This window comes from Coenobita brevimanus, chromosome 75 (assembly GCF_032717465.1).
Source record: "Coenobita brevimanus isolate Jiangsu-jjx chromosome 75, ASM3271746v2, whole genome shotgun sequence".
NCBI classification, from domain to species: Eukaryota; Metazoa; Arthropoda; class Malacostraca; order Decapoda; family Coenobitidae; genus Coenobita; species Coenobita brevimanus.
Genome location: NC_137028.1, coordinates 2,687,320 through 2,812,500, shown reverse-complemented (window position 1 = coordinate 2,812,500; position 125,181 = coordinate 2,687,320). Strand labels below are relative to the sequence as shown.

The window sequence follows — 125,181 nt, the reverse complement described above, 5'->3', positions numbered from 1 at the left end:
TCTTTACGTCTTTGAGGGAGACAGGTAACTGGGAAAGGCTATACAGAATTAATTGTTTGTTGTCATTACCGTATTAGTTATCAATGTATTATTATTATTATTATTATTATTATTATTATTATTATTATTACATTCAGGGCCCTATAATGAAACCAGGCCCTAATAAACATCAGTGGGTATTCATATATATAGTTTTCTTTCACAAGGGCATCTCAAGGTCAACAGAATCGGGAAAAGGTCACACGTCAGGTATTTCAAGGTAGGTTTAGTATCGGGAAAGGTCTGGTATTTCGAAGTTACCTTTATACCGGAAGTTACATTTCAAGGTTAATTATATATCAGCACAGGTAAGACATTTCAGGGTTAATAATATCGGCACAGGTATGGTATTTCAAGGTTACCTTTATATCGCATGAGGTCGGGTATTCCAAGGCAAGTTAGATACTGGGAATAGGTCTGGTATTTCAAAGTTTTATATCGGAACAGATCACACTTCAAGGTCAATCAACCCTATCGGGGGAAATCACACGTCTCACGGTTAGGTGGTTATATAGCAAGTGGTCAGACGTCTTTAGGTTAATCACATATACTGTATCGGGAAAAGCTTGAGATATTTGAAGGTCAGTTATTTATATCGGGTAAGGTCAGGTATTTCAAGGTTGAGAGAGAGAGAGAGAGAGAGAGAGAGAGAGAGAGAGAGAGAGAGAGAGAGAGGGGCCATATATTTCAGGGGTAAATTTATATCTAAAGAGGTCAGACATTTCAGTGAGTCAGTCGCCAGTTTTTGTGGCCAAAGAACATGCCTGGCCTCTCTGTATCGCTGCTATCTGCACTCTGCGTTGTGGGATGCAGGCTGACCATCTAATATCCACACGCACTTATCCGTTCTTCATAAATGAGAGGGCGTTATTCAAATGTATAAAAAAAATTAATACATGTTCTTTCATTCGTTATCCAGATCCCCTTCCCCTCCCAAGAATAAAAATAAATACGGCTAAAAACGTGGAGAAGTTTAGTTATCTATATCGTGAAGAGGACGATGGGGAAACAAAGACTGGAACAGAAAGGGAGTAAATCAATCTCGCTTCCCTGCCCTTTCGTTATTTAAGCTTCAAGTTACGCATAAAGAGGGTCAGACGCCACGCTGATCGTTGCACCACCACGCCACTAGACTCCCTGCCAAACACTGGTGTGGTGTGGTGTGGTGTGGCAGGTGGTGGTGGTGAGGCCGTGTGACAGCCGGCCTTTAAAGCCACTTGTGCTTAATGGCATGGCGACAGTGAAGGCAGAGGGGCTGAGTAGAGGGAGGAATAGACAGTAAAAGTATACACGAGGAGGAGATAAACGCTGGTCAAACGGAGGAACAGGAGGGAGGGAAGGATGGGGGGAAACAGGCTTGGGTGTGGGGTAGGTGGGGAGTAGGGGAAAAGGGGGAGGGGCAGGAAAGGGAGGGGAGAGGAGGTAGGGGAGAAAGAGGGCTTGGAGACAGTAAAAGTAAACACGGGGAAATAATCGCTGGTCACAAGGACAAACAGAGGAAGGGAAGAGAGAATATCAAAGTTTTCTACTTATTTTTGTGAATAATAATTTTTCCTTCCAATCGGCTGTATACACAGAATATCCATACTGTATATTTGTGTCTCTGTATTTGCTGATATGAGTAAATAAACGTACATAAACTGCAAACAATCAAACAAACAAATAAATAAATAAATAAACACATAGACAGACAGGTAGACAGATAGATACAGACAGACAGATACAGGTAAAAAATAAATATACATATTGTTTGTGTATAGCGATATGTACTGTTCGTACCTCTTCAAGAAAAAAGGCAAGTAAATTGGTTTAAGTGAAAAAACTGAAAAATACAACACAAATACTGACTCTGTAATATCCCATGGCCGAAAGAAATTCCATATCAAACATAAAATAGGAAAGAAGCGAATCAGAGGAAAGGAACTGAAAAGAGGTAAAGGTGGGAGAGTCTGGGAGCGCCAATAAAAAGAAAGAAAGAAAAAATATATTTATGATGAGGGTGTCAGAGGTGCAGAGACAGTTACGAGGATTACGAGGAAAAAGTGGGCCGGAAAGATATTATGTAAAGAGAGGAGGAGGAGGAGGAATAAAGAGGAGGAGGAGGAGGAGGAGGAGGAGGAGGAGGAAGATGTGGGGGAGGAGGAGGAGGAATAAAGAGGAGGAGGAGGAGGAAGAAGATGTGGAGGAGGAGGAGGAGTGACAGAAAAAGCAGAAAATGAAAAAGAAAGGGAAAAGCGAAGAAATATTCTGGGAAAAGACCTCAGGCGCGAGGGAAAGTGATAACAGGAGCCCGAACGAAAAGCAAAGAAATTGAATATTGAGAGGGTGAGGAAAAAAGAAGGAAGAATTTATGGAGAGAGGCGAAAGAAAGGGATACGTGGGAAAGAGTGGGTTAATATCAGGGGAATGGAGACAAATGCTTGATGACGAGAGAGAGAGAGAGAGAGAGAGAGAGAGAGAGAGAGAGAGAGAGAGAGAGAGAGAGAGAGAGGCACCACGCAAACACACAATTAATGCCAGTGAGAGCACACCTGCTCCTGACAACACTGATTACCTTCATACACACCTGACCCCCACCCTTGCCCCCCTCCTCGCGCCATCGCCACTCACCCCCTCCCCTTCTTCACCCCCACACACCTTCCACCGCCTTCTTTAACCCTCCACACTCACCTGTCCCTCTCCCTACCCTTCCCCGACAAACCCCTCTTCATTCTCCACCTAACTTCACACACACCTGCCAACCCCTTTCCACACCCTCTTTGAACCTCCACCTACCTCCAAACTAACCTGCTCATCCTTCCCTATTCATTCTTTCTCCACACACACACACACACACACACACCTGATCCCCCTCTCCACCTCAGACACACACATCTCCCCTCCCCCCACGCTCACGCCACCTTCCACTAACACCTCTCCTCCCTTCCACCCCCGCCTACCTGCCAACACACCTGCACCTTCCACGCCAAGAACCAATTACCCCTTCCCACCCTAAAGAAACCAACCTTCTCACAAGACTGACGACGGAATAAGCGGTGAGACCTTTGGAAATATTTATAGAGCATGTACAGATAATGCACACTATGTGAAGATTATGTAAAAAGTGCTCAGAGTACGTACGTAGAAAGTATATGTAGGGTATGTAGGAGCGTGTACTGAACATCTACAGAGAATGTACTGAATATAAAGAACGGATGTAAGTATGTTATGAGCTTATATATGAAAGAGTACGTATACAGTATGTAAAGAGTGTACAAAGTATGCAGTTTGTATGTATGAACTATGTGTAGAGAAGAGTGTGTGTGTGGAGTGTGTACAGAGTACGAAAAGTGTACATGAAGTATGTGCTAAGTTGGTGAGAATATAAGGTTAAGAGGGAGAGAGGTTGCACTGAATCCAGGTGACGTCCTTTTCTAGCTTATCACTGTTGTTGGCAGGCGTTTTCATACGGCTTAGGAGAGACCTATCGCACTGATGGTCTTTCAAGGCTGTATCTAACTCCTAAGCTCAATGCTTGTTACAGCTCACCGATCAGAATGAAGTGATAGCAATTTTTGGTAAAGTTAAAGCGGACAGTGTAAAGGACATCAGCGTCCATCACTATATTGTTAATATAAACAGAGAAGCCAGAAGTGAAAAAAAAAAAGAATTTTCTAAACTGAGTCCATTTCTGCTGCTAAATTACTCTGACGTTTAGTGATATTTTTATTGCTTATATTGTATAATTTTCTGTCTTATACATAAGTCTACGTAATATTATTATACAATAATACTTCCTTAGTTCAGATATGTTTAGACACATGTCTTTTCTCCTCGCAGTTATGTGTTGCGTCCCAATACAACTGAAGTAATTAATCATTTAGAAGCTGTCTGGGTTAACTTACAAACAGCTATGTAAAGTTTGATGCTTCCTGATACCTTCGAGCCCTGGTTTCTCCTTACAATAACTACCCAGGAATAATCTCTGTGCCTGCCACATGCCATCATACCAGCGTGGAAAAGATCAAGTGCACATCGCATTGCCCGCCATAAAGCATCTTTACCGCCTTATATACTGAGCCCATATCCAGTTCTCCCCATCTCGTCATAGTTATCGATGCTAAGATACTGTAATGCTGATCCTTTAGGGGTAGATGACCAGATTAACACCTTTGGTATCATTACAGGAAAAAAAAAAAAGCGCAGCCGCCTGAAAAGTTTGAAACCCACACGGACATGACGTGGTTGTTACTGAAACTGGGGTAATTAACACCTAGACTTTCCAGTGATTTATACCACAATCTCTTCCATCGCTCAGTCCTTTATTGGCCCCGTCGGGAGCGTAAGGGCCGGGGACGAGGTTGCTTAGTTCGGTCATTAAGGGCGAGTGACCAGTCGCCTGCTGCTGGGTGGCAATATGTGAGCAACTCCAAACATATCTTGGTTGCTGGAGCTCCTTAACCCACGAGACCACATGCGAGAAAAATCTCATAAACTTACGCACTGGAGCATCAACAGTTTGGCACTAGTGATATGTCTGTTGGGTATTAAAGGAGGTCTGAGTGTGAAGGGTGGGTGAGAAGGGCACGTCTAAGGGCGGCTTCCGTACTGGAGGTTCGCCCCCACAGGAGCCACGCCACACCCGCAGCCGCCCATACCCCGCAGGCGAACACAAGTGCGGTCTGCGGCAAGTGTATGAGTAACAGCAAATTACATAGAAGCGCGAGAAGAGGCAGGACAGGAGCGGGGTCATGTTTGGTGTTGTGTGGATGTGGGTGGTGTGGTTGCAGCAAGAGACCCACCCCACACACCAAACACCCACTCACACACAGCGCCACGCCCGCCCACGCCAGCATACCGATGTGCAGCTGCCTCGCGCCCCGCACCATGGCCGACCCTGCCACGCAATTTATCACGAAAGTCATCATCAAGAATCGAGAAGTCCTCCATGTCGACCATGTAGGGGGTATGGGTGGTTCGACAAGGCTGGACGTGCACGAGCTTCCAGTCCAGTGCACGGCCACCCTGCACGGCTCGTCCTCGTCTAAGCAAGGCGGGGGCATGGCATCGATGTGGCCACTACAGGAGGGAGCGGGCGGCCCCCAACACCCTGGTTCTGGTGGTCTTCGGATGGTAATCTTTGGCTGGTATCTGTAGGCTAGAACCGCAGCCGCCCCTGCCGCACCACAGCTGAGCCCACCCGCACCCACTGCCCGCAGCAGCACCCACGATGGACAGAGAGAGGCGGCCAGGGCTGCGGCGGTTCCACAAAGGAGAGTGGCCAGCCAGGGTGTGGCGGTGAGGCGAGACACACGGCCTAATCCTCTGGGAGCCAATCCATCCCGCCCCAGACGATGCATCAGGCGTGATCCCCCCAGCAGGGCACCCACCGCCCCCGCCCACAGTCCAGCCACGCCACCCACACTCACTAGCGCCCGCATCCCACCCATGGACTCCTGAGGGAAAAGATGGACTACAGGAGCCGGGAGGGCTGGGTCAATCAGGGTGGAGGCGAGGGCTACAGGCATCAACAGGATCAGTGCCGCCACGCCCACGCCCACACCCAGGCGGACGGCCATGGTGCGTTGGCGGCAGCATTCCCCGCCCATCAGCCCCGCGTGCTGAGCCCCACACACGCCTATGCTGACCACTGCTGCGCCGCTCACCACCTGCCAAGTATACACAAATCAGCAACAAATGTGATGGTAAGACAACAGACGCAAGAAACAAAGCAGAGACAGAATCTTAGGCAATATCGGCAATGAAGTTTCCAGTGCCCATATCAATGACAAATTTCAAACAAGTCCTCCTCCTCCTCATCTTCATTATTATCATTATCGCCATGCTCATTATCATCATCATCAACCTAACCCTATTTCTCAGTGATTAATGGGGTGGGTATGATCCAGAAATACGAATAGGGAAGCAGCAAAGTACGAGAACTACCAACCAATAAATACTGAAAATGATAAGGCGAAAATAACTCTGAAGGAGAGTGCAGGTCAGCCTAATGAAAGTTCGGAAGACAGTTAAGGTTAAGGTGAAACATACGTGTTATGCCTGGAAAGGAAGAAAGTGCGAGAAATGTACGCTATAATATTTAACACTGGCAATCTTTCCTTGGATATATGACCTGTATCGAAAATCAAGGTGGGAAGGAAACGTAGACACTGATGACGAGGGCGGCAATGATGGTGGTGGAAGAAAGAAAAAGTAGTGAAGAATAAGAACATGTAAACCCCACCAGACAAGCCTACCAGCTATATATTATGTGCCGTCACCTAATCCAGGCTCTCATCCCACTTCCTCACCAACTAATGCCTAAAACTGTCTATAATCTCAGTTGTGCCACATAGTTTCACCACAATGCCTCACCTCTTACGCAACACCGCCTCCAAATACTCAACTAGCCACAATCGTACTAAGCTACTTAATGCTACTTACAACTGTGGTACTGCCTCCTAAAACCGGTCTTCATCGTAGTAGTGCCATTCAAGAAGCTTTCAAGTCAATACTTCACCTGCTGCATATCATGTGACACCATCTCCTGAAGTCCCTCGCCCCACTCCTTCAGGTCAGCACTAAGACAGGCGGTGCAGGAAGCCGCCGTCAGCACCACCACGCCCACACACAGTCCCAAGCCCAGGCCCCCACGACACGCAAGCTGGTGGGCGGCAGAAACATGGGCGAGGAGATAGGGGTTGGGTGGGTGGATCGAGAGTGTGTTAAAGGCGTTTCTGATATTATTCCTACAGGTCATTATCATCGTCATCATCGTCACCGTCGCTATCGTCATTAACAATAACATCGATGTAATGACCATAATCGTCATTATCATCATCGTTGTCATCACCAGTGTCATTGTTATCATCACTGTCATCAACGTCATCATCACTGCTATTACCAGCATCGTAGTCGTCAGCGTAATCATGGTCATAATCACCATTACTGTCAGCAGCAGCAGCCCAGTCAGTATAACCATCACAATCATCGTCGTCGTCGTCACTGTAATCATCATCATCATCATCACCAGCCAAACTCAATTTCCCACTATTTCAAAGGGAAGGGGAAGATTCAGAAAATGGAAAACGAACTGAAAATACATGAACAGGAGATGAGGCAAATGAAAAGGAAATGAGAGAGGAAGCAGAGAGGGTGCATTTAGAATAAGTAAAAATGAAGTGGAAAAAGGGAGGGGAGGCATACCGGAAATATACCAAGCTTATTGTGGCACAAGAGAAGCACGTCAAAAACCATACCACATTACACTCCACAATACCACACCACATTACACCATACCACATCACACCTCACCGCGCCTCGCTTCACCATATCACACCACGTCATGCCTTGCCACACTTCACCATACTATAATTACACCATGTAACTCCATACACATCACACCACACAACAACACTCCACCCCTCACATCACCCCACCCCCCCACAGCACAGCACACCACACCACACTATTATGATGCTTCCACTGAACCACACTCATGGACACCGCTGGCATTGTTCACCTCCACCCATGCATGCACTAAGGCGCTTAATATACACTCAGCGCTCAGCACCACACTTTTGTTGTTGGAAGGAATTTGCATACCAGACCCAGCTATTTCCAGGGTCTACATTGCTCAGATGGACGATGAATTCTGGGCATGGAGCGACTATTAATCCGTACAAGTAAATATGATAATTCCTTTGCTAGCGGACGCTCCACCCTTGCACTCCTGCTAATACCATCGCACAAGTTCTGAATGGGACAGCCCGAGCGTGTATACCGTGAGGACGGTGGGCATCAGTGTCTTAGCAACGACATGTAAAGGTGTGCGTACTGTCTGCTGCGCGTAAGGGGACTGCTGGATCTCAGGGAAAGGGTCTGTCTAGTCTATATCGAGTCAGTAACATTGAGAATTTTTTAAAAATCCACTGCGTCACAGAAGGCTACTAAAGGTGTGCGAAGAACGTTCGAAAATGTAATGGCCAAATACTGACGCTATCCCACCAGGGCAAGTACAGCAACTGTGCAACGTATGTATAGCCTATACTTAAAAACTTTTCCATTAAATGGTCTCCCTAGAAATATGTCTAAAGTTCTTATGTAGCTGTTTATAAAATTTTCACATTAAATACCTTAGCGGGTTAGTGAAAATGTCCGAATCCACAAAGCATAATAACTAATACTTTCATCTAACACCTCATAAGCATTATCTTGGTCTGGATGATATTTCACTGCAACATCTCCACGCTGATCATCCTTCAGAAACTTTCCCCTTCACTCATTCCCCCTACGCCTGCTCAAAATATGCTCCAGGCATGAACTTGAAAACAGCAAAACGAAGGTGAAATGAGATTCGTAAACTCGCCCAGCAAAACTACAGACTAATATGAGAGCCGTATAATGCAGTGGAGTAAGTACACCTAAGGGCTGTGATCAAAATAATAACCTTGTATGAATGAGTACTGTGCGATTGCTACTTAATCTGCCTGTGTTTAGTGCATGCTGTGCGACTGATAATGTAGGAATACTATACAGAATGAGACTGCAAAGAGTTCTCTGCTATCGTCTCTCTCTCTCTCTCTCTCTCTCTCTCTCTGTCTGTCTGTCTCTCTCTCTCTCTCTCTCTCTCTCTCTCTCTCACCCTGGTCCCCGCCACCACCAGCAGCGTAGCGAGGACCACCAGCGCCCCGGCGAGGAGGTCAGGGCGGGGCAGGAGGTATGGGTAGCCCTGAAGGCGGGGCGGCAGGGGAGGCCCGCTGAGGGTGAAGTTGGTTGCCTGGACCACGTACTCACTCCCACCCCGGGCACCTGGTGGGGATGACTGATTAACGGGAAGCTGATGCAAAGGATGACTGGTTGCCTGACTGAGGAACTAACTGGTCAACTGTGGAACAGATCTGGAGGATTGGTTAAGAGGCTGACTGGCTAACTGAATAAGGGATTGGCTGATTGAGTGATAAACTGACTGACTTATGGATGGATGGACAGAGTATTTAATAAAGTTGACTAACTGATTTATCGATCGACTAACTAACTAACTCACTGCTTGACTGGTTGACTGAAGGGTTCATCGGTAAATGATTTAGTGTCTGATGGAGTGCCCAACGGACTGGTGTCACAGTTAAAAGTCTGATGGGCAAACTGAATGAGTGATTCGTTGACTGGCTGAATGACAGACTGGCCGACTTACTGAGTAGCTCATGGATTGACGGAAGGATTAATAAACAAATTTATGTGGAAGATTACTGGACAGCAACTGACTGATTGATAGCTCGATCGACTGACTGATTAGCTGACTGACAAAGGGGTTGATTGCCATTATCAGACTGAGTGACTAGCATATACAGTATACAGATCAAATGACTGGCTGAAATACTGAAATACTGTCTGATCAACTGAACGACTGAATGACTGACTATTAAACTGACTGACACTTGGCTGACCGACTGACTTGATATATTTCCTGAACAGCTGACAGAGCGCTTTGCTGAATATCTGACTACCTTATTTTATCATGCCTTAAAAACAATGAATTTACACCTATACATCGAACATGATATAAAAATGTCTTGGCCCTCTGGGAGTCAAATCTCTTATAAGAAGGTCCCCTGCTATACATAAAAAATACTGTGCTGTATATTATTGCAAAACTTGTGTTGCGCACAGTATTTCCTTTGATATCTCTCTTGAAAAAAATAAATAAAAAAAAAATCTTTTATCAACCATGCTCATTTTCCTTTTTTTTCTGTCGATTTACATCCGGAAGTGAATCATTTTCTCACACACGTTAATTAGAGTTTTTGTCCAATTGATTGTTTCCCTAACAGATAGCCTCGTTAAGGGCCAACGGGCCTCCTGTTATCCTTACATGCCTGTCCTTCGTACTAACGTGGCCTAATGTCACGGGCGGTTCATACTCCAACTTTTACCCCGACCAACACGATCGAACAATTTTCGTGAGAATATGTCCGCTTCCAGGCATGGTGTGACGCGGCCCTTAGGGGAAGCCAGCGCCGTAAGCCTGAGAGCAGCCACACAAGTAGGCATTAAAGAGGCCAGTGAACGCCGCCACAAAGTCGTTTCCAAGAACTCCCCCCAACTATTGTGCTTCAAGAGTCCAAAGTTTGTGTGATAATATATGTGCTATGTCCATAACACAGTGTATGTATGAAGCGGTCTGCATGTGGGGGCCAAAGTTTGTCAGAGTTCAAGTGTGAATAAATATGAGACTGCCTGTATGTATGGGGCAACATACTTAGAACCTCTTCACCACGAGGGGTTACTATGCTCAACTCCATAGTTAGTCTGAAATTATGTTTTGTTCGGATGGGAATTTCTGTACAAAGGATTCAGTACATTTTGAACTCCCTCACTACGGACGTAAATAAACACGCTATGCTGGAGTCCATATATCTTTAAACGCCTTCACTACCGGGTCTCATGAAGGTGGACGAAGCATACCAATGGCCGGGATGAGGATGAGGTCGAGGAGGAGCGTGGCTGCGACGAGGGAGGCTGGCAGTTCCCCCAGGGTGGAGTATACCTGGGTCACCACGCCGCTCTCTGACACGCACTCGTACAGCTCCCCACACGCACCTCCTGTTGGAAGATATAGGGGGAGACAAAGGATGCTCTCTCTCTCTCTCTCTCACACACACACACACACACACACACACACACACACACACACACACTAGCTCCCACACGCACCTCCTGTAGATAAATGGGGTATAGCAACCTGATTACTCGCACATGTATTCTCCCCCCCGTTCTCTCTCTCTCTCTCTCTCTCTCTGACACACACACACACACACACACACACACACACACACACACACACACAAGCCCCTGCCAGTGCCCAGAGTGACGGAAGACTCGTCCTTCACTCAAAACTCTGGTGCCAGAATGGAAAAAATAAGAGTGAAAGTTTGATGTAAGTTGCAAGAGGAGATTTTCCAGCTCAATAGACATCATTTGACATCTTTTATCGCGGAAGGAGAGGGCAGGGGAGAGAGGGAAAGGGAGAGGAAGGAGGGAGAGAGGGAAGAAGGAGGGAGGGAGGAGAGAGGGTGAATGGAGAGAGGGGAGAGGGAGAATGGACGGAAGGGAGAGGGAGAAAAGAGAGGAGGCAGAGAAGAGAGGAATGCAAGAGAAGCGAACACGAGGAGAGCAAGATGGGGGAGGGAAGGAAGAGCAGAGTACAAGGGGGAAGAGAGAGGAGAGAGAGAGGGAGAGAACGAAAGAGGAGGGAGGGGAAGAGAGAGGAGAGATGGGGATGAAAAGTAGAGAAGAGAAGAGAAGGGAGGGAGACAAGGGGAGAAGGGGAGAAAGGAAGGGGGAGGAAAAGTTACCTAGAGTTACACTGATTCTAAAACCACACAGACCTTTTGATCACAAATTTCTGGACTTAAACGATAGTCTTCTTTTACTGGCAGAAGAATTAGAAATGGACTGCACGGCTCTCCAGACCGTGTGGAAATTAGCAGAGCAGGAGATAGATGAGATAGGAGAACGGAGGGAGGAGAGAGAGGAGGGAGAGGAGAGAAGGCGAAGAAGAGGTAAAAGAGGGAGAGAGGAGGATCGGGAGGAAGTGGTGAGAAGGGTGGCAAGGAGAGAGAGAGAGAGAGAGAGAGAGAGAGAGAGAGAGAGAGAGAGAGAGAGAGAGAGAGGGGGGGTAATGGAGTAAAGACAAAAGGGGAGGAAAGGAAGACGAGAGAACTGAAGGATGAAAGAGAAGAAAAGGAGACAGCGGAAAAGAATACAAGAGGTAGAAAAATGGAAGATGGGAGAGGAATGATAAAACAGAGGGAGGAAAAGAGGAGAAAGATAGGAAAAGGAGAGGGAGGGGGGAGGAAGGTGGGGAGGGGGGAGGAAGGTGGGGAGGGGGGAGGAAGGTGGGGAGGTGGACCTAGGTAGAAATATAGTTTAATTTTCATAACTGGCCATAAACACCACAAAACACAAATTAAATATATACATTACCGTCACAGTAACTCTGCTATCTAATCACACGCTCCGTGGTTAGAATTGCTCTGGCTATCCCCCTTCTTTCCCCCTCGCCCTGGTCTTTTCCCTTCCCTCCCCCCTTCCCTTCACCTTCGTGTCCACCCCCTCCCCCTGGTCCTTCTCCCATTCCCCACTTTCTTGTCCGCCCTTCCCTGGCTTCCTTTGCTTTCCTCCCCACTTCGCTCCCCGTCCCTGTCCTATTTCCCTTCCCTTTTTCACCCCACCAGCCTTTCCCATCCCTCGCCCTCCCCCTTGACTTTCCCCCCCCTCCCTCGCTTTCCCCCTCCCCTGCTTCATCCCTCCCCTTGGTCCCTCCCTTCCCTCACCACTCCCTGTCCCATCCCCTCTCGCTGCTCCCTTGTCTAACACCCGTTCCCCTCCCCCTCCCCCGCCTTTTCCTTCTCTCCTCTGGCTCCTTCCCCCTCCCATGTCTCCCCTCCTCTCCCGGAACTATCTTCCCCTGCTGACCGTTTCCCTGCTACACATTACATTTCTCAACTCTAGCCAATCATACACATTTCTTTCGTCTCCTCCCTCCTTCTCCATCCTCTTCCCCCCCCCTCTTCTTCGTACCCCTCCTCCATCCCTTCCTTCCTCCCTCCTTCCTTTCGCTCCCATCCACCCTCCATCCATCCCTCCATTTACAGTCTCCGCCCTTCTTATCAAGCCTTCCTCTTCCCCTTCCTTCCTTCTTCATCCATACCCCCTCCACTATCACTCCATCTTCCCTACCCTCCCTCTTCTGTTCCTCCCTGCTACCCTTCTATGATCCTCCCCCTATTCCTATCCCCCTCCTTCGTACCCTCTTTTCTCTCCCCTCCTTCCCTACCTTCCTTCCTCTGTACCTCCCTCCACCTCCTGCATCCTTCCCTCCACTCTCCCCCCGCCTCCCCACGGTAACATAGGAGACGCCCACTGCTATAATGCTGGTTGCAGATGTTTATGGTATGTTCCGTTCACCAACACGGCTCGTTGCACCCGGCCCACCAACACCAACACCACTATAATTACACAGCAGAGGAGAGTGCCAACAGTATAAGAGAGGGTAGTGACATCAACAGAATTAACAGCAGACGGAGGTGCCAACAGTATTCGAGGTGGTGGCAACTGGAGGATTAAACAGTACAAGGGGTGAAAATAGTAGAATAAAAAAAAAAATGAGGATCGTGACAACAGTACAAACAAACAGTAGATGATGGTGACAACAGTGAAGTCAAACGGAAGAGGGCGGTGCCAACAGTGTAGTTAAACAGCAGAGGGTGGTGCCAACAGTGTAGTTAAACAGCAGAGGGTGGTGCCAACAGTGTAAGAGATGATGGTGCAAACAGTATAACGAAACAGCAAAGGGTGGTGGCAACAGCAGACCTAAACAGGAGACGGTGGTGCCAACAGTATAATTAAACAGCAGAGGGCGAGGGAAACAGTATAGCAAACAGCAAAGGGTGGTGCCAACAGTAAAATTGTAGAGCAGAAGCTGGTGCCAACGTATGCAATTAAACAGCAAAGGATAATGCCAATAACACAGCCAAACAGTAAGAGCGGGTGGTGCTGGATGTAATAGGGTCCTGTATGTCTGCCGTTATGGGGGAGTTTAGACGGGGCTGGTGACGTCCCCGAGTTGATAGTTAATATGGGTGAGAGCTGGGGGGGGGGGAGGGTTGTTATTGTCCCCCCTCACACTCAATGGTCCAGGGTCGACGCACCTGAGGCCACCTAACACATGCCGCATCCAAGTGAAAACTAATACATGAAAAATTATGCTTGATCATTTATTCATACTGTATCGAAGCCTAAATTAATATATACAAAAAACACATCAAATTTATTCGTTATCAATACGTACTAAAAACAAGCTTAAAATCTGTTCATACTGTATCGTAACTAAAATATAAATAAATGTTCATTCTTTATTCATAATGTACCGATGGAAAAATTAATACCTCCCAAAATGCTTAATGTTTGTTCCTATTATTTCAAAGCCAGTATTAGTATCTACAGAATAAAGGTTAAATTTTTGTTCACATTTTATCAAAGCGAAAAGTATTATCTAAAAACATGCCTAATATTTATCTACATATCCATTAACTCCTTCAATCCGGTGACGCATTTTGTATTTTTATTCTCTTTGTTACCAGACGAGTTTACACAATGGAGCCCTCGTAGTGAAGGGGTATATGAAGGATATATTTAGCCTCCCGTAAGCGAAAAATCTCTACTGAACTGAAAGAAATATCTGAAAATACCAAAAAAAAAAAAAAATACAGGCAGGTTACGTAATGGGATTGAAGAGGTTAAGGATTAAGTAAAATACAGATAACATCAATCAACAGGTATGCACAAAGAAATGGCACTGTGTAACGGGATGCGGCGCCTCCAATGCAGTTGCAACCTTGGCGTGTATCTCAAGAGCTAAGTCCTCTTGTATAGAAAGTCTCCTCTGAGCCAAGTAAAAATTTGTCTCGAGAGTGCAAGATAAACCGATTTATCACTGCCAGGAGTTTGTCTCACATATTTGCTTTAATCTTGCTCTCCCCAGACGATTTTATTCAGCTTTGGGGAGACCTTTCGAGATGAAGGGATAAGATACAGCTTTCACCAACTTCTTCAAAACGAGATCTTCTTAATGAAATCCCCTGGAGGTAGCAAGAACATATGACAAAAATACGCCATCGACTTGGGTTAATTCAACTTACGGAAGTGCAAGAGACATAAGATCACGCCTTGGAAACTAGGAAGCGAAGGTACAGTAAGTGGCTGAGGCTAACTATCCCAGATGAATTATTACAGCTGCATAAATCCTTGGTAAACAGGGGACAGCTGGGGAGGGGAGGGAGAGGTGGGGAGTGGCGTTGGTGGGTGAGGGAAGAAGTCTGGGAAGGGAAGGATAGCGTGTGAGGAATGAGAAAAAGGGACATGAGGGATAGGGGGAAGAACGCTGGGGAGGTGGAAGGAAGGGGAGACTGCGGACTGACGTGGAACAGAATTAGAATGATCCTAGAAAAATTATCTATTCTCACTGAAGCCCAGATCTTACTCTGAATTTTTAGCTTATTCTAAACTTTATGAACTTAACTACACCCCATCCTTAAGTAGAAAACAGAGGCCAAGACGACGAAGACGACGATGGTGATAAACTTTCCATTCCCCTAAGCAATGAGACTCGTGATCTACAGAGGCTGACTAAGGTGAAGCGGAAGTATATTGATATCCGGTTCCCTGTAAGGCTCGGACATTACCCTAATATTTTTACTTTATATTTTTAACTTAAACTCAGTCTTAGAGTTACACAACAAAGTAAGACTACTAATTAATCTCACTCGCTCAAGAACTCAAGACACACTCAATATATACTCACTACACACCGACTTACTCAATACACACTACAGGATATACACTCACTCAGTCAGGCAAACACATGACAGCTGGGGTGGGGAGAGGAAGGAGTCGGGGAGGAGGAGGAAAGGGAGATTAATGGAAATGCTGGAGGCGTTGTGGAGTGAGGTGAGGGAAGGATAGGGAGAGAAAACAGAAGCCAGTGGAAATGCTGGAGGGATTGTGGAGTGGGGTGAAGGAAGGAGGGGGGAAAAAAGAGGGGAGAGGGGTTCGTGGAAATGCTGTGAAGGAAGGAGGGGAAGGAGGATGAAAGAGGGGTTGATGGCAATGCTGGAGGGATTGTGGAGTGAGGTGAAGGAAGGAGGGGGGATGGGAGGAAGGAGGGGTTCGAGTTCGTGGAAATGCTGGAGGCGTTATGGAGTGACGTGAAATTGAAATATAATTATCTCCTGCATCACTGTCACTGATGCTGACCTTTACATTCACACACACACACACACACACACACACACACACACACACACACACACACACACACACACACACACACACACGCCTCTTTCCTGGACGAACTCACTCACTACTCACTCTTCAGCTTCCTCGCACACTATAACAATCTTCCTCATCCTTGCACCCTTTCACACACTAACATACTCACTCCACATTTGCACTCATTCACACACACACACTTCATTCCCGTACATATTTACTTACATTCTCTCTGTCCTTGCACCTCTTCCTACACACTCATCCACTTCAGCCCTTCACTTGCTATTCCATTCACTTCAACCTTTTCATGTTCTCACTTACTCACTTCAGCCTTGCACATACTCACTCCCTCACACACTCAAGTAGGTCAACACGGTACAAACAGGTCAAGAGAAGCTGCAGGGATTATGGACTAAGTGGTTATGTAATTATCTAATATTACTGATGGAGTCCTTTACACAAACACTTTCAGGTGCAGAAGATCACTTCACTCACTCACACACACACACACACACACACACACACACACACACACACACACACACACACACACAAAACGCTTTCGTCAACTTACACATCCCTACACCCTCTTAATCTTGCGACTTCATATGTACTCAAACACACACCCTAATCACTCAAGCACTTACACAGACACACTGATTCCTGCAGCCTTAATCACCTCATTACACCTCAACATTTAAGTTGGAGAGATGAAGGCAAGAATATCATATGATGTCCTGGGGTAGAAAGATTGTTTTTCCCTACTACATACGAATTTAGTTTAGTTAAGCTAAAGACAATTTTATTCAGCTGAACAACCCCACCTTAGCATCAAAACTCCCCCTCCCCCCAACTCCAAACTAATAACCAGTTAACGATGCTCATTTATCTATTTAAGGTCACTGAGGGAGAAAGGTCGCCAGGAATTCAAAGCTAACATGGCAGAGGTAAAGCGAACGACATTAATGAAAGCTGCTGAGTGAAAAAGGGAGGATACGAGCTGCCTTGTGGACCACTGATGGTTGGGTGAACTGCCCGGGTCGCTGAGGGAAACACGTGGATAACTGAAGAGGTTGGACTGGGTTACGTTAGGTTGGATTGCATTAGGTTTGGTTTGGTTTGGATTAGTGGGTTGGTTTTGTTTGGGTAGGGTTGAGCTGGGTTAGGTAAGGCTAGGTTAGATGAGGTTAGGTTAGGCTGGGTTAAGATAGGTTCGTTTAGGTTTAGTTAGGTTAGGTTAGGCTGAGTCGGAGTTAGGCTAGGTTGGTATGCTGGACTTGGTTAAACCATGTTAGATAAGATTAAGTGAACAGCGCAGGTGACTGGAAGGAGCACCGAGATCACTGGCAACAGAATCTAAACTAGTGAACATAGCGCTGGTATCAGAGGATGAAAAATCGAAGGGAGCAGTTAATCTGACTGAGCTACAAGCATCAAACGACTCTCAAATACAACTGTCATTTTTATGCACTCGACTTTGGACACAGGGAGCCCGTTCCTGACGTCTACTACTTAAATAGTGGAGAGCACAGAGAGCACACAGTCACCCTATAACTTCTGATCTTCCTGCAAAACAAAAAATCTTAGTGATGAAAGGAAACAGTCGAAAGATATTTTAAGAAAATCAGCTTAGGATGATCAAAAAGCAAAGAGGTGGCAGTTTTAGGTTAGGTTAAAGTCATGAGGGCAAGTATGTGGTCAGAGTGGTAGCAGTAAAGTAGCAGTTGCAAACCCAGGCTCATCTGATACGTGAACCCAGTGGACTGCAGGCTGAAGTTACCCTTGTCCTGCAGTCCACCATCTTCCTCTTGGGGGCAGGGAGAAAGCTGAGGGACTTCTGTATAACAACGCAGTATCGGTGCCACCACACGTAGGCGTCCCTCTCTAGTAACGGTATGATGTCTGGAATTGGATGGATAATTGGATGGTTAATTGGACGTGCAATGAGCATGATTGGCTGGATCGCTTCTGACATCACGCCCAGATGAGAGGATGAAGGACGCGTCTTATGAATTAACCTGAACATGTGGATGATGGGACGAAAGTGTTGCCGGCTCTCTCTCTCTCTCTCTCTCTCTCTCTCTCTCTCTCTCTCTCCTCACCCCTCCTGCCTTGCTCGATATTCCCGGCTTTCCCAATATATTGCCCCCATGTTGAAAATCTTCCCCTCCGGGAGTATTATTGAGTCTACCCTTCAATATGAGAGAGAGAGAGAGAGAGAGAGAGAGAGAGGGAGGGAGGGAAAGAGAGAGAGAGAGAGAGAATAAGGGGAAGTTTGGCCTGCAAGAAATAGGCAAAGTTTCACTCTCTCACTCTCTCTCTCTCTCTCTCCACTTGTCTCGTCCCCCTCCTTTTATTTTCTTATTTAATTTTTCACCATTTTCTTTCCCATCATTTGCTCACAGTATTCTTTCCTTCGTTTTTCACTCTTTTCTACAGACACCATTCTCTCACTCTTTCATTTCTTTCACTCTCTCTCTCTTTTAATAGTTTCTCTACGAGCCCCCTTCCATCTAATATTTTTCTGTTAGCATTTTCTCCTGTGCCCCCAGCCCTCTCTCTCTCTCTCTCTCTCTCTCTCTCTCTCTCTCTCTCTCTGACCTTTACTTTACACCTTCTTCTTTAATTCTTCCTCCTATTTCCTTCCGCAACTTTCTTTTACGCTTTCCATAATTGTCTTTTTTTATTCCTGTTCTCTTTTATCCTATTTCCTCCTTCGCTTCATGCAATTCCATCTCAGTATCTTTTTATTAACTTCACTTCCTATCCTTCCTTCCTTTCTTTCATTTCTCCTTCCATCTTCTTTCCGTCTTGTCTCTAATCTGTTTTATTTATATTTCCTCCTCTCTTCCTCCCTCCTCACCTTCATCTCTCCTCCTCTCACTCCCTCCCTTTCCTCCGTCTCATTATCTCCACTACTCCTTCTTTCTCCCTCCTCCCTTTTCATCATTCCAAATCTCTTCTCAACTCCTTCCCTCCATCTCATCACCTCCACCCCCCTTCTCTTTCTGCTCTCATTTCCTTTCCTCCTTCCTTCCCACCTTTCTCAGTCTTTTCTCTCTCTCCTCCCCTCCCCTTCCACTACCTCTCCTCATTTCTCCCTCCTCCCCTCTCCATTTCATCGCCTCCCCTTCATCTGCGTCTCCCCTCAAAAAAAGTCACTGGAATGTCGGTGGCCTGAGTACGAGCGACAACACGACCCTCCAGGATATTGCACTCCCCACTCCCCTCCACCAACCCCCCTCTCCACCCCTGCCCCCCTCCTTACTCCCATACCACCTCCCTGACCCTCTTCCTTCTGCCCCATTCCCTCCATCTCCATCCCCCTTATCTCCCTGTCCCTCACTCCCAACCTCTTCCATGTTCAGTCTTCCTCATCCCCTACCATATCCACCCCCCTTATCACCCCCCCCCCTCTCTCTCGCCCATTAATATCTCCATGCCCTTCCTCACCCCCTTTCCATCATCATGTCCCCTCCTCACCCCCCTCCACTACCACCACATCCCTCCACACCTCATCTCCCCTCCACCACATCCTTTTTCCTCCTCATCCTCCCACGTGAGGCCTGGAAACATCCTTATATCCTTCCACACATAACCACTCCACTGTAACCATATCAATCAACACCTCATTACCCTTTCGTCGTATGCCGTTCCTCCTCAACTTCCTCCACGAAACCACATCATTACAAGTTTCATCTTCCCTCCACCATATCCTTTTCCTCCTCATCTCCGCTCCATCCCATCCCTCTACACTACTCCCTCCCTCCACCACACCCTCCCACACCTCCACTATACCTTACCCATACTTCATCTTCCCTGAACCACCTACTCACTCTTCTCATTCTCCCCTCTCCTGCCTCATTTCTCATTCTCCTCTCCCTGTTTCATTCCTCTAGCTCATTTTTCCTCCCACCACTACCCTGCTCCCCCCTCACCTTCTCCACCCCAGTGCCATCACATCTTTCCACACCTCATTTTTCCACTTTTTTCCACAGTTCTCTTTCTTTTCTTTGACTCTCTCTCTCTCTCTCTCTCTCTCTCTCTCTCTCTCTCTCTCTCTCTCTCTCTCTCTCTCTCAGGCAATGACTTATCTATACAACTCCAATTTAAACTTTTCACACTAGTACCGCGTCCCTAATATTTTGTACAGAAAGCAATTACACTTTCACACTGTCACTAGAAAGATTGGAGAAGAGCAGCAACAACAACAACAACAACAAACAAAACAACAAACAATAACAACAACACAAGCAACTAACCAGCGTGACCCTAATGCTTGGAATTTAGCTAGAACAGCGTAATACCAGCTGCACAGAATTCCACCAGCTGCACAGAATTCCACTAGCTGCACAGAATTCCACCAGCTGCACAAAATTCTACCAGCTGCATAGAATTCCACCAGCTGCACAGAATTCTACTCCTCTCTCACCCTGGCCTCCTTTTGACTCCTCTCTTCCTTTCATCCACTTGGACCATCATCAATTCTCTCGGAAAATTCAACTTATATATCGTGGGAAATTTTTAACCCTCTCACTGTCGGAAGAACTCTTTTGGTCTCTTCTGGTTAACGGTGGAAAATTATGTTCGGATGAGTGGTTGTACTGGAGTCAGAAAGTGTTAATGCTGAAGCCACTACCCCTCTCAAGGTAGGGACAACTTCCATCCTCAACATCATCATCATCATCATCATCATCATCATCTTCCTCCTCCTCCTCCTCCTCCTCATCATCATCATCATCATTTTCAACATCATCATCAACATCATCTTCATTATCAATATCATCATCATCCATCATCATCATCATCATCTTCCTCCTCCTTCTCACCATCATCATTATCAACATCATCATCATCATCCATCATCATCACGGCATTTATCCTTCTCTTCCTCCTCCTCATCTTCATCATTATTATCATCATCACCGACATCCTCCTCCTCCTCCTCCTCATCATCATCATCACCATCACCACCACCACTATCCGGAAAGGCGAACAAAAACCCGCAAAACCGAAGGGAGCGACTAATACTGAAAATGGCCATATATTCAAGCCATCCCCAAATGAGGCCCGGCCAATTACTCGCTTTCCCTGTTTCCCCGGTAATAAATACAGCACTTACACACACACACACACACACACACACACACACACACACACACACACACACACACACACACACACACACACAAATGAGATTGCCCATGTTTTTCCTGTTCAAATTAATATTGTGGATTCCAGTCAATTACTCATATGTGCATTAATTTGGAATATTGCTCTTTCTCTCCCTGTTTCCCTTCCTCTTTCCTACGTACAGTTTAAGTCAGCATCTTGTATTCGCCTAACACTAAGGGCGTTAATGAAGGCTCTATGTAATCCCTTCAACTCTATCCTGTGTTGAATAAAATCGTCAGGACAGCAAGAATAAACGATATAAATCCTGTACGTCGCCAGATTGAAGGGATTAAAGTGTATAAATAAATAAGTACACAAATAAAAGGAAGATATCGAAGTCAACGAGAATGGGTGCCAGTGGTTGCCTCGCCCTTACAATTCAGGGGACGGAGAGGCGCCGGGCGGTTATTAGAACGCAGCCCTCTTTCACCCTCGCCTCTCTCTCTCTCTCTCTCTCTCTCTCAACATAAAGCCAGGGCGATCTTCCTTCATTTGCACTAGCTTATTAACTCATTTATAAGGAAGAGGAAAATAAAAGAAGTCATGATATTAAACAGACCATTAGAGATTGTTTCTAGTCACTGAATAAATAAATATCTCACCTAATGTTTAATAAAACTGTTTATGGAAAGCAGGAAAACAAAAATAAAATCACCATACTGTTTAAGTTGTGGTATCAAGCTAAACACGATGTAAACCCCGTGGACTGCAGACTGAAGTTAACCTCCTGCAGTCCACGATCCTACTTTCGGAAGATAGGGAATGATATGGGAGATTTTCGTATAGCCAGGCAGTGGAGCCACCTGGTAATATCGGTGCCACCACATGAAGGCGTCCCTCTCCACCACCGTGATCGTACTAAGCGTGTACAAAAATTTATGGTGCGTTTTTCTTACGTTAATTTTATCGTTAAAGAAACTGAGAAATCCTAATGGCTTTATTATTGCTATTCAGGTCAAGGTGTAACTCATGTGTGTGTGTGTGTGTGTGTGTGTGTGTGTGTGTGTGTGTGTGTGTGTGTGTGTGTGTGTGTGTGTGTGTGTGTGTGTGTGTGTGTGTGTGTGTGTGTGTGTGTCTGTGTGTGTGTGTGTGTGAGAGAGAGAGAGAGAGAGAGAGAGAGAGAGAGAGAGAGAGAGAGAGAGAGAGAGAGAGAGTGATGACAACGACACCTGGTGAAGGAGGGACATTTACCACAGCAGCAGGAGCCAGGAAATATGGTGACGAACAGCATCTCTCCGACGAACCCAAGTTTTTCGATAATCCCGGTTGAAAATTATATCTATTATCTTATCACACACACACACACACACACACACACACACACACACACACACACACACTCACACACACACACACAATCTACCTCGAACGTAACAGCAAAAATAATACAACAGAGGAAGTAAAAAATAATAAGCCTAAGGTCATCACAAGATATCTCGACAGAATCCACACAACAGCCTACCCAGAACAAGAGAAAGAGGAGTGAAGACAGAACGAGAGGAAGAGGGAAGAAGCTGGATGTCAAAAGAATGAAACTTAAATAACATTAAAAACAAAAAACAGGATACACCAAATGTCACATATGCTGAACTCAGAAATCACACACACTCACACACACACACACACACACACAAACACATTATCCCGAAAACATTAAAAGAAAAACAATGTGAACAACAAAACAAACGAGCTGAAACAAAACATACGAAAAATACAAGATGAAAACTTCAAAGGGAATTAACTCAAAAATAACACACACACACACACACACACACACACACACACACACACACACACACACTCACATACACACACACACACACACACACACACACACAACCCACCCCACACACACAACTTCCTTCCCTCACACAATCTATCCCGAACGTGAGAAATAAAAAAAAAATAAAAAAAAAAGGACTATTGAGCGTCACCCCCTGAAAGCAATAACCCAAGTGGAATTGAACAGTGTAAGTGAACAGTGTACTAGAGGTGAACAAAAATGGAGGCTCGTGAACAGGGGTAGAACATAAAAATGGAAGGTGGAGGGGAGTGACTGGGAGAACATTTGAACAGGCGGTCAGCACAAGTTTTTTCACACACACACACACACACACACACACACACACACACACACACACACACACACACACACTAAATAAAACTGTCTGGAAACATCAAGGACAAACTGGCAGCTGAAGGTGTGATTGGGAAAGCATACGAACAGGGGTGTCTTTTTTGGAGGGGGGGGGTCATGGAAAAAAAAAAAAAAAAAGAGGACATAATCAAGTGGGAGGAAGAACAGGAATGAGAGCCAGGGGAGTGATTGGGAAAGCATGTGAACAGCCGGTCAGCACGATTCTCTGTCTGTCTGTTTGTCTGTCTGTCTGTCTGTCTGTCTGTCCCTCTCTCTCTCTCTCTCTCTCTCTCTCTCTCTCTCTCTCTCTCGAATATTAAGGACGCAAACATTTTTCTATTCTACGACACAGGTGCTGAAAAGTGACACCTTCATGTGATGGCACCAATATGGCCAGGCGGTTGAGATGACTGGTTATAAACAGACCCTATCCCCTGAAAGGACGATGGTGGGTGGTAGAAGGACAATTCCGGCCATTAGTCCACTGGGTTCACGTTCATATAAGCTTGATATTGCAACTACTACTACTACTACTACTACTAAAACAACAATAACGACAACAACTACTACTATTACTACTACCACTACTGCTACAGCTACTTGCTCTACACTCCACCGTTGAATTTACAAGCCAGGTAACTACATCATATTATTTAGGAGTGAACAGGCTGAGGTTTAAAGACCCTACCCAACTAGAACCCACGCTTCCCCACATCAACGGTAACAGGGAAGGCGCCGTTAGTGAAGAATGGGCTTAATAACGCATCCAGGCAGCAGGAATGACCCATGAAACTAACGACACAAGCCATTCACCAAGCACAACGAGGGTGACACATTAGCCTTTAGCCCTGACTACGCCTATGTTGGTTAATTCTCGCTACCTCCTCACGAAATTGCGCAGGTTAAGAGTTTTTTTAATATGAGGAAGCAGGTTTATAAGGAAGTGGGGGCGTGTTGGTTGGAGTGCAGCCTAACAACAGGGGAGAGAAGGATATGGATGTGATTCGTCTATGGTCCCCCTTCCGAGATTACAAAACGACAGACAGATACGCGTAGATACAGACAGACAGACAGACAAGACAAACAAACATACAGACAGATACAGACAGACAGAGAAGACGGACAGAGACAGCCTTCACTAATCCCTTCCATGCAAGACGTCTCCCTCTCGTGAATAAGATGGTTTAAAGGTAGCAAAGAATTATCCAAGAAAGTTCGTCACCGGTTTGAAGGGGTTAAGCACTTCAACCCGAGTATGTCATTTATTTTATTCCTACTGCCTCCTGATGATTTTATTCGGCTTGAAAAGAACGATGTTGATGAAGGCGATATGCAACCCCATCAAACAAGAAAAATAAGATGCGCAGAACGTCATATTCATCGTATTTTAAGGAATATGGCATTAAGAGGGACAAGTAGCAAAAAGGAGCATAAGTAACATGAAGGAGCAATGTTAAGAGGCATAAGTAACATTAAGGAGCCATTGCCGACTTTCCCGGGGAGAGTTATGGCCAGTCTCCCCTTCATCTGGACACGACCCAAAGTCATGTCTAACGTCTAGTGTCGTTGTCGTGAAGTTTGTGTGAATGTGCGAGTTGATGATCGTGGTGCATTAATAACGTTTTCTCTCTCTCTCTCTCTCTCTCTCTCTCTCTCTCTCTCTCTCTCTCTCTCTCTCTCTCTCAGCAAGGCGAAGTGCTACAGCTATCTATCCGGGTGCAGTCATTTGTCCTTTCACGTGTTCCTCAGACGTCAGCACCCCGTCGATGTTCTTTTGACGATATATACAGACTCTACTCACAAACACAGTCTCTCCAACACCAGTGTCCATTTGTCACTTCTCAATCTACACTCCAAAAGCCTTCACCACGGAGCACTGTATGTCGGGGGGGGTCAACTCTCCAGTGTCAGAAAGTGCTTTTACTCGGCCCTACGGATCAGCTACCCTTAAAGATAAGTGAAATACTGCTTGAAATTGTATGACAAATCCCACTTTGGCGCGTAAAAGCAGCTTCGCATTACATATATCACAGTAAATTCTTATTTGGATGATAATGGTAACACTTCATATCACATACATCACTGTACATAATGCCTACTTCATTTGTGTGTGCAAAAGAGGCATAAGATGAATTACGAATTATTTTTTGTGCATAACTACAGGAGTGTATTATCTCTCAGAGGAAGAGAAGTACTCGTAAACTAAGTAAAATCGCCTTGAGGTAGCTAAAATAAAACAAGTAATAATCCTCACGACTTGAAAGGCTTCGTGGAGACAAGTTTCATCCTTCAGGAGAGAAGCCACTCCCAAGATAAATGAAATGCCTGGAGGTAAGAAGAATAATATAACATTTTTCAGGTCCTAGGAGGGATATGAATTATCATTTTACTCATACTCTTAACCCCGTCCCTAAAAATATCCTGCCTATTATATACATACGTGCTGCATATACGTGTAGTCTTCTGAATGTGTTTTGTTTCATATGCGTATTGTCTGTTGTGCAAATACGTATTGTCTACTGCATATACATGTCTGTTGAATATAAGTACTGCATATACTTAAGTGCTGTCCGTGTTTTATATACGTGTTGTATATGTGTCATCTGCTGCATGTTCGTCTTGCATATACGTGTTGCATATACAGTTAATGTCGCCTGTCGCATATGTGTCGCCTGTTGCATATCCGTGTGCCCCGTCGGCGAATCAGGCAAGTGGGAGGAATGTCAAGGTAAGTCTGAGGTGAAGTGCCTGGAGATTTCTTGGGTGTCATTGGGGAGAGACCAGGCCTGAAAGGTGGGGGGCCCTGGAGACTGCCCGGAATATCAGACGGACGCCCTTCCCACCCACGACACCAGGTCAGTAGGTAGGTCAAATTGAGGTTAAGTAGGTAAAGTGACTGGCAGGTCAGACTGTCGGTAAGTAGGCAAGCAGGTAAAGTGGTTGGTAAGTAGGTATGTAGGTAGGGTGGTTACGTAAGTTAGTCAAATTGTTAGCAAGTGGGTAAAGTGGTCAGTAGGTTGGTCAAATTATTTTTCAGTAAGTAAAGTGGTCAGTAAGTAGGTCAGAATATGAAGTAGGTACGTACAAGGGGTTAGTAAGTAGGTCGGACTGTTGGTTAGTAAGTAATGGTGGTGGTCGGCAGGCATATCAAATCATAGGTGGGTCAACTGTTCGGCAAGTCACCTAGTCAGCAGGAAGTCTAATTCGATGATAAGTAGGAACGTAGAAGTAATCAGTACGTCGAATTATTGTTAAGCGGTGATCCGGTAAGTTAGATTGATGGAAAGTTAAATAATAGGTAAGTAGGCAGGTACGCAGGTAGAGTTCTTCCATCTAGACACACTGCACACTGAATCCAATATAGTTAGCAGGTAGGTCACATTAAAATTAAGTCAAATGGTCGGTCAAGCATACTCAAGCTGAATCGTAGCTGTCAGACTGGTTACTCAAATCATATGTAAATCAAACACCCTAATATACATCTCCCTCTCTATTTCTCTGTTTTCTGTCCGAATCTTTGCTTCTCTTTGTCTGTCGCTGTCTCTCTCACCCACACCCACACAGTCCTTTCCCCTCCTCCTCTCACATACACACACACACACACAGCCCCTCCCCCTCCTTCTCCCATACCTCCTCCCCCTCTCTCCTACACACCTACACAGCCCTTCTCCCCTCCCCCACACCCTCTACCATTCTCTCTTACATATACCCACACACACTCCTCCCTCTCCCGCACACATCCACACAGCCCCCCCTCTCCTTCCCCTACACCCTGTCCCCCCTCCCCCCCTCACACCCTGTCCCCACTTTCGGTAAAACCATTGGAAACTGGCTTCAATATGCGACTACAACATGCGGTTTGCGTTATGGGCGTGGGATACATTGCGGATACGTGCCTGTGCGGTAAAGCGACCCAATATTGGTCCTGTCCGTAACCGTGTGTCCGCCCTAAACACGATTTTTGCACAACAGGAAATTTTTGGACACAGGTTTTGTGCCCTCTTCCACCACTCATGGGTTCACAGCTTTTATTTTTTCATTTACTTTATACGTGATATTAGACTGAACCCTTTTAAATGGTCATAGGGTTACGATGATGATGTCAACACTTCTGATTCTCTTCCTAACGATGGTCCATAGCTGAACGCGTGCATACAAAGATCAAAGGTCACTAGAGAGACAGACAGATGGATGGACATAGAGATAAAAGTATAACTAATATAAACGGACAATGCTAAGTAGATCTATAACCATTTCCTTTACTCATACTTTTCTGCCCTGACGGATAAATTCATCGACCATGTTTTCACTCTTTAATAATTCATTCTCTCCATCCTGGCAACAGCATTTTTACTCAGCACTTCAACAAGTAAGCCGTTCCCCTTCCGTCCCCCACCCCCACCACACACACACACACACACACACACACACACACACACACACACACACACACACACACACACAAAACCATCTTCCACCCCTCTCAATCCCTCTGAAGTCTGCCTGCTCTTCACACGACTCTCACTCCCCTCTTTCCTCATCCTTCACGCCCCTCAGGTACAGCAACGCCTTTTCTTATTTTATTCTCTTTTTCTCCAGACATTTTTATTTTCTTTAGGATAAACTTTTCGATCAGAAGAGTTATTCATTTTTTTTTTAAGAGACAATGAATGGAGGAGGGAAAAACAAGGGAAATAAAAAAAAAAAAAAGCTTCAAAATCCCCTTCAGTATCAGAGGCCTTTCCAAAACTAATCAAAATCGTCTGGAGGTAGAGACAACAAATTAATCGCTGTTATCTCATTTAAAACTGATGGCCGCTCCAAACTGAATATAATCGTCTAAGGGAAAAAGATAATCCAGTTTTGATTACTCTCATCTTGAAAGACTACTAAAAAGTTTACCTTCGGAAAACAGAACACATGGTTAAATAAAATCGTCTGTAGGTACCAATTTTATTTTTTCACAAGGATGTCTTCTTCATCTTATTCTTTCTACTTTCACGCAATTTATTTCTGCTCAGGAGAGACTTTCCCACCTGCAGGGGGAAAAATACAGTCATCATTAACCCCTTCTCTACTAGTACGTTTTCGCTAGGTGGATAAAACAGTTTGACAAAGCAAGAATTAAAAAAGTCATAGTGAGGAAGCGAAAAAAAAAAAAAAAAATCCGGTTATCTGAGTTTGGATAAAAGAAAAAAATTGGAGAGTTGAAGAATTAAAAATCGTATAAGTACAAAGTTTGGCGTGAATGAAAGATAAAGACAAAAGCCCCGAAAAGCCTTGAAATATAGTAAAGTATTCGTCGCCATTATGCCCAAGGAACAATAGTGTCCTTCCCCCAGCGCAGAGACACATTATTCTCTCTCTCTCTCAGCCATTCATGCACCTCCTCCCTCCTCCTCGCTTGCCCATTATTCTTTTCTTCACTCTCGTCCTTCCCCAAACTCTGTCTAGCATTAATATTTTGTTTTTACTTTTTTTTTTTACTCCTCCAAGCATTGTTTTTTCTCCCGTCAGATAATACTCCAATATACTTTTTTTTTCCCCGCCACTCTTCCAAATATCGTTCTCTTTCCAATTATTATACTCAAAGCTGCTCTCCATTATTTTTTATTTCCCTGTTTATTATGTTTTTCTTCTGCATCCTTCCGTCCAAATCCATTCTAGCGTTAATATTTGTCAGTTTCTCTTCCCTCCAAAATTCGCTCACTTTCACACCTTTTTCCTCACTGACTACAATTCACTGTCTTTCTTTTCATTTTTCTCTCCGCTCTTGATGTGTCTATTAATCATTCTATTCTTCCTCTTTAAAATCTTCACCCATCTATCTTCTTTTTTTTTTTCGTCTGTCCTCTAAATATCGACCACTTTCACGTCTCAGATTCCTCTCCATTTTATTCTTCGTTTTCTCATTTTTGGTTTGCCTCCATTTTTCTCTCACGTCCTGCTTTGGTATTTTTTTTTTCTCTATATTCAATCGTCACTCCAAATTTTGACCACCCACACCTATCGTCATATTATAATCCATTCTTTGGTTTCCCTCTCATCTTTTCTCTGACAAAATAATTCTTCTACCTATTTCTTGTTCTCTTTTATTCCTCGCCCTCTTCCCAGTTCAATCCATAATTTTTCTCCTACTTTTTTCTTCTTCAAATGTGGGACACTCTCAAAGCTCTCCAGTCAGTCACAACTTCCACATTTTAGGTTTTGCTTCCATCTTGCCTCCGAGTCCCAGCTCTCTCTCTCTCTCTCTCCTCTTTTCCCCATTACGTTCTCTATTTTCCCAATTTTGCCCAATACCTCATCCTCTGCCGTTTTTGTTTTCCTTTCTTTTTCTTTTTTTTCACGTAAGCTCCAACACTCAGCTCCCATGTATCTCTAAATCTAATTTTCGTTTTCCTCCTCGTCCACCTCCTCCCAACTCAATCCTGCATTAGGGTTTTTCGCCTCTTCTCAAAACGCCAACCACTTTCCAACCTCCTTCCGTATCTCCCACTCCTTTGGCTTCCTCCCCACCTTTTGTCTTTTACCAATTTTTTTTAGTATTTCTTTCAGTCTCCTCGTCCTTTTGCGAGCTCATTCGTGCGTTTTTTTCCCCCTTCGACTATCTCCTACTCTCACATCTCTTAAAAAACTCCTAATCCCTCAAATTTCCCCACTTTATCTCTCAGACCTGGTTCTCCTCTCTTTCTTTTTCCTCCTCGATCTCTTGCAAGACATTATTTATTTCGTTTTTTTCCTCCTCGGCCTCCTGCTAGAGTGTGTGTGTGTGTGTGTGTGTTTTTTTTTTCGCCTTATTTTCAGTCGTCGACCCATCTCCCTCCCGCTGCTAAATCCCCCACATTTCTAATCGTCTTTCCACCTGTCCTGCAACACTCCATTCTCTTTATCCTTTCAATTAATAACCTTTTCTCTTGCCTATGCTTTCTTGACACTATTGCGCTCTCTCTCTCTCTCTCTCTCTCTCTCTCTCTCTCTCTCTCTCAATTTCCCTCCATCCCCTCCACCACCTCACCCTCTCTCACCAGGCTACAAAGACGACACCGGAGGACACACGAAGGCAATTAAGAAAGAGTAATTGGCCTTAGCGAGCAGGAGACGCCCTCAGCATTCATCAAGGCCTTAATAACCTACAATCTGGACGCTCATGAGACGTGATCCCACCCCTCGTGATTAAGCAGGGACGCCACGGGGAGAAGGCGGCGTGATTGCATCTTGTACGACTTGGGGTTGGGGCCGCCACGGATGATGATGAGGGAGGAGGAGGAGGAGGAGGAGGAGGAGGAGGAGGATGTGATGGGGCGAACAGAAAGGCGGTGTGGGTGAGGGGGGGAGATGAGGCAAAGAAAAGTGGGTGAAGAAGGAGAGGAACAGCGTTGATGATGATGATGATGACGTGAGAAGGAAGAAGAGCTGAGTAGGAGAGAATCATTGGCGTATCCCCTGAGAGAAGAGAGGGGAAGGAGAGAGGAATGAAGAGAAGAGAGGGGAAGGAGTAAGGAAAGAAGAGAAGAAGTGAGAGTAAGAGCAAGTTAGTTTTTGGAGGAGAGAAAACCAATGATGTGGGGGTTGTGAAGGGAGGTGAGAGAGAGACATACGAACACACCAAATAGCATACAAACATAGAAAGAAAAAGAGAATAAACAGAGGAAAGAAAGAGCACCACAGAAGCCAAAATAAAAAGAGAAAGAAAACGGGAGGACAGGAGATGAAAACTGAAGGGTAAACTAAAAGTATAAATGAAAAATCGAGGGAGGGGAAAGAGAATGCGGGAGAAAATTAATGAGGATGGTTAAGAACGTTAGGGAAGCCAGAGAAGAGAAGGAGGAAATGAGAGAGAGAGAGAGAGAGAGAGAGAGAGAGAGAGAGTAGTAAAACATCTTAAGCGAAGGCAGTAAGGAGGGATAATAGGACGAGGAGGGAGGGGAGTGGGGAGGAGGTGAGAGATAAAGGAGAGATTAGGAGGTGGAGAGGAGGATGAAAGGAGTCTGAAGAGGAGGAGGAGGAGGAAATGGGAAGAAGGAGAGAAGTAAGGAGGAGGTAAGATATGAGGGAAAGATTTTGTGGGCAAGAGAGAAAGATGAAAGCTGTTTGAGGCGTAGGAGCAAAAAGATGATGAGATGGAGGACGACTATTGAATGAAAGAGAGGGAGGGAGAGTGGAGAGGAGGTGGGGAAATAGAGACGGACTGAAGGAAAAGGGGGGGAGGAGTATAAGAGGAGGCAGGAGGAAGAGATGAAGACATGAGAGGGAATGAGGAAGAGGGAATGCAAAGGGGAGAAATTAAGGGGAAGAAAAGAGGAAAATGGAAGAGGTGAGGGGATACGATGACGGTAGACTTAGTAGGGAATGAAGAGGAGGAGGAGGAGGAGGACGTGTAGAAGTAAAAGATGAAGGGAGGGGGGAGGAAAGAGGAAGAAGAAAGGAGGTAGAGCGAAGAGATAGGTGCAAAAATTTGAATGAAGTGAGAGCGGTGGTCGGCTCCCTTCTTCACGCCCTTGTAACCTTCAGAAAGTTCAGAGCACAGAAAGTCACACCAAAATAGCATAGAATCATCTTGTCGGTACATTAAATACAATAGTTAAAAAGTCTAACATCCTGAAAACTTATGTACATGTAGTTTGTTACCTGTGAGTGATTATTAATGTTTCCTTGCCTGTAAAGTTTAATATTGTTACCTGTGAGTATTTGTTAGTGTTATCTAGGAGAAGTTTCTTACCAATATTTTGTTACCTGCGAGTAGTTATTAATACATTGTTACATGTGAATATTTTTTTACTAACATTTTATGCATCTAAGTAATGTGTTATTAATCCTTTGTCACCTGTGAGTAGCTCATTACTAACAATTTATTACCTGTGAGCAGTTTATATTATTTTACCTGCAAGTATTCTGTTGGACATTAAAAAACAAAAACTTAGTAGACTCTTACCTATACTGTTACCTGTACGTTGTTTGTTACCTGTACGTAGTTTGTTACCTGAGTATTTCGTTACCTGTGAGTAGTGCAGTGATGGCAGCCAGTAGCACAGACAACACCACGCCCCCTCCCGCCCAGTCCATAGCCGCCACGCCCACACACATGTACCCGCCCACGCCCGTCACACCGCCCACACCTGCACCAGAGAGGAAGGTAAAAAGGTAATTCCCAATCCCATATTACCTTTTTTGATGAGTAGGGGCCCGGGGTTAGATTCAGGAGTCCAGTATATTAAAGGGTAGATAACGACCCTGACATGAAGGGGTAGATAACGACCCTGCCATTAAGGGGTAGATAACGACCCTGACATTAAGGGGTAGATAACGACCCTGCCATTAAGGGGTAGATAACGACCCTGACATTAAGGGGTAGATAACGACCCTGCCATTAAGGGGTAGATAACGACCCTGACATTAAGGGGTAGATAACGACCCTGACATTAAGGGGTAGATAACGACCCTGACATTAAGGGGTAGATAACGACCCTGACATTAAGGGGTAGATAACGACCCTGAAATTAAGGGGTAGATAACGACCCTGACATTAAGGGGTAGATAACGACCCTGACAGTAAGGGGTAGATAACGACCCTGACAGTAAGGGGTAGATAACGACCCGGACATTAAGGGGTAGACAACGAACGACCTGCTTCCCTGGGTGACATAAATGGGATGGCAAAAAAAAACAAAAAAATCTCCATATCACCTCGTCCGCCGTCAGGGTCTCCTCTCTTCACCTCACACTCCCGTCTCTCACACACGTCCCCACCCCATCTAGAGAAACAGCAGAACATTAAAACACAAACGTGATTCCGAAGTGTTATGGCCTGGGGTGAACAATGTTATCATGAAAGCTTACTCTGCTGTTCTAGTTACTTAACCTCGAGCATTACCTTCTACAATTTATCCTGGAAGTTAAATGATGAATGAACAACTAAGGGACTACCAGGCTTCTACTCTTGATATTGTGTTGTTACTGAATGTAATTTCTCCAGACGTAATTCTCTCTCTCTGTCTCTCTCTCTCTCTCTCTCTCTCTCTCTCTCTCTCTCTCATACAGAAAGCCAGTGATAGATTTCTGCCTAGCGATGTAAACTGTATACCTCCACACATATCATTCAATCTAACATCCATCCATCCACCAATCATTTAAAAAACAATCCATTTCTATTATTCATCTAGCTAAGCCTGAAATCGCATCCTATAAGTGTGGCCCCGACAAAGCCCCTGCAGGAATATCCGTGTAAACAATGCTAATTCCATTCCTGCCTCTTTATATTTAAAACACTGGCTATCCAATTTTGCTGCCTACGTTTGTATTCAATTTAACTCGCCTAACTATCCATGCCAGTGCTAGTTTTCCTAAACATTTGTTTCGTTCCCGTACATACATTTTGTGTGTGTGTGTGTGTGTGTGTGTGTGTGTTTGTATTTACGCCACAGTCTGGTCACACTTGCTTCATGTTTTTCATCCATTTTTTTTCTTTTTTCTCCTTTAAGGAAAGTGCGACTATCGGCTCTTGCAGAGCTCTGAGCAATTTTCGAATGAAATACTAAGCTGCTCAGCTTGAAATTTTGAGCTGATTTAACATGTCTGGTGCTGCGACAAAAGACGCATCAGCTGACTATTTGGCGATTCTTAATTTCAGCCATAGGGAGGTATTTTAGCGACTTTTGTGAAATACAACGTTCCTCAGCATGAAATTTTTAGCTGATATATAATTTCAGTTGTTGCATCAGTTGATGCTTAGTTTCGCCGCAGGTCTATGAAGATAGTCTCTTCTTGTTGCCTGCATGTCTGTATTAATCTACAAATATTTGTTCCTGCTCACTTTTTCTACACACTGGTAATATACAAGGTGTCTTTCGAAATATGTTGGAAACATCAGAAGGACTACTACTACTACTATTACTACTACTACTACTACCACCACCACCACCACCACCACAACAACGATCAGTCTATCTATTTATCTACCTATCTACTCGTCTATGCAATTCCGTACCTTGTCTTTTTTTTTTTTCGGTGCATTTCATTTTTCATTTCATTCAAGCTTGTTGGTGTACTCTCTTTATTCGCACCGACATCTGTTCCCGGTAATTCCCACTTCTGATGCATAAGTTCTCAGCTAATCTATTCGTACCTCTTCAAGTCAATTCCACATCTTGAGCCACTCTTCTGTGTACTCAATTTATCATCCTCGCAAAACTTTAAATGGAAAGGAAAGGAAGTCGTAGTGGGGCGGAGGCAGAGGGCGCCGCGGGTTACGCCCCCCTGCCGGCCAAAATAATCAAGGGTCTTCATTTCGAGTCCCAGGCAAAAGTCCGGGCAAGTCAGATGAACTCCCGCCGGACTGCAGGAGACTTTATCAGGCGGAGGAGGAGGAGGAAGATTTTGAGGCGCTTGCTAGATGACTTGAGAGAGTTGGGAGCATCCGTTCTCAGTGAATTATTTTACATTTTTCAACATTATATATCGCACTGTAGTTAGATTTGATAGACTTAGAGATAGATAGATACAGATAGATATAAACAGATAGATAGGCAGCATGCAAAAGAATGTTAAGGCCCGTTGAGAAAAATGATGTGAAAAAATTGTCAGTGAGAGAGAGAGAGAGAGAGAGAGAGAGAGAGAGAGAGAGAGACAGAGAGAGAGAGAGAGAGAGAGACAGAGAGAGAGAGAGAGAGAGAGACAGAGAGAGAGAGAGAGAGAGAGACAGAGAGAGAGAGAGAGAGAGACAGAGAGAGAGAGAATAAAGTTAGCCTGGGTGTTGCTCGAGGGTAGGCGAGAGCGAGAGGCTGAAAGACTAAAGAGAAAAAGAGAGTGAGTGATGTGTGAGCGAGAGCAATTAAAAAAAGGCCAGGGTGAGAGACGCGAGAGAGAAAAAAAAAGCAAGTGGTATGTGAGAGAATCAGGAAAAAGAGAGAGAGAGAAAAAAAATATATATATATATAGGCTTGAATAGAATGGCGGGAAGTGAGCCAGGCTGACTGAATGACATGGATAGGTGATGAGAGAGAGAGAGAGAGAGAGAGAGAGAGAGAGAGAGAGAGAGAGGGGGAGAGTTACATTGCTCAGTTCCTCCCAACAGGCTTAACATTCCACAGAGAAATGCTCTTCACAAAGTATATGAGACAGATACCTTTCCTTAAACTCCTAAATTAATCTCATCAAAATTACATATAACCTTCATAAACCCCTTCAAGACAAGAGATCTGCCTTAAGATGGATATAATCATTTTCAGTTCATTCACTTCAACTAGGAGGAGATGTTCGTCCTTCCGTAGCTCATTTCACGCAGCTCAGTGGCAGACTAAGAAATGCTACGGCTCAACATCCTTTCCATGGCACTTCTTCGCGATCAGCATTATAATTTAGCGTTAATATATGGCTACAGTTACACAATGAGTAGAGAAAGATGGAAATTTTACGTCAATATACAGCTAACTGACAATAACAGCAAATACTAAAAGCTTACACGTCAGCTTACAGAAGAGGGTAAGGAATTTCGCCTCCTTCCCCTCTCCTTGGTTTGCATATCTGGACGACCCATATACCAGGATTATAATGCAGACAGCCATCACGCCCACACGTCTGAGAGTAAACACAGTAGGGACGATGACTTGCCGTTAGCAGTGTGTGTGTGAGAAGAGGAGCGAGGGGAAGGAGCGAGGAAAGGAGAGAAGAGGAGAGGGGAAGAGGCGAGGAAAGGAGGGGAGGATCAGAATCGTACGCCGGGATATATCAAATAAACATACATCCCTGTCACACCACAAATTACTACACCTGAAGCTCACCACACAGTCATTCCACACACTACTAAATCACGCTGCCACACCACACACTGGCACATTTCATACTGGCATACTTCACACTTCACACTGCCACAAATGAAATCCACTTTGCCGTCACACCGCACTCAATACAAACACTTCACACTGCCGCACCACACCACACCATCACAAGTCACAGCGCACACACACACACACACACACACACACACACACACACACACACACACCACACCTATTCTCTGGTGAACAAAAACTTTACAACCACCCTGTACACCTGAAACAGAGGATGCAGTGAAGTGTGAGAGACAGATTTATTGTACATACCACGCGGGGTCAGTGAGATGGGGTGGCGAAAAAAAAATGTGTGTGTGTGTGTGTGTGTGTGTGTGTGTGTGTGTGTGTGTGTGTGTGTGTGTGTGTGTGTGTGTGTGTGTGTGTGTGTGTGTGTGTGTGTGTGTGTGTGTGTGTGTGTGTGTGTGTGTGTGTGTGTGTGTGTGTGTGTGGTCATCCTCCTTTACAACACGAGCCGGAACTAGCCATAACCATACCATAAGCCGAACAAAGCCTAGTAAACTATCTGGAGAGAGAGAGAGAGAGAGAGAGAGAGAGAGACAGACAGAGAGACAGACAGACAGACAGAGAAGAGACTGCCTTTGAGTAAGTGGAATATACAGTGATTATTAATATCAAACGAAAGAAAACTGATGAATTATTATAAACACCTGACGTGGAAGGGATACCTAGGCAACAGTGAAAGGATGTGTCTCAGTAAGTGTAAGTGAACGTGAATAACAGTGAAACGGTGAAGGTGAATATACATAATGGTGTAACTGGGTGAATGTGCAGTGAAAGTGAATGTACACAGCAGTTTAAATGAATGTGACCAAGTATATAAGTGAGAATGAATGACCAGGAGTGTAGGAACAAGAGTGCATAAAGGTGAGACAGTGAGGGTGAATGTGATTAACGATGCTAGTGAATGTGAATGTGAATGAAAGTGTAAAAGAGGAAAATGGGAACACCTAAGCAACAAATGGATGGAATTAACAATATAAGTGAAAGTGAATGTGAATAACAGTGCAAGAGTGAAAGTGAAGGATATGTAAACGCATCAGTGAATGACAATAACAGGGTAGCATGAATAAATGTGAAGAAGTGCGTGGAGCTAATGTGAGTAGGACATAACAAAGCGTGCGTGGGTGAAAGTGAACGTGAATAACAATGTGGCAGTAAACGCGAATGAAGGTGAATGTGAATAAAAGTGAAAAAATGAGTGAATGTGAATAAGTGAACTAGAATAGGAATGAAGGTGTTTGAGAATAAGGGCGAAAGTGAACGCAAATGCATGGGAAAACGAATAATTGTGAAACAGAATGAGAATGAGTGAAAGTGAGGAAGGTGTAACAGTGAATGTGAATGTGAATGAATGAACGTGAAAAAGAATGAACAAGCAACGGTTTAAGAGTGAAGATGAAGGTGAATGAGAGCAAAAGTGAGTGTGAATAAGGGTGTGTAAGCGTGAATAAGTGTGTAAGCGTGAATAAGAGTGAATGTGAATAGGGGTGTGAGTGAATGTGTAGGTGCAAAGGCCATTAATTCTTCCCGGGATAGCATTAATGTCAGGGGGAACGGGCTCACTTCTCAACACACCTGCGAACGCATCCCTCACTCTCACCCCCCCCCTCTCTCTCTCTCTCACACACACACACACACACACACACACGCGCGCGCGCTTCATTTTCAGACACTCCTTCTCTCAATGACACTTTTCCCTCACTCTAACCCTTTCTATTGACACTCTCATCACCTCATTCTTAAAAGCTCTCACTCTCACCGTCACTTACACAATTAATTCTCTCTCTCTCTCTCTCGTAATTATTGTCTAGCTTTTTAACTTTCCTTACTTCATAACAACAACACTCCACCTCTCTGTATACATACGGAGAGAGAGAGAGAGAGAGAGAGAGAGAGAGAGAGAGAGAGAGAGAGAGAGAGAGAGAGAGAGAGAGGTCAATTACTACAGACATAACTACCTACTGAAATAGCTTCCAGTAAAACACGAGGCGGAGAAAATTAAACCCACACACACAGGCCACTAGTATAGCTGGGAATTCTTTTAGCAGGTGTGTGTGTGTGTGTGTGTGTGTGTGTGTGTGTGTGTGTGTGTGTGTGTGTGTGTGTGTGTGTGTTACTACTACTACTGTTTACGGGAGCGCCAGTTTAATGAGCGTGTTAATGCCCTTCCAGCATAGACCATCAATCCTGTCCTGAGTAAAATGGCCAAAAGACAGCGAAAATTAAACTGAACACACCATCGGACAGAAAGGGTTATATTTTGCAACTGGTGGGGTTAGAGTGACTGAATGAAACCCCAGTGCTAGATGGCAAAGATCATGGCAATATGTCACGATTTGAAGGTACAATAAGGAGTAGGGAGGGCACGGCAGAGACTAATCAGAAACAAAGGTGGGGATATTAAATTAGGTGAAGGAAGGACATGGATGGAAGGAATAATGAAGAACTAGCAATGAACTACAATATGGCCATATGGCACTAAGGTTGGAGCTGATGTGGTCTTGGTGTGAAAGTGTTTTAGAAAATGTAAACGTCAACTGGAAGTCCCAAAGCTATTCATGTCGTGAAACCAAATGTCTAACCTGATGGGAGTAGGGGGAAAATATGGAACGAAATAATCACGGAAATATCAAGAAGAGAGGTGGGACTGAAAAGAGGACAATTAAGCACAGGAAGATGGGAGACAAAATGGCCCCCTATGGTTGCCTCTTACGACAAGCAGGGATACTGGGGAAGAATTCTTTGTCCCACTTCCCAGGGGGTGATCACGCTGAATAAAATTGTGTAATGTTAAGAATTAAAAAATGGGCGTCGTGGTATTGGTTAGGGCTGACTCGTATAATTTATCAGAGCCATAATTTCGCCTTCCCTCGTGCAGGATCGGTAATTAAACTTGTAGCCTCCATAAAGTCTATTCGCCCCAGCAATATCTTCTTTGCTTTTATGTTCCCCTTTCCTCAGCACATTATCATCGTCTTTATGTGTACCCCTTTCCTTCCTATTCTCTGACCTATCTTCCCATATTCTCTCTCTCTCTCTCTCTCTCTCTCTCTCTCTCTCACACACACACACACACACACACACACACACATTTCGTATGGCACCCCACCCTCAATATGCATACCACCTTTAACGTTATTTAAACAGAAGCAAAATTACAAGTAAACTATTTCTCATGTTAATTATTCTCTTGCATGTGTTTAATCTAATATCAGGTAACACAAGGAGTTTATTCAATACCTTTAATCATTTCACCATAGCCGTACCATTGGGGACCTGGATGTAAGTGAGATGGTTGTTTCTTATGCTAGGCGAAGGTTTGTGCCTTAGAAAAAACTGTCCTAATGAACCTCGTTGTGTCGAAAAGTATTATTTCTTAAGGTTACCTCGTTTCACAGATTAAAATTAGTGATGATATTAACCTCTTTAATACGAGAATGCACTTTGCCTCTTCCAATTTCCAAGTTATTTTATTTGGCATGGAAGAGTATGTAGTAGTAGTAGACGTTACAACCCCTTGCTCATTTGAACGTGAACCCGGTGGACCGAAGGCTGAAGATGCCATCCTCCAGCAGTCCACCATCCTCCTCTCGGGGAATAGTGAGGAAGTTCCGAGATTTATGGATAACACGGCAGCCAAACAGCTCGGTAATATTGGTGCCACCACATGAAGGCGTCCCGCTCCAGCACTGACAGAGACCGCAATATCACTTACTTATTTGGGCAAGTATCTTCTTATCAAATTTTGTTTTCTAAGTTTTATAATGCAATTCTTCTTTCTCATCAACATCTCACTCATTTTGATGCATTCTCTCTCTCTCTCTCTCTCTCTCTCTCTCTCATACATTTTTCACCCCTTCGAAGTTTTTCATTCAACTGTTCTCCTTATCTCTCCCTTCCAATTATATTCTCATTTATTAGTCTTGCCCTCATTTGCATCTCTCTCTCTCTCTCTCTCTCTCTCTCTCTCTCTCTCTCTCTCTCTCTCTTATCTCCTTTTTTTTTTAATTTCTCTCACTTCCCTCCTCTCATCCATCATCCTCCCCCTATATCTTTCTCGCTCTCTCATATTTTCCTCTGTATCCCCCTTCTCTTCACAGTAAATCCTTTGGCCTTTCCTTACCTCCATATTTCTCTTCTCCTCCTCTTCTTTCCTTCTTTTCTCTGTTTCTTATTCATTCCTCAGATTATTTAATTTTTGACAATTCTTCCGTTCTATTTTCCAGTTATAATAAATCAATCTTTTTCGTCATTAATTCTCTCTCTCTCTCTCTCTCCCTTTTGCATATCTCCCTAAATCCTCTTTTCCTCTCCATCTTCATTTATTTTACCTCCTCCTCTCCATCCCTCTTCCAACTTTCCTCCCCTTATCTCTTGCATCTTCGCTTCTATTCTTCTTCCTCCTTTCAATATTTTCTTCCAGTATCTTCCTTTCCCTTCCTTATTTCTTATTCTTATCCCTAAATTTCGCTCTTAATTTTTTCCATTAATAAAAAATCTTTCATTACTGTCCACATCTCCTTATGAACTATATATTTATCTATCTATCTATCTCTATCTCTCTACCTATCTATCTACCTACATGAACCAAAATAGGGAGGTTTCTTATTCAACTACCATCCATAATTCATCACCTTTCCCTGCTCTACCTCATCACCACTCTCCTCACTTCTCTAAATACAACATATGCCGTATAAACAAATAAGTAAAATATGCATAAACATACCCAATACAATACTTCCCCTTTGACATGCACAACTCCTCCTACACACAGTCGTATCTTCATTCTATACTCATTCTCTCCACATTCTATACTCATTCTATCCTCATTCTATCCACATTCTATCCTCATTCTATCCACATTCTATCCTCATTCTATCCTCATTCTCTCCACATTCTACACTCATTCTATACTCATGCTATCCTCATTCTATCCACATTCTATACTCGTCAGCGCTGTGGAGCCCTGCACTGGACCTAACATTAACTGATACACACGGATTTCTACCCGTCTGTCTATCTATTTACATATTTGTCCATTTATCTATCTACATGGCTAGCTACTGTATACTCATTTTAAACAACAGTCCATCTCTCTCTCTCTCTCTCTCTCTCTCTCTCTCTTTCTCTCTGGTTGTCCCTCCACTTCTCCTCCTCCGTACTCCATCACAGAGACAATTCCTCCTCCATTATCACCTCTCTTTTTCCATCTTCTCCCTCGCACTCCCTCTTGCATACCTGAAGTTTTCTTCCTCCCTCATTTCTTCCGCATACTGTCACTCTCTCTCTCTCTCTCTCTCTCTCTCTCTCCTTTTTTCGTCTTATCAACTCTTCTATCACCCCTTCTTCCTCCTCCTCCTCCTCCTCCTCGTCCATCACTCAGGGACAATTCTTCCTCCTCCTAATTTTACATCTAAATCGTCCAGTCCCGGCTCTTTCGCCAGGCGCAGGTCGGGTGATTCTCTCTCTCTCTCTCTCTCTCTCTCTCTCTCTCTCTCTCTTTCATATTGTCAACACTTTTCCCGCAAATTCTTATTTCCGCAACAATTTTGTGTTCAGCTCGCGTCCTCTACCATTTTCCTTTTTAAGTCGACTGCCTGCGTTCTCTCTTCTCTCTCTCTCTCTCTCTCTCTCACTCACTCACTCACTCACTCACTCACTCTCTCTCTCACTCTCACTCTCTCTCTCACTCACTCACTCACTCACTCACTCACTCACTCACTCACTCTCTCTCTCTCGGGAATTAAATGTCCCCCCACCGTCACTCTTCCCGGCTAATAATTTGTCCGCTCCCGGTCTGCATTTTTACTCTCTCTCTCTCTCTCTCTCTCTCCCTCTCATACAAAAGACGTCACAGTAATGAAGTGGTTAAGGAAAGACTTAAGAGTTTTTCTATTTTCTTTTCAGTGTTTCCTTTTTCTTCTTCTAATCATATTATTATTATTATTACTATTATTATTATTATTATTATTAACTTGCTACAATTATTTTTTATCCCCCTCCTCTTCCCCTTCCTCTTTCCCATTTTCTTTTTCATTATTTTCTTTCACTCAATATTCCTTATCTTAATTCTCTCTCATTCTCCTTTAAGGCCGTCATTTCCCTTCTCTTTTAACTTCAATATCCTCTCTCTCTCTCTCTCTCTCTCTCTCTCTCTCTCTCTCTCAGCAATCTGTCTCCTCCAAATTTAGATTCCAGTCCCTAGCTTCAATTGTCCCCATTCCCCCATCTCTCTCCCTCTCTCTCTCTCTCTCTGGTAAACCATGCAGCCCCATAATGTTATTCCGTAATTACTTTTTTGCTTTTCTCCTTCCTCATCATCACTCTCCCCAGTGATCATCTCTCTCTCTCTCTCTCTCTCTCACACACACACACACACACACACACACACACACACACACACGTTCATCTGTATTCATCTCCTTAACGTCCATCCCTTTTCATGTCTTACGTCTCTCTCTCTCTCTCTCTCTCTCTCTCTCTCTCTCTCTCAGGTCCCTCTCAACCCTTCCTCCACTCCCATGATCCTATTCAGCCGTTAACTCTCTCCCTCAGTCTCCTTCCTTCCTCTATTTCCTCTTCCCTCCCTCTTATCTCCTCTATTCTTCCTCCTTGCTTTTATCATTTTTCCTTCCGCCCTCCAGCCGTATTATTCCGTCATGTTTGCTTTCTCATATCCGCTCACTTCACTTATGCTTCTGTTTCGTAGGGTGTTCCTCATTTTCCTTATTTCCCTTCGCAATATTCCGCAGTGCCCTTGTTCTCATATCCGTTCATTTTACCTAAGTATCTGGTTCTTCTTGTGTCTCATTTCCCTTCCTGGTTTCTTCCTTTCGTACAGTCGCAAAAAATAATAGCATTCGACCTTTATGCTGAAGAATTATGGGACCCTTACTAAATATTCTGAAAAGTCTGTGAAGCTCCGAAGACGACATCACTAGGTTTCGTATGTCACTGCTCACTGTCCTCTTGTTTATCGTTCGGGTGGATCGATATTTATGCCCACAGCTGTACATTATATATATACATTTTTCAGCCATTCTTCCACATCATGTCACTTTGGTATGAAGAGAGAACCTGTATTTTTTTCACAGGAAAAATCATCAGAGAAATTACCAATATGCCGGGAATCGAACCCGGGACTCTCAGGTGAGAGCCAGGCAGCATACCACTACACCACGACCAGGTAAAAGTTAACTCACGTTGTCACAATCTTGTAACCAACGTCCCTCCGCCCCCACTGTGGTATGCTGCCTGGCTCTCACCTGAGAGTCCCGGGTTCGATTCCCGGCATATTGGTAATTTCTCTGATGATTTTTCCTGTGAAAAAAATACAGGTTCTCTCTTCATTCTGACTTGCCGTAAGTGTTTGGGATAGATTAAAAGCATCTACTTGCCCGAGTGCCAGGGGGTTAACTCATCCTCATGATGCCCACAGTGGGGGCGGAGGGACGTTGGTTACAAGATTGTGACAACGTGAGTTAACTTTTACCTGGTCGTGGTGTAGTGGTATGCTGCCTGGCTCTCACCTGAGAGTCCCGGGTTCGATTCCCGGCATATTGGTAATTTCTCTGATCACTTTGGTATTTTCCCTATTCACAAGCAATTCTCAGCTTCCTTTACTCTGTCTCTCTCTCTCCCTCCCTGTCCCTCTCCCTCTCTCTCTCTCATGCTACCTTCCTTCATTATCGTAATTAGGGGTCTTTGGTGTCGGCTCCGCTTTGTTCGCGTTTTGTTATTGTTACCAGTCTCTCCCCCTCTCATCGTTACTCCCTGCGTCTTCCACCGATTGATTATCCTTTCTCGGCCCTTCTCTCCCCCTTCTCTCTCTCTCTCTCTCTCTCTCTCTCTCTCTAATTTACCCATCATTCTTCAACACACTCCATCTCCAAGGTTTTGCCATTGTCCCTGCTTTACACCGGATGAGAGAAAGGCAGAAGTTAAATGGATGGAAATTATCTCAAGCCAGACGATTTTCTTCAGCTGAAGTAAAGCCCAGTAATTAACGGGCTGGACGCTACCTCAAGTAATCCTTCCGCTGTCTTGGGTGTATTTGTGTCAGGATCCCCCTAGACGATTTTCTTCATCTGAGAAAAATCCTAGCAATCAAACAAGCTAAGGGCGAAGGGGTAAGTTTTAGATACCGTTCAGCTAAGAGAAATCATAACCTTTTCACGACCACGACCCATTAAAAAAATATATCTGTTTTATCCCTAGACTGCTGTATGCAGCTTAGAGATTTTTCGAAGTGGGTAGGTTAGATAAAAGCTTCATTAACAACTTCATCACTAAAAAATCCTCTGAAGATGAATAAAAAAAAACCGTCTGGTGGTGCCTTCAAATATAAATGAAAAAGATGAAAAGGCTAATAGAAAGGGTAACAGTCTATGGATTTAGCCTCCCCTCCATCTGTCAAACCATAAGTAGCCATTCTTTCTCTTGCTTAAGCCTTCATTCTCCTTCCCCTTCCTCCTCCCACACACTCGACTCATTAATCATCTCCGCTAGACTGGCAGACGCGAAGTGGTGACGGTGAGGGATGGGTCTGTCAGTGGGATGCCGCTGGGAGATAATACCTAACTCTAGGGGGTGATTATCGGCCTTAGAGGGGAATTAAGTAAGGGGGAGGAGGTGGGGCTGAAGAGGGAGGGAGTTTATGGGTATTAGATGACGATGAAGTTTGTATAAAGTGCCACATTATCAAGGAAGGTAGGAGGGAAGGGAAGCTTATACAGGAGGATGACTGAAAAAGGAAAGAAGAAAGGAAAGACGGAAGGAAGGACGGGAATCGAGGAAGAGGATGTGGCGTTGAAACGGGAGTTAATTTAATGGTACTGGGGGAGAGGATGGTGTTTGTATAAGAAGGGCAAGGAGAGAAAGAGAGAGAGAGAGAGAGAGAGAGAGAGAGAGAGGAGACAGATTTACAGAATGAAGAATGAATGAACAAAGGAAGGAAGGAAGGAAGGAAGGAAGGAAGGATTGAGTTTAAGGAAGTGAATGTGGTACTGAAGAGGGTGTGAATCTTGAGGCAGCAGAAGAAAGGATGGAGTATTAATTATTTCGTAAAGGACCATATGACTCAAGGAGAGATTCAGAAATGAGTAAGAAAGATGAAGGAGCATGAGAAGACAAGATACGCAGAATGAAGGGGAAATGGGGTCAAAGCTGGAGTGAATATATTGGTATCAGAGAAATGGAAGGACCAGAATCGCAAGAGGGGTTAGGATTCAAGGAGAGGTTTATACCGAAGGGAGGAAGACAATGGGTGCGTTAAGGAAGGAAGATAATGAGTGAGATAAGGAAGGAAGGAAGGAAGGAAGGAGGGTAAATGTTGAGGGAGTAAATGTGGACAGAATGAATTTATTGGTATTAAAAAGAGGAAGAAGCCTCGTCGCCAAGGACGGAAGGAAGGCAGGAAGGAAGGAAAGAAGGATGGGAGGGAGGGACGAAGGGAGGATACAAGAGAGGCTGGGAGGATGGAAGAAAGGATATTAATTAGAAAGAGGATGATACGAAGTTAAAGCTGAGGTATGAGTGGATTAGCATTAGAAGATGATGGATTGAGTACAGAGTCAGTTCGTCAGGGAGGCTTGAATTGAATGAGGAAAATAAAGGAATGCAGGAATGAATGAAGGACGGAAGGAAAAATTAATGTCAATAAAGGAAGGCAGGAAGGAAGGACGAGAGGTGATGGAAAATGACAAGCGGATCTTAGCTTAAACAAACATGGATTATAAGTGCGGTGCAAGAGGAAGGGATGGAAAGGCGAACCATAAGGCGATTACTGAGAGATGAGCTAATGCGGGGAGGTGAGTCGCTGGGCGGGTTGTGGAAGGATGTGTTAGGCAGGAAAAGGCCAAGAAATAGTGAAGCGAAAAGAGGGACGCCTTAGAGAGAGAGGGTGTTGTTTGCCCATGCTCATTTGGACTTAAACCCTGTGAGCTGTAGGGTGATATTGCTTATTTTAGTGTCCACCATCCTCCTTTTGGGGGGATAGGAAGTTAAGGGACATTTATATAACTAGGCAACTCCGTCTTCTAGCAATATCGGTGCTACCATGCAAAGGCGTCTGAGGAGAAGGGTTCCAAGTCAATATAAGCCGCCGTGGTTTACTGGGTGTGAGTGTATGCTATCGACTGCGAGGTAGAACATTCTATTTCATCCAAGAGACACTGGCTGACGTCAGATTGGGCATTCGGTCGCAAAGTCAACACACCCCAAGTAAAGTCTTCACCTATCATCATCATCATCATCATCATCATCATCATTATGTATGTTCAACAATTATTATGACACGTGAGGAAAATCTGTGCAACCGCGAGAAGAATATTCCGCATTACATAGAAATATAATTCAGGGACTAGTATCCAAACAGCAGTCAGTAACATTCACCGGTTCCCATTCTGTTCCTGTTATTATGGTGAACACAGCTAGGCTCAGGAATCAATAGGTGTAAACGAGCGTGAGTTAGAATGGCCTTGGGCATGTTATCAGATCTCCAGGTAACAGATCTCCACCCATTTACACCTGAATAATCTGGGAGGGAACTGACAACCCATTTAACCACTTCACTCCGGTACTGAAGGTGGAGGGAAGTACTATCTTATCTCTATCCCTACTCAGTAAAGATCATTCCTATCAACACACCGTCTCTCCTAATAACTCCACGAAGGGCAGGAGAATAGGCAAGGAATATGGATAATGGAAAACTACCCTATTTCTCCAAACTGTTGTCCCTACTCAGTAACGACACCTCCGCCTAAGACACCATTCTCCTGCACGAGTAAACAACCGGATGTTTTGTGTTGAAGCATCTGTGGTCTTTTGAGTCAGGCCGAGACCAGCAGACCTCTTACAAATTTTGGTGGAGGGACAGTTCTACCTGCAGACAGTGTAGGCGTGACACTGGACAACACCAAAAAAGGAAACTCAATACCTGTGCACCGAAAGACTGTATGTGAGTTAGAAATCAACTATACCCCGTGGGTGTAACATTTAAGCTTTCAATAACGCATCCAGTAACAATACGGAGTCTTTAACATCAACCTGAAATCCTGAGGTATATCATAAGGCTCACATCTCACGCTCCCTTATCATCTTGGGAGAAAGAATGACATTAGAACAACCAAGGAAGATGGATGGACGAAAGAGGAGGACGAAGAGGGAGAGGAAATGGTGCAGAGGGAGCAAGGAAGAAAAACTGGAGGAGGAGGAGCAGGGAGAAAAACTGGAGAGAAAGATATAGATGATGAAGAAAAAGGAACAAGGATGAGAGAGAGCAACAGGAGAAGGAATAAGAGCAAGGAGAAAAAAATACAGGAGGAGGAGGAGAAGGAACAGGAGGAGCAGGAGGAGGAGCAGGAGGAGGAGCAGGAGGAGAAGGAGGAGCAGGAGAAGGAGGAGGAGGAGGAGGAGGAGGAGGAGAGAGAAATTGGAGAGAGAGTGGGTCAGTGATTGTGGAAGTGAATTAGCGAGGATAAATTGCATAACAGGCGGGACTCAAAGGCAGTGGGATAGATTCAATCTGTGCTTAGCAAGGGAACACACGCCGTCCCACAATGGAGCCTCGGGGGGGGAGAGAGAGAGAGAGAGAGAGAGAGAGAGAGAGAGAGAGAAGGGGGGGAATATAGGTAGGTCTACAGCCGCCAAAGAAAATGGACATACGAAGGAAGACCAAAGGAAGAAGGCAATGGAGGAGTGTACGTATCATCATCATCATCATCATCATCATCATCATCATCATCACTAGAAGAGGGAGTGGATGTGACGAAGGGTGTCTTGTGGGAATGAGGACGAAAAAACAGCTTTAGGATGAAGAGGGGCCTGGAGTAAGAAAGGAATTGGAGTGGTGATGATAGAGAGATCTGGATGGAGTGGGCTTTGAGGGTAGGTTTATGAGAGAGAGAGAGAGAGAGAGAGAATCACGGTTACACAAACTATACACACCTTACGGTCCTTATGACGTTACATGACAAACACAGTAAACTCACAAGGGATAAATACTAGACGAAGGAGCATTAGATGTACCGCTGTTTGTTCTCCTTCCCCAAACCCTACAGAACCTACAGACCGCACAACGTCAAGACACCTTTGCAACAACCTCAGTGGCAGTTGCTAGTTCCTCGTCCACCCCACTCCCGTCCCGCCTTACATCACATAAACATCATTTTTAGCCCTTCACTACGACGGCGTTCTCTAATTAGCAAAATAGAGAATAGTTTATCGGCTGTCAGAATTTAAAAAAATAAATGATCTCTTAGGACTGAATGGTTAAATCTGAAACTGTTCCATAGCGGAGGCAGGTCTGACGCAGAAGCTAAAAAAAAATAAATAAAAAATGGCAAAAACTACATTATTAAAAAAAACATGAGGATTTTACAGCACTGAATCAACTGACCTCTTACGTGAAGCTTTGTCCCCCCCCCTCAAAAAAAAAAAAAAAAAGTAGAGTGTTTCGTTTTTCATCGCATGGTATATTGCAGAGGAAAGGTATTAGCAACGTTACTCAGCACTGCAATACTACAATATAACTTTGCCTACGTCCTTGCGAATGACAGGAAACCAAAACAGCACTGCACACCTCAAATGCGGTCTGACAAGTTTTTCACGTTTCGAGCCAATGTTTATATATTTAAAGGTGGACTCTGTATTGAGAGAGAGAGAGAGAGAGAGAGAGAGAGAGAGAGCACGACAGACTGCAAGAGGAGGGCGCCCGAGAGACCAGCGAAAAAGGAATGCATATCAGAAAGAAAGCAGAAGTCCCGTAAAGGCACTGAGAGCGGAATAAAATATAACGAAGCTCTCCCACAAAAGGAAAAAAAAAAAACTGGAAAAACTTGAGGGCTGACGAGAGAGGAGATGAAAGAGAAGGCTGTGAATGAGAGAGAGAGAGAGAGAGAGAGAGAGAGAGAGAGAGAGAGAGTATGACGAAATTTCCCTCGCAGATCTATAATGAGAGAGATTTTCTGTTCTCAACCTTCTGCTTTCAAGAATAAACCGGATTTCCCTTTGATGTGAGGAGTTTGGGGATGCTGCGTGGGTGAAGGTGGGGCTGTGGGAGAGTAAGGGTAGGGGTGTGAGTGTGGGAGTTGGGGGTGAGAGGAGGGGGTGAGGGTGGGAATATGGGTGGGTTGGTTAGGGGTGTGAAGAAGGGGGTGTAGGTGGGAATGAGGGTGAGTTGGGTGGGGCTAGGGGATGAGAATAAGAGTGGGTATAAGAATTGGGGTGGGTTGGGGTAAGGGTGGGGGCAAGAGTAGCGTGGGAATAAGAGTGTGGTAGTGGGGATGTGGGTGGGAAGGACCGGCTATGTAAAAATTATTGAGATGAAAGGAGAGAGAGAGAGAGAGAGAGAGAGAGAATATGTGTGTGTGTGTGTGTGTGTGTGTGTGTGTGTGTGTGTGTGTGTGTGTGTGTGTGTGTGTGTGTGTGTGTGTGTGTGTGTGTGTGTGTGTGTGTGTGTGTGTGTGTGTGTGTGTGTGTGCGCGCACTTAAAGATGCTGGAGGAGCCTCGTCATTTCTCATGTTGATGGGATATAAAATTTAATTACTTTATATTATACCTGGAAAACTTGACAGCTTCGCCAGACGTGCTCTTAATTTTGACACTCTTACTAACATAAATCTGAAACTAGAGAGCCTCGTGAAACGTTCTCTCTTAATTCTGAAACTCTTACCATTTTATCTCAGAAACTTTAAAGCTTCTTGAAACGCGCTCTCAATTTTGAAACTTATCATAGTTGGCTTAGTTTCTCTAGGCAGAATTATGTGTCCCTTTGCTGTTTATTTCCCGACGATTAGTCGCAGAATAAGACAATACAGTGGATCTACTCTTCATCTTTTCATAGCACTTCTTCGTGTCTAGCACCATATTCTAGTATCACTCTCTTGTTACACCTGACAATTATGATGGGGAGATGGCAATTTTACGCCTAGTTAAGTTAATTCTAGAGTTATCAGAGACGCAACAGAGACAATCTTTATCCCTTTGACAGCCACGATTTTCTCAGCTGAACAAACTAACGTAAATGAGGTCAATGAGAAGGTACAAGGCTGATGATATGGTACGAGAGTGAGTGAGTGAGTGAGTGGGAAGGTGAGTAGGTAGGTCAATGGAAGAATCAGACAATACTACGGCCCTGTATCCTTTCCGTAGCACTTTTTCGTGACTAGCATCATATTTGAGCGTTAATCTCTTGTTACATCTCATCATTCAAGATCTAGAGATGGCAATTTTACGCCCATTAAAAGTGAACAGAGTATAAAGTCAAATGAAAACAGGTGCACCTATGGCGGAAAAAAATTTGACGGCTCTTGTGGAAGCGACGAAAGATGATGCAGGGAGAGGAGGAGGAGAAGAATGAATGAATGTGAGTGTGGTTTCTTCGTTAATGGCAAGTGAATGTGTGACTGAGTGAGAGTGAAAACAGCGAGTGCGTGACAGTGAGTTGTAATTAACATGGGTAAAAATAAACGATTAAGTCGGTGAGTGAGTGACAATGAGTAAGAAAGTGAGCGACGTAAGAGAATAAAAATACACAAATGGTTTACATTGCTAGGAAGAGTGAGTGAGTGAGAGAGGGTGCTGGGTCAGGGATAATAAGTGAGTGGGGAAAGAGGACGAAAATACGAGTGAATGTGTGAGCAAGAAAGTGAATGAGTCTGTGAGTAGATGAGTAAGTGAATGAGCATGCATGTGAGCGAGTGAAAGAGTATGTATGTAAGTGTTGCTTGTGCGAATAAGCAAGCAAGCAAGCAAGCGAGTAAGCAAGTAAGTGGCACCTCCGCTAATGACACCAGAAAAAAATTTATCTCCCCTTCCGAATGATAAAATATGCCGGGCTGATAAGAACGAACGAGGACATTGATAAGCACACACATCACGCACGCAAAATATGATACCACGTGAGGGGGATGCGTGTGTGTGTGTGTGTGTGTGTGTGTGTGTGTGTGTGTGTGTGTGTGTGTGTGTGTGTGTGTGTGTGTGTGTGTGTGTGTGTGTGTGTGTGTGTGTGTGTGTGTGTGTGTGTGTGTGTGTGTGTCTCTCTCTCTCTCAACAATAACAACGCTACCCCGTATTGTTTTTTTCTTGCTTGTCAATCTCCTTAACTTCGTCCCCAAATGTAATTTCCTTACTTTTTCCTTCGCCTTTCCAGTCTATTCTCTTCCCACACACCCCATTTCTTCAGTAACTCTTTTTATTCATTTGTTTTCCTGCTTTTTCCTGCCAGTCTGTGTCTATCTCTCTCACCCATTCTCTCAACATTGTTTGCTTTCTTTTTTCTTATTTTTTCCTGCCGGCGTGTCCCCCCTGTCTATTTCTCCCTTTGTTCTCTCTCTCCCTTGCTGACTTTGTGCATCCTTTCATCTGCCCTACTTCTGTTTTAGTTTTAGTCTGTTCTTTTTTACTTCCGTCTCTCCTCTTTTCTCTTACCACATCCTCTCTCTCTCTCTCGTCCCCTATTCACGTCTCTCCTTCCCTTCCTCTCGCCTAGTTTCTCCTCTTCTTTCTTCCTCTCCTTCTCCTTCCCTTCCTCTTTCCCATTATTCCCTTCTTCGCTCCCTCCCTCTTCCCCCTTCTCTCCCACGCCCAAACTTCCAACAAAGTTCATACTGACACCTATTTCTCCATCTGGGGCCTAAGCCATTGCGGAATTGTTTAGGCTGTCTTTCCTTGTTCTTTATTATTTAGTCTCCTGTTTTCTCTTCCTCATTCTTTTTCCTATTTGCCTTCTTTCCCCTCTTTTCCCCTCCCTTCCTGCTTGAACCCCTCTTCCCTGCCTCCCCCCCTCTTCTTCCCCTTTTCCCCTCTCTCTTTCATTACCCAAACTTGTAGCCTAAAGTTCGTGCCTACTCTCTACCTTCCTTTTATCCCCTATTTTCTCCCCTCTTTCTTCCCCCTCCCCCCTCTCCTGTTTTACCTACTTTCCTCACATCTCCCTTTCCTCCCCCTCCCTTTCCTATCTTTCCTTCCTCCCTTTTTTTCATTTACCCAAACTTCTCACCTACTCTTTGTGCCCGTTTCTCCGCCTCCTTCTCTCTATCCCTCTCTCTTTCGCCTTCTCCTCTCCTGTATACCTCTCATGTCTCCCTCTTCTCCCTCCTCTCTCCCAAAATCCCTCTCTTCTTACTGACTCCTCTCTTCCCTCTCTCCCCGCTCCAGTTCTCCTCCCTCCCTCCTCATCTCCCCTCTTCCCTGCCCTCCCCTCCCTGCCTTTCATGAGCTAACTTGCCCCCAATACTCTGTTCCCGAGTCTCCATCTCCAGGCCAAGGCAGGTATCACAGTTCCTCCAACAATACTATGTTCTCCCCTCAAACTTCCTGCACACCCCTGACCTCACTCTACATACATACATATATACATACATACATACATCATACCGCACACCCCTCCCTCATTACACACACACACACACACACACACACACACACACACACACACACACACACACACACACACTCCCCCTCTGACATAGGAGAAGCCCCAGGAGAAGTAAGTTGATCTGATGGGGTCAACATGGCAATAATAGTCTGTAATACTGTGCGCCGATTAAAGAATGACAGTAATAGTAATAAAGATAACTACTACTGCTGCTGCTGCTGCTACTACTACTACTACTACTACTACTACTAATAATAATAATAATAATTATAATAATAATACCATTAATAATAATAATAATAATAATACCAATAATAATAATAATAATAATAATAATAATAATAATAATAATAATAATTATAATAATAATAATAATAATAATAATAATAAAAATAATAATAAAAATAATAAATAATAATAATAATAATAATAATATTAATAATAATAATAATTGGCCCCTCTAGCACTATTACTATTTTTCCCTACTTCTTTCTGGCAACCACAATGATACAAAAAATCATCCCCGTTTACATAAAAAATATATATATATATATATATATATACAGATGGTTTGGCCTCTCGGGCGGAGCCAGGATTCTGAGGGCTGGAATGATGTGTCAATGAGTATCTGGCCCATTTAATCGAGAATGCTGTTGATCGTCCTCACCTGGCAGTATCTTATGTGCTGCGGGGACGGCTCAATCTGCTGGTGTGGGCTTGACTGTGGCTCTGGGAGTAGAAAATGAATTAAATGATGCAAGGCAGACATACTAAGACGCTGACTGATCCGTCCCCACGATACGAGAAATTGCCCAGTGGAATGAATGAGAAGCGCTATGTATGAACCACCCTGTAAAAGGATAGAGAAGTAGGACAGACGACGGGCCTACAGTTGTCGATAATAAAATTCGAACAGGTAACTTTACTAGACTATAGATTAGCAATATCGGATTTATTTGCTTTGAATTTCAGACCCTAGCATCGAATTTACGAGACCAGTATTGCATTTAAGAGACTAGCATCGGATATAGGAGACTAGCATCGGATTTACGAGATCAGCATCGAATTTAGGAGACTAGCATCAGATTTACGAGACCAGAAACGGATTCAAGACTCTAGCATCTGATTTAAAACACTAGAATCGGATTGACGAGAGGAGCACCGGATTTACGAGACTAATTTTCAAAGTTCATGAGAGAGAATTAGTATAAGCGACACAGGACTCTGGCTGGCGATTGTAGCCTACTTCCCGCTTCGCCGACCGGGGATGATCCAGCGAACGGAAAGCGTATTCATGGAGTGGATGCCCTGTGAAACGGAACGGACTGGGCGGATTGGACAAAGTTTCTCCTATGTTTTTGTAATGAAGGAAGATGGAGAGAGAGGGAAAAATGCGAGAGTCCACCAAAAGACAAAAGGAAAATGATGAGAATTACTGAAGTTTTGGACACGTGCAAAACGGTCCCTCTTGAAGAACTAAGAAGAAGAAGAAGAAAAAGATGATGATGATGATGATGATGATGATGAGGAAGAAGAAGAAGAAGAAGAAGAAGAAGAAGAAGAAGAAGGAGGAGGAAGAGGAGGAGGAGGAGGGAGGAATGCAATGTTCAATCAGTTCGAGACACACAGGAAACCATGCAAATAACTGACGTTGGACGAAGGAACACAAGATACATTGCAACACGGCAGAAAATGCTCTAGTGTTGATTAAGAGACAGGTAGTACACACACACACACACACACACACACACACACACACACACAATTATATACGAATCAGGGACAGTGTGTACAGGGAGGGGAAGAGGGGGAAGGAGAGTCAGCAAAAAATAGTTTCCGAAGAGCTGGGTCCGATGGGTCTCAGAATAATCACTGTGGCTTCTGTCCTCTTGGAATGATTGGTGTGGTGAGCTGTGGTGGGCTTCTCTATACACCCACCACCATCAACTCCTTTCTTTCTTTTTTATTTTCTTTCTTTTTTCTTTTTTACAACCAACAGACCGTTTGTTCAGCTTTAGAGGTACCTTTCTTGCTGCGAAAAGTTAATGTCCTCCCTCTCTCTCTCTCTCTCTCTCTCTCTCAGTCTTTCGGAGATGCAGAAGTGGTCTTGGTGTTGGAGTCGTCTTAGTGTGGAAGCAGTCTTTGCGTCGAGGTGGTTTTGTCATGGAAGTGGTCCTGATGTTGAAGTGGTCTTGGCGTAAAAGTGGTCTTGGCATTGAAGTGGTCTTGGCGTAAAAGTGGTCTTCGCACTGAAGTGGTCTTGGCACGATACGGTCTTGGCGTAAAAGTGGTCTTGACGTAAAAGTGGTCTCTGACGTAAAAGTGGTCTCTGACGTAAAAGTGGTCTCTGACGTAGAAGAGGTCTCGACGTAGAAGTGGTCTTGGTGTCGAAGTGGTCTTGGCACAGAAGTGATCTTGGCACAGAAGTGGTCTTGACGTTGAAGTGGCTTGGCGATGTTAGTGGCTTGGCGGTGAAGTGGCCTCATTGGTCAGCTGGTCGAAAGGCTTGTCCCAGGAAGGGTGGAGGAGTTGACGTCAATGGGAGGTCTTTCTATTAATGCCATGAAACTAAATGTCTATCCTGACAGGGCTAGAGGGAAAATAAAGGCCGGAAGAAACGTAAAAATAACAAGATGAGAGGTGGGACAGAAGAGAAGGAGACAGTAAGGTGAAAAATGACGAGACAAAAAGGCCCCTTTTAGTCGCCTTTTACGACAAGCAGGGATACTGGGGAAGTATTCTTTCCCCCCCTCCCCAGGGGAAAGTATTTACAGCTAGCTAAATATAATTTATACTCTCATAATCGTAATAAATCATATTTTTGTTTCATTACTTAATGTTATAATCGCTTCGAGTATGCTTACAGTGTGTATATCTATTTAGTAGACGAGGAGAGAGAGAGAGAGAGAGAGAGAGAGAGAGAGAGAGAGAGAGAGAGAGAGAGAGAGAGTGTGTGTGTGTGTGTGTGTGTGTGTGTGTGTGTGTGTGTGTGTGTGTGTGTGTGTGTGTGTGTGTGTGTGTGTGTGTGTGTGTGTGTTCTGCAATAAAATGTCCCTGTGAGTGATTCATGGTGACAAGTGGGTCATATGGGTACAATGTGTCTCCCTCCCATCCATATTTATCACCCCAGCACCCACGCTCACCTGAATAAAAATCTCCCACCATTGCCTGAAATAAAACACTAGAGTTATCCCCACCATGAGAGGGATAATGGTGGAAATATTACAGCTTTTCAGGCTCCTGTGACTCAAATCAGCTGAATAAAATCGTCTGCCGTTAGCTGGAATGAAATGTCAGTGATGAGCAGCAATGAAAGAGGTACTATCAGGGTGCGTCCTCTTCCCTACCAGCTTATGTATCTAGTATTTCAGTTCGACAGAGTTTTTCCAGCAAATGTCGTCTCACTTCAGTCAAACACTCTAATCTAAATGAGTTTGCTTGCTTCTGCCGCTTAATATTCCTAAGAAGATACAGTTTCCCCCATGTTTCACTTCCACAGATGGTTGTCCCTGATATCATGCTTCAGGGAGGAATGTGACACGCAGGCCAGGTGTGTGAAGTATGCACAATGGAAATAGTAAGCCGAATTTTTTTCCTTGACTGCATTTACCAACTACTACTACTACTACTGTTACTACTACTACCACCACCCAAATCTCACAGAACGCCGATTGCTTTATGATGGAAAGCGTGTGGTCTGCTGGATTTTACGTCTGCGTTTGTTCACGTAAATGTATGAAAACGTACGAAAAAAAAATAATAGAGAAAATGTGGAACTTGGACGGTAAGCGAATGCAAATTTTGCTGGAAAATGTAAAGCTGCTTTGGAAAGAGGTGCGAAAATGTGGGAACGAAACTGGTAAAACATTTGAGATTTTTAAAAACAATGGTGGAGAATGTGTGCAAATGACACAGGAAAGAGAATAGTCAAGTTCATCAGCAGTAGTGGGGGGAAAAAAAAGGAAGAATGACTGTAACCACTGTCTAATGAAATGACTGTAGGTTATAAACGCATGTATAAATCTATGTATGTATGTATGTATGTATGTAAGGTCGATCAATAAATATCGCACAGGAGGGGTCCTACATTATCAAAATCATTAATATAGTTTTAAAAGACCTGAGAATATATGTTATGATTACGTATACAATAACAGTATCGATCAGGAACTGTAAAAGGAAGAGAGAACGGGAGAAGAAGACAATTTTTCCGACGTGGGGTAAAATGATCGAGGATTTTTCAATAGACATCGTTCGTGGTGTCAGTGTTTCGAGCAGTGAGTACCTGTCCCTTTTTTTAATGATCGAATGTACGTAGCTATCTAAATGCTGTTTTATTTCTACCTAGCCATTATTTACTAACCTGTTTAAAGCATACCCACAGTAGGAATCTATCTGTCTGTCCATCTATCTACATCTTTACCTATCTATCCATCAACATATACAGGTACATCTAAGTATCTGTACCTATGGATCCATCTGTGTCTGTCTGTGTCTACTTATTTACTTCTCTATTAATCTGTCTATTAACCCGTCTCTCAATCAATCTAATCTGGATCTATCTATCTATCAATCTGTTTCTGTCTGTCGCTACCTTCCACAATTCTCTCAATCCATCTATTAGTCTACGCATCAACCGCTCAACTCCCAATCCAAGAATAATTCATCCAGACGATTTTATCCAGCGAAGAGAACCCCCCCCCCCACCGTAAGAGTTAGACACGGGCTTCGTTAACCTCCTCCCCCTTACCCAGAAAACGGAAGAAAATAAATTACGAGTGAAGAGTCGGGAAGCTGTAATGGCTGAGACAACGATTCATTACAAGTGAGGATGGTCGCCCTTCCCTCCTTTAGGTTCCTTGAAGTCACCGAACTGAATCCCGTTGACGAAAGCCGGGGAGATCTGAGAGCTGGGGGGTTTGGGGAGGGGAAAGACAGGATGAAAAGAGGGTGAGGAAGGGGAAGGGTGGGACACGAGGGGGAAAAAATGCGGAAGAAGGAGAGGAAGAGGAGCAAAAGTTGAAAAGTGAGAGAGAGAGAGAGAGAGAGTGGGGGGTGGGGCAGGGGAATGGTTAAGAACGAAAATGGGGAGAAGAGAGAGCTCAGGAACAGGGAGGAGGAGAGGGATGGGGAGGTGGGGGGAAGAGGGAAAGAGAGTAATAAATGGGGAGAGGAATAGGAGGGGAGGACAGAAATTACGTCAAGGGAGGGTAGGGGATGGGTAGGAGGATGGAGGGGGATTGGGGGAAGGAGGAGAGACGGGGAGGAAAAATGTGGAATGGGGAGAGGAAGGAGAGGAAAGAGTGGATTCGGCGTGGAGGAGGGAACAGAGGGGAGAGGGAGGACAGTGACGGGGAGACGGGAGGGGAGAGAGAACAGAGGGAGAAGGCGAGGGAAGGAGGGGGGAGAGGAGAGGGGAGAGGAGCCTTTTGGAGATCACAAGTTCCAAGGAATCACGGGATGAGGGTGAGGGTGGGGGATCGGTAGGGGGTTGGGGTGAGGAGTTGGGATGAAGGGTGAGGGTGAGGGCGAGGGGGGCCGGGGAGAGGCCTGAGGGCAAAAGGACGCTGAAGAGGAGATCAAATTTGCTATAGTGAGGGATTAGGGATGGAGTGTTTGGGAGGGGCGGTGGAGAGGGGGGATTGGGGGTAAGGGAGGAAGTGGAAGGGTGGGAAAAGAAGGAATCGGAAGGAATGGGCGGGAGAGGGAAGTGAAGGTGAGGTAATAAAGAGGTTGTGGATGGGGGAGGCTGGGAAGATGGAAGGGAGAGGAAGAGGCGGGGGAGGAGTGGATTGTGGGAGAGAGAGAGGACTGTGAGCAGGGGAAGGAGAGGGGGTAAGGAGAGGGAGGAGAGGATTGTAAGCGAAGGAGAAGGATGGGGGTAAACGCAGTGAGTAAAGAAGATGCGAGTGTATGAAGGAAAGAGGAAGTCGGTGAAAAGAAATGGAAAAGTCAAGCCTATCGAGGGAAGGGACTGAGTTTAATACTGTACATGAACGAAAACAGGTAAAGTCTGCTATTTACTTAACTGCTCTACGTGAATAATACTGTCGCCAGATTTCCAGTGAATGAATCCTTTATGTGTAGAATTAGCTGACTGTTGGTGTGTCTGAATAATGTTGTTCTGATGTTTCCACTGAACAGACCTGAAATGATTTTACTTTTTCAGTTTGCTTCTGTGTGTGAATGTTCTGGCTGACACGAATTTATCTTTTTCCAGTTCGCTTCTATATGTGAATGTTTTTGCTATCATGCCTGCACCGAATAAACTTGATATGAATACGTTTGCTGAGGTTGGTGCGTATGTGAACGATACTACTGTGATGTTTCCAGCGAACGACTGAATCAGGTATATATAAACTGGCTGAGTATTTGTTGGTGCTTCTGAGGGGCAATACCTGAAAAATTTAAAAGGCTCAGAGTCAGGGAATATACTGTTTAGAGAGCAAACACAAACAGGGACGAACCAGCGGATCAAGAAATCGTCCTCTTGGCTTCCCTGCCGCACTGCAACTTAACCACTTCAATCCGGGGACATATTTTTGCAGCTTATTCCCGCTATTTTCACGCGATTTTAGTCAGCCAGGGTTAATCGTGATGAGGGGTTTAACGAAGGCTAGATTTAACCCCTACTATTTGAAAAGTCTATCTGTATTAGAAACAAAAATCGCGGCAGGGGAAGCAAGAATAACATGAAAAGGAAGTTGTCGTACTTGTTGCAGTTGCAGTAGCTGAAATCCAAGGCTCACCCACATGTGAACCCGGTGGACTGCAGGCTAAAGCTATCCTTCTTTCGTAGTTCCACCATCCTTCTTTCCAGGGATAGGTAAGGGATAAAGGAACGTTTATATACCCGGACAGTTCCAAGCCTTATCATCCCGGTGCCACCACACCAAGGCGTCCCTCTCCACCACACATTTTCTTAGTGATGGGATTCAAACCAGTGAAAAAGAAAATAATATAACTAAACATGATAATAATGATAAGCTTCCTTTCTTCCCCGCCTCCAATATATACAACATTTTTATCCTAACTATAACAGGTCTTACAGCACCACCATAATCTACCATACTACCATCAAGCCTCCTACCATATTACCATCACGCCTACTCTCACAATAAAGCTTCTTCACCCACCTAGAGCATATATTATCATTTTTTTTCCTCGCTGGCAAGGGTTATATATCATCTTTCTCTTCTACCACAGCCACATCTACTGAAATACTGTACTACCACCACATTACGTCTACTGTAACATTACCATCAAATCTACTCCCATATAAATCTTAGAAACCTTATCCTCACAGTTCCATTACAGGTCTAGAATCTGAAAAAATCTAGCCTACTTTTCTCCTTCAACATCACCATCCAGACATCTTATCCCACCTACCGCTATATTACCGTACCATCACGCCTACTCCTGCATTACCGTCCATCTGTGTGTGTGTGTGTGTGTGTGTGTGTGTGTGTGTGTGTGTGTGATATCCTTACTAAGTGCCAAACGATTTCTTTCAGCATTGGAGGCTTCGAACAGAACAGATAAACCCTTCATTAACCCCTTCACTACGAGGTCTCCCAAAAGCTGAATAAAATCGTCCGAAGGCAGCAAGAATTTAATGGGAAAAATGCATCTTCGTTCTGAAAGGGTTAAATTGAACAGAGAGACATTTGCTTTACAGATGCTACGCATCAGATGAACTCTTTGTAGGGATAATGGGCGAGGAAGTGTGTGTGTGTGTGTGTGTGTGTGTGTGTGTGTGTGTGTGTGTGTCTCTCTCTCTCTCTCTCTCTCTCTCTCTCTCTCTCTCTCTCTCTCACTCTCTCTCTCATGCTACTGATGCAAACCATGTCAATAATAAAGTATAAACACACAAAGGAGAATAACATGTATACACTAAAAAAATTAAGTCCAAAGAAGTGCTACAAGTGAGAGAGATAGAGAGAGAGAGAGAGAGAGAGAGAGAGAGAGAGAGAGAGAGAGAGAGAGAGAGAGAGAGAGAGAGAGAGAGAGAATCACCGGGGTGGCGATGAATCTGGAATGTGATTTGGTGAAATGGTGAGGATGGTGACTGCTTAGGAATGTGACTGATGAGGAATGAGTGGTGATAATGTGAGTGATGAGGGATGAGGGATGATGAATGAATGATGAGGAAGGAGGGATGAATGTGAGTGGCAAGAATTGTGAGCGATAAGGAATGTGACGGTAAGGAATGTCAGTGTATGTGGTAGTGAGGGGTGTGTGGTGATGAAGGGTGTGTAGTAAGTGATGAGTGCTGAGAGTGAGGTGTGTGTGTGTGTGTGTGTGTGTGTGTGTGTGTGTGTGTGTGTGTGTGTGTGTGTGTGTGTGTGTGTGTGTGTGTGTGTGTGTGTGTGTGTGTGTGTGTGTGTGTGGTGAAGGGTGAGGGTGGTGATGATGATGGATGGTGATGAACGACTGTGGACTCTTTGTGTGATGGACGGTAGGAGCGACGTGGGAGGGAATTGCCACAGAATGGAATGGAGATGAGGGAACGTGCCGTGGTTAGTGGTGAGGAGGAGGAGGGGGGGGGAGTGAGTGATGAAAAGTGAGTGGTGAGTGTGAGTAGTATGAGCAGTGAAGTGGTGAATGAAAGGTAAGGAAGGTCACTGCTGACTGGAAGTGGTGAGTTGAGTGGTGGCTAGTGAGAGTGGTGAATGTGAGTGGTGAGAAGAGTGGAGTGAGTGGTGATAGTAGCGTGAAGTGAGAGTGGTGAGAAGTGTGAGTGATGACAGAGTGGTGAGAAGTGAGTGGTGACAAATGGGTGTGGAGTACGAGTATGAATGGTGACAATGTGGTGTGGAATGTGACTGGTAAGAAAAACAGATGGCCAATGACAGTGGTGAGAATATACAAACGACCCTCATTTCCCTCCCTGTCCTCCAGAAGAAAGATGCCGGACTCCAAGAGGGTAACTTCAACTGCAGTCCACCAAATTCACGTTCAAATCATCCTGGTACCGCAACTACTAATACGTCAACACTACACCACTGAGAGGGCTGTGTCCCCTAAAGCGCCCCCCACCTACCACAGTATAAAATGCGTTCTCACTGTCACGTCCGCATTCCAGCCCACACTGCCACCGCAAAAATAGCCGTGGTTAGCCGATACGTTCTTGTCAACGAGGAATTCCCACTGTTTGGAGCCGCCCGGATGTTTGTCTGAACTACGAAAGCCAGTTTATTTTTACCTCCATCAGCAAAGTTGGAAGGGGTTATGTATTCACCTGTGTCTGTCTCTGTCTGACTGTCCGTCTGTGTGTGTGTACAAGATCTCAAAAAGCTGTAATCAGATTTCGATGAAATCTGGTGGATTGGTTGGCAGTGAGTCAAGGAATAGTTGGTTAAATTTTGAGGTGTATTCGGATTCGGATGCAGGCATAAGTTATAAATTTCATTGGCGTCGGCGGAGGTATGCAATCCCTAAGCTTCAGTAACAGGGCAGATTAAGTCCGTAGAATAAATTAAGTATGTGAGATTGACCAATATTTGTTGGACAGGAAAGAAGAACTGCAGGAGTAAATCTTAAATTATAGAGGCATTGGTGGTCCTGTTGTCGAGGTGTGTGTGTGTGTGTGTGTGTGTGTGTGTGTGTGTGTGTGTGTGTGTGGAGGAGAGTATGGTGGGGGAGAAGGTAAGGAGATTAATTTTTCCCCTAAAGTTGTGGCACGCTTGAGTCCAATAATGAAGGTTGTCCCCAGATTTCCGCAAAACCTGTTCACCAGTTCGGATCGCTAGACAAATGAACAAACTGGCCAACAGAAAGCACACACACACACACACACACACACACACACACACACACACACACACACACACACACACACACACACTGGTTCTCTGTAATGTGTACTGAGAGAAACAAACTGCATAATTCAACTGCTAATGGTAGGCTTTAATGGATAATGACGTTTTACATTTTATCATGCTGCGACCAAACGATTTCATTCTAGTAATAAAGTGCTTCGAAATATCCATCCATCAACTGATCCTGTACACTCCCTATCACTATCGTAGGGGTCCGGGGCTAGGCTGTAATGTCAAGACGATCAAAGAACTTGGTAACCACACGCTCCCAAGATGCATTCTGTGAGTATCTTTTACCGGCCACATCCAGCTGGGGCGCCTTAACACACTAGACAACAAAGCGTCCTTTTGTTTGTTACATGGTTACCACACAGCGTACTGTGTAGTGTCCTAAAGTTAACCATCTGGCGTCTCACTCAAAGTGGTGACCTGGAGGTAGTACTACATCGACTAAGTGGATGGTGAACGTCTCCATTTACCACTAAGAGAGAGAACACCCAAGACAATTCTAAATCACTATGTGTTTATGGTCTGATGCCCTGCGTGACTGAGGATGACGCAGTGTAAGTCTAAGAAAGAAAAAAAACAACAACAGAGAAGCAACATCTTTACTATTACACCTGCCAGACTCCTAACACTGGCTCAGCTGGGAAAAAAAAAAAAAATCGCCCATCTCTGGCAGGAACACTATAACATTATGTCCCCACCACGTGAGGGTTAATGGTACCAGGCCACTGCACTCACTACCAGCAGAATAAAATCGTCCGGCGAACTATAAGAGAAGGCTAGAGTTATCTCGACCATGAAAGGGTTAGAGAATAACCGGAGAAGACGTATCCACTTGCGAGCATAATAAAGTCCAGTAATTATGGAGTGTGTTGAAACTCTGACACAGCAAGACGTCCTTAACTTCTTGGCATTTCTTTTCCCTCGGTAACTTTCTCACAAGACGACATGAATTCGCTCGCTAAGCAAACTTACACACAGTTTCGTGTGCACTGCTGCCCTCTGCTTCAAGTTTCACCTCAACTCTCACTTTTTTCAGAATACGGCTCAAACTTGATGTGTATGGAATCTGTGTATTATTTTCACGAAGGATCTCTGTCTGTGATGGCTTAATGATGGTTATATCTAATCCCTCCAGGTCGAAAAGTCTTTCCTTTGCTAAAATAAAGTCGCTCATTTCTCCCTCCTTTTCCTTCAACTATCCTTCCTTCCTTCCATCATTAGTTAATTCATCCCAACTTTCCTCCTTCCCTCCCCACCTTTTCCTCTCCTAAGGTTGCATGAATAAAAGTAGTGTCATCGGACTGAATGAATGACAGCGACGTGAGATAAAGTTCGGTACTGCACACTAACTCAAAACTGAATTAGTACAAGGAGAGACAGATGAAGCAAAAGATGAAGACTTTACATACAGACTAACGAAGGGGAATTTAGTGAGAGGAAAATATGTGTGCTGCAAAATTCTACGATGCAATTTGCTGATTGAGTTAAGTCCCACAGCGAAAAATATATACTGAAACGTTCATTCTTAATCACTCAAATTGGAGCTCCATAAACGTGCCGCATACATTGTTACTGGTACACCATTAATTTCAATATATATTTTATTTTGCTCCCTCGCCAAACAAAGATATCTCTCTAATTTTGTTTCTGATAATGCCAGGTGGATTCATCTCGAGGTACTTTTAGAACTGACGGAATAAAGTACAGCCTTCCTTATTTCTTCCATTCAATCAATCCGGTGATTATTTTAAAAATGTATTCTTCCTACCTCCACACAATCTGATTCACCTTACGGAGATACCACTGAGTGAGTAAGTTCATGAAGGTTATAAATATCCCTTCAATTTCGCAAAGTTTTTATTAAACTCAAGAAAATGTTTGAAGATGGTAAGAGTGATATGAAAAAGTGCAAAGTGATAGTGAGATGCAGGAACTTCGAAGCTCTAATATGAGGCTTGGCTAAACTCCTCGGACACATCCAGTTGGGATTTCTCAGTCCACTAAACCACCACCTGTCTGTCTGGTTATACGGTTACCACCCAACGTAGTATATGGTTTCCTGACATGCAAGAAACCATTTGGCTTGTCACTCATTGCAGAGTCACCTAAAAATTGTACTATATCAAGTGAGTGGATGGTAGGCGCCCCTACCAACCACGGTGTCTCTTTCAGACCTTACTTAATACTACAATACCTGGACCTACTTAAGAACCCCATACCGAAGGGCGTATGATGTGTGTGAAGGCCAGGTGAGAGCAGCTAAGGTGAGCACACAACTAGGAAAATAATACAAAATACGTCCTAAGGTAAAAAGGTTAAATACCTGGTAATGAGACCCACCTATGAAAGCGATACTGACGGCTTGAGGTGTATAGACCAGGTGAGGGAGTGTGAAGGGAACAGAATCAAACGGTAATGATAAATATAATAAGTCATAAAACTGAAGGAGTAAATTTATCGCAATGTAACCTACCTATGAACGCGATGTCGACGGGCGTGAGGTGTGTCTGGAGGCCAGGTGAGGGCAGGTGAAAGGTCTTCTTCCTGGTGACGGCTGCCCAGAGTCGGCCCAGTGTGGTGCTCATCCTGACTCACCTCGGAGGTCACGGGTTGGAGTCACTCGGGTATCAAATGAGTCACTCGGGGTTACAATGAGTCACTCCGGATTATATTTAGTCACTTCGGGTTATATTTAGTCACTCGAGGTTACAGTAAGTCACTCGGGTTATATCTTGTTACTTGGAGTTATATTCAGTCACTCGGAGTTATAGTTTGTCACTCGGGGTTATTGGTCACTTGGGATTGCAATTAGTCACTCAAGATCACGGTTAGTTTCTCGGTGTATCTCGGGGTGAAATTCTGTCATTCACTCACTTCCAGCCCAAATTACCAGGAAGTTATCCGACAGTTACTTTGCACAATAAATGAAGTACTACCTGTGAGGGAGGGGGGGGGGAGGAATCCAAATAAAATGATAACTTCAGAATTAACCCTCTGACTACAAAGATTTTTCTCAGCTGAATGAAATAATTAAGAATAAATATTTAAGAGTAAACAGCGAATCTGCTATTCAATAGGAGGGGGTGCCTCCAATGCAGCTGCATCCTAAAACTGTGTCTAATGAGTATTGGAGGGCGAATCTTATTGTACAGCCCGGATCCGCACCAACTCATAAATACACAGGCGAGAAACGTATGGCGTCTACATTTCCTAATATTACAGCCAAACTAACGTGTAACTGATAAAATCATGTTAGTGAGGTCAAGGAGAGGGGTAGTGTCCTCCGAAGGAACACTACAGGTTGCATCACAAGCACACTGTTATGGACATATCATTAGGTATGCTGTATATTGTTCTTCTATCTTGCTTTCTCTTTCGCTGCTCTCAGGACCCGACCCCACCCCATCCTCAGGTGGGAAAGAGAAGTCAGGATGATGCAATTCATAGTGTACGAGTACAGTATACTACGGGAATAGTATGAACACAGTCATACCTTCAATAAAAGTGGCGATTATGTTAAAAATCTTACTGCCTACAAACAGTCTGAAGAGAACGCGTCATTGCGTTTCCAATGCACGTCGCAGCATCATGTATAAATAACAGATTAAGTCAGTGTCCATGGCAACGAAAGAGATTATCTGGATCATACTTATCTCCTTCTCACAGCCAGAATTTCAATCAGCTGAGCAAAATCGTCTGATATTAGTCTGAACATAACTCCTACGTGCGATCATGGCTGAGAAAGGGTCACGTGAGAGGTGCTAACATTTCGACCGTAAGGATTTCTCAAACCTGAAGAAAATCGTCTGAAAATAAATCCTAATTGCGTCCGGGGCAACGAGAGGGTTAACGTGGAAGGAAAATCGTGAATAGAGCATTTTAGCAAGGAACTATGCAAAAAAAAAAAAAAGGCTGGGTGTGGGGTCTTAAGGGGAGACTATAAGAAAAACCAAGTGTGGGTTGGATATGGAGGAGGTGTGTGTGAGGACGCATAAAATGGCAATGGGTCCGCCAAACACGCACACATGGAGGAGGAGGAGGAGGAGGAAGAGGAGGAGGAGGAGGAGGAATGGGGAAGACACGGAGAAAGGAATAGTGGGAGAGTGGAAGAGGGGGAAGGAGGAAGAGGGGAAGAGGGAGAGGGAAGGAGGGAGAGAGGAAGAGGGAAAGGGGAGGAGGAAGAGAGGAGGAGGGGGTAGAGAGAGGGAGGGGGTATAGAAGAAGAGGGGGTATAAAGGGGGAGGGGGTAGAGGGGAGGAAGGAGTAGAGAGGAAGGGGGGGCAGAGAAGAGAAGGGGACAGAGAGAGGCGGGGCAAACAGGAGGAGACAGAAAGGAGGAGGGAGGCAAAAGGAGAAGGGGGTGGGAAGAGGAGGGAAGGAAAGGAGAAGGATGCGACGAAAGACAGAAGAGAGAAAGAAAGGAAGAGGAGGGGAGACGGCAAGAGGGGACAGAGAAAATGAGAGAAACGAACGAACAAGAGGAGGAGGAGGAGGAAGGGGTGGAGAAGGGGGAGAGAGAGAGAGGAGTATGGGGAGAGCAGGAGGTGGCACAGGGAGGGAGGGGGAGAAAATGGAGAAACCTGTTACCTGTACCATTAAAGGGTAGGAAAAAATACAGACGATGTTACACCTTGACTTAAAAAAAAAAAAAAAAAAAAAAAGAAAGTGTAAAAGGAAAAACTGAACGTAATTTCAGTTACGTGGAATATAATAATAGTTACGTGGAATGTATTAAAAGCTACGTGGAATATATAGGGGTAAGTTACAATTTAAACTGCTATGGTAGTGTTACGTGAAAAAATAGAAACTTAAAGACAAAATAATGAGGAAAATAAACGTGTAAGAACTTTCAGAGACAAACGTGGTAGTGTTACGTGGAAACTTGAAACTTAGGTAGTACACAGAGACGCAGATTAACCCCTTCAATCCGATGACGTATTTAGCTTTCTACCTCCAGACGATTTGACTCAGCTTAAGATTATTTTTTTGAGCTGGAGGGGTTAGGTACAGCCTTCATTAACCCCTCCAATACAAGAAAAGATTGATTTTTTTTTTTAGGGGGGGAATGGAGGGGTTAAACACAGCCTTCATTAACTCCTTTTATGAGCTTAATAAAAATCACGTGAAATTGACATGAGTATACTGAAAAAAAAAAAAATACGGGACATTCTAAAAAATAAATAAATAAATAAATAATAACGTAATTTAGCGCTCATGACTGGAATGTCACTCAACCATATTGCAGAACTTCTGCCTATCAGAATTCTTTCATTCCCCGAACTGCATCTCTCTGGAACTCGCTTCCCCAGAGTTGTTTTCCTCCAAATTTCAACCTACAACTCTTCAAGTCTAACTGTTACAGATATTTTATGAACAGAGGACACCAGTAATCTGGTGTATGGATTATTTTTTTTTCTCCATTTGTTTTTCCTTCCTCCGTTCTGTTATTTAAAAAAAAAAAAAAAAAAATAAATAAATAAATAAATCGCGGAATTTAAGATGTTAAGGTGTTACGTACTGGGGAGATGGAAGGTGGGAAGTGCACGTGAGGTGAAGTAGTGCGTAAGAAGTGCCACGTGCCGAGGCAGAGATTGCACGTAAGGGAAGTGGAAGAATGACAAATTGCACGCGTATAGATAGGTAAATATAGAGACAGATAGACAGACAGACAGACAGACAGAGACAGACAGACAGAGACAGAGGACTTTTTTTTACGACGCCGAGATCTCCACGACCGCAAAATATTAGTTTAAAAATCTTACGTTATTGCATTTTTAACGTTATTATTAATTCTGATTTGGCTGTGGTGTCTGGTGGTTGCTGGAGCGAAAACAGAACTACAGACCAACCATCTAATGTACTGTTTAGGTCCCTTAATCCGTATTTCTTATTTCCTTCTTCCCATTTACAAGTGACCAACCATCTTATGCACTACTTAGGTCCCTAAACTCGTATTCCTTATTTCATTCATCAACAAACGATTATATTCAACACTGGAAAGATGTGCAGTAGTAAAGGAAATAATGAAGGCTATATCTCACCCCTCTATTCCGAAATAAAACCTACCTTGAGTCTAACAAAATCGCTTATTGCTGGCTGGAATAAAGACCAAAATACGTCCTGGGAGTGAAGGGGTACGGCTCAGTAGTCAATAAATACGGATCCTGATTTATCCTCCTTAAACCACTTCACTCTAATGACGTATTTATTTATGCATTTAACTTACTTATTTTCCGTATTTTTTTATCAGTATTTTATTTACTTACTTCCTTTATTTGTATTTAATTTATCTATCTGACAGAGAGAGAGAGAGAGAGAGAGAGAGAGAGAGAGAGAGAGAGAGAGAGAGAGAGAGAGAGAGAGGTGTTAACTACTTCAATGACGTATTTTCTTTACTACCTTCAGACGATTTTACTTAGGGGAGACTTTTCCAACTGGAGGGGTTGGACAGAGCCTTCATTAATTACTACAGTACAACACACCTTTCCTAAAGCTGAATAAAATCGTCTGGATGGAGAAAGATGATTTAAAACACCCCATCAAACTGATAAGGTTAAGCTGAAGAATATCGTCTGACGGTACCTAGCATACAGAAACAATTAACCTCTTCAATCCCATGATATTTTCTTTTATCCTTGCGATCTCCAGACGATTTTACCCAACTGATGAGAGACTTTTCGGACCTGGGAGTTAAAGACAAAAGATTTCACTCATCTCCTTCATTAGGAAAGGTCTCCCTTAACATGAAAACCATCTGGAGGTAGAATACACCAACAAACCGTCTGGAGGAGGCAAGAATACACCAACAAAATTTTACGTGACCTGGTTCCAGAATTTTAAAAACAGAGGAGGTTCGTGCGAGGGGAAAGGTACGGAATTTAGGAGGGCCAGGAAAATGTACGTGTGTGGGGAAAAGCAAGGACATTACAAAAATCAAGAAAGCGTTTGTGGAAGAGGAAATGCACGTTTGAGAAAGGCACAGAAGACTCAGGAAAAGGCACGTGAGGGGAAATGGACGTGCGGGGGCAGGTAAAGATGCTAGAAGACTTACGATAAGACACGAGAGAGAAGATATGTACGTGCGAGGGGAAAGGTACGGACATTGGAGTACCAAGAAAATGCTCGTGTGTAGGGGCAGGTACAAGACGAAAAACTACATGTGGGGAAAGGAAAAAATATTAAGGCCCGTCTGTACGATCTATGGATAACTGTGGTAATGGAGAACGTCTGGGAAATGACTGTGTGGACCAGATGAAGAGAAGTGCCGTCCCTGTTGCTGATCCACTTTCTGGGGCCTGTTTCGTCACCGTGTTTTGAAGCTGATGATTAAAATGCTTGGACATCACAGGCGCCCAGTGATCGTGCGGAAGAGCCTTTAGGGGTTCAGGGAAATGCACGTAGGAACAAAGTTACTAGACGAGGAAATGCACGTAAAGATAAAGGCACGGAAAACGTAATATAAAATACCCAGAAAAGTGCGGCCCCTTCAAGAAAGATAACAAGCGGGGAGAAGGGAGGTGAGAAGCAGGAAGGGGTGACCAAAGGTTGAGGGAAGTTGCGAGGGGAGACACGTGTGAGGGGAGACGAGAGGGAGACTACTGGCTCCTCACTTCACGGTGTCCACTCTGATACTGACGCACGCTCCACTGCTCCAGCATCTCGCCCTCTCCCCTCACTTTACCTCTCCCCGCCCTACCTTACCTTTCCTCTCCCCCCCGCCCGGTCCCCTCCCTACCCCTTTGATCCTCTCACCTCTTTCCTCCTGTCCCCTCCCCTTACCTTCTACCTCCTGTTCCCTCCTATTTTCCCTCACCTCACCTTTGACCTACCTCCCCTCCTTCTCCTCCTCCCCTCCCTTTCCTTCACCCGCCTACACTCTGTTTCCCTCACACCTTCTCTTCTTTCCCCTTATCTACTGTTCTCGGGTTTTTCTTCCTTTCACTCCTATCCATATTACTTCACTTTTCAGATCTTTTTCCCTTTTCCTCCTCTCATATTCTCTATATTTCTTTCTTCTCTTTTTCTCCACTCTCCCCTTACTGTCCCTCCTGTCCTCATCTTTCTATTCATCTCCCCTTTTCTCCCTCATGTTCTTCCTTCTCCTCCCCCCTCATCTCCTCTCTCTTCCCTAACTCTCCTCTCCTCTCCCCTTCTTTCTTTTACCCTCTTCTCCTCTCTCCTCCCTAACTCTCCTCTCCCCTCCCCTTCTCTCTTTTACCCTCTTCTCCTCTCTTCTCTCCTTTCTCCCTCTCTCCTCCTTCGTCATCTCTTCTCTCCCCTCTCTCTGTTCCCTTTAATTTAGTCTCCTCCCTTCCATTTCCATCGCGAGGACTTCTTCCTAGATCTCTCTCTCTCTCTCTCTCTCATTCTTCCCTTCGTTCACTTTCGATTTCATTCCCCCTCACTTCACTTCCCTTCTCATCCATTTTCTCCTTATCTCCTACCCTTCCCTAACCTCTCTCTCTCTCTCTCTTTCTTTCTCTCTCTCTCTCTCTCTCTCTCCTTACCTCACCCTATCTTTCATTTTCTCCTCACCTCACTCTCTCACTCTCCCCTCCCCTCATTTCCAATTCTATTTCCTTCTCTCACACTCCCTTTCACTGCTTCCCTATCCTTACTCTATCTTCCAGCTCTCTCTCTCTCTCTCTCTTTCCTTATCGGCTCTCTCCATATATTTCCTCTACAATCCCACGCTTTATTTGTTTATTGAGTCACTATTTTTTTCACTCACGGAGCTCTCCCCTTCCTCTCCCCTTCCCCTTCCTTCCTCTCAACCTACTCTCACTACTTTCTGCTTCTCTTTTTCGTCTTCCTTGTTCAGTTCAATTATTGTTTTATTTTTCCTGGTTTCCTTTTTATGCATGAAGCTCTCTCTCTCTCTCTCTCTCTCTCTCTCTCTCTCTCTCTCCTTGTCTAACTCTGTCTGCTTCCTCTCTCCTGTCTAGATTCTGTCCATATGTTTGTTTTACTCTCCCTAGACTTTTATATATGAATTTCCCTCATCTAGACCTTTCAATTCTCCCCCTCCTCTCCCCTCATCATATCATCCTTTCCACACTGTTTCCTGCAACCCTCTATTTCTTTTCCCCCTTTACTGCTCAGTTTTGTTCAAATATCTGGCTCACTTTCTCTAGTTCACATTTTTTTCAATAAAGTTCTCCCCTATAGGTTTCTAGTAACATGGCTCCCCTTCATGTGTTTTCAATCCACTTCTACCTGCTTCTGCCCTTCTCTCTCTCTCTCTCTCTCTCTCTCTCTCTCTCTCTCTCTCTCTCTCTCTCTCTCTCTCTGCATTGCCTCCCTTCTGCCCTTCTCCATAAAATGTCCCTTCCATATCTATCCCATATAATCCTTAACTTCATCATCATCATCATCATCATCATCATCATCATTATTCGAACCCCTACATCCCTCGCTAATTCCTATCCTCTCCTATTATATCCATACGTATCCATCCCTAACATATCACTCCTTCGTATATCCTTCCCTAAGATCACCCATCCTTAAAAAATCCATTTCTATCCTCCTAGTACTTCTATCTTTATCCTTTCCTAGCACAACCACTCTTATCCATCCATTCCCACACAAACATCAACTCTAACTTATTCATCCCTTTTGTCCTCTTGTATATCCACAAGTAGATCTATCCCTGACATACCCATTACTATCCCTCCCTCGCACACCCAACCCTATCCACTGCCTATCCATCCCTATCCTCCCTAAACATACTCATCACTAGCATATTTACCCAACTTATCCCTGGCATACCCTGCTCTCCATCCCTCGCACATCCATCCCCGTCCATTGCCTATCCATCCCCTGCCTATCCATCCCTATCCTCCCCCAACATACCCACCCCTAGTATATTTCTAACCCTATTTATCCATGACACACCCATCGCTATCCCTCCCTCCCACACCCATCCCTGTCCGTCTCCTCTCCTTACCGCACCTCTCAGCTTGATGGGATTCGAGGGCAAGAACCCCATTACACAGAGAAACCCCAAGCCCTTCTCTGTCTACAAATGAAATAAAGAAAGAAAGAGAGAAAGAAAGAATAAAGAAAGAAAGAGAGAAAGACAGGAACAACAGATGCTGGTTTCAGAACACGACTTGCGAAAAACTGGATGGGTGGAAAAGCTGAAAGAAATATGACAAAAAACAAAACGGAGGGAAGGGATAGGAAAACGCAAAAAACTGGAGATACAAAGATAAAAGAAGTATCGTTAAAAAGCCTGAGTGTGTGGGGAAAAATGGAAGAGGAAAAAAACGAATGGATGAAAAAAAAGAGGAGGGGAAATGCAGGAAAAAAAAAAGGGGGGGGGTTGAGGAGGAAGTTGAGAAAGAAAATAAATGGGGAGAAACTGGAGGAAGAAATGGAAAAAAAAAAAAATGAGCGACGGAAAAATTACAGGAAAAAAACAGGAAAAAACTAAACAGACGAAAAACGCAAAAAAAAGGGGGGGGAGGCGCCGGGGAGGAACTACGGAGAGAAACTTAAAAAAAAAAAATAAAAGGTGGAAGAAGTAAAAAGGTAGGAAAACGTAAACGGAAAATACTGAGTGAAAAACAATACATAGCAAAAAAAACACGAGCCAAAAAATGAATGGGAGAAAACTAAAAAAAAATAAATCACAACAAAAAATGAACAGGGAAAGCCAAAAGAAAGTAACAGGAATCTAAATAAAAAAAATAAAGGAAAGAAAACAGTGATGACACATATATAAGATTCACCGGATTGACAATGTAAGAAAAACTGACCTGTACAAAAATTATCTCTTGAAAAAAAACTACGATAAAATAAATAAAGGAAATAATAAAGAAAGGGACAAACTATGAACAGGAAATTGCACTCTGACCGACAGACTGATGGCTTATGAATTATATATTAAGCCATTACGACCTGAGCTTAAATAAAACTTGTAAAAGAAAAAACAGAGAGAAATGAATGAGGAGAAAAGAAATACGAGCAATAAGAGAAAGAAATAAGAGTAATAAGAGAAGAAAGAAATAAGAGGCCCGTAATAAAACTGACATGAGTAGTAAATGAGATAAACAGATATAGGAGTAATATAAAACAAAGGAGATAAATTAATATACATGAAATACTAATTTAATAAAGGCAAGTGGAAATTTAAAAAGGCATAAGAAATTAAATAAAAAAAAGTATTAAAAGAAAACAAAATAATGAACTTAAAACATCTCAGAATAAAAGAGAACAAGATGGATAGATAGACTGAGAGATAGATGGAAAAAACAAGACAGAGGGAGTGAGACAAACAAACACTACACTAACTCGCAAACGGAGAGAGAGAGAGAGAGAGAGAGAGAGAGAGAGAGAGAAAAAGAGAGAGAGAATAATCCAACACTGCATTACCTCGCTAACATACGTCTGACTGGGACTTATGCTCGCTAAAAGGTTTATTACAGTCACTGGCTACACACACACACACACACACACACACACACAGAGCATACTTTGCAGGGGGTATTGTTCAGGGGTGTATGAACACATTAGGGTTTTTGTTGCCTTGCGAAAAGACCAAATTCAGTTAATGTAGACCCCCCTCCCCCTACACCCTCCCCCTCTCTCCTTCCCCTCCTCGTCTCCTTTGTTTTCTCTCTCTCCCCCCCATCTCCCCCTCCCTCTCAAACTCCCTCTCCTAATCTTCCTGCACTGACTCATGTTTATACTCTCTCTCTCTCTCTCTCTCTCTCTCTCTCTCTCTCTCATATGCTTGCAGCTCACTAAGCAAATGCCTCTCTCTCTTTGCTTCCATAAAACTCACCCTAATATCCCCCTCCTTCCCTCTCTCTCTCTCTCTCTCTCTCTCTCTCTCTCTCTCTCTCTCACCAGACGATTTCATTCAGCTCAGAAAAAATAAATTCACAGAAAAAAAAATTGAGGCTCCTCTGTCAGCGTTCCAACACATATTTCTCCTTTGACAAGAATTCCATGCATATTTTTGAAAGAAATTACTGGACACTTCACTCTGTTCACCTTAACCTGGCCTAAAACTGCCATCTCTATCTCTCCACCTTAAATGCAATATAGCCTTCAAGACATCACAACCAGAATATGGTGCTAGTCACGAAGAAGTGCTATGGAGAGGAAGTACAGTCACCGGACTCATAATCTGTTCACTTTAGTTGCCCTAAAATTGCCATCCCTCCATCGTCAATGCAACGAGGAATTAAAGCTAGAATATGCCGCTAATCACGAAGAAGTGCTATGGAATGGAAGTAGAGCCTAAAACTACTCCGTCTCTCTGTCTTGAATGCTGAGCTATAACAAGGGATTAAAGCTAGAACATAGTGCTAGTCACAAAGAAGTGCCACAGAAAGGGAGCCGTAGTGTTCTTTTATTCGGCCACTGAATCACGGGAAATATGTTGTTAAAGGACCCAAATCTTCGCTAAGCTCAGGTAAACGAACTATAGACGATATCCTAATCAGTCTATAGAAGATTGTAACACTTCCACAGCTAATCTATCTCTATATCTCTCTACCTATACCCTTCTATCTATCTATCTATTGCCAGACGCCTTAATCCCGCAAGGAGTGGCCACAAACAAATTGCCTCCACGTCGCCCTGACCTCTGCCATTTAACTGTCCTCTTCAACTCACACATCCCTCTCTCATATTTCTCTCCATCCCTCCATCACAGCTAATCATTTTGCACATTAATACTCATGATTAGTTACTGCGTTATTCTTGACTCTCTTACACAACCACACACATTTATGCTGATGAGAACAACAACTGAACTGCAAAAGATTCCAAACAGTGCTGAAAATATAAACAGATATCTTTTTTTATATAGTGTGTCGGGCAAAAGAAAGTGGTGATGGTGAATGATGGTGATGCTGGTGTGGTGTCTCTCTTGATTATGATGTTTGTATTGATGCTGCTACTGATGATGATGATGACGACGAAGACAAAAATACAGCAGATCTCAAATAACACTGAAAAATTATAGACAATCATAAACTTTTTTTTATATAGTGTGGAGGGAAAAGAGTCGGTGATGGTGATGCTTCTCCTGATGATGATGAAGAAGATATACAGTAGATCCCATGCAGACTGTATTGAAAAATATACCCACACAGACTACCACGTCCTCTCTCTCTCTTTCTTTTTTTTTCTTTCGGTGTGGAGGGCAAAAGGGAGTGGTGATTGTGATGGTGGTGCGGTGTGTCTCTCTTGATTCGGGTGTTGTTGTGCGCGGGATCCATTTCCATGTTCTCCGATACTATTGACAAACCATACACAGGCAAATGGCACAGGGGCAGAGGGGCCTGAACTGTACTGCTCTCTCTCTCTCTCTCTCTCTCTCTCTCCTGCACAAAGAGAAGACAACAACTCAAAAAAATGAAGCCAGTGTAAAGCAGCGAGAGTTAGAACTGAGTCTGCATTTACTGGACACTTGAGACTCGACACACAGATTTCTAAGTCAAAGAATTATGTCAAGAGACCAGATTAAACTCTCAGCCTGTGTACGCCATTTCTACTGCCTTAATATTACCGATAATTTTATTCCGATTAAGAAGAGCACCCTCACATTACAAGAAGAATGAGGTTTATATCTAACTTTTACAGGTCAAAAAATCACTCACGTTTAATAAATTTGGCAGGCTTACATATCCACACACACACACACACACACACACACACACACACACACACACACACACACACACACACATGAAGCAGTTAGGTAGTACAGGTAGCTACAATTTTTTCCATCCACAATTATGCTGATTTCCAGAGAGCACTTAAAAGGCTTGTTCAGCAATCTTTATCGGTGGTAAAGGTACGATGTTTCAATTCATCCCTTCACTCAAATGACCTATTATTCATTCTTGCTATACCCGGACAATTTTACTCATCTTGGGAGAGTGATTTTGTAGTGAAGGAGTAAGGGGAAGTTGTTTTAACCCTGTAGTATCAGACGGTCCCTTAAGCTGAGCAAAATCGTCTGCTGATAGCAACACTGAATGTGTCAACGAACACATTTTTAGTGACGGCAATTTCCACTAAAAATTCGCCTGATTTTTAAAGAACGTATGTAACGAAGGAACTGCACTGTGTTCAAAAGAGACGCCTTCCTCTGGTGACACTGATCTAACCGGGTGACTCCGCTGCCCAGGTATAAAAGCGTTCCTCAACTCCCTCCCCATCCCCCGAAAGGAGAAAGGTAAACTGCAGCAACTTCAGCCTGTAGTACACTGAGTTCACGTTCAGCCAACAGTGTCCATTGTAGGTAATGGAAGGAGATGTTGGACTTAATCTTTACCGAGTACTGGGGGCTGTGGGGGCTGGGAGGGGGCGCGTCTCCCAGTGATGGATGGTTCACTTTAATTTGCTAATGTAGAGACGAGGGGGATGGGGGAAGGGAAGGGGAGATGGTGAAAGAAAGGGGGGAAGAAAGGGAATAGGGGAAAGGGAGGGAAAGGGAGGGGAAGGGAATGATAGCGTAGGAAGGGAACAGGATAGGAGTTGAGATGGAGGGGTGAGAGAAAGAGAGGCTAGAAAGCAGGGAACACGAAGGAAGATGGGAGGAACGAAAATGGGGGAGAGGATGATGGAAGTTAAGAGAGGGAAAGGGGGGAAGGAAAGGGAGGGAGATGGGGGAAAGGGAGGGGAGAAAAAGATGGGGAAAAGGGAGGGAAGAGATGGGGAAAAGGGAAGGGAAAAAGATGGAGAAAAGGGAGGGGAAAAAGATGGAGAAAAGGGAGGGGAGGAAGATGGAGAAAAGGGAGGGGAGAAAGATGGAGAAAAGGGAGGGGAGAAAGATGGAGAAAAGGGAGGGGAGAAAGGTGGAGAAAAGGGAGGGGAGAAAGGTGGAGAAAAGGGAGGGGAGAAAGGTGGAGAAGAGGGAGGGGAGAGAGATGGGAAAATGGAAGGAAAGAAGGCTCAATTCGGAGGCAGATATCACTTACCATTAAAAAGGTCTCCCCATTGCTGAATTAAATCGCCTGAAGGTTACAAGAAATAAATCAAAACACATCACATGATTGAAGGGGGTAAGTCCTTCAATCACGGGATATCATTTGTATTCTTGTTCTTTCCAGACGATTTTATTCAGCTCAGGAGATACTTTTCGAACTGGAGGGGTTGGATGTATCCCTCTTTAACTCCTTCAATACGAGATGGCAGGGAGAAGGTATACGAGTTGATGTGGATGACGCGTGAGTGTGTGGGATGAGAGAGACGGGCGGGTGAGAGGGGTGAGTAGGTGGGGAAGGTGAGAGTGTGTGAGTGGGTGGACGTGTGTGGGTGTGTGCGCGCGCTGACTAATAAATCTAACACCTGCTCAACATTTAAATTCTCGAAAACTGCTATTGAAAGCGGCCAGACCCTCCCCTGCACAAACACCCCAGATAAAATTACAGTGAAATTCAGTATCAGATCAATGTAACACACACACACACACACACACACACACACACACACACACACACACACACTTTTATCTACGCCACCCCTGAAGACTATCAATTGAGCAGAAAAACAGGCGTAATGTAACCTGACACTATAAAATGACGGGGCGAAAAGTGTGAGAAAAATGTGTGGAGATAAGGACATGGAAGGGGGAATTGGAAGTACGAACGTCAAAAACATTGGGTATTACGAGTATATGGAGCAAGTGATGGAACCTGTTAATATACCTGTTAATATTTTCTTACCTAAGCAACCTAAATCTAATCAATCTGTCTTTTACCTTACCATACCTAATCTTACCTTAATTAATCTAGTCAATCTAACCTAACTTATAACATTACGTGTCTAAACCCAACTACCTAAACATATTTTTGACAATAACAAACTCTAGAAGCTATGAAATAAACAGCAGCATTAAAGAGAGAGAGAGAGAGAGAGAGAGAGAGAGAGAGAGAGAGAATGAAATTACTCCCTTCACAACGATGACACTTTTTCAATTTTTTAGGGTGCTCTCGTGTTGATGTTAGAGCACTAGTTGGAACACAGACCCGGATTCTAGATGACCTGGAGAGCTTCGTGGCATCTCTTCTTTAGCGATTTAGTTTGCCTATCACACCCTGACCTTCCCTATATACTGTTTATACTGCTTTAATATCAACTCAATTTGAGATGCAGCAAATAATGAGAACTGAAGGTGTAATATGCAGAAAAAATCGCTAAGGAACAAGTGTCACGAAATCTCCACAGCTACGTAGAGTGAAACCAATATTTTTTAAAAAGTCTGGGCATAGATATTAAACAACCCGTTCCCACAGGCCCATCAGTCCTCCTACGCACCAAACACCTGCACATGTAACCTGACAGGCTTATGCAGAAAATGAAATATGTCTCGAATTCCCTATCAATTATGGAATCTACCCCTACTGACAATCTGAGAGTAGATCTTGAACAGAAAAACACAGAAAATTAATCAAAAAGTGGGAAATGAAAAATGGGAGAGAAAAATACGTAGTCTATTAAATGACGCCTCGACGGATTGGAAAGGTTATCGCTCTTCGGAATAAAATGAGAAAATTTGTTCGTTCAGTCCGATGCATTTCATTATTATTATTATTATTATTATTATTATTATGAAAGCCATAAGAACAGGGGGGTAAAACGGATCTTCTCGTGAACATATTAGGAAAGTGATGTAATATTAAAAACGAAAAACACACACAAATACATGTACTCCTTTCACCTAAATGCGACCAAGATTTTCGTCACTATAGCTTTTTATTCACGAAGCTATTAAAAAAAAAGAAAAAAAAAGACAAAGCTATGAGTCTCCACCTTGCCACAGCACCTCATCATGTGTAGTATTCTCTCTCTCTCTCTCTCTCTCTCTCTCTCTCTCTCTCTCTCTCTCTCTCGTACCTAATTTCGCTCCATATTCTTGCAGCAGGAAGCCAATCAGGAGCTGACAAAATACAAAATTATTTTTCTCTCTGCTGCCAGATGGACGAATGACGAGGACGGACGAGGTATTAAATGCGTCTCTCTCTCTCTCTCTCTCTCTCTCTCTTACACACACACACACACACGTCTCTCTGTCTCACATCCTCTCAGCCACTATCTCACTCACTTCCCACCTCAGACGCTCTCTCCTCTCTCTTACTATCTCTAATTCGCCTCTCTCTCTCTCTCTCTCTCTCTCTCTCTCTCTCTCTCTAATGTGACCACCACCCGCTGCTACGGTAATGCTGATCCCCGGAGCAGTTAAGAACGATTTACTGTGTATTAGCCCTGCTGGAAACATCCTTAATGACTGACTCTACACCCCTGAGCCCCCACAAAAGAGAGAGAGAGAGAGAGAGAGAGAGAGAGAGAGAGAGAGAGAGAGAGAGAGAGAGAGAGAACAATAATAATAAACAGTAATAACAATAATAAATAATAATAATAATAATAATAATAATAATAATCCTTTACCCCCCAAAATGCATGTGGCCCTGACCCCTCATCTCCCCAAATATATATACCTCAAAAATAGATATACTAAATCCCTCATCTTCCCCATACCCTGAGTAAAAAAAAAAAAAATGACTCCTTACTCTCAAAATAACCAAAACCCGCATCCCCTCCAATAAATATATAAATAAATAAATATAAATAAAAACCAAAACCTCCCCCTCCCCCCAAAAAAAGATATAGGATTTTCTTTCCCTTAAAAAGATGGATCTCGAGAAAAAAACCTCGACAAAAAATAAAACAATAAATCTCGACAAAAAAAAAAAATAATAAATCTCGACCAAAAAAAAAAAATAAATCTCGACAAAAAAATAATAAATCTCGACAAAAAATAATAAATCTCGACAAAAAATAATAAATCTCGACAAAAAATAATAAATCTCAACAAAAAAATAATAAATCTCGACAAAAAATAATAAATCTCGACAAAAAATAATAAATCTCGACAAAAAATAATAAATCTCAACAAAAAAATAATAAATCTCGACCAAAAACAATAAATCTCGACAAAAAAATAATAAAATCTCGACATAAAATAATAAATCCCGACAAAAAAATAATAAATCTCGACAAAAAATAATAAATCTCAACAAAACAATAAATATCGACAAAAAAATAATAAAATCTCGACAAAAAATAATAAATCTCACCAAAAAAATAATAAATCTCGACAAAAATAATAATAAAACTCGAAAAAAAAAAAATAGACCTTGCCCTTAGACCCCTCCCTAAAACACCTACACCCTTTACCAACCCTTAAAAAAATATATAAACAAAATAAAATAAAAAATAATAGATCTTTTTGTCTTTAATTATAAGACTGAAATTAAGGAAGGAACTGGAAGGACTTTATATCCTGGAAGATAATTAGAAAGAATTTTTAAAACAGTTTTTCTTGTGGTGTAATTTCTTTCTCTCTCTCTCTCTCTCTCTCTCTCTCTGTATTGTCCTATTTTGGAGTTTTCCGGGGAACTGTTCCTGTTTCTGGACCCTCCCCAACCTTCCTTTTATAGTTGTTTAAATGATGACTATGACGAATATGATGACGAAGAAGATAAATACGAATATGAAGACAAAGACGAATACAAACGCAAAAAGACGACGATGAAAAAGACGATGGCGAAGGCGACGAAGACGATGACGACAACGACGATGATGATGATAACAAAAACAAATATGAAAAGGATAATGACAATAAAAGGCAATGTACCCAACCCACTGCTAGAAGCTTGTAAGAGAGGGATAAGTATGCAGTGTGTGTGGGAGTATGATAAAAAAGGATTATATACCGAGGGAAATGAAAGCAAGGGAAAGGCACTGTGTACTGTAATACGTGCATCAGTGTGGCTATATTTGTAACAATGAGAGAAGGAGAGGGAGGGAGGGGAAGAACGGGAGGGAAGGAGACAGAATGAGAGATTGGAAGAAAAATGTAAAGGCAGGAACGACACAAAGCAGCCAAATTAAGGAAGGTGAGTAAGGAACCTAAACGTCATATGATCTCGTGAAAGAGGACTGAGTCAGTGCTTACATAACTCTACTCTTGTTTGGCGCCTCTGGATATGGGCGTGTGTTGAAGAGGGGAGAGGGAGAGGGAAGGATGAGAGAGAAAGAGACAGAGAGAGGGAGGATGGAGGGGGAGAAAGGGGGAAAGGAAGAGGAGTGGAGAAAGGGAGAGAGACAGGATGGAAAGACGGATTGATGGATAGACAGATAAATACAGACATGAGAGAGAGAGAGAGAGAGAGAGAGAGAGAGAGAGAGAGAGAGAAATTTAATCGTACTGAAGGGGTTAATGGAAACACTAAAAGTAAAGGAGGGGAGACAAATTAAGAGGGTGATTGAGCGAGAAGAGGAAATTGCTGTACATGAAGAGGAAATGACAGGATATGAAAGAGCAATGACATGAAGAGGGAGAAATAATTGAATATGGAGAGATAAGGAAGTGACTGGACAAGAAGACACGATGAAATGACCGGACATGAAGACAAGATGAAATGACTGAACATGAGAGGAAGAAATGACTGGAGATCAATTAAGAAGAAATGGCTGGTTATGAGGAGGGAAAGAAATGGCAGAAAAAAAAACACTAAGAAGAAAAAAATGGAGGGTTTCTCTTTCCTTAATAATATCTTCAGTATAGTGAGAATATCAGACTGGAATATCGCAGGGAAAGAAAGGACTAAGAATATCAAAGCTGGAATATCGCAGTGGAAGGCAGGAGTAACAATATCAAAGCTGGAATATCGCAGGGAAAGGCAGAACTAAGAATATCAAAGCTGGAATATCGCAGGGAAAGGCAGGACTGAGACATTTTAAGTCCTTCAGCACAAGGACATCACCCTTCCGTTTATTACCGTATGTACTGTGGTGTCCGCCGTGAAGAGGACCCGAAGCATCAAGTGTTACCCTGTTGTTCATTCCTGCTACCGCCTGATGATTTTATTCAGGAGAGCCAAAGGGTAGTGAGGGGATTGACGAAGGCTGCATATAACCTTCCCTGCTCAAAAAGTTTATCATAGGCTCAAAAATATCACCCGAAAACAGAAAAACAAAATCTCTTAATGAGCCCTCTTGATGTGGGATGTATCATCATGTGGCAGTACCATTACCACCGTTATTGTTAAACAGACGGCGGGATTAAAGACAATGTTAGAATTTCCTACAGAGTTAAGAGACTGAGATGCTTAAAGACAACCAAATCCGTGAAAAGTATCTATAGCTCGTTTATTCCACCCTGATGAACATCGCTAACCCGTTTCAGCTCAGTTGATGATGACAAAGGGTACTTGGACTGGAGACACGACATGAACAGTACCTAAGGGTCAAGGGTAGGACATGAACAGTACCTAAGGGCCAAGGGTAGGACATGAGCAGTACCTAAGGGCCACGGATAGGACATGAACAATACCTAAGGGCCAAGGGTAGTCAGAGTGGAGGGAGGACATGAACAGTACCTAAGACGACTCATTTCTATCTCATACCTTAGGCTCGTCGAATTTCATGCAACCAAGACTTTATATGCAAGCTGTGGGAGTGGCCCAGTTCCGTCAGATGAAAACAAACTGACTAACTGAGGCCATCAACTCGGATATGGTCTCAGTCAACATTCCTGAGTAAGAGGGAAGCTTGGCCAAACATCAAGTTAGTTAATTCAGAGATGAGAGTAAAACACACACACATACACACACACACACACACACACACACACACACACACACACACACACACACACACACACACATTTTATAATAGTCAACACTCATACCTAGTGAGCTTTGTCATACACAGAGTTAATTCTGAGCTGAGAGAGAGAGAGAGAGAGAGAGAGAGAGAGAGAGAGAGAGAGAGAGAGAGAGAGAGAGAGAGAGAGAGAGAGAGAGAGAGAGAGGTTTGGGAGACTCCAAAGCAAGGTATTGGAGGGCCATTTTTAATTCTTTGAAAAGCAGGGGAGGATCTAAGCATATTAATGAAGTGTTGTCCATATGGCACACACAGAAAAAAAAATAAAATAAAGTAAATAAATAACAATAATCACTCGTCCCCATCAATCTCTCAGCTAAGTAACGTTCCTTATTTAAACACATCTTTTTATAATTCTGAACCGAGAATGAGAAGACGTGAAACCCATACTATGTCGGCCAAGGACAGGTTGTATCATATTGGTGTGCGAAACCAGGGCTGTGGCACAGACTACAGTGGCAACATCCCGAAACTGCCCGGGAAGAGAATGGAATGGAATAATGGATTCCTAGCGTCAGGCATCAAAGGCCATGTGGCACTAAATCAAGGCAGAGATATACGACTAGCAATGGAACGGAGACGGGGAAGGAGACGTAGAAGTAGTCTTGGTGTAGAAGTGGTCTTGGCGTAGAAGTGGTCTTGGCGTAGAACTGGTCTCAGCATAAATATGGTCTAAGCATAAATGTGGTCTAAGCATAAATGTGGTCTTATCATAAAAGTGGTCTTATCAAAAGTGGTTTTGGTGAAGAAGTGGCGACCATGAGATGGCTTGGCGATGATGTATTTGATTGGTCAGCTGGTTGAAAGGCTTCATTCAGGAAGGGAGGAAGGGTCGACGCCGATAGGAAGTCCTTAAACTATTAATGCCATGAAACCAAATGTCTAACCTGATGGGAGTAAGGAGGAAAATAAAGGCCTGAAGAAACTCGGAAATAGCAAGAAGGTAGGACAGAGAAGAATTGGACAGTAAAGAAAGATTAGAGACAAAAGACCCCTTTTAGTCGCCTCTTACGACAAGCAGGGATACTGGGGAAGTATTCTTTTTTCCTCCCCCCATCCCCAGGGGGAACCACCCATGAAAAACTGTAAGCGTAATATTAATGTAGTCTGATTTGGATAATATAAGGGAAGTGTTTTGAGAGGGTACGCTGAACTATTCTCTATGTTACTGAAAGACTGAAGATAACGATGAACAACAGTCAGTAGTTGTTTGCATAGAGCTAGTGAAATTGGAGCCCCATCTCTCCCTCGCTATCCTTTACTGCTGATGTGCTGGTGCTGGGTTGGTGACGGTGAAATGGTGGTGGGTGATGCTGCTGCTGGGGAGGTAGAGGTGTGAAGTGATGGCGGTGGAGTTTGGTTCCGTGGTGGAGGATATATTAAGAAGATGGAAAAAATGAAAATAAAGAAGTTGGTGGTGACGATGGAGTGGGGTGATGGAGTATTTAGGCTGTAAGTGGTGATTATGGTGAAATGAAATGGGATGGTGCTCATGGATTAGTGAAGAGGTGGTGGTGATGTGACGGTGCTATGGTAGTGAAATGGTGTCAAGCGAGGGTGCAATGGTGATGAAGTGGTGCAGTGATGGTACAATGGTGGTGAACTGGTGTCGAGTGATGGTACAATGGTGGCGATAGTGAGGGAGATAAAGTGGAGCAGTGAAAGAATTAAGCTAAATCTACTGACCCATCTCAGGAACAGAATATTTCCCTAAGCTGCATAAAATCGTCTACCACTGACCCAAATAAAATACAAAGCTGAGCCACCACTCCTGCATGCGTTAAATGAAACCTAATAACGGGAGGAGAAAGGGCTTCGAAATAAAAAAACCAAGTGATTAATGGCGGAGAGAACGAGGTAATTATCTCAGCTCCCTAACTTGGATACAATTTACGTGTTCATCCTTCTCAATCTCCGTGTCTGTCTTTCTTGTATGTATGTATGTATGTATGTATGTGAGGCAGTTCTATTCTACCTGTTTTCTTCGTCATTCTACCTGCGTCTGTTTGTCTGTCTATCTACTTTGTTTTTGCCTGTTTGTCTGTATGCCAATGTGTCTCTGTCTGCCTGTTTGTCTGTCTGCGAGTCTGTCTGTCTGTCTACTGCCTCGCCTATCATATCTGTCTGCATCTGTATCTGCATCTTTCTGCTTGTCTATCTGTTCACCGATTAATAAGACAAACAAAACTTAAATGTAGGTGATAAATAAACTAAACTGTCTAATAATACCAAGAATAAAGACACCGCATTTAGGGGATTTACGAGCATGCAGATAAGGCTCATATTCTAGGTGCATAGAAGGCTTCTCAGCACCTCTTCCTAAGTGATTTATTTTATAATCAGTTTATAATTTTCTTCTCTCGTATCTTTGTAAGGCAATCTATGTCTGTTCTAATAAAAAGATGCAAGCATCCTAGAAGAGAGTATCCATGTGTATCTGCCAGAATAAATCACTTAGAGAAAGGCGCTACGGTGCCACTTTAGTCATGTGTCTAACTCCAGTTCAAAATCTCTCATAGATCGTCTAGAGATAAAATAATAAAGAGTTACCCGGACCATGAGAGTTCGTCTTTACAGTATCAACAAAGGCTCCTATGACCCACTCTTAGAAGAAGGAAGTCGTCTGCTCGTGGTACTAGAATTATCCCGAGCATGAGGGAGTTAAAAGGTTAAAAGAGGCCTGCTGGTTTGCTCTGGGGAAGGAAGCGTGGGGCAGAGAACAAAAGGGAATGATTAACTCTGAACAGGAAGCAGTCAATATCAAACTAGCTCATTTTTCACCTCTTGTTTAAATATCTTTTGCTCACAATCTCTTTCCTCTCTCTCTCTCTCTCTCTCTCTCCAAAGGTCAGTTAAAAATATACCAACCGGATCCATGTCCAGAGGTTGTTATGCATAATAAAAGCTCTGAAACTGTTAACCATTTTGAAATTACTATGACGGGTGCTGTGGAGGGACACCTTCACGTTAGGGTACCGATATAACCAGGTGGCCACACTGCACGATTGTATACACGTCACTCAGCTCCCTCCACATCCCCCGAAAGGAAGGAATAAAGGAATGAGGGAAAGAATAATGAAGACAAGGCGTCCGCAGAGGCGATACTGATAGAGTTGGCGTTGATGGATACAGTGATGGCAGAGTCGGCATCGATAGCGACGGCGTACGAGTCAACGCTGACAGAATCGTCACTGACATAGATGGCATGGACAGAGTCGGTGTTAGCAGTGCCAAGGTTGAGAGCCGGGATTGGCACGGTCGGCACTGACAGAGTTGGCGGGCTTGACCCTTCCAGGAAGGAAGGAAATGTCGACATCAGTGAGAGGTCCTTAAACTTGACATACCATGAAATTAAATGTCATACCTGATAGGAGGAGAGGGAAAACAAAGGTCAGAAGATATATGAAATACAACAAGAAGAGCATGGACACAAAAGACGAAGAGGACAGTAAGGAAAGAAAGACTGAAGGCAAAAAGACCCTTTTAGTCGCCTCTTACGACAAGCAGGGATACTGGGGAAGTATTCTTTCCCCCCCTCCCCAGGGGGACTATCCCGCAAATTTCAGCATGCAGTCCACCGGGTTGGCGTTCACATGGACCAGGGACAACCATAACCACAACTATTACCATTACTACTGCTACTACTATGACGACGAAGACGACGTCTTTGTATCATTCTTGCTACCTCCAGATAATTTTCATCAATCTACGAGGGGTTTCTTGTAGTGTAGGGGTTAATGAAGGATATGCGCAGCCTCTTCGACCCGAAAGTCTTCAATGCTGAGTAAAATCGTCTGGAGAATGCAAGAATATACCACATGTGACTTGTGTCAATGAGCTAAATTACCTATCTATTCATTATTTATCTATCTGCTTTACTCAGAAAGAAATTGGGTGAAAACCTGTAAAATTTTCCCCTAACAAAAATCTGAATTCAAATATTAATAAATTATAATGCCTACGTAAAACTCCACAACTGAAAAATCGGACTACAGAAAAAAAAAAATAATAATCGAAGAGGTTATCGAAAAAAAAAACTAAAGACCAACATTATCAGTCTGCAAAATATCCTCACAGTTACTCGTTCAGCGCTTGATGAAGTAATCGAGGGACTTTATTACCGTTCTAACCTAATTTTACCCGGCGATCTAACGAAGCATATACGGTACGCAGGTAATATAATATGCAGAGCTTAATTCAATTCTCCACTCTGAAACATGGACTCATTAACCCCTACACAACGATGGGGTACTTTCAATATAACCAGTAATACCTCCACACGATTTTATTCACCTTAGCTGAATAAAGACGTATGGTAGTAGCATGGGGGTAAAAAAATAATCTAGGTGACGCTGCCAACTTATATTTATGATACATGTCAGTAGCTATGCTCGAATTTTTGTTTTAGGGAAGCAATAATGATAAATTTATAAACAAGAGAGTTTTTCCAAAATAGCTTTACAGCAATGCATACATAACATAGCAATCACACCTACATTCAGGAGATATTAACAGGAAGTAAAAGATTAGGAAGTGGCAGAGGGCTGTCAGGGTGAGGGATGTGAAGCATAAATTTGTAAACGTTTACCTTGGGAAACATTCGTGTTCTGTGGTGAGTACTGTGCTTTTTAAGAAACAGTAACTTTAACATTTTTCAGCTGCTGCTGAACCTAGCCAACAATGAACAGACGTTTCACCAAATCAATAGTTTAGTCATACTACGAGACCAAAGATATGTTGCTAGCCACAGGGCGCAGCGTTCATCATCACGACCACCACCACAACCAGCACGTCACTCGTCACAAGGGCTCTTTGTCTGTCTGTCTGTCTGTCTCACTCTCTCTCTCTCAGGACACGACTATTATGAGCGTTGCGCTCCGTCACCACTCTCGAGCTGAGTGAAAAGAATGTACTCGGTACACGACACACTGGAAAATCCCCCCAAAACAGCTCATGGTTCCAGAAATTATCGTTCAGTGACAGTGGAATGCGCCCGGGAACAATTGCCAAGCACCAATTGTATATTCATCCAACAAATTTATCTCAACTATAGCTATCAGTCTAATAATGAACGAGATACAGCTACGAATGACGTTGTATACAACTTACAAGCTACAATCACTGCTTCGAGAAAGAACCCAAGATGCTGCTGAAACCTGGCAATAATACCTGGTTGGTAACTTAAACGTCACACTGTGTCGGCAGTTCCTCCCTCGCAGTTGCTGTGGGATCCTACCACTGACCGTGCCAGTCTCACAACACAGCACATACCACCACACCAGCAAAGGCCAGTGTTTCCCACTTCAACACAGCATCTGAGATCATGCTGACGTCTGTGTCGACCTCTGAGCCTTGGTGACGGTGCATGAGTCTTCGGTAGGTAATGAAGTATAAAGAAATAGTGCTCGTGAGTGAACAACAACACAATGTGGATAATAGTAGTGTATATCGTGAATAACATCACAGGATAAGGTGCTCTACGTGGTGCAACATAGTCAAGCAGAAGACCTGGTGAAGCTGAACGATAAACGACCCTGGATAACGAGATGTAGGTGGTTCACTACAGCCAAGAGGAAGGGCTGGTGACGAAGGATAACGTTAAACAGCACGATCATCCTAGCGTCGTGGCGATGGAGACTGACACACAACGAAGACCCAGGCTAATGGTGACGAGATGCTTCTGCCTCACGCTGCGGCAGGGGGTCATCATCATAGCGGCACTGGAACTAGTAAGTCAGCCAGGGAAATAGCAGGCAACTGAAGAGCAGTGATAGGAAGAATATGGGGTTGGAGCTGCAGTGACAAGGGAAACATGGTTAGACCAGCTGTGCAAGAGGAAATATGAGGAAGTTAGAGCAGCAGTGACAGGAAAAGGAAAAAAAAATTAATAGCAGTGACAGGGGAAATGGGGGGAGTCAGAACAGAAGTGACAGGATTACGAGGAAGCCGTAATTGCAGTGACCTGAAAAATGGGAGTTAGAATAGCAGTGACGAGAAAAATGGGAGTTAGAATAGCAGTGACGGGGAAAATGGGAAAGAGCAGAAGTAAATAGGGATATATAGGACAGCTTGGCTATGAATAACAGGGGAAATACGAGGAAGTTAGAAGAGTAGTGAGGGAAGAAATATGAGGAAGAGCAGCAGTGACCAAGGAAATATGAGGTACCAGTAATGAAAACCGCGGTGACCACCCTCAAGACTGGTTCTGGATACTCGGGTTTAACTGAGACCTGTAACTTTACTGATCATTAGCACAAAACGAGCCTGCAGTGGGAATGATGAAGATTTTTGAACAACAGTGATATTAGCCCAAAATTCTGTTTCTCCATCAAATCGCATCTAACCATACATCAACCCTCCCACTACTGTCCATCCATTATTCGATCCTCTTTTGCTCCATAAGCGTTAATCTATACAAAATTGCCAAAAATTAAGCTAAGATATAAAACTGCCAAATATTGGTGTAAAGAATTTATAAATTTGTTGCTAAAACGGAAGAAAATTATACATAATTAGGCCTTAAAGTAGCACACGTAGAGGTGGGGCATGGAGGGGAGGAGAAGAGGATGGGGACGTCGATTCAGTGGCTCGGAAGTGTGTGTGTGTGTGTGTGTGTGTGTGTGTGTGTGTGTGTGTGTGTGATTACAGCACACACACACACACACACACACACACACACTGTCCTCTATACGTCCCCACACCACGAAGTTAAAGCAGTATCTTTCCTTTCAGATAACCTTCATCTCTCTGATCACCTATAATGGTACGATGCTGGCGCGTGCCGTACACAGAAGTAAGTACTGTACATTCGAGCTTATCAATCACGTTCGCCTCAATCACCAATTATCACTCTATCACCTTAACTTGGACCAGATTTTTGTCCATGTCAGCCAATATCATTCCTTTACCCTGACTTAGCCCGGGGATTTTTTCTAAATCCACATCAGCTTTTTAAATGTGTTCACTTCCATCACCTATTAGTTATCTTTTTCTTAGCTGGTCCCTGATTTTCGTCTTTTTGTAGTTAAATTCTGGTAGTTCTGTGGCAATAGGACGATAGGGTATTACAGTTCTAATAGTTCTTCGTGATCAACACAATATTTTAGGGCTATTACTAAAACTCGGCAATCAAGAAGTATATACCAATTTTTGGCCAAAATAGAAAAAAAAATGCTGTCTTGCTACTTCCACACGATTTTATTCCGTATAGATGAGACGTAGATATCAATAGGTCACCGTATTCCTAACTTGTTTACTGTCATCACTTATTTGTTGATGTTAACTGCGCCCTGGCTATTTTTCATTTATTTATAGCTCGAGACACTTTTCAACGGGGAGGGGGGGGGGGACATTTACAACTATCCTGTGCTCCTGTCTTTTCTTTATTCAGTAAAATTGTATGGAGGTAAAATGAAGGAAACTAAAAGCGACAGTTCCCCTCTGAGTCCGCTCAACATCATTCACTGGTATATTGTTAGTTCCAGACGATTTTCTTCAGCTAAGGAGAAACCCACTGTAATGAAGGGGTAAATGGTAGCTAAATCCAACCCAACCCCTCCAGTTCCAAGGCCCTTTTTCACACCGCGTAAGGAAGCTCCCAACACCTATACCCTAGCGATTTATTTTTGGATATGGCTAGTTAACAACCCTTTTGTACGTTATTTATGTAGACTATAGTAATGTCTGATGGATTTATATAACATACAACAGGACAATAAGGCGTAATAGTTAAATAAATCGCTAAGGAAAAGGTGTTAGGGAGCTTCCTGAACCGACGAAAATACGGGCCCAAGTTTGTCCCAAGCTAAACAAAATCGTCAGGATGGCAATAAATAAATACGTAGTTGGACTGAAGGTGTTAAACGTAGGTAACTAAATTCGTGTGACTCTCTCTCTCTCTCTCTCTCTCTCCACCTACTTATCTACTTATCTATCTACCCCACAGGCTTCCTTGACCCCCTGGTGATCATCCACGACCTCCTGGAGACAATTATACACTTTGGCGTCGCTATGCTCCTTGTCATTGGCGTCTGGAGGGTAAGAGAGAGAGAGAGAGAGAGAGAGAGAGAGAAAGTGGGGAGGAGGGACAAGAAAGGACAAGAATGGGTGATCTTTATAATATACAGTATGTCTGCATGTAGTTGGTTGTACCCAAGAGATAAATGGATAGATATATAGACAGAAGGAGGGAGCAGTTAGTTATCAGTCTGAAGGCCTGTTGTACCCATCTGCACACACACACACACACACACACACGAGAGAGAGAGAGAGAGAGAGAGAAGGGAATAAGCAAAAGCACTTTCACATATTATTTTCCAACAATGCAACACCTGATTTTCTTTTCCCCTTCTACAGGAGAGGCGGCACCTGGTATATGCATGGATCTACACAAGGCTAGTGGTCCTTGGCACTGACGTCTTCACCATGCTCATCGCCTCCGCCATCCACATCAACTGGCCTTACGTAGTCTTTGCCCTCATCCTCATACCCATCTACATCTGTTTCCTCATTGTCATTCGCTCCTATGCCTTAGAGGTGAGTCGAACCCCCCCTCCCCCCCTTTTTTTTAAACTGTAATGCAGAAGTGAGTCGCTCCGTTCCCTTTTTTTTTTTTTTTTTTTTTTTTTTTTACTATATTGCAGAAGTGAGTTGATCCCTTCCTCTGTATATTGCAAAAACTTTATCCTTTTTTTTTTTTTTTACTATAATGCAGAAGTGTGTCAATTCCTTCCTTTGTAACTATACAAAAGAACCAATTCCATTCCTTGTTTTTTTTTACAAGCTATATTGAAGGATCCTTAATTTTTTTTTTTTTTTTTTCTATCTATCTATCTATAGCCCGACGCCCTAATCCCGCAAAGGGTGGCCGCAGACAAAACGCCTCCAAGTCACTCTGTCACCCACCATTTGACTACCCTCCCCCAACTCACCCCCTCCCTCATATACCTCTCAACTCCATCCCTCCACCTCATCCTCGGTCTACCCCTCCCTCTCCCTCCCTCCACCTCACCTACATACACCCTCTTAGTCAGTCTTTCATTCTCCATTCTCTCCACAATAGGCTATTCCAGAAGTGAGTCAATCCTTTCTTCTTATTTTTTTCACTATATTGCAAAAGTGAGTTGATCCCTTCCTTTTTACTTTTTTGACTGTAGAAGCGAGTCTTATTTATTTATTTTTTTTTACTATACTGTATTGCTGAAATGAGTCAATCCCTTCCTTTTTTTTTTAATGTACTGCACAAGTGAGTCAGTCCTTTCCTTTTTTTTTTTTTAACTATAGTGCATAAGCAAGCCAATCCTTTCCGTTTTATTTTTCTATCTATCTATCTATCTATTTTTTACTTCCAGTAATATTGCTAAAATGAGTTGATCCCTTCCTTTTTTTTTTTTTTCACTATATTGTAGAAGTGAGTCAGTCCCTTCTTTTTTATTATATTGCAGATGTAAGTCAATCCCCCCTCCCCTTTTTTTTAACTATACAGTACTGTATTGTGGAAGCAAGTCAATCCCTATTATATTGTAGAAGAGAGTGAATCCCTTCCTTTCTTTACTATACTGCAGAGGTGATTCGATCCCTTCTTCATTTTACTATACTGCAGAAGTGAGTCAGTCCCTTCCCTTTTTTACTATATTGTTACTTTAACTTAGACCAAAATTGCCATTTCATTGAGTGTCGAGTTATACGAACAAATTAACACAAATGCGATGCTTGTCATGAAGTGCCATGGAAAGGATGCAGAGCAGTAGTAGTGTCTTTCTGCTACTGAGCTGCAAGAAATGAGCTACAAAAAAATGAAAACCTGGGCAAACTTAAGGTAAAACCAGCAGCTTATTTTTGCTGCAATGGAATGATTATCCTAAGAAAGGCCTTTACAATGAAGGGGTTTCTTAGGGCTACATCTAGCCCTTTCAGTTATAAAAGTCTGTCCTAAGCAGAAGAGAATTGTCAGGAGGGGGCAACATTATATTAAAAACATCCTGTGGCACTTGTAAGTTCCCCAGAATTCAGTGATGTATGCTTTAAAGAGTTGGTTCCACACAATTTTGTATAGCTTTATGGTGGAAAGGGATATCTCTTGCAGTGAAGTTAATCAGGCAGTGTATTTTTCCTTTAGCCTATAATAGCTTCCACCAAACTGTTTTGTGTGGCTTTAGGGTAGATCACTTCTATCTCACTAATGCAAACTGTGTATATAATAAAATGGCATAAATAACATACATAAGAGTGTATGAAGCAAATATAAATTGCTAAGAAAAAGGTGTTATGATGCCTCCTATGTCACTCATGAACCCTTCCTTTCACAGCTGAAGGCAAGGGATAAGCTGGAGCCTGTGGGAGAAACAACAAGCCACCATGATGTCAGTCAGAATGATGTGACCTGAGCTAACCTAACCTGACCTCCTGTGACTTGACCTGACACTGAGCAACATTCCAACAGCTACAATTTCGTCCACCTTTACTTGGCAAGAGATTTTCTGTGGTTCATTGATAGCAAAAGATAATACAATCATCCTTTCCATGGCACTTCTTTGTGACTAGCATCACTGGCTGAAGTTCGTCCACCTTGACAAGAGCTTTTGCCTTAGTTCAGTGGAAGAATAAGAATGCTACAGCTCTACGCCCATTCCACAGCACTTTTCCATGATTATCATCATATTTTAGTTTTATCCCCTTCAGTTCGGTAATGTGTTTTATATTCTATTCTTGCCATGTCCATTTCTGTTTCAGCTTCAAAACTTTGAAGACAGGTGTATGAGCCTTCATTAAACCTTTCAATATGAGATTGTAAGATAAATAATACCGTATGAAAACAGCAAAAAATATACAAAACTATGCTTTTTTTTGGTTTACATCCTTTTACACAGCATTTTGTTGTCACTAGCATTATGTCCTTGTGGTAATCTCTTGTTACAGCTCAACATTCAAGAATGCAAGATTGCAGCTATAGGCCAGGTTAGTGTAAAAGTAAATAGAACATGCCACTGTAGTGAAGGGGTGATTTTGTCGCTGCTCAAGTTAAGGCCAAGTGGACAGAGTATAGAGAAGGAATGTAAAACCACCATAACATTATGTTGCTTTTCTTATATCCCTACATCTTTCCTCATACCAGCTTAACCCCACCAGCACCAAGATATTGCACTGGAGGGGTTAAAGTGCATTGTGAAAAAGTAATCACTGCTCAATTCTCTTTTCTGCCTCCCTTGTTGATATTTCTATATAGGCACTTAAGATGTATTGTTATGCATACAGATGTTTATTAAAGCCTTTTTTTAAATTGTGAGTTATGAGCATTTTTTTTATTCACTGGAAGTTTCAAGCATTTTTTTTTTTTCCTTATTACAGAATGCTAATTTGTTTTAAAAGTTTCAAAAAACAGTGATATAATACAAGAACGCCTCTGTTGCCCACCACACTTGGCACTCTTGATAGCTGTCTGGCTTTTGTGCTTTCATGTTGCTCTTTCTCAAATCCTCACACCCTACGTATTGTGCAACCTATAGTTACTTTTACTCTGACCAGTATCCCTAACCCCTTTAGCTAGGTTGATGGCCATGTGTAGTCAGACTAGAGGATTCATCTGACTAGTAACCAAGGGAACTCACATCTTGTAACTAAGGCTCATCAAAATTAATTCGACCATGACATAGTATACAAGTTGTAAGAATGGCCAAGACCAAGCTCAGTCACGTGAAAACGGACTAGTGGTAAACAGGGTTTGAATGATGATTAACAAAACTTTGTACTTTTGAGCACTCATTTTGTATAACTAAGCTAAATCAGCTATGAACTCATCAAGTACCCCAAAAGGTATTTGGCAATGACAATTAACATATCCAGTCACAAAGTATTTATCCTTCACCAATGTAAGGCAATGTTATTTGGAGAGATAGAGATAGAGAGAGAGAGAGAGAGAGAAGCCTCCAGTTTGAACAGTTTCCTCTAAGCTGAATAAAATCACTTGGAGGTTACAACAACAAAATGAACTGATCATGAGAATATTTCTGTAATGCAATACTGAACTTAAAAATGGAGAGAATGCCAACAAAGGTTACAGAACATAATGAAACATTACTTTAACATGAACTACTAACGGCAGATGATCTAACAATGTGCCACCAAAATTATAGGTACAGGGGACAGCAGTATCACAGTGTGGGAGGTTATGTGGCCAGCGGTCACAGGCAGATGGAGATAAGCTTCTGTTGACCTTGTAGCTTTTAGAGGTGGCTGTCTGGCCTGCCCTGACTTGGCAACTTGTAGCAGGAAAATAACAGTAAACATGAGAAAATAATAATAATAAAAATAATATAGTAATAATAAATAATAATAATAATGGTAATGATAAAGTTCATGCTATACAGCAACTCTGATGTTCCTTTATCAATAGGTAAATTAGAGAAAGCTTGCCTATTGATATTCCTCTGAAACCTTTATTTCGGATTTGACCATTTCCTCAAATATTAAGGACCACATGAGGAAAAAGCTGCAATATTTGGGAGCATATCTATAATATATCCTTGGGACCCCATCTTGGTAGTCTCTGTACAAGTCTACACCATTTCAGTGTATTCCTTTTTACCATATCCACTCACTTATTCCCCATTCTTCCTATAGCTCTTTCTTCCTGTCCATGACACCCATAAATATCACTATTGCATAAAGCTTTCCTGCTGCCCAGGCCTCCAGCCATTCTATGAAACATAATTTCTGCAGCTTACAAGCAAGTCAGTTCTGTCGCACACTGGCCAGGTTTCACTCCCATACGAGTATTGGCAATACAATACTTACTGTACATGGAGGGCTCTCATCTTCCATATTAACCTCCCAGTTATTCAAAATATAACCAACTTCTCTCCAGTTACCCTTCTCCTTTAAAATGATATTTCCATAACCTCACCAGCTATGCCATTTGAACACAACTCCAAGACATTTAAAACTATCAATCTCCTCAAGCACTTCATCTCTTATGTGGACCCAGCAAATCATCTAACTTGCACTTTCTGGCAAATTCTTGTTATACTCTTTCCTTTTACAACTTTTTTGCATACTTCTTTTTCTTGTGCCAATTTTATCAAATAGAAATGTCAGCCCAGTGGCAGATGATAAGACTCCATTAAATGCCACTTAACTTTCAGTTCTGTACCTGCTGTTCTCACTCCCTGTCTTATACCTACATCAATGCTTAAAAGACCACAGCATCTGGAGCTAGCTCTGTGGCTAGGGTGAGAAGTGGTTGGAAGAAGTTCAGGGAGCTCTTGCCTCTCCTGACATTGAGGGGGCTCTCCCTACGTGCTAAGGGGTCTTTGTATGCAGCGTGTGTTAGGAGTGTAATGCTGTATGGCAGTGAGACCTGGGCAGTGAAGGAGGAAGACATTCGCCGGCTCAGACGTACAGAAATGACAATGATTAGGTGGATGTGCAGTGCGTCCCTGCGTCCAAGGCCTGGAGGGGCTGGGTTTACAATGGAAGAGTTGAGAGGTAGGATGGGACTGGAGTGTATTGGTGTTGTGATGAGGAGAGGTAGATTGAGGTGGTTTGGACATGTGGAGAGGATGGGGGATGATAATTGGGTGAGGAAGGTGAGAAGTGTTAATATTGGGGGTGGGGTTATTAGGGGTAGACCGAGAAAGACATGGGACGAGGTCATTAAGTGTGACCTTAGGGTTAAGGGACTGAACAGGGAGGCTGCAATGGATCGTGCAGCGTGGAGAGCCGCCATTAGGTGACCAAGGCCGACACATGCAAGCATGTTGGAGCCTTTAAAAACGAAAACGAAAACGAACACCTGGTACTACAGTACCCTCAAAATGATTTTGTTGCCCTTAAAAACTCCCTCCTACATCATGTACCCTTAACACTCCACAGTCTTTCCCAAACCACCCTGTCACATGTCTTCTGTGTCTATAAATGCAATATATAGCATTCCTATTCTCTACATGCTCTCCAGTAAAGTCCTTATTGAATATATCAGGTCTATTCATCCTATATCTTTTCTAAATCCATTGTTTCTCACACAATCTGGCACACTACACTCACAAACACAAAGACCTATGATACACCTTTCCTGGTATGCTTAACCCGCTAACTGCACATGGCGTTTTTTTTGGAGGTGTCCGTGGTGTGCAGGCATAGGGGTAAAAAGGAAATTTCCCAAAGGCCAAATTTTGTCTTAGGAATTGAGAGAACACATGCCAAAGTATATAGTAACGAAATATTAGCTCAATATTTACCATGGTAAAGCCATGGATGAACATCAAAGTGTCTGATTCCCTATTGGAATGTATGGTTTTCGTTTTCTTTTCAGTTTCGGTTTCGGTATTCAAGGCTCAAACATGCTTGCATGGGTCGGCCTTAGTCACCATGGCCTTATATTCGAAATTCACCTGCGCAGCCAGGGCTGTATTGAGCAGTCGCACTCGGAACAGCCCAGGCTGTATAAAGCAGTTAAAGGGTTAATAACCTAACTGCTTTCTTTCACTCTTCCTTACTTCTTTTTCCTTTAAAAAATTGAAACTATGACTGCTTTCCTTCAGTCTTCTGGTACTTTACCTGTATATCATAACATTCTGCCCACAGTGAACTCTGACAACAACCTCATCACTATTGTACTTCAACATTCTCCATTAATGCTGCTCCTGGTGCCCTATGTTGCTTCAGCTTATTTACTGCTCAAGTATTTCTAGCATATTACCAGACAAAAATTTAACCCCCCGCCACCATCACTCTACATTCAAACCACTTAGCTTTATTTTATTGTTGCATTGTACTTATATCATTCTTAAACCCATCACTTATCTCTCATATTCATCATTCGCTCACTTCCTCGCTCCTTTTATCATCTGTTACTCAATGTAGTGCTGCTTTGGGTGTCTGCCCTTGTCTCTCTTCCATTGTTCCTCTTCTGTCATTTTTTCCTTCATTCTTTCCCCTTTCTTCAGCCTACAGGTGACTTTATACTCCCTCTTCTGTCTTTCTTTCCTTCATTCTATCCGCTTCTTTCTGCCTATGGGTGACTCTACACTGAGTAACAAGCCAAATGGTTTTCTATACACCAGGAAACCATTTACTATGCTGGGTGGGAACCATATTACCAAATTATGGCACCTGGTGGTTTGGTGGGTAATTAAGGTGCTCCAATCGGATTGAGTTTGTGTAGGTTTACATCCATGGGGTGGTTAGGGTTTATAACTCACATAATGCCACTCAGGGATGAGTGAGGCTGGTCACTCATCTTAAATGTCAGGACAAACTTTTCTAGCCCCGGGCTCCTACGTTCCTCATGCGGCAACATTGGTATGGATGATGGAGGGATGGATTTACTGTTTCATCTCTTATATTCCTCCTTCCTTGCTCTCACCGCTCTAGGTACCGTACATTTCTCACGCAGCATTTTCCATTAATTTTTTCTCCTTTAAACCTAAACTTGTCACTATTACGCCAAGCATTACTTTTTACCCTGTTTCTCTACCACATGCTGCTTCAGCAATTTCACTCATACCTTTTTCCACATCTTTCCACATCTACCCTTCTCTTCACTTACATCCACTCTCATGCTCTTCTTTGTCTCAACTTCAACCTAAATCTTTCAGGAATTTTTCTCATTTCTCCAGGCTCATTCTTCCAGTATTGTTTCTTACCACTCTTCATTTTTCCATAAATTTCTAATTCAAGTCGTGGTCAATACTGCATAGTGATTTGAACCTGTTAATAATACACTAATAGACTTTCCAACTCATGATATTTACATCTAGGATTACATCTGTAACTGCTGTCTGATCATCTGAATCTTCCCACCTGCCAAGTATAAATATCTATGACTCAATTACTGCCTAAAATGAGAATGTACTAAAAACGCTGTTCTTTGTGCGCATCCTTCCAATCCTTCTTTCATGCCAAACCTTATTTTCTATTTCATCCTATCTTATAAATATTAAATATTAAAAGTGTCACTAAGCTTTACTTAACACATGTACTACTCCATCCATCCATTCCATCCATCATCCAATCTTATGTTGCCCCAAGAGACGTGTAGGAGCCCAGGGCTAGGCAAGTTGGTCCTGACATTTATAATGTACTAATACACCTATAAAAGAGATCACTGCTCTTAACACTCCCTCTTACTCTGTACAGCACACTCTATAAACCTCCCTTTTTACCCATTACACTGAGCTTTCTCCTAATCCATATATGCAACATGGAATACATACAACTGCTCCTCCTATGGAATTAACTCTCAGCTAATATTGTGGATACAGTATCTGATCCTGTCCTTTCTAAACCCACCCTGCCAATATCTTCCATTTATCTCAGCCTAAGATTTTAACTGCCAAGTGGAACACCATATAATGAACATCTTTAAAACACAATACTGTACTGATATTAATAAGGTAGGTCAAAAATTACATCAACCATAATTAATTTTCATTCATATTGTACTAAAGGTGGCTCCTAATGGACCACCAGCTTAATAAGTAAGCTCTGCAAGAATGGGAAAATATTGAACTAGTAACCGGTGGAAACAGTCAGAAATTTCTGTGAAGAGACTGGAGACACATAAATTTACACACAATGACGTGACTTATGACTCAAGTGATGCTGATGCATTAGTAGCGATACAAGTAGTGCAGAAGCCATTAAAAAAAATAAATAAATAAAATGAAAACTGCAATGAATACATCATCATCATCATCTAATCCTGTGTTGCCCCACGAGAAGCATAGGAGCCTGGGGCTAGGAAAGTTGGTCCTGACATTTAAGATGAGAGCATTATGTGAGCAATAAACCCCAACCATCCCTTGGATATAAACCTGCACAGGCTGAATCTGATTGGAGTGCCTTAATTACCCACCAAACCACCAGGTGCCATAATAAACCCTATCGCTGTAGCAGGCTTATCTAAAGCAGTTGATGGTTTTGAAGTTTTCAGTCTAGATGCTTTGCCCGATGATTCACAAATACATCACCATCACGTAGTACAGCACAATACTTCAAGCCACTGATTTTGTCGATTGCTTGTCAAAAACATATGCAAAGAAAGTTTCAAATCAATGGAATAATATAGAAACTCATGGTTAGAGAATTTCAAGATAAGCCACACCTACCTCAAATACTAAGTTGGCAAAGCAAAATTACATGTATTATTTCAAAGACCTGCTGCACCTTATGCATAAACAACTTCTGCCACTCAATACTGATCAGAGAACATGAACTGCTGGCAACAAAGGGCCTGATCAGAATCTCAGCAGATGGGCCTGCCCTTAAAACTTTCCTTAAATTGCTGAAACATCATTCTCAGCAAGTAAAAAAATAAAAATAAAATGCTGCTTAAAGTGGACATCACTCAGCTATTAAAAAAAAAATAAAAAAAATAATGCATGCTACAGTGCTTAAACCAATCAAACTAAGTCTTGTCAGGCTGATTTATTGGCTTAAGGAAAATCTGTTGATAAGACTATACAGTATACTTCTCTTCAGCTCAACAGCCCTCCTGAAATAAACTCACATGATGGTAATATTACAAATAAAACAAAGCAATCATACTAGTGAGGTTATGGTACTTAACAAGATTAATCTACTTGGTGGCTTACCAAATGAAACTTACAATTACAAGATTCAGGTAATCTATCTATCTATCTATATCTATGTATGTATGTATGTATGTATCTATCTATCTCTCTATCTATATATATATATATATATATATATACACAAACTGATAACACACTGAAACTGAATACTTTAAATACTGATACAGGTATGCACTGTACAGGCTATGTTGTATCTGAAAATGCCTGCTTTGACTAACTGGAGTTGTAATGAACATAACCCCTGGTGTATCACTTTTATCCTTTAAAGAGAAAAAAAAAAAAAAAAAATCCTCTTCAGGCGGCAACCATAACTTCACAAATTGATCTCTCCTTCCTCCCTAACCCCACTACTTATAGCACATCTGTTCTACCATAATGAAGATCCCTAACCTCTTTTAGCTCAGTTGATTGCCATGTGCAATTAGGGTGGAGGGCACATTTAATGAAAAAAGCAAGGAAACTTTCCTACCATGCAACAAAAGATAAGTGATTCATGCAACCACAACTTTGTATTAAGTTTGTAGGCTGAACATCTGTCAGCTAAAAACAAACAAAACTAAAGAACTTCCAACACCATACATATCCTACTTTGCATCTCACCATTTATTCATAAAATCATCCATCTTACATTGTAGCCATTCATTCCATTCACACTGCAGGAAATCATTTAACACATCACCTTAACTCACATAAAATGGGGGCAGACAAAATCTAGAAGTAACAGGGGTCTCATCAAAGTATAATTTAAATTTCAGTCAAAATCATGATAAATTACAGATTTCACTAATAGCTTGTAATTTTTTTAAAATGGCCTCCCCTTCTCCCCTTACAGCCAATACCCAGCCCTACCTTATTTTTAAAAATTTCACTGTAATTCATTAGCAATATTCCTACACATACTCATGTGGATCAAAATATACAAAATTGCTGGTGCCTGGCACTCTGTATACAACTTTTTAATCATTTCACTATGTCACCCCAAAATGAACAAACACCCTCCACTGTGGGTAAGGGGCAGTACTGTGTATATTTAGCAAGAAATTTAATGATAAAAGTTTGAGAGATTTTGACCACTTCACTTCAAAGCCTCTCCTGAGCTAAGTAAAATGGTGTAAACACAGAAAAAACACTCAAAACATTCCAGTGCACTAGAGTGGCTTATAAAATGTGCTTTACTTCTCCTCGGCTGCCCAACTAGCAAAGAAAATTAACTCCAATCTGATGACTTTTCTATTTCATTCTTGCTACCAACAGACTCATTTAACTTCAGACCTCCAGTAATGAGCTAATGAAAAACACCCCTGACACCAATCTGACAAGTCACTAAAGCTAAATTTAAACTCTGGAGACAACAAGAATTATAGAAAATACATCAATGGACAGAAAAAGTAGAAAAGTTTTGTGCTTTCATAACACTTCCAAATTCTCAATTAGTGAATATTTTTTATTTTTATCTCCCATCTCCCCTTACTGTCATGAAAACTTAGCCCACCTAGCAAAGAAAATTAAACAAAGATTTATCTTTAACATGCTCATTACCAAGATAATTTTTTAAACTGGCCTCCCCCTTCTCCCCTTATAGCCAAAAACCCAACCCAACTGGCAATATGATTCAATATGAAACAAATGAGCCTTTCAAAACACTGCTTTACTAGACATCCTCATCTCTACTACCTGCCAGAATCCCTGCCATTACTATCAAAGAAACTGAAACCCATACATTTTACTGTTCTACAACAAATTCCTAAATGTTCATGAACAAAGTATATATATAAAAGATATACTGGTACAGTATATTTTTTCAGCTGACCTCCCCATCTCCCCTCACAGCCAAATACCCAGCCCAACTGACAAAGAAATAGACAGGCACATTTTACCATCTTAAATTGTTCATGAACTAAAGATATGTACCTACGTTTTTTTTTCTGGCTGCCTTACCTCCCCTCAGAGCCACAAGCCCAGGCCAACTAGCAAATAAGCATACATATATAAAACTTGACTTTAGTTCTTTAAAAAAAATTGACTTCAGTTCTTTATATGTTCATGAACAAGATACAAATATACCAGTATATTTTTTTAAATGGCCTCCCCATCTCCCCTGACAGCCAAAAACCCAACCCAACTGGCAAGGAAGTGGTAACTAAATACGTTACTGTCCTAAAACAAGTTCTTAAATGTTCATGAATAAAAGATATACTTGTATATGTTTTCACTTGACCTCCCCATCTCCCCTCACAGCCAAAAGCCCAGCCCAACTGGCAAAGAAGCACAAACATAAACATAACTTTCTTAAGCTCTTTAATGATCATGAACAGTTGACATATACCAGTATATTTTTTTACTGTCCTCCCCATCTCCCCTCACAGCCAAAAATCCAGCCCAACATGCAAAGAAGCAGAAATATAAACTAGAAAGAAGCTTACATATACAAATTTGGCTTTCCTAACAAGTTCTTCAAATGTTCATGAACTTCAAACTTACCAGTATTGTATACAGTATTTTTTTATTGGCCTCCCCATCTCCCCTCACAGCCAAAAGCCCAGCCCGACCGGCAAAGAAGCTGATATACATACTGTACATTTTACTGTCTCAATGAAAGACCATTTAATAAAAGTTCATGAACTAAAAATTTACTGCATACTGGTATATCTTCTAACTGGCCTCCCCATCTCCATTCACAGCCAAAGCACCCCAGCCCAACTGGCAATATGAATATTACTGTTAAAATTTACAGTTACTCTAAACTTTTAAGTGTACACAAAGCTTTGCTTGACCTATCACTCTTTACAGCCATCAACCTTACTCAACTAGTTAGATAATACAGATAAACTGTATACTGTACATATGCTATCTATCTATATACCTAGGCTGCTTCCCCCAAGGAAAGGGAGGTAACCGAGACAGGACGACACACTCCCCATTTACTCATCCATTCAAACACATTCATTTGCATCTTAGCCCCAAAGGGGAGAACGGACAGATCCTCACCGCACCACACCGCACAAGGGTCAACTGCACAATGCAATCAGTGACATCCGCAGCAGGGCCCGACAGCAGAGCTGGTTTACCCCTGCCACATCATAACAGACCCATCCCCTTACTCGCACCTGACCTGACTAGCTGATCAGACCAAATGCGGGAGAATATCCCCTCAGAGCTGCGTCATCGCTTATTCATTCACAATTTCTCTCCATTTATTTCTGTCACGCACAGCCACTCTTCCTTGCTCAACAGACATCCCTCTCGTATCCAGCGCTCTCTTCACACTGTCCATCCCTCCTATTCGTGGTCTTCCTCTCAGCCTTACACCTCTCACATCAGATCTAGTTATCTTTTTCACCAATCGCTCATTATCCATTCTCTCCATATGCCCAAACCATCGCAACACCTTCTGCTCAACTCTACCAGCCATCTCCCGAACAACTCCAGTTCTCCTTCGCACTTCATCATTTCGCACCCGATCCATACGTGTCACTCCACACATATTCCTCAGACACCTCATCTCCGTTACATTCAAACTTTTCCTCTCTGCTACACCCATATTCCATGTTTCAGCCCCATATAATGCAGTCGGTACCACAACACCCTCATACAGCCTTCTCTTTACATCCATTCTAAGCGAACGACATTTAAACACTTTTTTCATTCCTCCCATCACTTTTCCTACTTCATTTATTCTAAACTTCACTTCTGCATCTATTCTTCCATCCATAGCAACATGTGACCCTAGATATTTAAAACAATCTACCTCCTCAAGCAACTCACCATTCAAAACTATATTCATCCCCCTACCATCTATCAACCTCGTACACTTCATCACTTTACTCTTATTCTCATTTACTTTCAATTTCCTCCTTTCACACACCCTTCCAAACTCCTCTACCAACTGTCTCAATCTCTCCTCTGAATCAGTCACCAGTGCAGTATCATCTGCAAACAGCAGCTGCTTCAGATTCCACTCTCCACCATCAACATTTACCAGACTCAGACCACCTAAAACTCTTGCATTCACATATGCAAAAATGAATATTTTTTTAACACCAAGCTTGATACGTAGCTATGAGTTCTGAATTAAATATAGATTTTAATACTGTACTTAATTTTCATTGCACATTACAAGTGCAACAATAACTACTTTCAGTGCACTTGGCCAAAAAACTGTTTGGACAACATCAATGGGCATTAAGAAGGCAAAGCACATAATCCTTAACACAATGACAATCACAACACCTGACAATAAAACTTACAATATACAATAAAAAATACATAGAAAAAAAAATTACCCTGTAGCCCAAGGAGCCCTTTTCCAAGCTGAACAAATGATTTAATTAATGTTACATAGAATACAATGAAAAGGAATCCCTGTGCTTTAGGGGTTAAATACAATGCACATCAATACCCAACCCGAGGTATCTATACACTGTATATACAGGATTTAGTTTTCTCAATGATCACTCAGTCATAGTGTGTAAGAGGTTAGTCCACTTGAAATACAATCTGGCTTCTCAAAGTGGCTGATTTAACACGAGCTATAAAATAAAATTATCATCCACCCATCCATCACCCAGTACCTCATTGCCCCATAAAGAATGCAGAGGCCCAGGGCTATGCTAAACATAAAACTAACCAGTAGCCCAGCCATGCTCCCCTACCCTCCTGACAAGGCAAGAAAACAATAGTTGATAGACAGCTGGCTTCATTTTAAAATCACCAGAGAAACCAGATACTAGGTACAAAATGACTACTGTGATACTACACATGCACTATTATTGCAAGCTACAGTTAATTAGCTACATGTGCATAACCTTCCAAACCACAGCTACAAAGAACAGACTTAGTGATCATTTTAATAATTTAGTACAAAGACTTGGTATAAACACCTTTTGGGGCAATATACAAAACCATACAACAGTAGGTATACTATATACATAAATACAAAATATACATAATTACAAATTGCAAAAATAATACTGATACTGGTACTGGCCATGAAACCAAACCTCACAGATCTGTGCTCCTCAAACACAAACACTATTTTTTCCACTTCAGTATATTCCCGGGATATTTCCTATCTGGCATTTTGTTTCTCAATTACAGTGTTTTCCTTTTCATTACTTATATTTTCAATTTCAAAGCATTACTGTATTTTGTTTTTCCATTTCCCATTTTTTCTCCACTCAGACCTCAACTTTTCCATGCTGGTTGTTGTAAACATATATCTGCAAAACAAGGACATTTCCAATGCATTCAACTTCATTTCAGAGGTTGCACTAATCAGGTAGCAACGTAAGGCAGGCAAGCAGTTAAAGCAGTACTTGCTCCAATACTGGGGCAAGGAGGCAGAGAGTAGAAAAGCAGTATTGTTACATCCAATATTCCCTCCTTCTCCAGGCCTGAAAGAAAGACTTACTATTTAAAATGTATTTCCCATTAACTATGTCGTATAGCTTATAAATGCTCTATTTCTTGCATGCATCAGCCTTGGTCACCAAATGTCAGCTCTCCATGGTACTCGTTTTCTGGCAGCCTCCCTATTCAGTCCCTTATCCCTAAGGTCACATTATGACCTTGTCCCAGGTCTTTCAGCCAGCCACTCGCAATCCCACCCCCATTGTTCACACTTCTCACTTTCCGCACCCAACTGTCATTCTCCATCCTATCAACATGCCCAAACCATCTCAATCTATTCCTCCTCATCACAACACCAACACATTCCAGTTCTATCCTTCCTCTCGAATCTTCAGTCGCAATCCTAACACTCCCAGGCTTTGTATTCAAAGAAAAACTACACATCCATCCAATAATTGTCATTTTTGCATGTCTGAGCCTATAATATCCTCTTCCTATGCTCCCCACGTCTCATTACCATACAGTGTCACACTCGTAATACGTGCCGCACACAAAGATCCCTTAGCACTGAGGGAGAGCACTCTCAATGTTATAAGAGGCAACAGCTCCCTGAACTTTCTCCACCCACTCCTTACCCTACCCAGATCTTGCCCCAACCCTACCTGCAACATGTAACATATCCACAAAATAATGAAATTCCTCCACACATTCAAGAGACTCTCCATTAAGATCAATCCTTTTACACATGACAATCTCTACATGCTCTCCCCAACACACAGCACACATGAAATCTGCATTATTTCACAGTTCACCCCTAAACCCACCACATTACTTATGAATCTACTTACAACAAACAATGCACAAGATTTAGTTACTTCCCACACCTTTGTGTCATACCACACATGGCCACACTCCATCGTCTTCAGTAGTACTGTACTGCCAACAGCTGCAGATAACTTTAGTTTCATCCACATTTACTCTCAAACCCTTGTGCCCCATTCTGTCCCTCCATTTCCTAAATCTATCCTCTGCCCCCCTTTCACTGTCTGCAGTCAACACCAGGTTATCAGCATATAACACTTCCCATGGGAGTCCAAATCTGAATTCACACAAGCGAGTTTAAACCACAATGACAAACAATAAGGGATTCAAGACTGACCTATGATGCACCCCGACACTCACAGAAAACCCATCACTCATATCTCCATTCACTCAACTGGATGCTCACATTCACATACATAGCCATAACCACTAACCAGCCACTCCTTAATCCCAAGCTTTCTCACTGCCCACCTTACCACCACACTAGTAACAGTCAAAGGCCTTCTCTAAATCGACAAAAGCAAAGTACAGCTGCATTTTCTTCCTCAACAGTCGAGGATTAACCCCTATGTGCCAGCTGACATGTATAGCCATCATAATTTCATTTGTGGAGCAACGCCGGTTGATGTGTATAGCCGCAAGCATCTTCCCGCCACCCTTTGAACTTTAACTTATCCTTACTCATTGACGGGACCACCTGGAGACGTGGGGATACTTTCATTTGAAAGAGGAAGTGTTGGTGAGTCTTACGTATCTTTAATTATTTTTTTAGCTGTTATAGTCTGGCAGATATTAGGGTTTGAAGTAAGGGTATTTTTTCCGAAATCACGAAATCCCCCATAGGAAGGAGCGTGCATCATCGGAAAACCCCCGGCACATTGGGGTTATACATGTAAATCTAGATTGTGACATGGGAACTGCCACCTGGTGCTACGACAGCATTTACAAATATTGGTAGTACCTATTTCATTATCCTAACCTTTTCTCCCATCTGTAACACTGCTAAGGGAGGATTAAAAAAAAATGAGAAAGCACATGAGGGATATTCATGGTATACCCCATGAAATGAGGCAGCATAAATCACACACCAACACATTTTTAAGAATACTGACTCCATCATAGGACTAACCATCTTCACATTTTGGAGGTAATTTTCTTTGTGCTTCACACACACCTGGCAAAAGCAATCAATAACTATTAAGTTTAACAGAACTGGGTACCAAACCCATGACATGTATCCCTCTGCTCAACTGATCAAGCCACTTCCCCAATAAATTCCTTTGCCTCATCGACATCCCTGCTCTGATTACTTATTACACTCATTTCTCTACATCCATACTCCTTAAGCTACACTTAACTGCATCCACCCTCTCCATACAACTATACTGCCAAAATATCATCTACCCTATTATCAACAGATTTCCCTACTTCACATCTTTCACAAAACATTTTATTCTATCCAGGAAATGCACTAGCCAAATTTACCACAATACTTCCATTTGTACTTTTATGCTCTTTGCCCCCATGCCATACTAGGTTTGCACACCCATTTGTTAATGTGGCCACCAACACCAAGCAATCTTATCCAGCCTCTCCACTTAACAAGGTTTTCACATCACTTGCCACCTTCTTTCTCAATGCCACACTACTTAGTGATCATTTACAGTCACTAAGCATGATATCCATGCATAATAATAAACCCAAGCTCAAGCGATGATTGTAGAGACTGGAACTTAACCATCAACCCACCCCAGGCAGTCATGACACAATTGTGCATTCCTGTCTATCAGTATATACAAGTTACCGCTTGCCATATAAAGCTATTAGTTAATGACAATGAAGGCAGCTCCATGAAGCACACAGTCCACACAGCAGTGGTCAGTACCATGCACTGTCCTTTTATGCTTTGCCAACAATTAACACATACTCAACTATTATACATGCTAACTGGTAATGTAAACAAGATCTTTCCATCACCTCTGTACTGCATATTCACCCCTCTTCCTAAAACTGCATAAGGGTATATTAACTTGTCGCAAACTCAAGGCTCTCTTTTCAATAGCTACCTTCCCACACAACCATCACCACATTTACCATGCTTTCAAAACACTCAAGCATTCACAAAGCTCTAGATCAGGGTATACAGCTTCTGTTCACTTTTAGCAACAACATCTGCAAATATAAGATCAGAAATGCTCCACCCATTATGATTTATCATATCCACTCCTCACCTCAACAAGTTTTAAACTCTCATAACCCAATCAAACCAACACTCACTCCAATATCCACCCTCTCCAAAAGCTTCACTTTAATAAAAACATTATCCTCTCAAAATACATGTTCTCAAATGCTTTCAATAGTACTGTATATTTCATGTACATATCCCCTACAATTCCAAAAACCACTCTGTCCAGCCACTTAATATAAACATATTCCTTATCTTTTGTCCTAATTATTCTTGCATATACCTTTCCCACAACATTCAAGACTTTTAACATTTTTTGGACCATGTCCAATCACCTTGACTTTTGTACCATGGTGCAATTACAGTCTTCTATCAACTGGTACAGGTACAATCTCTTATCCATGCTTTTTGGCAAATTTCCAACATTTCATTTTACTTTACTTGCTACATTTAATTCTCTCTACATATACCGGTACCTCCACACATGATGCCTTATTCTTCAGTCCCCCTGCAGCACCAGAACTTCTACGATAATCGCATTCTCAGGCAACACATTTCTTCTCAGCACACCAAAACCAGGCATATCTACTACTACTCTCCTCTCATCACTCCAATTTAGTAGCCATTTAAAATATTCCTGCCATCTCCACACTACTTCTCTTCCATTTGTTACTATTCTTTCACCACCTTCCTTTTCATTTACACTTGCCACTCTGACTTCTGTATTTCACATATTTTCAAAATAGGTTCTTTTCAGAGTAGCTTATACTTGTATTTATTCCTAGGTGAACTATTTACCTCACTTTACCAATCCCTTAATACATTTCTCTATTTATTCCTTTATCTATCTACCTGTCTATCTACTGCACTATTTATTTGTTCTGATGCTGTCATTTCATTCGTTGCATTTATAAAGGCTCCAACATGCTTGCATGTGCTGGCCTTGGTCACCTAGTGGTTGCTATCCATGCTGCTCGATCTCTGGCAGCCTCCCTATTCAGTCAGACAGTGAGTAGTGCATTAGGGGTCTCTATGCCCAGCATAAACTTCATCTCATTAATACTCACTCCTTACTTTATCATACCTTCCAAGACTCTCACCATCTCATTCATTATCTGGTCCAAAATCTTAGTCTACATTATCCTGTTCCAGGACAGCACCCTCCCCCCTATGTTCATTGACAATTAAGCTCTTCAGGAATGTTGCATCAGTGGTCCCTATGCCCAGCATAAACCCAAACTTCATCTCATTAATACTCACTCCTTCCTTTATCATACCGTCCAGGAATCCACCATCACATTCATTACCTAGTCCAAAATCTTTGTCTACAATTTCCTGTTTCAAGGGCATCGCCCTTCCCCCTACATGCATGTACAATCATGCTCTTCAGCCATCTGGAACAACACATATGGCATTTATTAAATCAGTAACTGAACCCACACCCATGTCACCAGAAGCCTTCAACAACTCAGTAGTGAATCCAGACACCCAGAGCCTTCCTTAACTGCGTTCTGTTGATTCCCTTGCCCACAGTAATGCCAGTATCAACCAAAGGCCAAACACTGGATCTGCCATCTCCAAACTTTCCCTATTCCAAACTCTTTACTGAGCAACCAGCTGTAATTTTCTCTCAAAGTATTCATACTATCCTTACTGTCCATCACCACCCTTCATTCTTTACATATTGCTCACCTATGATATCCCCGTTTCCTCAGTTTAGACATACTAAATTCCACATTTTTTTCCTTATCAGCACAACAGGTATTTAGGCTATCCTGTAAAAATCTAACAAAGACTCTGCCCCTCCTTTCTGGCTCTACATTAAGCTGCCAAGTATTCCTGTTACCACCCCCTTCCATTCCTTAAAGTCTTTTCTCAAATTGCAGCTTTGCTCCCTTGTCCCACCACCATGTTACCTTTATATCTTGGTAGGCCTGTTGCTCAGCCCTACACTGAGTTGGTAACAAGAGACTGTTCTTGTGGGCTCTACTGTTCATTTATTGTTCAGTTCTGTCTAACAGTCCCATGCTCAGCCACTAATCTTACTCGAGAAAGCAGCCCTTGCAATTTGCATTTTCCTCCCGGGTACTGTACTTGGTCCTTCTCTTCACTACCCATTTCTTTATTACCGTATCCCATATCGGTAATATGTGCTGCTGCTACATACTTTTCACCCCCTTATAATTTACACATCCTTTTCTAGCCTCGTACTGGCCCAAACCATGAAACAGGTGATCTGACTATTATAACCTCTAGACTCCTTAGTTATCAATCTACTGTCTCTTCCTAAAAACAGTGTTGCACACACCACATTCACTGCTTCTCCTAACTACAGTATCCTCTCATCTTCTGCATCACTTGTATCATATGTGCATCCTCCAAGAACATGTTCATATCCTCATACTGCTACACCCACATGGCCATCAAAATCCCCTCCCAAACTTCAATCCCATCATCCCCTATACCTGCACCCACACATCAAATCAGTCCAGAACCCAACATCCCATATACCTGCACCCACACATCAAATCAGCCCAGAGCCTGTCATCATCCAAGCAGTCCTGTGGAGTACAATGCTGATACCACTGGTAATTATAGCTAAATTTCTAAATACCATAATCATTTGTTCTATGCAGCTATGGCTTTGCCAGTCTCTGTTAACTCTTGCATATATAAAACATCACTTACTATACTAATTAAGGTGAATTTTGGGATAATTTACCACAAATTGAAAACTTCATACATATAAGATTATAGTTTCTAATGTTTTGGGGCACTACATAGGTTTTTTCACGGAACTGTTGTCAAGTTCTGGCTGTGGGGATCCTTGTAGATACTGGGTAAATATAAGAATGTGAAATTTGCTATTCACAAGTCTTCCCAAACACCCGGAAAAAAATAAGTACTGTACTGTCAAAAAGAAGGAAAATATTATTTTACTTACAAAAAAGATATGTAGAGAAAGATGGTGGATGTCAGTTCCCTCACTCTCTTTGGGCAGTCTTGTTAAAGTAATCCAGTCTCCCACCACAGAAACATCAATTTTCTGCCATACACAAGTCTTCTGCATTCTCCTCCTCCTGGGCAGCCTCATAAACATCATCCCGTCTCCCACCGCAGTACGCTGGTCTTCTCGCCACTGTCCAATCTTATCTGCAATTGTCACTACTCTACACCGTCCCAGCACCACCACCCGTCCCTCTAGCCCTAGCCATCCCGGCACCACCGCCCCTCCACTCAAGCCCTGGCCATCCCGGCACCACCGCCCCTCCACTCAAGCCCTGGCCATCCCGGCACCACCGCCCCTCCACTCTAGCCCTAGCCATCCCAGCACCATCGCCCCTCCACTCTAGCCCTAGCCATCCCGGCACCACCGCACCTCCACTCTAGCCCTGGCTGTCCCGGCACCATTGCCCATCCACTCAAGCCCTAACCATCCCGGCACTACTGCCCCTCCACTCAAGCCCTAACCGTCCCTCGCCACGCACCACTGCCCCTCCACTCAAGCCCTAACCGTCCCTCGCCACGGCACCACTGCCCCTCCACTCCATTCCACTCACGCCCTAACCGTCCCTCGCCACAGCACCACTGCCCCTCCACTCCACTCCACTCAAGCCCTAACCGTCCCTCGCCACGGCACCACTGCCCCCCCACTCCACACCACTCCACTCTGCCCCCTTCCTGTCCTCACCACGGCACCACTGCCCCTCCTGCCCTCGCCACGGCACCACTGCCCCTCCTGCCCTCGCCATGGCACCACTACCCCTCCACTCCACTCTTGCCCTCACCATGGCACCACAGCCCCTCCTGCCCTCCCCATGGCACCACCGCCCCTCCTGCTCTCGCCACGGCACCACCGCCCCTCCTGCTCTCGCCACGGCACCACCGCCCCTCCTGCTCTCGCCACGGCACCACCGCCCCTCCACTCTGCTCCACTCCACTCCACTCTGCCCCCTTCCTGCCTTCACCATGGCACCACTGCCCCTCCACTCCACTCTGCCCCCCTCCTGCCCTCACCACGGCACCACTGCCCCTCCTGCCCTCGTCACGGCACCACCGCCCCTCCTGCCCTCGCCACGGCACCACCGCCCCTCCTGCCCTCGCCACGGCACCACCGCCCCTCCTGCCCTCGCCACGGCACCACCGCCCCTCCTGCCCTCACCACGGCACCACTGCCCCTCCTGCCCTCGCCACAGCACCACTGCCCCTCCTGCCCTCGCCACAGCACCACTGTCCCTCCTGCCCTCGCCACGGCACCACTGCCACTCCTGCCCTCGCCACGGCACCACTGTCCCTCCTGCCCTCGCCACGGCACCACTGTCCCTCCTGCCCTTGCCACGGCACCACTGTCCCTCCTGCCCTTGCCACGGCACCACTGTCCCTCCTGCCCTCGCCACGGCACCACTGTCCCTCCTGTCCTCGCCACGGCACCACCGCCCCTCCTGCCCTCGCCACGGCACCACTGTCCCTCCTGCCCTCGCCACGGCACCACTGCCCCTCCACTCTGCCCTTGCCATGGCACCACCACCCCTCCACTCTGCCTTTGCCACGGCACCACAGCCCTTCCTGCCCTCGCCATGGTATCACTGCCCCTCCTGCCCTCGCCACGGCACCACCACCCCTCCTGCCCTCGCCACAGCACCACCACTCCTCCACTCCACTCTGCCCTCACCACGGCACTACCACCACCCCAATCCACTCTGCCCTCGCCATGACACCACCACCCTTCCACTCCCCTCTGCCCTCACAACGACACCACCTCCCCTCCACTCCACTCTGCCCTCGCCACGGCACCACCGCCCCTCCACTCCACCCTGCCCTTGCCACAGCACCACTGCCCATCCACTCCACCCTGCCCTCATTACAGCACCACTGTCCCTCCACTCCACCCTGCTACAACCAGTCGTCAGCTTCGGGCCACGCATCCAACCTGTGAGAGAAACGCTACAAAAACGTGTTATTCATGTTCAAAGATGTGTTTTATGAACCTAGCAGCCCTAACACCCTAGCCAAACGAAAAAATTCAACACATTACCACCGACGAGCTTGAATAAAGTTGCTCCAGCGAAGGGAGGTGGAGGGGCGCTCCCGCGGAGTGAGTATTTTTTACCTGAAAAGAAAAAAAAATCATTGAAAAATTTTTCATAAACACATACCTACATCAATTAACTCTAACTGTTCGACTGCAAGTAGAAGTTATCACAAGATTATAAACAAGATTAAAAAAAAAAAAAAAATCAAACAGCAGTTAACCATCTGGTAATTTCTTGCATGTAGCAACTGAAATAACTGGCAGGCAGGGAGAAAATGTTACTGGAAGAAAATACAAACAACTAGGAAAGATAAAGCAATGGGTACTGTATTTACAGCAATTCTCTTGCAACAAAAGCCCTAAAACACCGTTCTGGTGCTGCTACAATATATCTTGACTCTGTTGCAACACAATGACAAACAGCCAAGAAACATTACGTGAAACAAAAATGCATGCCTGCAGACTACAAACAAAGAGACGTTATTCAATGTGCTCACTATCCATGAGATACTACTGTACGTGAAACAAGATGCACACTCAGAGCCTACAAATACTGAGGCCAAGAGATGTTATATGAAACAAGCTTGCCCACAGCCTGCAAAGACAGAGCCAATAGATGCTACACAAAAAAGGCTCACTCACAACCTATACAAAACCAAGATGCTCACTTGCAGCCCATAAATACAGTACACAGCCAACAGATGTTATACGAAACAAGCTTGCTCACAGCCAACAATTACACAGCCATTATATGCCATACAAAAATGCTCACTCACAGCCTAATAATACATAGATAAGATGTGCAATACAAAACCAAGATGTTCACTTGCAGCCCATAAACAAATAGCCAATAGATGCTATACAATATGAAATGCTTGCTCACAACCAACAAGTACACAGCCAATAGATGGTACACAAAACAAAATGCTCACTTGCAGTCAACAAATACACAGCAAAAAGATGTATCACAATACAAAGAACCTTATTTACGACCTACAAATACACAGCCAAGGCATGTTACCATTAATGGTCACTTGCAGCCAACGAATGTTATCTACCAGAGGCAGCTACAGCTGAAAATCACGCATCTGAGACAAGCACAGACTTGTGTAGGTAGATATTCTTCCTACACTGGTATTCATGACTGGATCACCTCCCACTTCATGATGAATATCCCAGTTTGATCATTCTGTAATTTGGAGTAAACAATGTCTCCCAGACTAACCATCATCCCAATCCTGCTCCAGACTGTTCATACCCCACTGAACCTACATTTTTTTTTTTTTTTTTTCTTTTTTTGAGTAGCAATACAAGGTGTCCATTACTGATGCACTAGGGTCAATTCTACTGTATGGTATTTTAAGCATTAACAGATGAAATATCCCTTCCTACTGAATAGTGCTCAACAAGTGAAACATCAGTAACAATTTTTATGATTTTAAGCCCTTACTTCAGTTCACATTCCTGTGACTAACCGGCCTCTGCCTGTCATTTTTATTTCAATTTCACAATGACAATTTAAAATTCATTTTGCTGTTCATAGTTTTTCAGCCACTTAGTTGACAGCACCAACTTAATATTTAATGAATCACTGTAATGCAATAGATTTTGCTCTTCTTAAGGGCATAATGACATACTGCAGAGGGGAAAAACAGAGAAGATTCATAAAAACAATACATGTCATCAAGAGAAGACAAAATAATGCAAATTATGAAGCACTGATGCACATTATATAATCTCTGAAGCCCATGAACAACCCTGGAGACAAAACTACAGTACAGTATTGGCATATCCTATGACACTATGTGAGGCCTCCCATCTTTGTACATGTCACTCACACCGACTCTCACTAGAAATTACATCAAGCACTGCTACTTTTCAAGGAACGGCTATAAAAACTGTGCCAATGCTTTTTTTTTTTCTTCTTCTTATTCCATCTTCAACTAAACAATCCTGTGGATCATCAAAACACTGTACTTGGATATTTTTTCCCAAGAAACCACTGACCATGCTAGCACAATGTAGGCCCTATCGCTTGATGGCAGCTCTCCAAGTGTCACAACTGAGTCGCTGCTCTACCCAGTCCCCTGAACAAAGTGTAACACAACCTCACCCTTCATCCATATTTGTCTCTGCACACTCCTCTCTTCATATTTACACCTGAATCAATCCTCCTTCCCTCATGTCCAAACCATCTCAACCTACTGGTCTGCAATACCTCCAGTATTTGTCTGTCCCTCGAAGCGTATTCTTAGCTGTCAAAACCCAGTTCCTAACAGTATTTTTTTCTGTGCACTGCAATCACCTGCAACCTCTCAGGCTAAGTCTCCCTGCTATACAGACCCTTCATGTTTTATAAAGTACGATACTGTATCCTTGGCATGAAACTATAAGCCCCTCATCGCTAATAGAGACAAAGTCCCTAACTTGCTTCCATCAACCTATTCTAGCAATGGAGCCAGCCTCAGTTCCTCTTCTGACACTCACCATGTCCCTAGCTATCAAAATCCTCCACACACTGCGAGTGGCCATTTCCCCAATCAACACATACCATTCTTTCATCCACTGATCAGATATCCCTACATATCACAGAAAATTTCTCATCCTGCAGTCTGCATAACAGTGTCCTTAGTGAACCCATCAGTTACAGATTAAACACAGAACAGTACTTCTCCAAATTCTTCCATAGCATACAGACACACATAACTTCTCCAAAAACATGCCATCACACCTATTGACCATGACCTCTCTTTTACCAGCATTATCTTTCAATCCTTTTGCCTCCATCCCATTCCTCCACCTCTGAAAATTTTCTCTGGCCTCCTTCACAACTGCAACCAAACTAAATCAGCTTATAACACCACCTATGGTGGCCCATTTAATGTTTCAACTGCCATGACAAACGGCAATGGACTTTGCATTAACTCCAAATGCACAGCTACACAACTGACAATTCCTTTCTAAACAATACTCAGTCTCACAGGTATAATTGTCCCTTCATTCAGGTAAGTCTCATATAAAAGGGTTAGATCTGTCAAGACATTTTTACCGAAAATAAGACTAAGCCAAGACTAAAAAACTTATGTTAATACATCCAAGATACTCCTTCACTCTATCCCCTGAAGTGATCTCAATATCATTCACTACCATGTTTGCATGTTTCATTTGTTTTGTTTCATTTATAATGGCTCCAACATGCTTGCATGTGTTTGCCTCAGTCACCAAATGGCAGCTCTCCATGATGCTCGATCTCTGGCAGCCTCCCTTTTCAGTCCCTTACACCTGAGGTCACACACTATGACCTCGTCCCAGGTCTTTTTTGGACTGCCTCTTGCAACCCTACCCCCAACATTAATACTTCTCACTTTCTGCACCCAAGTGTCATCTTCCATCCTCTCCACATGCCCAAACCATCTCAATCTCTCTTTCCTCATCACAACACCAATATACGGTACTCTAGTCCCATCCTTCCTCTTAACTCTTCCATCATAAACCTAGCTCCCCACCCCCCCCAGGCCTCACATTCAAGGACACACTACACATCCATTTAATGACTGCCATTTCTGCATGTCTGATCCTACAAATATCCTCCTCCTTTACTGCCCAGGTCTCACTACCATAAAGCATCACACTCCTAACATGCCACATACAAAGATCCCTTAGCAAGGAAGGAGAGCCATCTCAAAGTTAGGAGAGAAAACAGCTCCCAGAACTTTCTCCACCCACTCCTTACCTTACCCAGGGCTAGCTCCAACACCACCTCCAGCACATAACAAGTTCCCAAATAACAAAACTCTTCCACACATGCAAGAGACTTCCCGACAAGAACAATCCTTTTTCGCCTGACAATCTCTATGTGCTCTCCCCAACAAACAGCACACATAAAATCAACATATTTCATAGCCTATCTCTAATACCACTAAATCTCCTATGCACCAATTTATCACAAACATTGCACAAGATGGAGTTACTCCTCACACACTTGTGGCAAACTGCACATGGCCACTCTCCCTCTGCCTTAACAGAACTGCCATCAGCCCTTGGTATCATCACCTGTGTTTTTCCAGGTTTACTCTCAAACCCTTGTGTCCCATTCTGTTTCTTCACTTCCTAAATCTTTCCTCTACCTTTCTTTCCTTTTCCACAATCAACAGCAAGTCATCAACATATAACTCCCATGGGAATTCATTTCTAAAGTCAGAAGAGAGCTCCAAGTATTTTTATTTACTTTTATCAAGCCTCAATCCAAAACAATCAGCAATTTCATTCCAAAAGTCCCCAGAATACTTCCTACTGGCTCCTACTTTCACAGTTTATTATTTTAACATTCTGAAAGAAGAGTTCCGGACAAATGTGGAAGCATGCATGGTAAAGTCTGAAAGAAATGAGAAAGTGTTTTTGATTGGAGACATGAATGAGAAAAGTAGGAAATGTGAAGATGGATGTAGTAGTCGATGAGTGGTGTGTGCCTGCAGGAGTGGATGAGAATGGCAGTGCTCTAGTGGACATTTGTGCAGGGAGGGGGTTGGTGATAGCCAGCACCCTCTTTAGACACAAAATGATCCGCATATGTGGCAAATGATAAGGGTGGGCGGTGAACTGAATGAACAGAACACAATGATTATGTGTGTGTGGATGACAGAGTGAGAAGGTGTGTAATGGATGTAATAGCCTATAGAGGTTGGTGGAGTGGAGTTCCTAACCACCACATGGTGGTGGTGAAAGTCAGGGTTCAGATGACTTGGAGGAACAGAAGCGAATGACAGGAGGTAGTAGTTCATACAAGGAGGGCAGAAAGGTTGCAAGAGGATGGAAAAATGACAGAATATAAGAGAGATGTGGAGGAGCGATTGGGTAAATATGATTTGGGGAAGATGGGGGATGTGGAAGATGTGTGCAAGATATACACAGAAGAAATCTATGCAGCATGCAAGGTGGTGTGTGGGGTGAAGAGAAGATGAAAGAGGGTGCAAGGAAGAATATGGTGGTATGAAGAGGTGAGACAGGCTGTGGCACAAAAGAAGAAAGCATATAGTGTGTGGACAAGAAACATGGGTGTGGAGGAAGTTGAGAAATGGAAGAGAGTTATATGCAGAGAGCAAGAGGTAGGTGAAAAGATCAGTAGGAGTAAGAAGAGAGTGGATGAGGAATTTGGAAGGAATTTGAGTGAAAAGTGGAGGGAATGCAAGAAAATGTTCTGGAAAGGGGTAAAGAGAGTTAGGGTGATAAAGACGTTAGTCAGGGAGTGAATAATAAAAATGGTAGATTGCTAGTGGAGATGGAAGAAAAAGTGAGCATGGGAGAAAAAGTGAGCAGACGGAGAGAACACTTTAAGGACTTGCTGGGCACAAAGAATGAAAAGTAATGAGAGTATAAATGGCTGGAAGAAGGAGGGAGGTGAGACGAGAGGAAGAAATCAGTAGGATGGAAGTTGTGGAAGCAATAAAGAAAGTCAAAATGGGGAAAGCCCCAGGAATTAATGGAGTGTGTGGTGAAATGCTAAAGAATAGGGTAGAGAAAGTAGTAGAATGGATGTGGAAGATGTGCAGATTGGCCTGGGAGGAAGGTAGAGTCCAGGAGGATTGGAAGTCAGGTATAATTATTCCCCTGTACAAAGGAAAAGGAGAAAAAGAAGTGTGTGGTAATCATAGGGGCATCTGTCTTCTTAGTGTACTAGGAAAAGTGTATAGCAAGATACTTATTGACAGAGTTAGGGAAATAACAGAGGAATTAGTTGGAGAAGAACATGGAGATTTTAGGATGGGAAGAGGTTGTGCAGATCAGATATTCATTCTTAGGTCTTTATTGGAAAAGTTTCTAGAGATGGGAAATTAAGTTGTATGCAGCCTTCATGGATTTGGAGATAGCATATGCCAACGTCGATAGACAAGAAATGTATTAGGTTTCAAGAATATTAGGAGTAAATGGGAAGTTGTTGAATGCTGTGAAGAGTATGTATGAAGGTGCTAGAGCTGTAGTGTGTGTGGACAATGGAATGAGTGAATTTTTCCATTTGAAGGGATGTGCCATGTCTCCAGGGTTGTTCAATCTGTTTATGGATGGGGTTATAAAAGAAATTCATGGTAGGGCAGTGGATGTCGGAATGGCCCTAATGAGAGACGGCAGTGTTTGCTCCCTGTGCTGTTGTTTGCAGATGATACCATGTTGTTAAGTGAAGATGAAGGGGAACTGTAAGGCTTGGTGAATGAGTTTGGGAGACTGTGAACGAAATGGAATCTAAATGTGAATGTAGGGAAGAGTAAAGTTATTGTCTTTAACCCGTCATGTCCCGAGCCATTTCGCACCTCTGACATCCCCCAATCCCGAGGTATTTTCGATTTTTTTTTTTTTTGGCTAAAACCTCCGCTTTTGTTGAGAAACATCGAAAATTTATAGAGAAATCGCTCACCTTAGGTTTAAATACTCGATCCAGATAGCAGTACCTCCTTACCTGACTGGGTTTTCTAACAGGCTGGCACCAAAGAAAACGAGTTCTATGGGAGGGTAACTATTTCACACCACTCATAAACGGTATTTATTTATTTACTTGGTACGAATTTACACGTAGTATGAGAGTATATTGGTTTTCAAACAGTAATACAGGCATTATAAGCATTGTTTCACTCACTAACTCATCACCATACCTGACCTTCTTTTGCCACATTACCTGATCATTATTTCTGTTTCTTCCTCTAATGCTATGTAAACTTTGTCCTCCACATTGTCATCGATTGGGGAATCACTCTGGCCCTGAATGTCTTTACTGGCCAGGTCACTGATAACAGGTGAATTGCCGAGACAATGGCATGAGGGGGGGAGGGGGGAGGTTATGCAGTGTAAGGCATTGTCCCTGCTTGGCATCTTGAAGAGGAATAAAGGAAGGTGTCCCGTGTATATGTACGAAAAATCACGCCCGAAAATTGAAAATTGTGCAAATTAGGGACCTTGCAATTGCACGACGTACCAGTACGTCGCTGGGACTGGCAAATGCAAAATGTTGCAACGTACCCATACGTCGACGGGACGGGGCGGGTTAAGAGAAATGAAGTCACTGAATGTACACAGAGGTTGGATGAGGAGGAAATGGAAAATGTGAATGCATTTAGGTACCAGGGTAGTGCAATGAGTATTGACTGAAGTTTAGAGGGTGAAGTACTTGAAAGGGTACAACAAGGAAGAAACATTGCTCGTTCTTTGAAAGCAATGATAAGAAACTGGGAAGTGAGCATGGAAATAAAAAAGTTGCTGCATGAAGGTAATGTGTATGGAAGTTAAACTTGGACCTTGTTGGAAGGACACAAGTCAAGAGTGAGTGCAGTGGATATTAGTTATCTGACAGGAGTATGTGGAGTTGCATGGAGAGACAGACTGACAAATGAAGATGCGAAGAAGCACTGTGGTGTGGATGTGGATGTGATGGAAAGAGTTAGGAGAAATACACTGAGGTGGTTTGGCCATATGGAGGGGATGGAGAACGAGAGACTAACGAGGAGAAAGTGTGCGAATGCGGTGGAGGGAGGGAGAGGCCATAGATGAAGGAGGGATGGAATGGAGAGGTATATGGGAGAGGGGGGGCTGTTAGCTGGGAGCAAGGCAGTGAAGTGGCATTGGACAGAGTGACATGAAGGTGACTTGTTTGTGGCCACACCTTACTGGATTGAGGCATCTGGCAACAGACTGGCAACAAACAGATGGATAGATAGAACAAGTATAACAACCCAACACCTCACCTACCCTAGGCTTAATGTGGCAGATCCAACTTCAAATCTAACAAACTCAAGACAGAACTCAGACAGAATGACAAACAACTGGACAATTGGAACTACTCTCACAACAAGCTCAAATCCAAAGGAAACAGAGACTAGTAAAGAAATGGTAAGATAGTTCGTTGTTGTTTTCTTGCTATATAATCTCTGGCAGCATCTCTGATCATGCAGTCATTTTGTAGGAGCTCATCCAAAGTCTCCTGATGCCTACTGTACAGTACCTCAACATTCCTGTGCCTAGATTTTTTCATTCAATTAACATTCTCCATTCTCTTGTGTCCAAATAACCTCAGTTTCCCTGTCCAAACCACCTCAATTTCCCCCTGCATATCAAATCACCCACATCATCAGCTTTTCATCTGTTATCTAACTTGCACATTTGTATTTCTGCCATGTGCAGCTCTGTCACTAGTACTAACGCTACATTTACCTGGTCATCCTCATCTTTAAGGTCAAACCTATGCACATTATGCTTGACAAATTTTACTGATCAAAGCATTACATTACACATTTCACATGCTGCATACAATTTTCCTTCAATGTAAAGGCAGTCCCCTTAATGTTAGCAGGTTTTCCCCACATACACTGTCAAAATGAAAGACAGTCCACTCAACAACCAACTTCCTCACTGCCCGCTGTGCCAACTGTACAGCTGCTTTATTTAAAATTCCTGGATGACAAAAACAATGAACAACTCCAATCTTCATAACTTTCAGTTTGCTTAGTTCTTACTAATTTTTAAAGGCTCCAGCATACTTGCATGTGTCAGCAGTGGTCACCTATTGAAAGCTCTCCATGCTGCTTTATCTGGCAGCCTTCCTACTCAATCCCTTATCCCTGAGGTCTCACTATGGCTTCATTCCTGGTGTTTTTTATCTACCTCTCATAACCTGACGCACGACATTCGTTTCTCTCACTTCTGCACCCAGGTGTCATCTTCCATCCGCCGAACATGCCTGAACCATTTTTATCTACCCCTCCTCATCGCAACACTAATGCATTCAAGTTTGATCCATCCTCTCAACTCTTCAACTGCATTCCTAACCCCTCCCTCAGGCCAAAACTGTTCAACTGCACTCCTAACTCCCCCCAGGCTGCTCATTCAAGGACGAACTACACATCCACCTAATCATAACCATTTCTGTACATCTGGGCCAACGAATACCCTCATCCTTTACTGCCCAGGTCTACTACTGTACAGCATATCATTGCTATTAGTGACTAATCTATCAGTGGTTCCACTGCTATTGCTATGCATGAAACCAAATTACAGTAAATCCTTAATTATCTGGCATAATTCAGCCAAGCCCTACGCCAGTTAAAGCAAAAGAGCGGATATTGCACAGAACCCCCCATCGGCTCAACATTCGGCACTGAGCTAGATACTACGTTACTGTCTGTCTCGAACCTCTTTCCTAAAAACTTTCCATGAGTAAAAGATTAAACTTAAACACAAAATACAATATAATAATGATACTGCATAGTAATACAGTAATGCAGGGCCAGTTGGCTACCGTTTACGAGCCGGCTGCTACACCTCAAAGCTGGATATTGCACAGAACCACCAGTTACGTCCTGTTTTGGAGCCAGATATTGCTTTCAATCCATGCCTCACTAGCGACGTAGATCTACAGCCCCTTCAGAAACGCCAGTGATGTAGATCTACATCCTACAGCATTGAAAAGTCATTGCAAGTAACCAATGTAAAATGGAAGGTAATAATGTATCTCGCTAACTTCAGACTAGAGATGTACCGATGTATCGGTATCGGTGGTTCCGGCCCATTATTAGAGTATCGGTATCAGCTGATTTTCTGCCGATATTACCGATACTTAAAAGGAATTTAGTGTGTTGCACATCACTCACTGGAAGTTATTTTGTTAAATAGAATTTGGATGTTTTATAGGGATGAAAAGTAAATTATTGGTAATATCCAATTATTTAATATCATAAATAATCCCTCCACTATCCGATGCAATAGAGCCAAAAGCATGTCCGGAAAGTGGTCCTGTCCGGAAAGTGGGCCCCAGCCTCCTGGACTTGTACTTATGGACCCTAACCTACCCTGACTCAGAAAAACACCTATACAACTCCCTACTGGACATGCATAGCACCTATTTAAGACCCAAATCAAACCAATAAGGGATATAAAAGACTGAAATAAATGCAAAAGAACCAGAGAATGAGGTTTTAGAGGTGAGTTTATACAATATTAAACATTCTGGGTACAGTACTTACAACAAGTCCCTGGCTCCTGGACTGGTACTTACTGTATGGATCCTAACCTAGCCTAACTCAGAAAAACACCTCCCTACTGCACATGCATAGCACCTAAGACCCTATTCACACCAATAAGGGAAGTACAAGAGTGAAATGAGGTTTTAGAGGTAAATATGGAAAAAACAGTACAATGTAAAACATTCTGGGTACTTACAACAAGTCCCTGGCCATCTCGATGAATAACCCACCTCCTCTCAGACTCTGACAGTAAAATGGAGTACCTGAAGCACCTGCAGTACACTGTACTTGAAGTCTTGCACTGAACCTAGTCATTTGCACTCAGAATTCCATTCTCTTAACACTGCACACTCTAGTCTTACTTGTGCTCCATTGCACCTTAATGAAATATGTGTTGCACTCTGCATTTAAATCTTTGCACTCATAAATCCATTTTCATAACATTACACATCCTAGTCTAATTTGCACTCCACTGAATGTCAATAAAATCAGTGTTGCACTCTGCACTTAAGTCTTTGCACTCACAATTCTAATTTCTTAACACTACGCACTGTTTTCTTCACTACACAACACTGTAAATTCCCGTGTAGTCCAGTTGAGAGTTCTTGCCGTTTAATCACTGTCAGAGTCTTAGAGTAGCTGATGCAGGTGGCCTAGGGGTGCATCGCTGGGTCGTGGTGATGGATTACCCACTGCAGACGACTCTGAAGACAGGCACAAACTCATGTCCAGTGGTGACTCCACTGTACCTGATATGCTGGGCTGTGGCTCAGAGGATGAGGGCCTGTCTTGGGGAGACAATGGTGTGGAGCCAGGACTGGGCACAGCGGGGGTCACGGGTCTGAAAAAGCTGTCGATGGTTGATTGACGCAAGGAACGACAATTTTGGCGATTAATGATGTGCTGCCTGAAAGCGCGCACTTCCTCCACAAGTCCCAAGGGCCCCATCTCCCTGTCGCAGTCCGGGTGTTCCAAGTAGTCGAGAATGAACCCTACGTGTTCCTGGTGTGCGCTCAGCTTGGGGATGGCTGGAGTAGTGTCACGCAGAGATGAGTCCGCATCATCGTCACCGTCCTCGTTAAAATATTCAAGCTGGGTACTAACACCTGCAACTGAAGATGCGATCTCGATATCAGACATGGTCCGATACCCAGGATCGCCCTCGTCGTCATCCAACCACTCTCGCACTTCGTCCACATCAACATTGTCGCCATGCACCCGCAGACATGCATAGAAGTCATCCACGTCAAAACCTAGGAAATCGTGCTCCACATCCATTCCGAGAA

General features: G+C 43.2%; 2 protein-coding genes across 2 annotated transcripts; one reads left to right on the top strand and one right to left on the bottom strand.

The window, feature by feature from the left end:
• Nucleotides 1-4,339: 4,339 nt before the first annotated feature.
• On the bottom strand, nucleotides 4,340-64,851 carry LOC145408017 (branched-chain amino acid permease BcaP-like). Its single transcript, XM_080278818.1, has 6 exons — nucleotides 64,692-64,851; nucleotides 32,158-32,277; nucleotides 10,483-10,620; nucleotides 8,663-8,829; nucleotides 6,539-6,682; nucleotides 4,340-5,687 (listed from the first exon to the last, which is right to left on the bottom strand). The coding sequence occupies exons 1-6, from the start codon at nucleotides 64,801-64,803 to the stop codon at nucleotides 4,566-4,568; spliced, it is 1,803 nt and encodes a 600-aa protein (XP_080134944.1). The 5' UTR covers nucleotides 64,804-64,851; the 3' UTR covers nucleotides 4,340-4,565.
• Nucleotides 64,852-88,153: 23,302 nt separating this feature from the next.
• On the top strand, nucleotides 88,154-94,062 carry LOC145407992 (uncharacterized). The gene is made up of 5 exons (XM_080278796.1): nucleotides 88,154-88,641; nucleotides 89,645-89,705; nucleotides 90,858-90,949; nucleotides 91,268-91,447; nucleotides 93,220-94,062. Exons 1-5 carry the CDS (start codon nucleotides 88,543-88,545, stop codon nucleotides 93,295-93,297), a joined length of 510 nt encoding a protein of 169 aa, XP_080134922.1. The 5' UTR covers nucleotides 88,154-88,542; the 3' UTR covers nucleotides 93,298-94,062.
• Nucleotides 94,063-125,181: the final 31,119 nt, after the last annotated feature.

Coding starts and splice junctions, on each gene's coding strand:
- LOC145408017 (XM_080278818.1), bottom strand. CDS start 64,803: ATGAGCACCACACTGGGCCGACTCTGGGCAGCCGTCACCAGGAAGAAG. Junction 6,683..8,662: donor TGGTGGTGGCGGGGACCAGG/GTGAGAGAGAGA, acceptor GCCGCCCACCAG/CTTGCGTGTCGTGGGGGCCT. Junction 5,688..6,538: donor TGTCACATGATATGCAGCAG/GTGAAGTATTGA, acceptor TATACTTGGCAG/GTGGTGAGCGGCGCAGCAGT.
- LOC145407992 (XM_080278796.1), top strand. CDS start 88,543: ATGGAGACTGACACACAACGAAGACCCAGGCTAATGGTGACGAGATGC. Junction 88,642..89,644: donor TCATAGCGGCACTGGAACTA/GTAAGTCAGCCA, acceptor CTTTCCTTTCAG/ATAACCTTCATCTCTCTGAT. Junction 91,448..93,219: donor TTCGCTCCTATGCCTTAGAG/GTGAGTCGAACC, acceptor TTCCTTTCACAG/CTGAAGGCAAGGGATAAGCT.